The sequence below is a fragment of the Malania oleifera genome, chromosome 13 (assembly GCF_029873635.1).
Source record: "Malania oleifera isolate guangnan ecotype guangnan chromosome 13, ASM2987363v1, whole genome shotgun sequence".
Lineage (NCBI taxonomy): Eukaryota > Viridiplantae > Streptophyta > Magnoliopsida > Santalales > Ximeniaceae > Malania > Malania oleifera.
In genome coordinates, this window is record NC_080429.1 from 65,594,764 (window position 1) to 65,738,942 (window position 144,179).

Sequence of the window (144,179 nt, forward strand, 5' to 3'; positions counted from 1 at the left end):
CTTGCAAGTCTCGACCAGGTGCTCGACTAGGAAGACCCATAAGCGCAACTAGGTCGAGAATTGATTTCCCACGAGCCTCAACCAAGGCACGACTAGGGGAGAACAAGGTGTGACTTGGTCAACGGACACTAGCACTAGTGAAATGTTTTGCGAGATTTTCTGCAAACTTTCCCATTTTGAATTTTAAACCTTGTAAACCCTTGTGGGTATAAAAGATAGTTTCGTCTATGTGCCTAGGGGTCCCCTTTGGCCACTCTATGGTTAGTGAAAGACCTAGAGAGTCATTGGGTGCCAAGTAGAATAAATTTTACTGCTTTGATTTCAATTCTTGTTTGGTTCGTGCTTGGATTCACGAAGGCTTGTGACAACCTTCGTGTTTCTTGTGTTGTCGCATAGATAGATGGTCTTTTGATTGTATTCCCGATCATTAGTGACAAAATTTTGAGTTGAAATTGAAGGATTTTTACGTGCTTTCTTTACTCTGCTTTCATTTAAATATCTACACTTTAAATACCCTCACTTTACTTTCCTTGCAAGTTTATATCTTTGATTGTTCTGAGATCCTAGGGTAAAGGATAGCCTAGTTAGGGGTTCAGTCAGTTATACAGATTTGGCTACAGTCCATGTACGAGGTGTTCTCGTGATTGTTGGATAGAGTATACCCTGGTTCCCGATCGTGCTCCAAATGATTGGTGCTCTTTTGCTACTCTATGCCCTCGAATGGTTCACTTGGCTATTTAGCCTAAGACGGATAGCTGACCGGACATAGCTAGCACGCACGACAGTCTAGGCTTGATTCATAATCTGAGACATGCTTTCTAGGAGTAGTGTTAACATAGATTTATGTGCTTTCGTAGTTATTAGAAAAACCTTTTCAAAATCTCCCCTTTTTACCTTTTTACAAAGAGTTGTAGTAAACTAGGTTGGAAGTGCTTAATAATTGCACTTTAGTCCTTATTGATCGACACCTGACTTACTCACTATTCTACTGAACTTGGGTTAGTTAAAATTAAATTTTATCTTTAGTAGTTAAAGACCCAAGCTTTGGCTAGCCTACCAACCCCTTAGGAGAAAAAGAAAGCATAACTCGGAGCTCCAATTGGGACAATAGGTTGAGATGCCTCCCATCTAGCATCTGGAGACATTAATCAAGTCCAAGCAGTGCTTGAACTTGTCTGTGGTAACATGCTTTGTCAACATGTCTGCTGTATTTTCAGTAGTGTGAACTTTCTCAAGCAATAGTTCACTAGAAGAAACCAATTCCCTAATCCAGTGAAACCTCACATCTATGTACTTTGTCCTTGCATGATACACTTAGATATTTGCTAAATAAATGACACTTTAACTAACACAATGCAACTAAACTCCACTTTGCTAAATACCCAGTTCCTTGATCAATAATGTAAGCCACAAAACTTCCTTGATAGCCTCAAGCACTGTCATATAATCTGACTTTATAGTAGATAGTGTAACTAGAGACAGAATAATGGACCTCCAACAAATAGGCCCCCCCAAAAGAGTGAATACATACTCTATGTTAGACCTTCTATCATTCAAGTCCCCTGCATAGCCTGTATCCACATATCCCACAACTGAAGGATCACCCTATTTTCTACCAAACATGATGTCATAGTCTGTAGTACCCCTCAAGTATATGAAAATCCACTTGACTCCATTCCAATGCTATCGTCTCGAATTTGATAGTAACTTGCTCACCAAACTAACAGCTTGTGCTAGATCCAGTTTTGTACAAACCATAGCATACTGCAAGCATCCCACTGCACTAGCATATGAAACCTTTGACATGTCTTGAACTTCATCATCTGTCTTCGGGCACCGAGCGATAGATAATCTAAAATAATTTGCCAAAGGTGTACTCACTAGTTTTTGCATTATCCATGCTAAACGTCTCCAACACCCGTCTCAACATAATTATGCTAAGATAACTACAATCTTTTGGAAGCTGTATCCATGTGAATCTCCATCCCAAGAATCTTCTTGGACCCAACCAAATCATTCATGTTAAATTCTTTGCTCAACAAAGTTTTCAACTTGTTGACCTTACTCATACTTGTCGTAGCAATCAACATATCATCCACATAAAGTAACAGAAAAATAAATAAATAAATCATCATCAAGGCTCTGTACATAAACACAACAATCATACTCACATCTCCTATAGCCAATTCGACATGTAGGAGTCAAATCGCTTGTACCACTGCCTCGGAGACTATTTCAGCCCATAAAGTGATTTCCTCAATTTACAGACCAAGTGTTCCTATCCAGGTTGATTAAACCCTTTTGGTTGTACCATGCAAATTAGCTCCTCCAAATCACCATGAAGAAAATCTGTCTTTACATCCATCTGCTCCAAATTCATATCAACATGCACTACCAAACCCAACGCTGCTATAATGGAAGTGTGTTTGACAGGGGAGAAGATCTAATCATAGTCATCCCTTTTCCTCTATGAGTAACCCTTGGCTACTAAACGAGCCTTGCATTTTTCTCCTTATTTTTTCTAGTACTGCTTCTTTCTTCCTATGCACCTATTTGCATCCTATTGCTCTCTTCCCCTTTGGAAGCAACTACCATGTCTGGTTCTTATGTAGAGACTCCATCTTCTCCACCATAGTACCCATCCATATACTTTTCTCTTGGTTATGCACCTCCTCTTGAAAAGTAGTAGGATCCTTGCTACTAGTAATGAGTGCATAATAAACCAAATCATCAAAACCATACCTAGTGGGTGGCATGATAGTGTGTCTAGGCTTGTCTATAGCTATACTGTGATGCTGCTAAACTCTTGAGCTAGGACTCTCTGCATTCTGAACATTGTCATCTCTACCATGAGTCTCTAGCTCCACATGCTCATTGTTGTTGCAATTTTTTGGCACCTATTTCTCTTCTTCTTGAGTATGATGCAACATTACTTTCTCATAAAAAACCACATCTTTATTAATCACTACCTTGTTTGCCTTTGGATCCCAGAGATTGAAACCTTTCGCCCCTTTCTGATACCGTAGAAAGATACACTATCCAGACTTTGCATCAAGCTTTGATCTCTTCTCATTAGAAAGATGCACGTAGCTTTGACATCCAAACACTCTCAAACCAGAGTAGTTTACTGTGCTGCCTGTCCACACTCCTCTGCTACTTTCCCATCTAATGCTGCCTTTGGTGACCTGTTAATCAAGAAACATGTCATATTCACTACTCTTGCCCATAATTTCTTTGCAAGCCGTACATTCAATCTGAGACACTAAGCTTTTTCAGCTATTGTTCTATTCATCCTTTCCGCTATACCATTTTGTTTTGGTGTTTTGCGTACCGTGAAGTGTCTCTTAATCCCATGCTACTCACACAACTCCATGAATTTTGAATCTGTGTACACATTACCATTGTCAGACCTAAAACATTTGATTTTCCTCCCTATCTGATTTTTCACTTCATCTTTCCACAACTTGAACTTGGCAAATGTTTCTGACTTATGCCATATGAAGTACACTTAGACCTTTTGTGAGTAGTCATCAATAAAACTCATGAAATACGTATATCCTCCCCGTGATGTTACCTTTACTGGCCCCCAATCATTTGTATGAACATAATCAATAATTCCCTCCATCATATGTGTGGTTGTCTTGAACTGCACTCTATTTTGTTTCCCAAGAAGTAGAAATTAAGCTTGCATGTTTTGACACCCTTTAATATATTTCTCTTATAAAGCTCCATCATCCCACGCTCACCCATATGACCTAACCACATATGCCACAAGACTGTACTATCTGACACAGATTCTACAGCTGCAACTCCACGTACAACTGTGGTACCTAGCATTGTATAGATATTTCCTACTATTTTTTGCCCCTTCAACACTGTTAAAACACCTTTACTCACCTTCATTACGTCACTTGCAGACTTGTAATTAAACTCATTACAATCTAAAGGGGCCAATGAAATCTGATTCTTCCTTAAATCCGGTATATGTCTAACATCACACAATGTTCTAACGACACTATCAAACATTTTGTTAGCCCTGGGGGCTACATAATCATGTTTATATGTTTTGATGATATTAACCTATTTGTTGCTCCTAGTATTTCCTGTCTTTGCATATCATGTTTAGTACAGGTTCAAGTGGCAATTACATGAAGTACTGGATTAAAGGCAAAGATTAGACCGAGTAGATGTCAAGCAAGAAAGATCAAAAAGGACACTCACTCAGAAGGACTTAAGAACCCAAGGAAGCTTGCTGTTTAAATAATTTGTAAATAGGGTATGTTTGAGGTAGTTTATGTTGTAACTCTTGCAGTTTATTTCTTACATGATTTTTGAGTAAGAGTTGAGCAAAAGCATATGCATACTAGGACACTTGAGTTTATTAGGTTTTCTTGCTTCAAATCACTGATGATTTGGTTGAACACATTGATGTGTAGGGTCAGATCCGAATCCTTTGACATCTTAAGACCATACAGTTTCTAGTTAAGATAAAACTTATTCGTCAACGACTTGGACATATACCAACTTTCTTGTTTCAACCAAACTGCTGCTGGTCATTCCTCATTTATGATGTGATACATCACGTCATTAGCCAGACAAATCCTGATAGTTGCCACAACCTTCGCTTCCAATTCCTTCCAACTAATGTCGTCCATGCCTTTCGGTTGTTTTTCGTATAACGCCTTCACGATGCCCTACTGCACTAACAAATCCTTGACCCCCCTCTGCCATGATTCGAAATTTCCAAATCCATCGAACTTGATCATGTTGAACCTTGTAGAATAACCTATGACTCTGAAACCAATTGTTGTGCAAAAAACTTACGATGTAGCAATTACGATGAATGATATGGAAACACACACACACATATAAGGAAAGCAATAAACACAAATTTAATGTGTTTTGGCAGAATGCCTACGTCCACGCGAGCAAGCAATTGCTGAATTCACTATGTTCAAAAATAAGGTTACATCATTGTATTTAAACTAACCTTAAATGTATAGAGGTACTAAAGAATTCTTCAAATACCATCGTACCGTTCTGCAAAGGATTGACCCCCACACCCCCAACCTATTGATCATCCCAGTTTAAATTTCAAAAAATGATGCCGAACAAAACCGTTGATGTACTTATGTCAAACTGTCGATGGTTTTCTTCCTAATTGACTTTTGGAAGAAACCATTGATGTAACCGTCGATGTCCCTATGAAACTGTCGACGTTTTTTTTCAGACCAGCTTCCTTATTTTCTTTAGCCTGCTTTCTTTATACATGTGTTCCACTCGATATGAGCCACATACTGCAATAGTATATTATTACATGAAGTGATTAGAAATTGAAGTAAACATGCCCAAATCTATATCCAATATTTAAGGTGATTCAAACAATGAATTTGGATTTGATTTGGAATTCCATTTCCATCTTACAATTTACTCAAACCATGGATTTGGAATTCTGTGGAATTTAAATACAAATCCATGTATTTATAATTCCAATTCAATTCCAAATCCATACATCCAAACACTACCTAAATAATTAAAGAAGTGAAAATGGAAAATTTGGAGAAAATGAGAATTTTCTTTAAAAAAGAAGATACAAATTAATGATGAAAATAAAATTATTTTATATGGTCAAAGAGTCAAATTCAAGCATGTCCTCTTTTGTTGGAGACATCTAGGCAAGATCACATCTCTAAGAAAAAATGAAAAAACAAAAAAAAAGAAGCAAAAATATAAAAAAATTAGAAAATCATTGAAAATTAGGGAAAGTGTTTGAGAAGAATGAAACTCACTCTTACGGCCATGATGCATTCAGGTATTTATGCCCTTTCTTTATTGTTTTATTTTAATATTTATTTTCCAAATTCCTCTTAGAATTTACCTTATAATTCTCACTTGTTTGAGTTGTTTATCCCTGTCTATTAGAAGAAATGTTCTTTTAAAAAGTGAAAAGTCATTTTTGCTCCCTGTCTCCTCTCTTTTTCTCTTATAAATAGACCCATTGGGGGCATGCTTTGGCAAGCAGTCACCCACTACTCTTTCCTCCATTTTTCTTTCCACTTTCACTCCCAACACCCCTCTTTATTGTCACAAATAGCAAAAGAAAAAGAGTAAGAAAATGAGAGAAGAAAATAGAGAAAAAAAGAAAAGTGTGAGAAAGATTGTGTGAAGGAAGGAAAACTTCTTCATACTTAAAGTTCGCTCTTCCACCCTTTCCAATCTCATTTTCCATAAACAAGAACATCATTTTTTCATACAAGATTAAGTAAGAGAAAGTAAGAGAAAGTGATAGAAAGTGAGAGGACAAAGAATTTCTTCATACTTGAAGGTCTCATTTCCCCATTTTTTCCAAATTTATTTTATACACTAAAAAACAAACTCTTAATGTGTGTATGTGTGTGTGTTTGAGAGAGAGAGAGAGAGAGAGAGAGAGAGAGAGAGAGAGAGAGTAATTATAGACAATTGGAGGTATAATATTTTCTTCTTCAACTCCATTTTCCCCCGCTTCTTTCTCTTGTTGATCCTCTTTTACACTTTTCTTGTCTTTTGATCTTAAATATTGTTACTCTTTTGATATCAAATGCTCATGAAAAAAAAAAAAATATTCAAGACATGAAATGAGGTGATTAAAAGACCATTTTTATTGAACAAACTAATTTGTTACACAAAAACAATATTTTGATCATATTGCTTTATAATCTTGCATTGACTTCATTTGTTTTAGTTTGAGAGTCCAAGATATGCTATTTTAAAGCTATTGAAGTTGAATGTCTAAGTGTTCTTTTTCAAGCACTTGAAATATAAGAGAAATTATTCTCACCCAATCAAAAGTTGCACATAAGGTAGTCACATGACAACCTCCTAGTTTGACCACCTCTCATTTCTTATCCCTTTAAGTTAGTTTTCGAATACTATATCTGATATACCCAAAATTAATAGGCTCATTCATGAGGGTATACGGTTACAAAATCACCATTAACACCCTTGCATAATCGACATGCTAAAGTCAATAGGCTCATTCATGAGGGGAAACGGTTATAAAACCGCAATTAAACCCCCCCGGCGCATAAATGCCCTTAAATTATCCATAACCCCCATGAACACAATAATGCGCCTATAAATGTTAAATTGAAAAAGGGTCAACCTCCACCACTATAAAAGGGTATTCCAAGAGGAGGTAGGTATCACATTCTCACTCACTTTTCTCTTGCTGTTGCAACCTAAAGCCTCCCATAGTTCCTAACTTAAGAATTGGAGTGATCCTTCCGGAATACATCCCGGGTCCTCCAAGCCATCTATGTTTAGTTATTTTTAGGTGGTTGCAGTCGAAAGATGATTCACGGAAACCATTCAATTTTTGATAGCAACAGTTGACGTCGTTTGTGGAAACCTAGGAGGTTTTCCATCTTTGAGCATGACCACATCACTAAACTCCAAATTAGAACCTGCTATGGGGGACCCGTAGACCTGATTAATTTATTATACTTCGAAAGATAATTCGTTACCGAGCATGCCTCCAAGAGTCTAGGATGTGACACAACATTCCACAGTAGAATCAAATACCATGTAGAGGTCATTTGGTTCTTGGGCACCAAAAACCTTATCTCGTGGAATTTCTGTTGTGCCATTTTCAAGTTGAACCCAACAATGTTAGTGACCATGATGTTTGCCCTTAATTGGGAATCAACTTCATCATTGACTGCTGATCAAGTTTGAATCATGAAAAACTCATCAGGAGAAACATCTTTCTTCTTTTCAACAAAGTTAAAGACATCTCCAGCAAATGATGGTTCATAATTTCCATCAAACATTTTGAAGCTAATGTTTCATCCTAATTTGTAGACTTATCAAGTTGGTTGCTAACAAACCAATCCTGTTTTTCTCAACTTTTCAATTTGAAAGATTTAGTGGCAAAATTAGGTTTATGTTTGGAAGACTTATTTGAACAAGTTAAATTGGATGTTGGTGGATGGCAATAGGAGGCATGCATTTCCCATGAGGCTTCTGCAGGAATAGCAATTGATCTGCCAGAACCGCCACTTGGAGGAGAACCTCTGACAACACCAGCTAGATTATTTGAAGCATTTTTGACAATAGTTGTCCCTGTTGAAGTAGAGTTATTATTCAAGTACTCAACATCTAGGAATGGCAACACGTTTCTTTTAATTGCATCAAAAGCTACGTGGATGGCTGACGAAATTCACTGACTTGGAACTTGGTTAAATCTAGCTTTTGAGCACTCGAGGGGTGATCATGATGCAATAATGAAATATCTAGGCTATGATCACAACAAGAAGGCAGGGGCCATGAATGCCCTGGGTTGAGCCTGTGCCATATTTCCAATGGCCCCTTCATTATTAATATTGATTGTGACCACTACATTTACAACTTGGAAGCCATGAGGGAAGGAAAGCATCTTATGATGGATCTACCTTTGCAACTTTCAAGTAATTCTAAGTCCACCTTGTCTTCCTTGTCACTGACTGATGATTCACTCACATGATAAAAGGTGTTGGTTCTCCTTTAGCAGAGTTTTCTACAAGATTTAATGGTTCCATAGTAACAAAAATGTTGGAGCTATTGCTTTCTTTTGGGGTAGCAGTTATTCCATTGTCAGTAAAAATTTCCAAGTGTGCCTTTGTTATCTTCAATGGATCTGAAAATTTTCTTTTCATATGGTTTTAAAAGCACTACAAAAGTGTCTTAACCAATTAGTTTTTGGGGCTATCCTATGTCTTGAAAGATCCTAATTAGTACTACTTTTCTTCTTCCTCATGGACCACCAATCAATCAATTACATCATAAATAGTATGGTTTTCAACTGCGGAGTCTCTCCAGAAGATTTGATGATACTTGCTCAATGTCAGGTACATCTTGTAAGTCAAATTTATTGATTTTGTAGTATCTTATTATCCAGAATGCCACATCCTGTGATTCTTTAGAATCACTGACATTAATTGCTTGAGCTGTAGGAGTCTCTACTAAATGCTATGCCTTTTGAGACTTTGGAGATGATGAAGTCAAATCACTAAAAGTTTGAACAAATGATGATTTTGTTTGTGCCACTAAAATAATTGGTTCATTAGAGCTGCAGTTAGCTCCCAAAAAATCCAACTTCTTCAGCACCTTGTTACCCTTTATTATGTTGAGTGAATTTCAAGCTGTCATTATCCTCAATTGGCTTGGACTCCTCTATAATGCTTTTGTGTTGAGTTGGCTTTTGGATTTATCCTTCAAAATTTTAGGCCAAAAAAAGTAAAGCAATCGACTCATATTGAGCGAAAATATTAAGTAATCGGCTCGGATTGAGTTGAACAGTGAACAAATCAATTAGGAGTTCAACTTGGATTCAAGCGAACCGTGAAGTTCAGATTGAGTTGAACAATGAACAAATCAACTTGGAGTTCAGTCAAACAATGTAGGTGTTGGTCTGGATTGAGCTGAACACTGAAATAATCAGCTCAGATTGAGTCATATGTTGAAGCAACCATCTGAGCCAAACATTAAAGCATCCGAATTGGACTGAGTCGAACACTGAAAAACTCAGCTTAGATTGAGTTGAACACTAAAGTGGTCGGCCCAAATTGGGCTGAACAAGGAAGCAACCAACTCGGATGGAGCCAACTCATAGGTAACCGCACAAAGAACACTCAAATTAAGCTAGTCACTTAGCAACTAGCTCGAATTACGATGGAAGCTTGTTTAGCGGACCGTGAAACATTCAAATAAAAGAAACATGTTTCAAAAATTCAAGAGTGAAGGGGGGCAACTAATATAACCAAAATTAATAGGCTCAAACTTGAGGGTATGTAGTTACAAAATCACCATTAACACCCTTACATAATCGACATGTTAAGTCAATAGGTGTATTCATGAGGAGAAACAGTTATAAAATCGCAATTAAAACCCCCTACATAAATGTCCTTAAATTATCCATAACCCTTATAAACACAATAATGCGCCCATAAATGGTAAATTGAAAGAAGGTTAACTTCCACCACTATGAAAGGGTACTTTGAGAGAAGTTAGATATCTCATTCTCACTCACTTTTCTCTTAATGTTGCAACATAAAGCCCCTACAGATCCTAACTTATGCATTATAGTGATCTCCTGGAGTACACTTTAGGTCCTCTAAGCCATCTACGTTTGGTTTTTTTAAGGTGGTAGTAGTCGAAGGACGATTTGCGAAAGCCGTTCAATTTTTGGCAACATCAATATCATTTCAAAGTTATAAAAGTTTGCTTTTTTGATGGTTTTGGACATGCACTATTTTGACCTTCCGAAGTAAATTTAATCTGTGGCCAATTTCTTATCCAAACCTTCACTCCTTATGGAGTAGAGTCATATTTTGAACTCTTCTAGTTGGTCCAAGTGAGTACCACCTATCATTTTGAAGCCCCGTGAGTGTAGTTTTTAAAGGTGGTGTTTTGGTTTCAATTGAAGTTTTGTTGAGGAAGTTATTGACTTAGTGAAAATAAAATTTAACAAAAGCATATGCAAGTGACTTAGTGTCCATTGGCTCAAAACTTTGAGATTGAATTGGAAAAGAAAGTTTCTCTAAAATATCTTGACATTAAAAGAAAACACCCACAATATGCAATGTTTGGCCTTCTCTCCTATCATTTTTATTTTTTCTTTTACTTTTTTGCTTTTACTTTTTTGCAATTGTGTTCGAATCAAATGGTTCGCACCCTTATTCGCTATCCAATCCATTTGTATAGTTTGAATGAAATTAAAATACTTTGTAGCCAATTTGAATCGGATTGATTTAATTGGGTTGGTCAAGTCTATGAAAATACCCCAACTGCTGTTTGTAATGCCACAAAATCCTAATCTCATACTTCTAGAATCTATAATATAGGGGCCACTGTGCCTGCATGCTTGAAAAGTGTTAAATGAACATTTTCTCCTTCCTTCTAATGCAACAATAATAAGCATACGAATCTTCCATTTTACAAAATATCAAATTTGGTACAGGTCCTTTGTAATTTAAGGAGATATTTAATTCATCCCATCTTTTAAAATTTTTAGAAATAAGATCTCATTCTCACATTATTTGAGTATAGAATTATGACATGACAATAATATTCACATTCTGGGTTAAGAATTATTCTATTCACACTCAAAAAGAATAAAAAAACAAAGAAGAAGAATCGCAACTGTTTAAGTAGACAAGAATGAAATGAAATGAAACTTTATAATTCTACATATTTACTAAATAATTTCTCATTTCGTTTTACTCATTCCAGAGCATACCAAGGTGAGCTTTTGTCGGTCGTTGGCCCAAAAGGGTCCAGACTCCTGGGCATAACAGGACAATTGGCAGCATCAAGAGAAAGTTTAGAGTGGAAACTCTTAAAGAATTGGTTAAAAGAATAATGGGGCATTAGCATTGCCCACTCCACCTCGTGTTCAGGCTGCCCCAAGGTCCTCCAGAAGCACTAGTCATACCATCATCAATGCCATTCTTAATTTCAAGGTAGCCAAAAACAAAAACAAAAATAAAAAATTGTCAACTCGACTCTCATCACACAACGTAAACTTTTCAATAACACTCAAAAAACCTCAAACCTTGATTACAACAAATTCAAATGAAATTTTATAAACAAATACACATCATTATGAATGGCAGCGCGGCAGGGCCAAGAATGGAAACAAGGAAGAGACGAGGTTAAAAAAAAAGAAAAAAAAAAAGAAAAAAGAATCACAATCACCTCAAGTTGGAAGTATCAGTCAGAAACTTTAAGCAAATCTCTTTCTTACATTCGTCCCAAATAATCCTGGACTTGCATCCGTTCGTTTTTTTGGTATTCCACCGAGTCATACATTATTGTGCATCCCAAAGGTTCTTTTAGTTTGCTGGCTCTTCTGTGTCTCGTGATGCCTGGCCCTTCTGTACATTACTGCTTAAGGATTGAGTCGGTCTTGGCACTTGTGAACTGGATATAGGTTTTTGTAATGGCTTCAAAGCAGCCATGATCTCAGAAAATGAAGGCCTCATTTTTGGATCACTGCAATGTCAAAATAGCAAAATGTTAGAAATGCATCTGATCACTCCTTAATTACACACACGACAGTCACTGACAATTTTATTTTCAGAGAGAGAACCACAAAAAAAAAAAAAAAAGTAGTTCTCTGCAGTCCCATCCCAAAATCCCATTCTGCAGAGCTGAAGAGGACAGGAACGTGATCGAAGGGTTTTGGGAATATTAATCGGCATGTACTCTACATCTATAACCATGGTCCATGCACATCTTAATTTCATCTATCTGCATTATTGTTTCCACTAATTCCACATTCAGAGATGGGATTTTTCCAATGATTTAAAAATGGAGTTAGGTCCATTAAACTATCACCTGACTGCAGAAGTAATTCATAGACCCTTCAAATTTCACTAGTTAGTTTTGCCTTCTCTTGAATCTATTATCTATTCTAATCAAATCTGATGCAAAACTCTCTCACGGGGTGGGAGCATGAACTCCATGGTCACAAGATGCAGTGTCCGTATTAACAAATCCAGGTGTTCATTTAGCCTGATGCGGATATTACAGGGAGAAGGCAGGTTTTCTTGTAAGCATGTTGGTTGGGGCCTGCTTACAAGATTTATCTGGATAGACACTGGCAGAACACAACCGAAACAGAGGATTGAAGTCTTTGTAGCAGCAAGACACCTGTTTGGACCATGGTTCTTCAAGCTTAGTTTTCTCAAGGGCAACTTATTTTTTAAAAGCCACGGAACTTCTTTTGAAAATTGGTCCCCAAGTGCAGTTCAAGACTCAGTTGATTTAGCAAAGGGGTTGTTTAGTATCACTGTCAAATATTAGGGAAACGAAAACTAGAAATGAAAATCAAAAACCAAAAACAGAAGCTAAAAACTAGAAACCAGCAACCTGTTTGATTAACATTTATAAAACTAATACAAATTAAAAATTTAATTAAAAAAATTCTCATTTTCATCTTTAAATAAAAATATTATAAAAATATAATTAAAATAATACACATTAAAAAAACTACTATAGTAAAAATAAAATTTATTATAATTATTTTACTTAATTGTTCTACTTTCAAAATTTACTTTAAAATAAAACTTTTATTAGACATGACAATTGAAAAATAGTAAAATCATTTTGCAATTGGCTTTATTATTATTTTTAAAGATTTATATATATATATATATTTCTTTTAATTATATTTAAATTTATATGATCATTTAATTTTGATTTTAATTTAAAAGTGTATAAAATGAATAATATAATTCAAAAAAATGATTTCTGGATATTAAAATTTTTGGCAACAGGTTGCTAAAACAACTGAAAACTATAAAATCTGGTTTTCAATTTTTAGGCAAACAGTTGAAAACGATCAACAGAAACAGAAAATACGAAACAACAACGATAGCAAACAGACCCTTATGGTATTCCTCATTATCTGTATAGTAAATCAACCTACAAGGTGATTACTCATTGTTGTAGGGGATGGTTTGCCTGGACCCCTCTATGAACTGGTCGGTGGATGGTACCATCTGACTAGTGCCACTAATGCACTTGATGGGTTTCAAGCCTTCAAGAAGAACATCCAGGTGTATTCCTCCCTATTTAAAAAATGTTTGGTAACCCAACAGAAGTTAATCTCTCTGCCTCACATGCTTAAGTTCTAGCTCACCCACCTTTCATGAGGATGCTATTACTGTAGATAATAATATGAGATTCTTAGCTAATAATAATGGGTGTTCCGGCTTCGTTCTTCACAGGACATGGCATGGAGGTTCTAGGTTCATTCATAGGGATCTGGAGGACAATGGAGTTTTAAGCACATGCAGAGCAGGCATGTTAGCAGAAATCAACTTGCATTCTCCATGCACATCCTGCTGGAACCGTGGGAGAGTATATGTCAATATTTATTTCCTAGTAAAGATTTTCAATAAAACTTGAAAACAAGTAACCTCAATCTGTTTTCAAATTCTAATGATACTAGAGATCCTGGACTCCTGGGTTCAAGTTCTCTAGCAACAGTATATGAATATGCTGACCTGCTGGTGTGCTCGGTCCAAGTTGGTTCTGACCCGCCAGTAGTTCTTTTCAAATCCGGTTTGTGGGTGATTTGGAATTGACATGCCAACAATAGAAGTGAGGTTTGAGCATCTATTAGAAACCCAACTGCCTAATACGACCTCTGGAAATAAGAAAAATCCCTAGCTCTAGTGATTCAGATCTGCAACGGCGACGACGACCCTCGCGCCGTCGCGCGCACAGCGTCTAGCGCCTCCCCCCCCGGCCCTCCCTCCTCACGATTCATGACCAACTCTGTAGCGCTGCACCACCACCAACCTCACGCTTCCTCTCTCACACGTATTCGTGTTCACCGCCCCACTGCACTCCTGCACGAGACGCCAAGCGCACGACCACCATTGGCCACATTGCTGCTACTCGCCACACAAGCTGCGCCGTTGCCCTCACCTGTGCCATTGGGATTTGCAGAGGAGGTTTGCGACGACAATGGTGGGATGACGGCGAGTTCGGGAAATCTCGTGACGACGACGACGGGACCCTCAGCCCTTGCGACGACGGCGACTAGGTGCTGTTCGGGGTTTCGTAGAAGAGAGTCAGACGGTGCCCTCTGGGGGATCCTCCACTAGTGGGACCTCTTTCGAAAGGTGGTTCAGGACCTTTGTTGAATGCCCATGTAGTATCACGTTCTAATGCTAATGTTGTTAACCCGTCGTCTTCCTCTTTCAAACTAGCCATGAGATATCCAGTTGATGTTGATGGAGATATTGGTTTTATATTCTCGGAGGCTGAGATGAACAAAGTGGCGGAAGATTTTCAATTTGCATTGGTTTTGAAATTTTTGCGATCTAGACCACCCATTGACGTTATCCGTTTGAATATCATAAAGTCGTGGGGCCTTTCGGAGATCCCTTCTATTAGTTTCATGGATGATTTTCACGTACTGATTCAAAGGAAGAATGAACAAGATTTTCTTCATGGATGGTCTTGTGAAGGAAGAATTTTGGCTGGATTTTTGTTTCTTCTTTTTCAATGGACAAAGGATTTCAACCTGAAGCAGGAACCATCCTTGGCCCCTCAATGGTTATTTCTCCCTGATCTTCCATTGCACATGTAGAGGCCTGATTGCTTACAAATTCTAGCCACGAGGTTTGGTCGATACCTGGGAACTGACAATGCTACCCTTAATCGAACTAGGGCTACGGATGCTAGAATGTGCGTGGAGGTGGATTTATTGGAAGATCAGGTGGATGCTTTCCCGATTGTTGCTTCTGCAAATCAGAAAAATTGGCAGGAAATGAGGTACGAAAAATAAGGATTTTATTGTGAGAAATGTTATAGACAGGGGCATTCAAAGGTGGTATGCCGAGGGGGTGAAAGGAAACAGAAAATTGGGGATAGAAGTAAGGATACGAAAAATGGTAGACAAGAAAATCGATAAGAAATTTGGCGTGTGAAGAAATTGGATAAAGGGAAGGAAGTTTAGAGAGAACTGATAGATCCATGCATTGTTGAAGAACCTGTAGAGGGGGCTCAGGGCTCAAGAGGGTGCAACGACATCACAAATTTTGCCAGTGGTTGAGATAGTTCCACAACGTGAGATGGAAGAGGGGGAGTTTGTTCCTGAAGATCCGAGGCCTGAAGTGGAGACTTTGCAACGAAATACAAATCAATATGAGATTGTGCAGAGGGAGGAGAGTGTTGAGCCAGTCTTGGGTGCTCCTGACGCTGATATTTTGATAGTGGAAGATGGCATAGTAGTGCGTGATCAGTTGATGACGCCTAGTAATATGGTTATAGAAATTTTGGAACAAGAGTGTACCTTCATGGCCAGGTGTGTCCCACATAATTGTGAATCAGATAGGGAGGTGGAGACAAATACTTTAAAGAAACTTCCATTGGAAAAAGGCTTTTGTTTGGATGATGATTTACATGTTCCGATTGTTAAGTTGAAGAATATTAATGGGCAAGGTGAGAAGAAGTCTCAACGGGTTATTACCCGTCCAAAGAAACTTGATTTATGATTAATACAATTCTAGTGTGGAATGTGCGGGGTTTAGGCACGTTGAAAAATCGTTTACATAAGTTAATGAGGAATTTTTCACCTTCTATTTTGGTTCTTTCAGAGCCATTTTCTGATGAAAGTTTAATGTTGCAATGGGCTAACTTTCTAAATTTTCCGATTTTTTGTGCGAATGCTTCAGTGGGGGGTAAAATTTGGATATTTTGGGAAGAGGAAGTGCACTTTGAGTTACAACATATGTCTGATCAAGTTATTTCGGGTATTTTTAGTTCTGTGGACCAGATTTTCTTGGCTTCTTTTGTTTATGCTAAATGTTGTCAAACAGATCGCCAGGAACTTTGGAATGATTTGGAGTTTGTAAAGAGGGATGATTTCCCTTGGTTAGTGGCGGGAGATCTTAATATCATCTGTTTAGATTCGGAACATATTGGTGGTCATATGAGGCCGTTATTGGCTATGGAGGAATTTAACAATTGCTTGGACAACTGTGGTCTTATGGATTTGGTTGGTACTGGCAACAACATGTCTTGGTGTAATGGTCACAGTGGTAATTCTCAGAGTTGGGCAAAACTGGATAGGGTGCTCTATAATTCGAATCTTCTCCAAGTTTTGCCAAATATTTATTTTGAGTATGGAAAGAGGAGGACTTCAGATCATAACCCATTGATTATTTGATTTCATAGAAATCTGCATCGGTATGGTCCTTCTCCCTTCAGGAATTAGAATATGTGGAGTACGCACCAGTCTTTTAAGTCTTGCATGGAGGAAGCCTGGAGGGAGGAGTCTCATGGTTCGGGTTTAGTTAGACTTGCTGGTAAATTGAAACATACGAAAGTTGCAATTCGAAACTAGAACAAACAGGTTTTTGGACATGTACAGCAGAACATTAAAAAATTGGAGGAAAGTATGGAGGCTCTAGAGGCTCAGCTTCAGGAAGGGTATTCGCCAGAAATGGAGGTAGATTTTTTCCTTACTAAACTCGAGTTGGAAGCGTGGGAAAAGAGGGAGGAGATTCGTATTTCTCAACTAGCCAAAAAGAAATGATTGGAGGCGGAGGATAACAATACAAAGTTCTTTCATGCATTTGTGAACCAAAGGAGGAAGAAGACTATGATTCATTCATTGAAACTTCCAAATGGAGAAGTGTTGGATTCTATGGAGGCTGATCATGAGGATGCAGTAAGGTATTTTTGAACTTTCTTAACAGATGTAGGACCCAATCGAACAGCTAACCTTGTTGATATAATATCTCCTATAATTTCTGAAGAGGAGAATATTGATCTTTGTCGTGAACTGTTTGAGGTGGAGGTAAGGGATGCTATTCTTTCTATCCCGAGAAATAGTAGCCCAGGTCCGGATGGTTTTGGTTCGGTTTTTTTCCAGGATTGCTGGGATATTGTAAAAGAAGACGTGATCGATGCAGCTAGAGATTTTTTTACTAGGTCTCCTCTTCTTAGATTTTATTCTGCATCTTACATTGTTCTAATCCCAAAAAGTTCAGAATCCTCAGAGTTTTGACAAGTTTAGGCCTATTAGTCTTTGTAGTGTTATCTACAAAATTTTTTCAAAAATTATTGTTGCAAGGATTGACAGGATTATTGTTTGCATTGATTTCTCCGAAACAGGGAGCTTTCATTCCTGGTAGAAGTATATTTGAAAATATTTCTTTGGCAAAAGAAATGGTTCATTCTCTGCATAAGAAGTCTAATGGTGGAAATGTAATGATCAAAGTGGACATGACTAAGGCATATAATAGGGTCGATTGAGATTTTTTAAACTTGGTTCTGGAAAACTTTGGTTTCTCACAAAGATTCTGTGGTTTAATGACGGAATGTGTTTCCTCTCCTTGATTCTCCATTATGATGAATGGCACTTATAAAGGTTTCTTTAAACCTTCTCGAGGGCTTCGCCAAGGAGATCCTTTATCTCCTTATCTATTTATTATTTTACAGGAAGTTCTCTCTCGCTTCTGAAGAAAAATTTTATGGAGAATAAGATAGGGGCTTACTATCATCCTCGTGAGGCGCCTTTGGTATCTCACCTTCTCTATGCGGATGACATTCTTATTTTTGCCAATGGCAAGAGAAGTTCCATTCGAATGCTTATTAAGACTCTGAAGAAGTATGAGGATTGGTCTGGTCAATTGTTAAATAAAGAAAAGTCAAGTATTTTTTTGTCAAAGAGAATTGCTTTTGCTCGGAAGAGATCTCTATTAAGGACGACTGGTTTTGCGGAAGGAGGTTTCCCTGCTATATACTTGGGTGTTCCTTTGGTATCGGGATGTCTTATGGCCCGTATTTTAGAACCCGTAGTTGATAAATTGAGGAAAAAGATAGCGGGTTGGAAATTTAAGCTTTTATCTCAAGGGGGCCACCTAATTTTAATTACGCATGTATTATCATCAATGGCGGTTCATCAATTGGCGGTATTGGACATTCCCAATACTGTCTTCAAAAAGATAAATTCTATGTTATCGAATTTTTTTTGGAGTGGAGTAAATGACAAAAGGAAAAGGAATTGGTGTTCCTGGTCTAATATATGTAAGCTTGTTTGTGAGGGTGGTTTGGGTGTTAGGGATTTGGAGGAGCTAAAAAAATCATTGCATATGAAGTTTGTGTGGAGATTGTTAACTATGGATAATCTGTGGACTCAATTCTTTAAGGCCAAGTATTTGTATAAGAAACACCACTTGAGAGAAATGAAACTAGATAAAGGAACCAGATTTTGGAGATCGATTGTTTGTGTGATTCCTGAAGTTTTAGAGCATGTTCGTGTTCGAATTAAAGGGTCGGCTTCTTTCTGGTTTGATCGTTGGTTAGCCTCCGGTCCCCTTTGTGCTAAGGTTCAGGAAATCAGTAACCATAAGCTACGAACTCGAGATTGTTGGGATAGAGATGGGTGGAATGTTGATTTATTAGTGGATCTGTTGGGTGAAGATTAGGCTGAGGAAGTAATGAACTCTGCTATTTCTTGCAAGGGGGGTCCAGATACAGTAATTTGGGAACCTTCAACAGATGGGAAATTCACCATGGCAAGTGCTTGGGAAATTATAAGGGTGCATAAAGAGGAATTCTCAGTTGCAAAATGGATCTAGCATCCTATGTTGCCAAAAATGGTGTCAATTTGTATGTGGAAGTCTTGGTTCGCTTGTCTTCCGGTTGATACTCGTATTAAAGAAGTAGGTGTTCAGATGGCCTCTCGATGTGATTGTTGTTCAAATGCCAAGATTGAATCTCTAGACCATGTGTTTTGCATTGGATCTTTTGCTCAGGAGGTATGGAAAAAAGCAGCAATGGCGTAGAGTGTTAGTTGTATGGCAACTAGTACTTGGAAAGGCAGAGTTAATATTTGGTTTAGTTGTGCAAGACGGGCCTCACAGTTAGGCATTTTGGTAGGTCTTATACCTAGTCTCATCATTTGGAGACTCTGGACTCATCGATGTAGAGCTAGGATGGAATCAATCCATGATTCGGTGAGAACTATGTGGCTTGATATTAAATATTGGCTGAGATCCATTTCAGACAAGTTAAATAAATGTGCACCTGCTTCTCGCACGGATATTGCAGTCTTTCGTGCTTTGGATATTCAAGTAAAAAATGTGAGGGTTCGTCTTCCTCATGTAGTCAGATGGTGTAAACCTGGGATAGGTTGGGTTAAGTTGAATGTGGATGGGAGCTGTAGAGGTAACCCAGGTAATTGTGGTGGTGGAGGTGTGATAAGAGATGAAAAAAGTTTATTTAAAGCAATTTTTTCCTCATTATTGGGTTATGGAATAAATAACATGGCTGAATTGCAGGCGATTATTTTAGGGATTAATCTGTGCAAAGATCTCAGATTTGATCAAGTGGAGATTGCTTGTGACTCTGCTTTGTTGGTTCAGTGGATAAATTCTCGGAAGTGCTCGGTTTGAAACTTATGGGAGTTGTGGGAAGAGCTTATGCTAGCATTGAGAGACATATAGTTCAAAGTGGAACATGTTTACAGGGAGGCGAATAAAAGTGCAAATTTCTTTACCAAACAGGGTGAATCTGGTATTTCTCGATCATATAGTTGCCAGGATGATCTTCCTTAGAAAATCAGGGGAATGATTTGATGGGATTTGTTGGGTTCTCCTTCTTTGCGCTCATGATGTTTTGTGTTATCTTCTGGAGTTTTGTTTGTTTTTCACTTTTAGTGGTTTAGTTCTTAGTTTTTTTGTTTGGTTGCTGGTCTTTGGTTTGGTTTGGTTTATGTTGGTTAAGTTAGTTTTAGGGTCTTGGAGTTTGCTTTTGTTGTCCCAAAGTCTCAAACTTGGAACCACGGTATTCCTCCGCCATAAGTGAGGGGTTTTCTAATAAAGTTAGGAGGTGCCGCCCTCTTTTACCAAAAAAAAAAAGGAGGTAACCTCAATCTTCACAAAAGGAAACAAAAATGGATCCCCAAAACCTCGTACCAACCTTCAAAATCGGTTTTGGTCCTAGAATCTCAGGAACTAGAGTTGTAGGTAGCTGCAAGGTCATGGAGCTGGGATTGCAACCTTGGTTGGCCAACCAAACACTTCAGTATGTTCATGGGCCAGCTTTTTCTACCGGCATCTCTTTTTCTTATAGAGGAACTTCTTGGGTCAGGCGCACTCTTTGTTGCAAATCTTGGATTTCTACACAATATGATTTGAAGGATCAATGCATGGATGGTCTCGTTATGCATGGACTTAGCGCTTCAATAGAAATCTGTTCTTCCTCCTGCATCAGGATCTCAACAGTTTTGGCTGCCTCTCGTCAGTCATCTTTTGGAAGCTCCTTCCACCATAGTTCTAGTTCTTCACCAGATCCCTGGAATGAAAATCCCTCTAACTTGGTGGTTATCTAGTGTGCTCAATAGCAATATGGAGGGCCCTCATTTGATTATAGAAGATTAGGAGGAAGATCACATTCATCCGTCAAAATAGGTTTTCTCTAGGGTGGATGCACTTAGTTTCTAGATTTGGGTTCGATTGCACAGGGCATGAAATGGAAGTGCACTTGTTATTCAAGAGTATTGAAGATTGAAGGGAAACCTGTTCCATTTTTTGACAAATTTAAGGATAAACAAAGAACAAAAAGGGAGCTCAAAAGGCTAGCTTCTACCACAACTAATAATTGTGGAAATTCATCCTCACAGGACGAATTTAATGTGTGGGGGCTTAACCTTAGAAAGGGGTTTGTGCTCAGTTGTAGATGAAGCCTAAAATTATTTCATTTAATGTGGGGGATAAAGGGGCACATAGAAGTCTTGCTAAAAGCATTTTTACACAAATGGAATGCAATTTTTTATTTTCTACAAGCAACAAATTTCTCTAATAAGAACAGTTCTTTGGTCCACTCTTTATTGAGAGAAGGGTGTATTGGTTGGTCCTCTTTGGATGCCACAGGCACATTAGGGAGTATTTTTATTCTGTGGAAAAATCACTAATTCCAAAAGGTAGAAGATTTTATTGGGCGATTTTCTTTGTCAGTTATTTTCACAAGTAGCGATGATAACTTGAAGTGGATGATTTCAATAGTTTATGGGCCGTAGGATGATCAGGCTTGAAATGTGAGATTAGATCAATGGTCAAGTTGTTGGGTGCCTGTGGGAATTTTAATGTGCTATGGTTTCTACCATGTGACCTGGAGGTCACGGGTTTGAGGCATGGAAACAGCCTCTTGCAAAAAAGCAAGGTAAGGCTGCATACTACAGACCTATTGTGGTCCGCCCCTTCCCAGACCCGCATACGCAGGAGCTTTGTGCACTGGGTTGCCCTTTTAAGGTTTCTGCAACAAAAAGTTCTTAAGACTACCAGTAATATGGGCGGATGCAGTAGAATCAATAACCCATGGGCCACAATAGCACTAGACGTAGAAGACTTAGTTTAGATTTGTTGAATCTAGAAGACAGGATTGTTATACTACTCTAAGGGCATGGTAGATGATGTACTCAACTCCTGAGTGGAGTGACCAAGTGCACCTGAAGTGTCAAATGCAGCAGCAGCCTTGGCAAGAGACTTATTGGCCCAAGTTAGTTTCCCAGGCATGGTTTTGAAGGTAGTGGCCCTTTTAAAAGTAGAGGTCATGGTGTAACGGTTGTGGCCATCACAAACGTTATAAAAAGGGTAGATGTTACAAAAAGGGTCTATGTCCATGAATTCATTTTTACATTAGCAAACTTGTTAAAAACCATGTAGATTCACATGTTTCGGTCTCATAATTGACATTCTAATGTTTTAAATGATTTTTAGTAAATTTTATCAATTTAAATATAACTCATAATACAGGTATTGGATATCGTTATGGTTGCTTTAGTTTCCATGGCTAAGAAAGGCACCCATTACTACTTTATTGATTATAGTGAAAATTTTAAACGAAGAAATCTTAAATATAAAGAAACATAAAAATAGAATGGTCTTTCTTGGTTTTCTTTTTCTTATGTCTTATTCTCCTCTTTGTACATTCTTTCCTATTTAATGAAACAACTTTTATTTTTCTTTCAAAGAATAAAATATAGAATGTTCATATACTAAACAAGAACAAAAAAATGCATAGCAATAAAATATATTCTTGTCTCCAAACTATATGTAAGAAAAAACACCAAAAAGCCAAAATAAGAAAAAAATGAAAGAACTTTTTTTTGCCCTTTCCAGAATTATGAAATCTTACTTCAAGTTATCATAATGGGCCTACTACAATAAAGGAAATTTGGACAACAAATCCTTCTCCCTCTACCTATCTATCTTCCACTTTGTATATTCCTAAGTTTCCCTATAGTCTTGTGCTAGTTAGTAAAATACAACATCTATGAATTTTTCTGTAACATTATTTCCTCACTACATTGTTGTTCAAGATTTGAAGAGGAGGAAGATGATTGGCAGGGGCATAAGGCTGGTGGACTCTACTACTCTGAGTCACCATTCCCTTCCACTGCTGCTGCTATGGAACTTTAAATCTAGTGTTGCCTTGGTCATTCCTCGTCAAACAAATTAAAACATGTGGTTCCTACATCGAGCTCTATATCTAGCTTGAGTGTGAGTATTATCAATTCAGAAAGCACCATCAAGTTCCATTGGTTTCACGAGTCAAAAAATGGGCAATCAGCCCTTTCATGTTAGGTCATACTCATGTTTGGAGTCATAGTCATGTTGTGTCAAAGTTAAATTCCATATATTTTGTTGTTCTTGTAGATGACTACTCAAGGATGACTTGGATTTATTAAACAAAGGATTGTTCTAAGCTATTTCATATATTTTGTCCCTTTTGTTATAAAGTAAAGACTTGGTTTATGTGTCTAAATACTTCAAAATGATAATGCTAAGAAGTACTTCAACACCCAACAAACATTTATATTAGATAGAGAAAGAGAAATTACAACAAAATAGGAAGAGAAGTCCATCCCAAAAAATAAAATAATAAAATAAAATAGAAAAAACAAAAATTAAAAATTAAAAAATTAAAAAAAGAAAAAGGAAAAACAACAACTACACAAGGAACCGTCTCTTCATCCATTTCCTGCACAGTTCACCAAACTCATCAAGTTAGCTAACCCCCTTTTACCCTTTTTAGCTCTGTTTTTACACCCATCAAGACACACTTCACTTCCCCCAAGATCACAAAACTTTAAATCCAATTTATCCATGAGATCTTTAACTTCAAAATCCTTCCCTAAAATCTCCTCCAATGGTGTTGGTAAAATACCGTCCTTGTGCTGCTACTCATTAACCACATCATCATTTTCAAATAAAGAGACCTCCCTCCAATCCTTCCAAAGGGGATGGGTGTACATATGATAAGTCCCCCTAAACCGTCACTGGAGTCAGAAACATATCAATATTGTTCCTTAATTTCATCCAATAGTAAACCCCCATCACAATAGAACTCACTTAGACCCTCACTTTCATTATCTGATAAATCCCCTCCATTTCAATGCTTCTTTTAATTTGCTAACCCCATCATAAGAAATTCCCGTCTTTTTGTTTGCATTTATGTCTTCCACAATAACTAACTTTCCTTCTAGATTCCTCTTTAAAATATTTGGCACTACCTCACCAGAGTGCTCTCCTTTTTCTTCGAATAATTTTTTCATATCCACACCCATTTGCAATCATCCAACGAGTGTAAACCTTAGGACCCTTAAATCCCTTTGCCTTAAGGTCTAAGGCATCAGATATCCTACCCAAAACACCAGCACCATTGTAAACCTTTTCTGCAGCCTCCTCTTGCTCCAGAACACAATCATCGACCAAAACTCCATAATTGTTTAAAACAAGACTTTCCTTCATCTAAACTAGCTATATGACCCATGATTTATCTTAGAATGATTATAATTGTATTTCATGTATTTTGTTTTGATTCTAGTTATCTTGCAGCCTTTTATTCTGAAGCTTCTCTTCACAATTTCATCTTAGACTCTATTCCATCTCTAGTTTCTTCAATCAAGACAATATCCTTTGCTGACAACCTATGTCATGAAACCTCATTTTAGATTTGTTTAATGAGGGACCATTTATTAAGTATTAATTGCTAAACATTGGTTTAAGTCCTGAATGATTAAACAAAATTTAAAACCAGTTTGAACTCTACTTTTAGCTGTTTGTTATTTTCTAGGTCTGTTTAAATGCCAAAATAAGCATATTTTTATCATTTTAACCTTCACACATTGTGAGCTATTTTTGGTTAGAGAACATAAAATAGTTTAGGAACAGAAGAAAATACAGAATAGACAAGAAAATTTGAAGATCAAATAACACAAAAATTTAAAAACCAAATAACATGTGATATACTTAAGCCCCTCATAGCACATCCCCATCTTTGGCTGCTTGACAACACTGATGATCCCCTTTTGGCAAAGTTATTGCCCGAGGAAAAGTCCAATAAAGGACTGCATGAAAGCTTCCTGATTCACAAGAAAGAATAACTTGGAGATGCTATGGCCCAAGAAAGGGCTGCATGATTCTCATTGCAAAGCATCCTCATTCAGTCAAGTTGTTGCATTAAGCACCTCCGCATTCAGGATCTCCCCAATTCTGACAAATTCATTGCACACGAGGCTGAAAATGAGTCCTCCATCAAATAAAATCCACTAACATATTGGATGAATCCAACCAAACATATTGGATGGATTGGAGACCATCATTGGATGAATCCAATCAAATTCAGCAAAGAGTCATTGCACATTTGGTTGAGATCAACACCCTTGTCAAATGAAACAGACTAAAAACTTTGAGGTGTGAGAGGGATAATAGATTGACAATCTGGGGGGGGGGGGGGGATGGCTATATATATCTGTTGTCTTCGAACATAATTGACACCACCTCATTGTTGAACAATTGGACCTGAAGACTCGGGACATGAGGGATGAATTTTTTTGGAGCAAAAAATGTCAAAATTTGCTTATGAATCTACCTCTTACTGGGTCAACAATGAGATCTCTAGTTCAATCAAAAGTATTTCAACACTAAGAGATATAGCAAGCAAGATTAGTTCGCTAATCATAGACCATTATAAGAGCCAAACCTCTATTTATAGGCAGACAAAAATGATAAAAATTCATCTATAACTAAAGCACAAGGATAAGGACTTAGTAAATGCATAAACTCATTGTTTTGCCCATACAAATTTGTCTTGCATTGAACTTGCATCTACACAATTATGAACTAATTTCAAACTATCTTATATATTCACCTCTGAAGGAAGTTAGACTTGCAGTGTGCATGTCCAGGATTTGTCGTGGAGACACATGGTAGGGTCGCTCTACCATTCCTAGTCGTGGCATGTTCCAAAGAGTCTTGGTTTGGTAGGCTTGAACGAGGGCTCATGAAGAGAGTCTCGACACCATTAGCCTTTTCGTAGGTTGCTTCCACCATGTGACATTTGTAATAAGTGCAATTTTTCATCGTTACCTCTATAATGCGTTGCCACCTTATTGGACCAACAATTTCTTCTTGGTTGAGACTTGATTGGGCATTCTATCATTTAAGGATGAAAACTCTCACACAATTTTTCCTATCCATAATCAATACCACCAACCATCGTCCAATTAAGGCCTTTTGGAACTTGACTCTCTCTTTCTCTCTCTCTCTCACACGCACACATGCACACATACACGCACACATGGGTGCGCACACACAAGCACATGAAATTCCATAACATAGGAGTCCCTCTGATTCAATGATTCCTTTTAAACATTAAAATCCCTTCACGTTGCAAGTGATTGCCTTGTTCTCATTTATCATTTTTCACTCTCTCGTAGAATTTTATATTTGAGACAAGGTGAAATACTAGCTTTAATATTACACATCAGTTCCACAAGTTGAGATTCTTAAAAACCAAGTTCTTCTAACATGTTCTTTAGCCAAACCAAATCCCATGTAGTGCAGGCCATGGACCTACATTCTGATTAAGCACTTTATTGGACCACCATATTTTGTTTCTCACTCTTCAAGGGTACAAAGTTACCACCAACAAACACACAATATTTGGTTGTGGATCTTTTGTGGAGGATGACCCAACCCAATGTGCATGTGTTCACCCCTGACATGAGTGTGTCTCTAATCTTGATACAAGAGACCTCTCCTATGTGCAACTTTGAGGTACCTCATGATACGAATGACCACATTCGAGAGTCTTGTTCTTGGTGAACGAATAAACTAGCTCATTAAACTTGTGGCAAAGGATATATTTGGTCAAATGATTGTGAGATAATTTAGCTTTCCGACATGTCTTTGGTATTGTCCAAAGTTGTCCAACGGATGGTAGTAATTTGCTATTAGGATACATGGTTGTATCATCAAGTTTGGATCTTAACATATCATTCTCATCTAAAAGGTCTACAATGTACTTTCTCTGGATGCTTTTATACTGATGAAGTATTTCAATATCCCTAAAATTTTTGTTTGAAATTCCTTAGAAAAAACCTCAAGCTTTGGATACCCTAATCATCATAAATAATGACAACATCATGTAGAAAAATCCTACCAGCGACAATATGACAATAGAATATAAAGTGATCTAATGCACAATGCTAAAGCTCGAGTATGACTCCATTGAACCTATAATATCATGCTCTGGAAGATTGCTTTATAAGGATTTCTTACGACAACTCACCAATGTTGACTCCCCGCTCCAAGCCTCTATCTAGACCTCTTCCTATAGACTGTGACATGGGAATGCATCCTTTACAAACTAATGCAAAATCCAATGACAATGGTGGCTAAGGAGATAAAAAGTAGGAATGAGGTAAGTTTGGCAATTAGGGAATATGTCTTAAACCATTCCAACCCATACACCTAGTTATATCCTTTGGCAACAAGACAACCCATTAGATGAGCTATACAACCATGAGTGGTGACCTTTGTGGTTTACACCCATTGGCATCAAACAACATACTTATGAGCAGGAAAAAACTCTTGTTCTCAAGTATCATTTTCCTGCGAGACACACCTCTTTTCAACCATCGCAGCCCTCCGTCCAAAGAGGGGTAGAGCTTTAGAGATAGACTTGGGAATGGCAATAAACATAGGGCTGTTTACAATAATAGGAAGGTCATGGGAAGCTAGATAAATAATGAGGACACCAAAGGCATAGTATTTGAAATTGAAGGGGGTTCTCTTCCCTATAGTTGTTGTCATGTGTATACTTGCAATGAGGATGATCCAAGAAACTTGAAGGATTAAACTGAGATGATGGCATAGGAGAGGGGGATTTGATGAGACAATAGACTAGAATTCGAAAGACTACGTAAAGGACTCGTTAATGTTACCATGACTTAGGGAATTGGAATGGTGTAGACTTGAAGAAGGTAGCATGAGCAGAGACAAAGAAACTATGCAGAGTAGGATTATAACTGTGCTATTCTTTTGACCATAAGATTAGCCTAGAAAATTATTTCATAAAACAAATATCCAACTTATCCACTCGTAGATTAACTGATGGACAAAAGACCCACCTAGATATACGATGAGGTATTAAGAACAAAGGAGCATTTGAGAAGAGATATCAACTAAGTATTTTGTGACCAAAAAAAAAAATGTCATTTTGTAAGCAGTAAGCTATATATCACTCCAAAATACTTTGGAGACACTCATTTGATACAACAATACACAAGTAACCTCGAGGATACGTTTGTTTGGGATGGCCGCTTGCACCTCGATACCTTTTGCCACTCTATGACAATTTGGTTGAAAACTAGAAATCCTTCCAAGATATACCAATTGCTCTATTTGTTTCTCTCTCTCCCTCTCTTTCCCCCTCGCGAGACGATTCCTCTTCCCCTCTTGTGCATTCGCTTTGATGAAGTTTGGTTTAGGTTATGACGAGACAAGTGATTCGGATTGAAGGAAAATTCTTTGATTTGCATTTGGACAAAGGCAAGGGAAGTTCATCTCTGCTCATGGTCAATAACGCTATTCGTAACAAATGGGTGAGGTTATTGGAAGAGGATGTTTCGTAGTTCGTTGAAGGGTTGTTAGTTTTTGGTCAGATGGAGAGGGGTTTTCAGAGTTTTTTTGCGAAGGTATTATGCACTATTGGCTATTGATTACGTAGATGAAGGTGGAAAGTTCCTGGTGTTAGGGTTGGGCTAGAATTGTAGGAGGTTTTCTATGTTCATTCTTGGCAGTGCAAAAGGTAAAGGATGGTGAAGCTTCGTGAGTGTTTTCTAGGACCTAGCGAAGGAGATGTGAAAAGATTTGGGTGATATAGTTGCGAAAGATCAACCACAGTTCAGATCGTGGAGGCAAGCCGTGCTGGAAGGGAACATAGATGGAGGTGACAGTTGCAATCATCAAGTCCTCTTTGGAGGTTGAGTTGTGGCAGCCGAAAAGGAAGATAGGTGTTGTAGGTGTGGCAGTGCGGTTAAGTTGAATAAGGCTGAGCTTCTGGAGTCAGCAGCAGTTGCCGTCAATCAGCTAAAAATGACAGTTGTTCGATTGGAGAAGAATGTCCACATAGTCTAGGTATCTAGGGTTTTGAAAGGAGCGTGGAAGCTAGTAGAGTCGGCTAGCATTGTACCTAGCGAAGACGAAACAAAGAATATTGGGCCGAGAAGTTTAGTTTTGGTCTTGGACCTAGGCCAGGTTTTTGGAAAAGGAGTAGTTTCTTTTTTAACTAAGTGGGGCCAACTTATTGAATAGGCCCATAGTCTAGATAAAAACGAATTGGGCCATCCTTTGGAAACAAAGGAGGTTTCTTTTGAGTTAGGTCATTCTCAGATGGACCATTCATTTAATAGGCCCACTGTCTGAATAATGTGGACCAGGCCAAAGAGGCTAGCAAAATTGTTCAAGGAACAATGTGGTTCTCAATTAGAACCCAAGAGGTTCCTTCCAATGGAGTTTCTAAAGACCAAGGATGTTTGGCTGGGATGGCTGGGAGTGATGGATCAGAAAGAGAGCACTTACATGATGCTACTACAAAAGGATCCTCTCCGCTTGATCAGCAGTTATCAAAAGTTGGAAGTCTGGTTGAGGAAGATCAGAAGTTTCCCGCATATCAAACCCAGAATTCTTCCATTAATCGGTGTAGGCAGACAAAAGACATAACAGGTATCTGGCTTCCAAGCATATTCCATACACTGCAATGTTTAGTTTCAAAGAAGATTCTTGATGGCTAAAAAGGTTTGCCATATTAAAGATTATGGTAGTTTAAATGATACACTGCCATGTTTAGTTTAAATGATGCTGAAACCTAATATTAACATCTTAAAGATTATGGTAGTTAAGTTCTAAAACTAGCCAAATATGTTTTATTGACCATCCTTCCAGAACTTTCCCTTGGGCTGAGTGCAATCAATATCAAGGGAACTTTGGTTCTTTCTATTGGTTTTTACCAAAATATCTATGGAATATCTGTTGGAAGTTTAATTTTTCCTCTTGGGGGGAGGGGGAGTTACTGCAACAAAGACCACCATCACCATCAAGCCTTAAATGCCGATAGGTGACATTGGCTACATGAGTCTTATTGTGCCAATCATGAGTGCTGTCAGATCTTTTCTCAATATCTCAATCCAAGTTATTCTAGGTCTACTTCTCCCCCTCTTGCTGCCTTTAACAACATCTAAATCACTCATTCTTGCTCGAGCATTGCATGGTCTATGTTGCCAGGGTCCAAACCATCTTAGTTGCGTTTCACTTATCTTTCGTAGGAGCTACTCTTTTTATCTTTCAGTGTTATACTGCTCATTCATCTTGACATTCTCATTTTTTCGACTTATTGGATATGCCCAACACTTTGATCAATACAATATAGCTAGTTTATAGCCATCTTATAGAAATTTTCTTTTATATAATGGTATAGTTAGTACGTGCCAAGAAAATGGCATCTAAAAGTTTCACCAATTGAACAGAACATTTAGGTTCAAACAAGAAGATTCAAAGACCAGAGAGTAAAATAGTACATGCATAATGAATCACACAACCAGTGAAAAAACTCATCCCAGTGCCCAGTTTCAAAGCATACAACAATTAAAATACTCACGTCTGCCAGCATCTCTGAATAATATCTGCAATAGCAGGGTCCATATCAGAAGGAATCTCAAGACGACGATGCTGAAATCCAACAGCACCAACCACTTGCATTGGATTCATTCCTCCCCAAGGTTGTTGCAGCGTAGACAGCTCCCATAATATGACACCAAAGCTAAAGACATCGCATCTGCATATGAAAACATCTTCTGTTTACATATACAGAATAAAAAAAATTGAGAACAAAATTATATATAGAAAGAAATATGTATACTTTTCATTTGAAGGCTCATTTCTTAGTACTTCAGGAGCCATCCACTCAGCCTGAACAAGAATAACAGATCATAAATTACACTTGTCTTATCATGATCATTGAATTTAAAATACACCCATAATAACCTCAAAATAGACTGCAAGCAATGCAAAACGACATAAATGGCACAAAATATGGCTGTTTGTGCACAACCAAAATAATAAAAAGGTGTCAACAATAATTTAACATATTCATCTTCCTCCTAGAAAAATTAAATAAATAAATCTTAGAAGAAGTCAGAAATATGATAACAATGCATTGAAAGAGACTGGCTGTTGACAACAAGCCTATGCACAGAGTATTTAATCTTTAAGTGAATTAAGGACTCAGGTCCTGGATGCACCTCAAAAGAAAAAGTTCAGATGAGAACGAATTAGAAGGATATAAGAGATTAACATAGAAGATGATTGTCAAAAGATAACAGATAGATGCAAGGTAAAGTTGCAGGCAATTACATGCAGAAACCTAGATAATGAGATTGTATCATACATGTGACAATGTCAGCACGAATAAACGGCTACATTGACCTTTTATGTATACAAGGAATATTATTATCTACATGGTGGGCGACTTGATCATTTGTAGGTTCTCCAGTTCCTCGAAATGTTTGTTACTGGTTACTGTGTTATGTTAGCTAATACCGTATGTTACTGGTGATAAAATTGTCATTATGTAAATGAAATATATTATAAATAGAATTAGAGATCTAACACTTTTTATGAGGTTCTCTCGCATCACATCAAAATCGATGAACCCAAAGAATCTTGTTCCCTCCAATCTGCAACAAATTATAACCCAAAAGGTGAATGGTACCAACTACTTGCAGTGGTCTAAGGCAGTCACGATAGATTTGACTGGCTTAGATAAGTTCAAACACCTTCTTCCATCAAATCTTCACCATGATTAGTATGGGTCTAGGACGATGCATTGATTGTTTATTTGCAGAACCACATGGAATCTCAGATTGCTAGTTGTTAGAGGTTATTTATGTCTTTTAGTATTATTATAGTCAAGTGAGTTAGAATGTTAATTAGTGAGAGTTAGTAAGGGTATTATTGTCATTAGAATGTATTTGTATTATAAATAGAGGGAGAGACCTATCTTCAAGTTAGGTCATTCATTTTAATAAAATCTTAACATGGTATCAGAGCGAAATCCAACCTAAACCCTATTCCCCTCAGCCGTTGCCAGAAAACACCATTCCTGTGGCTGTCCTTCCTAGATCCACTTCCATATTATTTCACAAAACCAACCATACACCCATAAACGGAACCCCCCGAAGCCTAACCCCATAAAACCCCATAGCCCGAGGATCCCCCCACGCACACCTGTGCACCAGCCAAATGCCAGCAGGGCCAACCCCACGTGCTGGCGCGTGAGTGATGTTCCGGGCACTTTTTTCTCTCTTTTCCTCTGCCTTCTCTAGACTATATTATCAAGCTGCTAGGCCTGTTTTTAGCTAAAAAATTCAACCTTTTCCGACCATGTGCTCACAGTATTCCATTAATCTTTGTTCAGGGTTTGTGAAGGCTTCTTTGTGAGTTTTCTGGAGCTGTGGCAGCATTCGTATGTTCAGTTCTGAGGCTGTGGCAGTGCTATATCCGTCGGTGAGTTGTTCACCTCATCCGTGGTTGTGTTGGTGAGTTGTTTACATAGTTTGTGATTGTCTCGATTAGTTTTGATTCTTCTTCTTGCTTTGGTGTGGTTGCTGATTTGTGAGTGTTGGGATAAAATCTATGAATCCCAAAAATTTGTTTCCTACATTGCTGCCACAAATAATGACTCAAAGTTGGATGAAAAAACTATGTTCAATGGTTTAAATCTGTTCGGATTTATTTAGTAGGGAAATCTGACCACTTGCTCCAATTTGATCATTTTGATGAGAAGAGAAAAGACGTATTGATTCAAGAAGGTGCCTTGATTGTTTCCCTCTTATGGAATTCGATGGAGCCACAAATTGATCAGATGTGTATGCATCTAGATATGTGCAAGGAGATTTGGGATTATGTCAAACTTCTATACTCCAGTAACATTACATGTATGCATGATTTATCCCAGGAGTACTTTTAGTTACAACAAGGAGATAGGCGTATTGCAGATTATTTTGGAGAGATGAAGTGTATTCATAAGGAGCTTAACATCGTGCAACCTATAAATGTTGACGTTTGTGAGGTACAGAAGCAAAGGGAGCACATGATAGTTCATCTTGTTCTAGCAGGCTTGAGACCTAAGTTTGAGGCAATCTGGTCCCAGGTACTTAGTAGTGCCGAGCTGCAATCATTTGTCAATGTTTATTCTCGTGTCCTTTGTGCATCCTTTAGCGCGCACTCTCTTGCTCTTGTTCTATACAAACAACGACAAAAGTTATTGAGGTGGTTCAAGTGGTCGTAGTGGTAGAGACGGACGAAGTAGAGGTACTCCTCATTAGTGCACTCATTGTGGACAGAGTAATTATACTATTGAGCAATGTAGGGATCTCTATGGCAGACCTTTACATGTTGCCAATGCAGCCACCATTGACTTCACACCTTTGGGATCAGCCAATGCAGCCACCACCGACTCCTCGCCTTTGGGCCAAGTGTGGGGCAACGTACTGTATCCATGTCAGAGGAAGAGTATTCCAAGTTCCAGTAGTATCAAGCATCACAACAAGTTTCTCTTCGCATTGCATCTCTTGCCCAAATAGGTAATCAAACAATATTCTTGTCATCCGATACTTTTCGCCCTAGTCCTTGGATCATAGACTCCGCTGCCACTGATCATATCATATGTATACCTAGCTTTTTCTCCACTTTTCAATGTACTGCAAATTTACCTCATGTTACTCTTTATGATGGATCCACCATTGCAATCAAGGAAACTGGGATTGTAAATACCACTTCTTTTATTTCTCTTCCTTTGGTTTTTTGTATTCCCAAATTTCCTTTCAATTCTATGTCTATTAGCAAAATTACTAAATCCATGAATTATTCAATGATATTCTTCCTTGATTTTGTGGTTATTCAAGATTTGAAGCGAGGAAGACGATTGGTGGAGGGCGTGAAGGGTGGACTCTATCACTTTGAGCCGCTATCTCCTTCCAGCGCCTGCATTGCTGCTGCCACACCTTTCCAAATTCATTGTTGCCTCAGTCATCCCTCATTGGAAAAAGTTAAAATGTCTTGTTCCTAGTTTGAGTTTTGTGTCTAGTCTTGATTGTGGGTCTTGTCAGTTAGGAAAGCACCATCATATTCCTTTCGCTTCCCAAGTCAATAAACGGTTTGCAAGCCCTTTTATGTTAGTTCATTATGATGTTTGGGGTCCTAGTAGGGTTGTGTCCAAGTTGGGTCTCTGGTACTTTGTAACCTTTGAGGATGATTATTCGAGAATGACTTAGTTATATTTAATAAAAGATCGTTTTGAGTAATTTCATGTATTTTGTGCCTTTTGTTCTAAAATAAAGACTCAATTTGGTTTGCTAGTTTGAATACTTCAAAGTGATAATGCTAAAGAGTTTTTCAGGGCACAATTCACTACTTGTATGACTCAGTTTGGAATTGTTAATCAATGATCTTGTGCTCACAATCCTCGACAAAATGGGGTTACAGAGAGGAAAAATGGACATCTTGAAATGACTTGCACCTTACTTTATCAAATGCATGTACCTAAAGTGTTTTAGAGTGATGTTGTGCTTACTGCTTGTTATCTGATCAACATATGTCATCCTCTATTCTTAGTGGTAAAATCCCTACCCCATTCTCTTTCCTAATTCACCTTTATTTGCTCTTCCTCCTCGTATATTTGGATGTGTGTCCTTTGTTCATCAACTAACCCCTGGGGTGGATAAGTTGGATCCTCGTGCTATAAAATGTGTCTTTTTGAGTCTACACCTTATTACACCAGCTATTGAGCGCTTCTGAGCACAATGAGTCTCTTCCTTTGCCTAATCTTCCAGATTCTACATTGTTGTCGCCCAACCAACCATATGAAAGGTAAACTCACATGTACTCAACATCGCATCTCCATCTTGTTTGTTATGACTCCTTATCGCCCTCCTATTATTTTTTTGTCACTGCTCTATCATCTGCTACCCTTCCTAAATCTGTTTTGGAAGCCTTAGCTCGTTTCGGTTGGAGAGATGCTATGGTTGAAGAGATAAATGCTTTACATGACAATGGTACTTGCGACTTGGTACCTTTTCCTCCTAAAAAGTCTATGGTTGGTTGTCGTTGGGTTTACATTGTGAAAGTCAACCCTGATGGTTTTATGGCTCATCCAAAAACTTGTCTTGTTACTAAGAGATACACTCAGGTGTATGGTTTGGATTATTCTGATACTTTTTCTTTAGTTGCCAAGCTTACATCAATACGTCTGTTCATCTCCTTGGCTACTAGTCATTGGCCTCTGCAGTAGTTAGATGTGTAAAATGCCTTCTTGCATGGAGACCTTGAGGATGAGGTTTATATGGAGCAACCACCTTAGTTTGTAGTTCAGGGGGAGTCAATCTTAGTGTGTCGGCTCAAGAAGGATTTATATGGTTTAAAACCGTTTCCTAGAACATGATTTGGTCGTTTCAGTGTTGTAGTACTTGAGTTTGGTCGTCGACGGTGTGCAGTGGATCATTCCATGTTTTATCATCATACTTAATTGGGTAGGATCCTTCTTGTTGCTTATGTGGATGATATTGTTATTACAAGTGATGATGATAAAGGTATTCAGAGTCTTAAACTTTTTCTATAGACTAAGTTTTATACCAAAGATTTGGGACCGTTGAAATACTTCTTGGGGATATAAGTATCTAGATCTCGTATTGAAACTGTTTTGTCATAGAGGAAGTATGTTCTTGATCTGTTGGATGAAACTAGCTTGTAGGGATCTAAACCGATTGATACAACCATGGATTCTAATAGCAAGTTAGTGTCGGATATGGTTGATTTGCTACCTAATCCTGAACAATACTAGAGATTTGTTGGAAAGTTGAATTATCTCACAGTCACTCAATCGGATATATCATTTGCAGTAAGTGTTGTGAGTCAATTTCAAGATTCTCCAATGAAAAGTCATTGGGATGCGGTAATTCTAATCTTGACATATCTCAGGTGCACCCGGGAGAGGTCTTTTATATCGTGATTAGGGTCACACTTACATGGATATATAGAGGTAGATTGGGCTGGATCGCCTTCCAACCAGAGATCCACAACCGGGTACTATATCTTGGTTGTTGGTAAATTGGTTTCTTGGAAGAGTAAGAAACAAGCTGTGGTGGCAAGGCCAAGTGCTGAATCAGAATATAGAGCTATGGCTCACACTACTTGTGAACTTGTTTGGTTGAAGAACATGTTGGAAGAAATGGATATTTCTCATTCTTAGCCTATGAAGTTGATGTGTGACAATCAAGCTACACTTCATATTGCCTCCAACCCAATCTTTCATGAGCAGACGGAGCACATTGAAGTTGATTGCCACTTTGTTCAAGAGAATCTTGTGCAGAAGCTCATTACTACAACTTATGTGAAGTCTGATATGGAACTTGCTTATTTGTTTTCCAAAGTGTTGGGGGTGCTCATGTTAAATTCATTTGTAACAAGCTAGGAGCATATAGCATTTACACTCCAGCTTGAGGGGGAGTGTTAGAGGTTATTTATGACTTTTAGTATTATTATTATTATTATTAAATGTGTTAGTATGTTGATTAGTAAGAGTTAGCGAGGGTATTATTGTCATTAGAATGTATTTTTTTTGTATTATAAATAGAGGAAGAGACCTATCTTCAAGTTAGGTCATTCATTTTAATCAATCTTAACACTAGTGCTATTGGTTATTTTGGTCTTTTAGCACTATTAATGTGTTATTGTTATGTTAAGCGTGAGTTAGTAGCAATATTATGGTCATTGCTATGCACTTAACATGAGTTATAAATAGAGGGAGAGACCTATCGTTATGATAAAGTTTTCTAATTTAACCAATACTTCAACATGATATTAGAGCACTAGCATAAATCCTTGGTGCATAGTCACCACCAAACCAAACCCTAAACTCAATCATCCTATGCAGACCTTCCACTATAGGAGGATCCACTACACAAGTAGAGATCATGAGCAAGTTCAGGAATTTCAAAAAAAAAAAAAAAAAAGGTCGCCAAAAAAATTCCTGGACATCCCTTCCCTTCCAGAATCCGAAGAACCCCTTCAAGTTTTGCAAAACCAAACTCATAACTAGCCACAAGATGCTCCAATCTATTGGGCTAAGAAATTTCATCGTTGGAGGAAGCCTTATGTGCTGGATGACTACCAAAACTATGACCCCATGCACTAGTGCATGAAAGAATTTTTCAGCCTATTTTCCTCTGAACTATCTTGTATCCTTTCCTACATATACTATCAAGTTTTTTGTCCAAAGATCCAACCTTTTTTGATAATTCGCTCATGCCACTTTGTTAATGGTTGTGTGGTACCATTAGGGCTATCAGTTAGTTTCTTGGGGCTATAGGGGATCCACTTTCTTCTTTTTTGGTTCGTTCTTGTGTTAGAGGCCTTGAGTTGTGGCATCTCATCTACAATTTGCTGATAAAACTTTTTTTTTTCTTAGAAGATCATAGGGAGTCTTTTTCAAATGAGCTTACTATTTTGTAACTGTTTGAGCAGATTAATCATTTAAAAATAAATTTGGGGAAGAGTTGAAAGTTTGTATCAATTTAAATGTGTCTAGATTTTTGGAGTTGACCTCTTTATCTTGGTGTGGTATTCTAGATTAACCTTGACTAATCTAGAAGTGCCTTAGGGTTGTAATCCTAGGTCTGTTGCATTTCAGAATTCTGTGCTGGAGGTGTAGGACAGCTGAATGGGTGCTTTATTCTCTCTAGGTGGTCATCCTACCCTCGCTTTGGCATGTCTTTCAACTCTCTAGTATCCATCTCTATTTCCTCTATACTTTTGGAATTTTAGTGGAGGTAGCTAGAAATATTGAGAGACATGCGATATTATTTGGGGTCTGGGGTGGGGGAAAGGGATCATCTGGTTAGTTCAGAGATTGTTTCTAGGTTTTAAATGGAGGGGGCTTTAGGTCTAAATAATTCTGTGTCTAAGAACATTGATTCAATTGGTAAATAGCATTGGAGTTCTCTTAGAGGAGACTTCCCTCTAGCCTAAAAGTCATTAAAAGAAAATTTGGCATGCAGGGCATGTGTGGGACACATTTGGGGCTGAGATGTTCTATTGAGAATTACTGGAAGTGCTTTTCGCAGATATATCCTCTTTTTATTTTGTACACCAAACTTATTGTGGGTAATGGGTACCACATTCAATTTTGAGATGACATTTGAGTGGGTGATTCTTTTTATAGGCTGTCCTCATTGCACAATGGATCTGTTTCTTCCTTCTTGATTGCTGATGAGGATTCTTTTAAAGTTAGAGATGGAGAGAAGAAGAGGAGAGAAGAAGAAAAGAAGAGAAGAAAAGAGAAGAAGAGAGGAAAAAACTGAGCAGCAGTTTCCTGGAGTCTACATACAGCTCCAGGTCTGCCCTCTTATATATTATTAATAATAATAAAATCTAAAGGATAAAAATACTCCCATTAAATTTTGGGATGACATTCAATTTTGGGTAATGGGTACCACATTCAATTTTGGGATGACATTTGAGTGGGTGATTCTGGGATTTGCACTTGTGTTTCCTCCTCGTTTTTATAGGCTGTCCTCATTGCACAATGGATCTGTTTCTTCCTTCTTGGTTGCTGATGGGGATTGTTTTAAAGTTAGAGATGGAGAGAAGAAGAGGAGAGAAGAGAAGAGAAGACGAGAGGAAGAAAACCGAGCAGCAGTTTCCTGGAGTCTACATACAGCTCCAGGTCTGCCCTCTTATATATTATTAATAATAATAAGATCTAAAGGATTAAAATACTCCCATTAACACAATTATTAAAATAAAATATTCTCTTCTAACACTCTCCGTCAAGCCGGAAGTGTATAAATATCACCCAACCCAGTTTGTAACAAACATTAGACAAGGCGGGATTAAATAAAGGCTTTGTAAAAACATTGATCAACAAATTTCACGAAGGAAGAACCTTCTTCAACACAGCAACCCTCACAAAATGACAGTCAACTTCTATGTGCATTGTCCTCTCATTAAACACTGGATTGCTAGCAATATAAATGGCATTATGATTATATCAATACACATCTATTGGCTTTGTTACCAAGAATAGCATCTCTAACACGAGACTTCAGCCACATAAGTTCACTCACAGTATGAGCCATAGCTCAATATTCCACTTAAATCTTGCTACCGTAGTTTGTTTCTTGTTATGCCAACTAACAAGATTACCTCCCACAAACGTACAATATCAAGTAGTAGACCTTCAATCATCAACAAATCCAGTCCAATCTACATCAGAGTATCCCACAATCTCATAATTTCTATAACATTTATATATCAAACCTTTGCTGCGACCCGAGAGAGCCTTTAAGATACTGCAAAATCCTACAAACAGCATCCTAATGTGGTAATTTGCCAACTACCTATATTGAAATTTGTCTTCAAAGTATAGTCCAACACCCCTAAACAATTTCACATTGGGATCCACAGGAGTATCAACTAGTTTACCTCCCAACAAACTAGTCTCACTTAGTGTAACGGTCTTGGGCTCAACTCAAGTGAGGTATTGTTCGCTTTGGCCCACTGGCCTCACGGGTTTGTCCTATAAAAGACACCTCATATAGTTGGAACTCAAATCATTCTTATAAGCCCAAGATCTCCCTAATACACATCCGAAGTGGGACCATAATAGGCTATCGCATCCGATCTCTAACGCCCTCGTCAGAGTGACTTATACCTCTGTGTAGGATTTACCCACATGATAGTACCCTTAGGGTGGCTCTAACACCAAATATAACGGTCATGGGCTCAACTCTGGTGAGGTATTGACCACTTTGGCTCACTGGCCTCACGGGTTTGTCATATAAAAGGCGTCTCACATGGTTGAAGCTCAAATCATCCTTATAAGCCCAAGATCTCCCTAATACACATTCAATGTGGGACTGTGGCACTTAGCAAGTCCAACATATTCACTGAGATAGATTCAACCATTTCCTAGCCTGTACAATCTCAATACCAAGAAAACAATGCAAAATATTCATTTTCTAGATTTGGAATTTTGCTTGAAGGCACTACTTAACGTCTGTAATCCCATTATTGTCGCTACCAATAATGAAGATATCATGAACATAAACTATTAGAGGTACCACACGTCTCCATTTTGCAGACAAAAACTAAATTAACAAAGTAATACTAGATAAAGCTAAACGCAGAGTCTACAACACTAAATTTTCAAACCATGCTCAAGGAGACTATTTAAAACCATAAATGAACTTATACAACCTATATGCTTTACCATCATCCCCCTTAAGCAACATACCCAAGAGTATTAACTAGTATAACTACTCCTGAAAATCTCCGTACAAGAAAGCATTTTTCATATTTAATTGATATAACGGCCAATCAAAATTGATTGCTAATGAGATCAATACATGGACAAAATTCAATCGAGCAACAAGAGAATTCTCAAAATAATCAATACCATACATTTGGGTGTGCCCCTTGGCAACTAATCGAGCCTTAAGTCATTCAATAGAGCCATCAAGAAGATATTCGATGGTGTAGACCCAATGACACCTAAGCAACTCTTTACCAAGAGGAAGATCTACCAAGCCCCACGTCCCTCGAGTGGTCAAGGCATCCATTTCTACGTCCATTGCATGCTTCACCTAGGGTTAGCAAGTGCTTCAACATGAGAGGAAGGGATAGAAATAAAGGAAATTGACAAGGCAAAATAACACATAGGACTAGGAAGGCAAAGAATTGAAACATAATTAGCAATAGGATAAGACAATAAGGATTGTTGAGCACATGTTTGGATACCTTTCTAGTGTGCAATGGGAAAATCCAAGTCAAATGGGGATGGATCTCCATAAACAAAAGTCCAAATAGTGATGGGCAGAGGAGGCGTTTGCATGGTGGTAGTGATGTCTGTGCTTACTTTCCATTGTTCATAAACCTTCAATTGTTTCTATGGATCAGTAACTAATGGATTTGCAAGAGGGGCAGAAGATTTCTCAAGAGGAATAAGGGTGTCACCTAAAAAAAAAGTGACATCAGCACTAACATATTTCCTACAAGTATAGGGATCATAATGTCTATATCCTTTCTAAGTTCTTGAGTACCCAACAAAGACACATTAAATAACATGAGGAGAGAACTTGTCCTAGCTAGCATGTGGAACATGAACAAAACATGTGCACTCAAAGACACGAGGAACAATAGAGAACATGGATGTTTCTAGGTACACAATGGAGAAGGGTATTTGTCCCCCTCACTTTGAGGACATCCTATTGGGTAGAAAACATGATGTAAGAAGAGTATCGGTTCAAATGGTTTTAAAAGCATGCATATGAAGGAGTAGGGATTGTGTGATGTCAAGTAAATGTCTACTTCTTCATTCAACTACTCTATTCTGCTGAGGGGTGATGCATACATGATGTATGATGAATAATCCCTTTGGTCAAGCAAAAAGACTGAAGCTCATTTTGAACAAATTCAAGTGCATTGTCAAATGTCGATGCCAAAGTGATTTTTTATTTCCTAGTAAAATTGAGTACATACATTCAAAAATTTAGACCTATCTTTTAATGAATAGATCCAAGAACGTGAAAAATTATCCACAAAGGACACAAGGTATTGATGACTAGTCAAATTCTTGACTCTACATGGACCCCAAATATCCGAATGAATAGCAGAAAACAATGATTTCCTATGAGACTCAACTCTAGATGGAAAAAATGTCCTAATATGCTTTCCCAATTGACACGTAGAACACTCAAAACAAGAAACAGACTTGAACATGGGAAAATATTTTTGTCGATTTTGAAGGAATAGATGACCCAAACGAGCATGCCACTAATCAGGAGAGACACCATGAGTAGAAATTGAGGAAGCCGTTGACAAGAATTGGACCCACCAATGACCACTATCGAAATAATATAGGCCATCCTTCTCAAGCCCTCCACCAATCCTCTTCTTCGTTTGGAAATCCTAAATAACACAATGGGAAGGAAAGAAGGTCACTGAATAGTTATGAGGCTTAGTTAATTGATTAACTAATAGCAAGTTAAAGGGAAAATAAGGCACATATAACATATACAAAAGAGGAATAAAAGGAACTGAGAGAATATTGCCAAAACCAAACCAATAGCAAGAGTAAGCTTAAAGTATAAAGTAGTGGAGTTCAAGGACTAAAACAAATTAGGGCTACTTGTCATACAAGAGAAGGCACCATAATCTATACCCAAGATGAGGAATGAAGAGGCAAGAAGCCCCCAGTTGTACTTGAATAAGCCACGGTATCACTAAATGTAAAAGATTGAGTTTGGAGTTGCTGCACCAAGCAAAAAAGATTGTTAAGCTCCTCTCGAGATATGGTGGATGATGTACTCAACTCCCAAGTGGAGTGGCTAGGTGCGTTTGAAGTGTCAATAGTAGAATGACCCTTTGCAAGACACTCAGTGGGTCGAGCTAGTTTCCCAAGGAGATCTCAACAATGATAAGTGGTATGATTTTCCTCGCCATAATGTGTACAAAATGGAAGAATTGCCACGATGAACTCCTCGTTTATTACAATCCTTGCCACAACCACAGTGTTGCTAGGTGTGTTTGAAGTGTCGATAGTAGAATCACCCTTTGCAAGAGACTCATTGGATCGAGCTAGTTTCCCGAGGAGATCCCATCAATTATAAGTGGTATGATTTTCCTTGCCACGATGTGTGCAAAATGCAAGAATTGCCACAATGAACTCCTCGTTTATTACAACCCCTGCCATGACCACAATCCAAACCTCATCCTCACCCTTGTCCTCCAAAACTTCCCCCTACTATAGTTAGAGGTAGCATCCATGGTGACTTATCACAAGAAGGAGCTTGAGAAATCAGGCAGTACATATTAACACAAACAGATCTTTCAGGACTTCAAAATACCAGAACATACAACACTCCAAACTCTCCAAAATCCATAACTTCAATAGGCAGCTATGACTACAAAACTGAGCTTACAATATCCTAGGAATTACTTAACCACCATGAAAAGGGCAGGCCACAGCAAAATACTGCAGACATTTAATAAACAACCTGGCAGCAGCTCCAGGCATTACGGCTGGCAGCAACTGGAAATGAATGCAAAAAAAGAACAGGAAATAAACATATGAACTCCAATTACCAGCAATCAGTACAAGATTGCAGGCAATCAATCACAAATACATGTCATCAAAACAGCAACATCAGCAAACCACAAAAAGAGGTGACAGGAGGAACAGCACCAGCAGCAGCATACTTAGACAGAGTATAACTCACTTTCACATCAGCAAATCACCATGAAAACATACAGCATCCTGCCAAGGATGCTGCACAGCCTAACCCAGTGAGACGTGTTCTTAAACAACTCTCAAACCAACCAGAAAATCAGAATTGAGGACTGATTAGGGGAGGATAAGGAAAAAAATGAAAAACAGAGTATCAAAACCAATTCAGATAAATCAGATTTGAAGGACATCAATGTTCTGATACCATGAAGTAAAGTTAGAGATAGAGGAGAGAAGAAGAGAAAAAGAGAGGAAAAAAACTGAGCAGCAGTTTCCTGGAGTCTATGTATAGCTCCAGGTCTGCCCTCTTATATATTATTAATAATAATAAAGTCGTAAGAAAAAAAGTACCCCATTAACAAAACCTAATTATTAAAATAATGTATTCTCTTTTAATAGGGATGAATTCTCTTGAAATTTTCATTCTTGTGTGTCTCTTGACAATAGGAAGCTGTTGGAGCTCACCTCCTTATTACATCTGTTTGAGGGCAGTTATCCTTCCTCTGGTCGGGACTATTGGACATTGGTCCTCCACTCTTTGGGGGAGAACTCTTGCAAGTGTTTTTTTCTTGGGATATTATATATATATATATATATTAAGAGAGAGAATATACAATCAGAGCAAGGATAATATATCTTCGAAAGGAAAACGGAAAAACAAAATAAAGAAAGAAAGAAATTAAATAGAGAAATAAATAAATAAATAACTAAAATTGACCAAGAAAGCCTCTCTTCCATCGTAATTCATCAAACAATTAAAATTAGCTAATTCCCTCTTACCTTTTTTCACCTTAGATTACCACCATCAAGCTGAACTTCAATTCCACCACAATTAAACAATTTGAGGCCCAAATTATCCAATAAAATCGGAGCTTGAAGGTCCTTCCCAGAAATTTCTTCAATTCGGGTGGGCACCATTCCATCACTAACCTTATGCTCTTTATCTGAAACATACAACAACAACAAGCCTTAAGTTTCACTAGGTGGGGTTAGCTACATGAATCCTTTCCCGCAAATTCACCCGATCCAAAGCATTTTCCTCCATTAGATTAAGGTTTATTAAATCCTTCCTCACTACTTCATTCCAAGTTAATTTAGGGCCACCTATACCCCTTTTCATGTCAGAAACCATAACTAACTCACTCCTCCTCACAGGTGCTCTACTAGACCTGCGTTTTAAATGCCCAAACCATCTAAGTCGCCCCTCCCTTGTATTGTTTTCAACTGGTGCTATGCCTAAATTATTGCGTATATGTTTATTTCTTACTTTATCTTTTAATGTTAAACCACTCATCCACCTTAACAAACACATCTCAACAACTTTCATTTTTTGTACATGTTGTTTCTTAGTTGTCTAGCATTCTAAACTATAAAGCATAGCTAGCCTTATAACTATCTTATAAAACTTTTCTTTTAATTTTAAGGGTATTCTACGATCACACAACACACTTGACACACTCCTCCATTTTACCCAACCTGTCTTAATTCTATGTACTACATCTTCATCAATTTCCCCTTCGCCTTGCATAATAGATCCAAGATATCTAAATCTATCAGTGCTATTTATCTCTTGATTATCCAATTTAATATTCTCTCTATCGCTACTCCTTACATTATTAAAATTGCATTTCAGATATTTTGTCTTATTCCTACTTATCCTAAACCCCTTAGACTCTAATGCGGCTCTCCAAAGTTCTTGCTTAGATTCCACTCCGCTCTTGCTATCATCAATCAATATGATATCATCTACAAACAACATACACCAAGGGATCTCATTTTGGATATTCCTAGTAATTTCATCAATTACTGAAGTAGAAAGATAAGGACTTAAAGTAGAAACTTGATGTATGCCTATTGTGATAGGAAATTCTCTAAAATCACCTCCTACAATCCTAACGCTAGTCACTACTCTATCATACATCTCCTTAATTGTTAATTTTGGTCTTAATGCCCTCTCCATTTGGTTTGCTTTCATTACATAGAAGAGATTTACATAGTTGTTGCCTGATTTTCAGCACTTAAATGCTGCCAGATTTTCAGCATTGTTTATAGTCTAATTGCCTGAATTATCTCCGTTAACATCCCCCCTCAAGTTGATGCTGGTGAATCAAGAAGCATCAATTTGTCAACCAAGAACTGATGCTCGTGCCAAGAAAGAGCTTTAGTGAATATGTCTACAGTTTGACGTTTAGTGGAAAAGGGAAATGTCAGGAAGAGTAATCACTCGTTTGTCAAAGGATTCACGTATGGAATGGCAATCGACTTCAATATGTTTCGTACGTTCATGGAATACAGGATTAGCAGCGATCCGAATAGCATTGGTGTTTTCAGTATGAAGAGGAGTGGAATGAAGCTGAGAAAAAACAAGTTCACCCAATAACCCACGAAGCCATATGATCTTAGAGCATGCGGAAGACATAGCACGATACTCAAACTCAGTGGAGGACTTGAAAACTTTGTCTTGCTTCTTACTCTTCCAAGAAATGAGTGCATTGCCTAAGAACATGCACCAGCCAATAACAGAGCAACGAGTATCCGCACATTCAGCCTAATCAGCATCACTATATACTCCACCAACTGTAAGGAAGATTCCTTAGGAAAGAACAACCCGCGTGTAGAGGTGCCCTTCAAATATTGAATAATGCGGAGGACAGCGGCTAAATGAAGATGTCGGAGAGCCTTTATAAATTGACTGCTTGCTGCACAGCAAAAGAAATATCAGGACGAGTAATTGTTAAGTAGTTCCAACTCCCAACAAGCTGCCGATACAAGGATGGATTTGATAGAAACTCGCCTTCCTCTTGACGAAGCTTAAGATTTACCTCCAAGGGATTAAGAACAGAATTCTCCGATTGGACACCAGCAAATAAAATCACTTCTTGCGTGTATTTGTGCTGGTGTAACAACATACCAGTCGAAGTAAGCTGCACCTCAAGGCCAAGAAAGTACTGTAGGAGACCAAGATCTTTCATGTGAAAAGAGGCCTTGAGATGCTGTTGTAATTGCTTAATTAACTCAGTATCAGAGCTAGTAATTACAATGTCATCCACATATACCAGAAGCAATACAATTCCTCCAAACGTCTTGTGAAGAAAAAGAGAGGAATCAAACTGACTCCGAGTAAAATGAAAAGCAAGCAGGGTAAAGCGAAATTTATCAAACCATGCACGTAGAGCCTGTTTCAGTCCATACAAGGATCGGCGTAGCCGACAAACCTCTGAGGAAGGTGTAGCAAACATGTCGGAAGGTGGAGACATATAGATTTCTTCCTTCAAATCCCTATGTAGAAAAGCATTCTTCACATCCATTTGCCGGAGATACCACCCCTGTGACATAGCAAGTGCCAAGATAATCTGCACAGTAGTCATTTTGGCAATAGGTGCAAAGGTCTCTTCATAATCAATACCATACTCTTGTTGGTTCCCAAGAGCCATGAGACGGGCCTTATATCTGTCCAATGACCCATCAAACCGAAACTTGATTGAGTACACCCATTTACAAACAATAGGTTTGACACCAGAGGGACAAGTCACAAGATCCCAAGTGTGATTATCTTGAAGAGCTTGGATTTGTTCTTGCATGGCTTCTTGCCAACATGCTTGGGTGGCTGCTTGGGTATATGAGTGAGTAACAGAAACAATGTCGAGAGCGGCAGTAAGCGAGGTATGAGGAAAACCATACCTATCCAATGGATGTGTAACCCGGGTGGAGCGCTGAGGAACCTCAGAATCAGATGACGAATCAGTGTCTGGAAGGGGTGTTGAAGAAGGAGGAGAACGTCGATGATACACCACACCTGGTTTAAATCGCTCAATAGAAGAAGACACATCATCAAAAGCGGGAAGAAGAGTAATAGGAGTATCAAAAATAACTTGAGACTGAAAGAAATATTGATTTTCGAAGAAAATCACATTCTGGGAGATCCTAAATTTGTTTGCATAAGCATCATAACAAACAAATCCTTTTTGAGTAGGACTATATCCCATAAAGGCACACATGGCAGATTGGGCAGCAAGCTTGTCACGCTCAATAGGTGGTAGATGAATAAAACAAACACACCTAAAAGTATGAAAGGATTGATACTCGGGAGATATGCCAAATAATCGAAAATATGGAGAATCATAATTTAGAGTGGCAGTAGGCAAACGATTGATCAAATAGACATCAGTAGATAAAGCTTCTACCCAGAACTTAGAAGGTACAGAAGAATCAATCAACAAAGTACGAACAACATCTAAGAGATGACGATTCTTACACTTAGCGACTCCAGCGACAAGAACACTGGGAAATTATCCCATTTTGCTGAAGAAAAGTTAGAAAAGAATGAGACATGTACTCCCCCCCCTGAGTCAAAGTGTAAAGTTTTGATAGAAGTATTGAACCGTGTCTCGACAAACGCAACAAATTTTTGAAAGATAGAAACAACGTCAGCTTTAGAGCGGAGAAAATATATCCAAGTGAATCGACTATGATCATCAATACACGTCACAAAATAATGATACTGGCCATGAGAAATAACAGGACTCACATCCAAAACATCAGTATGCACAATCTCAAAGCAATTAGAAGCACGACTACCATGCGCAGGAAAAGGTAAAGTTTTACTTTTACCAAGACGACAAGTAGCACAATCAAAAGACATAAGAGAAGAAAAGAAATCTTTATTGCCCAAAAAACCCTGTTTCATAAGATGAGCCAAGACAACAGAATTAGGATGACCCAATTTCTTATGCCAGACTTCATTATTATTGGCAGTAGTTGTACAAGCAAGAGAAACAACATTAGGAATAGAAAACTGTAAAGGGAATAAACATCCCACTTTAGGCCCCTTCGCGATCACCGTCCCCAACACCTGATCCTGCACAAGACAACCACCACGAGAAAAATGAACATCACAATTATTATCTACCAATTGTCCAATAGAAATCAAATTGGTAGACAACCCAGGAGAGACAAAAACATCGCGAAATGAAGAGCCCAAATTACCAACAGCAGTAATTGGAAGAGTATTGCCATCAACAATTTGAATATTTTGCGTGCCTCTATAGTTACGAACACCATGGAGAACCATCATATTACCAGCCGTATGATTAGAAGCACCCGAATCAAAAATCCAAGAAGTTGAGTTAGTAGTCGTGTAGGCCTAAGGTCATAAAAGCAGAGACAATCATTTGTTGGACCATTGTTGTTGTGAGAACAAATGAGTCAGAGCTTACAGGGGGTGGTTCAGAAGAAGAAGAAGAGGACTGAACAACAGCTTGAAAATCTTGGGATTGGTGATTTTGAGGTCGCACTCGACAATCTTTGATGATATGGTCTTCTTTCTTGCAGTAGTTACAAACTTTCTTAGGACAATTACGAGCAATATGACCAAACTCCTTGCAACTGAAACACTGCAACTTGTTCCTCCCTCTCCCTTGTGCTGCATATGCCTACATTCACAACCTCAGAAAATACCTTCTCAAAAGTCATACCCATTTGAGTGGATAACAGTAAATCTCCCAAACAAATATCCAAAGAAAGAACCGGATTACGGTTCAATAAACTGGCTCGAATAGGCTCAAATTCAGGTCAAAGTGTCATCAAAAACTAACCGCGTTGACTCTCAGCATGAACCACTTGAAGAGCCGTGAGGGCTGTAAGGGGAACCTTAGCATGAACAATAGCAGAATACTTGCTCCAAAGATTAATAAAACTAAAATAAAATTGTTTAATAGGTAAATTACCTTGACTGTAATTACTAATTTCCAACTCCAATTGGAACTTAGGAGCACTGTGATCTTAGTGGTAAATACAGTGGAGATAATCCCATATAGCCTAAGCCGTAGTAAAACAGCGAAGATTGGTCGCAAGGTGAGACTCAATCATCCCCAACAGCAAAGAGATCACCTTAGCATCCTTGACCTCCCATTGTGCAAATTCCTTTTCATCCGTGGGAACTTGAGCAGAACTATCAATATGATTTGATAATTCATTCCCTTTCAAGAACATTTTAAATTGGAATTCCCGCGTAGAGAAATTCTTTCCAATAAATCGAACAATAGTCTTTTCAATAAAGGGCAAGCCTAACTCAAACCAGGTCCAAATCCAAATAATAAGAGGTCCACAGACACAACCAGATTACAAAAGCCCAGTAGAAATAAAAAACCCAGACCAAACAGGGAAGTCGCAGATCAAACACGGAAGCCTAACTCAAAACACCTGCCCTGTGTGAAAAACGACACAGCAGAGGAAGAAACACAGCACCTTCGTCGATCACACCAGGAGTCGTTGAAGCTGCTGACCACCACAGAAACTGCCAACAGCCACAAAGATGCGCAGCCACCACGAGAAAAACATTGAGATGAGTAGCTCGCAACGAAGGACAGTGTGCACAACTAAAAAAAATTTCTAGTAGCCCCAAACAAAACTCAAAACCACCAAAGTGGACACCACAAAGAAGGCTGATGCCCACGAAAAAACAAGAAAGAACTTGCTGAAACCGAGAGAAAGGGAAAAAAAAATAAAAAAAAATAAAAAATAAAACAGCGATGAGAATCACACCCAGTGAATAAGACCAAAACGACGGAATCAGGAGAGGGGCTCTGATACTGTGTTAATTTTGGTCTAAATGCCCTTTCCATCAGGTTTGCTTTCATTATATAGAAGAGATTTACATAGTTGTTGCCTGACTTTCAGCACTTACATGCTGCCAGATTTTCAGTATTATTTAGAGCCTAATCAGCATTATTTACAGCCTAATTGCCTGAATTATCTCCGTAAACATTAATAACCTCCTACATCTACTGCAAACTCCCTTCTTTTCTAATACCCACTAAACTAGTTCCCAAGGTACTTTATCATAAGCTTTTTGTAAGTCAACAAAAACCATATGCAAGTCCTTCTTTTCCCTAAACTTTTTCATTAAACTTCTTAAAAGATAAATAGCTTCTATTGTTGATCTCCTAGGCATAAAACCAAATTAATTTTCTGAAATCTTTGTTACTATTCTTATTCTATGTTCAATCACCCTGTCTCATAATTTCATCGTATGACTCATAATCTTAATTCCACGATAGTTATTATAGTTTTGAATATTGCATTCGTTTTTATACAAAGGTACTAACATACCTTTCCTCCATTCTTCTGGCATTTTCAAGGTTTTTATAACATTATTGAATAGATTAGTTAACCAAATAATTCCCTTATCCCCTAAACATTTCCAAACTTCAATTGGTATTTTATCCGGTCCTATAGATTTCCCACTTTTCATCTTTTTTAATGTCATCTAAACTTCAAGGACTCTAATTTTGAGAATAAATCTCCTATTTTTAATCCTCTCTTCGTCTGCCACTTTCAAGTTCAATCTTTCATTTTGGTTTTCATTAAACAACTTATCAAAGTATCTCAGCCACCTCTCTTTTATGTCTTCTTCTCTAATTATGACATTATCATCCTCGTCCTTTATACATTTTACATCACCTAAATCTTTGCATTTTGTTTCTCTAACTCTAGCAAGTCTATAAAAGTGTTTTTCTCCTTCTTTGTATCTAGCTTAGTATATAAAGTATCATAAGCACTATGTTTAGCATCATTGATAGTTTTTTTTTTTCGCATTTTTTTAGCTTCTTTATATTTTTTAAGATTTTCTATATTTCTACAATTTTGTCATATTTTATACCAATTTCTTTTTGTCTTAACGGCTTTTTTGGACTTCTTGATCCCACCATCAACTTTCTTTACCACCCAAGTATCTTCCTTTGGATTCATCTAAAACCTTTTTTGCTATCCTTACGATAGAATTTATCATTTTATTCCAAACAATATTTGCATCAAACTTATCCCCTATTGTCCAATCACACTCTTTGTTCATTTTATCTTTGAATTTTACTATATTATCTCCCTTCAAGTTCCACCATCTAATCCTCTTGTGCTGATTTATATTACCCCTCTTCTATTTTTTTTATATGCATATCTAATACTAGGACTCTATGTTGTGTAGCCAAACTTTCACCTGGAATAACTTTATTTGAAACATCATACCCTAAAATGCTAATTCCATCCAAACCTTCTAATGGAGGTGGTGGCATATAAGATAAGTCCCCAAGCCGACCAAAAGAAGAGTTAGAAAAATAACCATGTTAGAAAAATAACCATGCTGATCCCAAATTTCATCCAAAAGTAAGCCCTAGCCATATTCAAAAACAACACTACCTAAACTCATCCAAGACATCCCCCCACCTCTTTATCCTTGCAACTGTTAGCCCTCTCACTGATTGGCTCCTCCACTATGCTTAAAACACCTTTTGAATCTCTATTAAGATTCTTTTGTCCACCAGAAGAATCTTGAGTTCTTCGAGGTGTTTCCTCATTTCAAAACCCACTTGCACTTTCTTAGACAAGCATTAACCTTTTTTTTCCTAGAGCATTTGACTCATAAAAACATATATTTCTCCCTTCACCAAAGCATTTGGAAGGCCAAATTCCCCTCTAAGATTAAGCCTTTTATTTGGTTAATTGTTCTTAATAGAGTTAACATTAACATGTGTTGCAGAGCAAGAGGCCTTTTAAGGCTTTTTCCCAAGATGTATGTTCTTTGTGTTTTGATAGTTCAGAATTTGTTCTAACATTTTCCTTCATCGTTCTGTTTCATGGAGGATGCACAATAACATATTTTATATATTTGGAAAGAGGGGTTTGTTTGGAGTAGAGAATTTATCAGCTCTCTCATTTACAGGTTTTGGGAGGAGTAGAATGGTTTGGCATTGTGGAGGTGCAGGTTTTTGGCTGCATCATTGGGGATTTGGTTGGAGCGGAATGCATGTATATTCAGTGGAAAGAAGATGTCCTCATCTATGCTTTGGGATAGGATTCAGGATTCAGCCTCATTGTGGGCTTTTGCAGCTGATTGTTTCAGAGGACTGTCTTCTTCAAACTTACAGCATGATTGGCAAGCAGCGCTGTTTCAATATTTTCATTTTGTGTTGTTGTATCTTAGCAGGAGGATTTCTTATGCTCCTTTTGTACTTTCTCATCAAGGAGGCATCAGCAACCAAAAGGAAAACAAGAAAAACTATTTTTCTGCAACAAGACAAAGAAAGAAAAATGCATCAGTAAATATTGCTTACCGTCCCAGCAGTTGATCTTGAAGAAAGAAATGTGTTGTGCTTCATTCGTGATAACCCAAAATCACATACCTACATAACGTAAAAGTTCCCAGCAAGCTAAATTAGTTTACAAAATATATAAAATAACATCATTTGTATGTTTGGAAATAAGAATACTACCTTCACAACCCAATTCTTATCAACAAGAAGGTTTGGGGATTTCAAATCACGATGAACAATCACAGGTGTGCAGTTGTGCAAATAATTCATTCCCCGAGCCTGTATGAGGCCCATTATCAACAGTAGGTAATCAGTAAAGCATAAACTTTACTAGATGATTGGAATTAAATTGTAAATATAATAGAATCATACTGCATCAAGGGCCATTCTTAAACGCCTACGCTCATCTAATTGATTATTAGGCCGGTGAATTAATCTATACAAACTGCCCCTGCAAAACATAAATTCTGCTTCAGATTTTCCAAAAAACCTAAAAAAGTGAAAAAAAAAATACAACATTCAGAGATAAAATCAAACACCCGAAGTTGTTCTAATAGAATATGATTATGGATGAAAAGAACACAAATGAAACGCCAAGTAAAAAAAACAAAAACAAAAAACTAAAAAACAAAAAACAAAAAACAAACAAAACAAAATGAAACAAAACAAAAAAAAAATGAAAAAAAACAAAAAAACAAAAAAAAAAAACAAAAAACAAAAAACAAAAGACAAAAGACAAAACAAAACAGAAACAAAAAACAAAAAATAAAACACAACCAAAGAAAACAAAAAATGGAACTTGACTAAGAAAGTAATTAGTATTTTCGATAAACTTAAGCAAAATGGAAATTGTTAGATTGCCACTTGACCTAAAAGCTTAATCTATTGTGGGCCGACAATGTATATCAAGCCTTAACACTCACAAATGTAACAAATGACGAATAACACCATTATGAAAAATCACATAATTTTTAACCACAATTATTATTATTACTATTAAAGAAGGAAATTACAAAGGAGAATAAGAAATCCTAATAATAAGAACAGGAAAAACTCATAACGGAAAAACAGTCAATAGAAACAGCCAACCAATCATGCTGAACATCCTCAAGACACATTCCCTTGAAACAACCTGCAACAACAGCCCATAAAGAAAACAAAAATTGAATCTTATCCCAAACCAAAACCCAAGTCTTCTTCCCCTTTAAAATGTGTATCCATTTCCTTCCAAATCTCCATAATGCTGACATGTCTTCAATCCTGCCAAACCCCAAAAGGAAATGGTCAAGATACCCTCTACTCACTCAAACAACCCAATTTTTCCAATAAATCAAAATGCTTGTTCCATATTCTCCAAGACAAAGCACAATGCATAAACATATGAGAGGCAAACTCTGAACAATCGAAGCAAAAGATAGACCGCTTAGAAAGCCTCCTACTCTGCAACAGATTGTTCATGCTAACTCTACTAAGAGCAACCAACCAAATAAAAGCCTAATTTTAGAGGGAATGCTGGCCTTCCAAATACTATGATGGAGTAAGTCCAAATAAAATAAAAAAAAAAATAATAATAATAATAATAAAAAAATAAAATAAAATAAAAAATTCAAGAAAAATCCCTGAAGAAACCAGCACTCACTTCCTCACAGCCTCATTGTAAGGACAGCAAACCAAACCCCCCCCCCCCCCCCCCCCCCCAAAACAAACACAACAAAGATGATAGCTCCTCCACCTCTCTATCATTCAAACACCTTCAAAAATGGAAATTTCATGAGAATTTCTCCTCATTAGGAAGAAAAATAGAAGAAACAGCTCCGTTTTGTAATGAAAAAAGATGATACGAATGAGGAAAAATTATGGAAAACAACCGAATCCCCCACTCACGGGTCTTCCCAGAAACAAATGTGAGGCCCACTACCCACACCAAATTCGGTATTAGGAATAAAACGGGGGTAAAGCTGTGATATACATATCCAAGGACTCTGAAAACAAGATCTGAAACCCACATTAGTTCTTACCCTGAAAAAAATAAAAATAAAAATACACACACAAAATATCCCACTCATTTTCTTCTGAGCCTAATTTACCTTTAATTACTTTGTTCCAAAATAAGTTATCCTATAAAGGAAACCTCCATAACCATTTACTCATCAAAGCAATGTTTGTAGACACTTTTCCGTAGACCCCCACACATCCCCCCCCACCCCCCCACCCCCAAAAAAAAAACAAAAAAAGAAAAACCCAATTCTATTTTTGACCTACACACCACCTCCCAACTAACCAAATGATCTTTCTTTCCCCAACCCTATATATATATATACATACATATATATATATATATGATTCTCTCGATAGTGGTAGCTACCCTATAGAAAGTCTAAAAATGGACAAAAAATAAAGAAGAAACTACAAAGGAAAGACCAAATAAGAGTGAAACGACTACCTAGAGAAAAAAGAGCACCATTCCATACAAAGGGTTAGCCATCTTCTCCTCCACAGGAGTCCTAAAAAATCCACCAACCTAGGATTACCACCCAAAGGAATCCCCAAGTCAAAAGGCTAATCTAGGGCAGCACACACAGCAAAAAAAGCCAACTCCAAAGATCTAGCAACTCCAAAATTGATAGCCAGTATTCCACTCTTCCCTAAATTTACTTTTAAACCTAAAACACTCAAAAAGTTGTAAATATCAAGCACATTTAAAAAAGGCTCACCATCATCCTTTGCGAAAAAAAAAAAAAATCAAATAGTATCATCCTCAAACTGAATGTGAGACACTATGATTTACACTTCCCACCCCAAATCCTATAACAAACCCTCTATCCACAATCCTATCTATCAATCTACTCAAGAAGTCAACTACAAGAACAAAACAACAACGGGGACAGCACATCTCCTTGCCTAAGACCACTTGAAGCCCTAAACCACAATTTAGGCTCACCAATAATAATAATAATAACAATAGAGAAGGAAGCATTAGACAAACTTGTTATCCAATTCCTCCACCTATACCCAAAACCTTTTCTCTCCAAGACTAGAAGAAACTTCCAATTGACTTGATCATATCCTTTTCAAGATCAATTTTAAAAGCAAACCCCCTCCTTTTACTCCTCTGCACATCCTCCACAACTACATTAGCTGCTAAAATAGCATCCATAATTTACCAACCCCCAAGAAAAACACTAGTGCCTGAAAAATAGTATCTCCTACTACTCAACTCAGCCTATCTGTAAGCATCTTTGCTATAACTTTAAACATTAATAACAAAACTAATAGGCCAAAAATCAGCAACATTAATAGATATAATCTTCTTAGGAACAGAGTGAAGAAATTCAAATTAATCCAAAACTCCATTAAAAAAGAAATATTAAAAAATCTTCATAAAATTGGTATATCTATTCTAATCACATCCCAACAACTTGGAGAAAAGCCATATTAAAACCATTCAGACCCAGAGACTTATCTTCATCCAAACACTACCTCCCTAACCTCACTTTCCTTATTCCTCTACAACCAAGACTATTGATCTAAAGATATGGGATTCCACCCCACCCCTTCAATCATTGCTATACCTCCATCCCCCACTAAAAAGGATTTGCAAAGAAATCAGCAATCTCACTTGCTATCACAAGAGGGTCAAAGTTTATGTCTCCCTCCCTCAACTCCAACTCCCTAATCACACTCCTTCTCCTCTTACAATTAGCCAAACTAATAAAGAATTTAGAATTACAATACCTTATCTAACCCAATTAAAATTTAGTCTTGGAATGCCACCCTCTTAACCTCCTCATCCTCCATAAGAATCCATCTTTATCTTTGCTATCCAACAAATCCAATTCTCCAAAAATGCTTCTTTTTTTTTTAATGAAAAAAAATTCTCATCTCTAAGCACCTCAACATTCCACTACTTCAAAACCTCCATAAGATTTTTGAACTTTCTCAAAAATGATAAGAACCCCACACTAGGCCATCAATCTTGAAAATCGAGCTTGTGAGTAGTGTTTCATATAATCAACCCCCCCCCCCTTCCCCCAGCCACCCTTTGAGAAGGAAGAATTCCCGCTCTTTACACCTCCCCTCTCAAATACTCCTAACCACCCACGCGTCACCCCGTGGTCCACCTTCTCAAGCTTAGTTTGCTGAATAAAAACAATATCATGAGTATCTCTAATCAAAACTTCCTTAATAAGCTTTCTTCCTTACATCCCCTAGTCCTCTCACACTCCAACTATCCTCATAATTTAACTAGTTTTTATCCCCCTTACCTATACCCTTATCCCCCCCACCCCTCAACTCCCCTAATTAATAGAACCAGCTAGCTTCTTCAACTCCTTTTGCACCTACTGTTTTTTCCCTTGTCACAATTCCTACGAGTAACTACCTTCGATTTCCTCCCTAACAGGCTTGTTAACTTAATACCCACCCCCTTGAGGAGTTCTAGTCACGGATGTCCCTCACACACCCCAAATGAGTTAAGGGCTAAGATTCCTCATTTATTAAATTCCCCCCTTTGGCACAAATTTTTATCAATATTTAACCACCAAAAAGTAAACAAAAGCAACAAAGATAAAACCCACACTGTAGACAACAACTACTCTGGTACATGCTAGATTACCACTTGACTTGAAAGTTTATGCAATTAGATTTTGAGCCAACAATTTATATCAAGCCTTAACAGAAACGAAATTTTACAAAAATGGGAAATAGAATGATTAAAATTTTATGAAACATCCAATTATGCTTTGATCAACATTATTATCTATACCGGTCCTATACCTATTAAACATGCACATTTGACTCCATTTTAATTTTTAAGGACATATAAAAGCATTCTATCCAATCTTTCAGTCCTTAACTTTGTGCATTGTATTACAATCTTGGTGTTTGTGGTAGAAATAAAATTTCTTAGAATACATTAATGGAAATCAATGCATTATGATTATTACCCAAAGCATAAGTTGTTAGATTGTGGGCCAACAATGTACAACAAACCTTAACACTCACCTGAATGTGCCACATGATTGCACATGAAGAGATAAAGGAACAATAAATAAGACACATTACAGGAATAAAATAATTTTTAATCACCATAGACTAAATGCAGGCAACGAGACTAAGACCCAAGACCTCCTGGCAACATGGCTTGGTACCATGATATTGTCAACAGAACAGCAAACAGCAAAGCAAAAGATTTCTTTCCTTACTTCAGCCCACATTTATTTCCTCATATTTCAATTCATCATTTTGTACAGTTAGCATATATTTAGTTTAAATGTATAGGGTTTGACAGATTATAGTTTACTTGTATAGGGCTAGAATCATGCTAGACCTTATTTACTTTCCATGTATAGCATTCTAGTAAAGTCTATATATAATATACAGAACTCAAGGCCAATTCATTCGGCCATTCACAAAATATTTGACATGGTATCAGAGCCAGCCGACTGCTAGGTTTTTTTTCCTTCGATTTTTTGTCTTCTCAATTTCGTGGCTGCTGTGGTTTTGTTTTCTCTTCTGGAATTTTTCTCTGTTCTTTCGGTACTTCTGTGCCTGCGTGGCTGTTGGCACAGCAGGTTTCTGGGTTGCCATTTATTCCTCCAGTTTATGTCCTTGTGATTCTCAGCAAGCAAGCAACAGTTTTCTGTTGCTGTTTGTTACTTTCAGCAAGCAGGCACAACACGTTTCTAGTTTACCACTTATTTCTCCAGTTTCTGTTGCTGCTTGTGACTTTTGGCAAGCAGGCACAACAGGATTCGGGTTTGCCACTTATTTCTCCAGTTTCTATTGCAGTTTGTGACTCTCACCAAGCAGGCAACAACTTTCAGCTGTTGTTTCTGGCACTTATCTTCTTGGCACAGCAGGTTTTTAGTTCAAGATTTAATTTTTAGTGCAGTTTTTTGGTTCAAGATTTAATTTTTTAGTGCAGGGAGGTTGTTCTTGGCTTTTTCTTTGTACCTGCGCTATCTATTTTGGGCTTCTAGATTTTCTGGTGGTCTGTTTCTTTCGGCACAGTCTGTTTTTTTTTGGGCTTCTCGATTTTCTCCAGTATTTAGCATGGACTCTGCATCTCTGTGTGTGCCAAGTTTACGGGCAACAATTATTCTACGTGGGCTTTTCAGTTTGAACTTTTCTTGAAGGGAAAAGATCTTTGGGGTCATATTGATGGCATGGATTGTGCACCCAATCCTGATAAATCCAAGGAGTCCACAACTTGTCCTTCATGGGATGTGCTTGATGCTCGGATTATGTCTTGGCTTCTTGGCTCGGTTGAGTCACATATTGTCCCCAACTTGTGACCTTATCGCACCGCTCAATCCATTTGGACATATTTAAAAACAATATATCATCAAGATAACGGTGCCCGTCGTTTTCAGTTAAACCATGCAATTGCCAAATTCAACATGACAATCATTCCATCCAAGACTATTATTTGGGGTTTCTGACTCTTTGAAATGATTATTCTGATTTGGTTACTGCGAATGTTCCTGTGACTTCTCTTCCCATTATTCAACGTCTTCACGAGACTAGTCGTTGTGATCAGTTTCTTATGAACCTCTGCCCCGAGTATGAATATGTTCGCTTGTCTCTACTAAATCGCTCTCCTATTCCTTCTCTGGATGTTTGTTTTGATGAGTCACTTCGTGAAGAACAATGGCTTAGTACTCGAGTTACTCTGGCACAATCTCATGGTAGTTCCGGATCTGTCCCTATGGCTTATGTTGCTTAACAACGAGTACCGCCTACGCATTCTAGCACTTTGAAGTGTTTTTGCTGCAAAGAATTTGGACATATCGCTGCTAATTGTTCCAAGAAATTCTGCTCTTATTCCAAGAAGAAAGGTCACATTATCGAAAAATGTTGCAGCTGCCCGCAGACTCATTAGGACCAGGCATTCCAGACTTCTGTTAGCGTACCCCCCACAGTGACTTTTGTCGCCCTAACTCTTCTTCAGGTGACTTCTCTGTTCCTGCACCTCCTCCAGCAAATTACTGCACACCTGAAATGGTGCAACAGATGCTAATTTCAGCATTATCAAAAATGGGGCTCCAAGGTAACAATTCTACTAATCTCTGGTATGTGGACTCGGGTACCTCTAATCACATGAAAAATAATCCCACTACCTTGTGTCATGTTCGGCCCTACGCTAGTCAATCTGCTGTTCATACTGCCAATGGCAGTTCTTTGCCAATAGCTGCTGTCGGAGATGTCTCTTCTAAGTTCACTAATGTGTTTATTCATCCTCAACTTTCCATGAATCTTATTTCTGTTGGTCAATTAGTTGATAACAATTGTGCTGTTAATTTTTCTGGTAATGGTTGTGTTGTGCAGGACCAGGTAACGGGGGAACCGATCGCAAAGGGACCTAAAGTAGGGCACTTGTTTCCACTACTTTTGCCTGTTCCAGTACGTTCTCCAGCTTCTTTTATTAAGTCTTTTGCTTGTAATAATGTTTTAGATCTTAGTATGGTGTGGCATCATCATTTAGGCCATCCCAATACTCAAATCTTATCTCATGAATTGAACTCTGGTTTACTTGGTAATAAAGAACGTTCTTCTTTATCTCTTGAGTGTGCCTCTTGCAAACTTGGTAAAAGCAAAACTCTTCCCTTCCCTTTGCGTGCTAGTAGAGCTTCTCAGTGTTTTGAGCTTATCCATAGTGATGTTTGGGGACCTTCCCCGGTTAGTTCACATGAAAAATTTAAATACTATGTGACTTTCATTGATGATCATAGTAGATTTACTTGGGTCTACTTTCTTCGCTCTAAATCTGAGGTTTTTTGTACTTTCACTGAGTTTTTAGTGTATGCTGACAATCAATTTTCTGCTTCTATTAAGACATTACGCACAGATTCTGGTGGTGAATATGTGTCCACTGAGTTTCAGGTATTTTTGGCTTCTAAAGGCATTATTCATCAACGTTAATGCCCTGCTACTCCCCAACATGATGGAGTAGTCGAACGGAAAAATCGTCATCTCCTAAAAGTGGTTCGTACTCTCTTGCTGGAATTCTCTATTCCATCCATGTTCTGGGTTGAGGCTCTAAAAACTACTATTTACTTTATTAATCGTTTACCTTCTCAAGTCCTACTCATGGAGTCTCCCTATTTCCGTTTATTTGCTAAGAAACCTAGTTACAATAACCTCCATACCTTTGCTTGTGTGTGTAGTTCATTTACCTCCTCATGAGCGACATAAATTATTTGCTCAATCTGTTCGATGTGCATTCTTGGGATACAATGTGTGCCGAAAGGGATTTGTTTGTTATGATCCTACATTACATCGTACACGCATTTCCAAGAATGTTATTTTCTTTGAAAATCAACATTTCTTTCCTGTGTCCTCTGTACCCTCCTCTCCTACTGTGATTCTCCCCTCCTTTGAGGAGCAGTTCTCAGATCCTTATCCAGTCAGTTCTCGTTTTAAACCAGGTGTTGTGTATACGCGGCACCCCCACCCACAGTCTCTTCCAGTCGCTCATCTGATATCTGATCCTACCACGCTCCATACTCAATCAGTTGAAGCACCTCCAGAGCCTTTAGTACGTCGCTCTTCTCATGTGTCTGTACCCCCGAACAGGTATGGGTTTCCCTCTTCAAGTTCAGGTAACTATGTTTCAGTTCTTACTGCTACATTGTCCAATTTAGATTTCCCACTTCCTACTCACACGCTGCCAAGCATTATTGTTGGCGACAAGCTATGCAGGAAGAAATTGCCGCTCTAGAGGCCAATCACACCTGCAACATTGAGCCTTGTCCTCCCACCATTGTTCCTCTGGGTTGTAAATGGGTCTACTCGGCCAAGGTCCGATCTGATGGAAGTCTAGATTGTTACAAAGCTCGCCTTGTTGCACTTGGGAATAATCAAGAATATGGTGTCAATTATGAAGAGACCTTTGCTCATGTGGCTAAGATGACTATTGTTCGTACGATTCTTGCTATTGTTGCTTCCAGTGAGTGGCCACTACATCAGATGGATGTCAAGAATGCTTTTCTTCATGGGGATCTTAAAGAGTGTATTTATATGAAGCCACCCCCAAGCTTGTTTCCCTCTCCAAATTCACGTGTAAGCTTCGTCGTTCTCTTTATGGTCTCAAACAAGCTCCAAGGGTTAGGTTTGATAAATTCCGCACCACTTTATTACAATTTTCATTCAAGCAGAGCAAGTATGACACTTCATTGTTTCTTCGGAAATCAGACATGGGTATTGTTGTTCTTTTGGTTTATGTTGATGATATTGTGATTACTGGTTCCGATTCTGCTTTACTTGTTCAGCTCAAGACTCATCTCTCAGAGTCCTTTCATATGAAAAATCTAGGCTCTCTCACGTATTTTCTTGGTCTTGAGGTGAATCGTAGTTCCTCAGGTATTTCACTCAATCAACATAAGTATGCTAGTGACTTGGTAGCCACAGCTAGCCTTCAGAAGGGTACTTTTGTTGATACTCCCATGGAATTAAATGTCAAGCTTTGCAAAGAGGAGGGTGATTTACTTGCTGATCCCAGTTTATACCGGAAGTTGGTGGGTGGTCTTGTCTATCTTACCATTACTAGACCAGACATTTCTTTTGCTGTACAGCACGTCAACCAATTTCTTCAAACTCCTCGTCATCTTCATTTGGCTGCTGTCCGTAGGATCATACACTATGTTCAGGGCACTTCTTCCCGGGGTTTATTCTTCCCTGTAGGCAATTCTACTCTCCTTGCTGCTTATAGCGATGTTGATTGGGCTGGTTGGTGTGTGTTCTTAGGTGATGCATTGATATCTTGGAAGAGTAAGAAGCAAGACAGAGTTTCTAAGTCATCGACAGAATCTGAATACCAGGCAATGTATCTTGCATGTTCTGAAATTATTTGGCTTCGAGGCTTGCTTGCTGAGCTAGATTTTTCTGAGACCGATCCTACACCTCTACATGCCGATAATACGAGTGCTATCCAGATCACGGCCAATCCTGTCATCATAAGCGCACGAAACATATTGAAGTCAATTGTCACTTTATCTGCGAAGCATTTGAAGCTCGTGTTATCACTCTTCCACACATTTCCATTGAATAACAAATTGCGAATATCTTCACCAAGGGTCTCACTCGTCATCGACATTGCTTCCTAAGTAACAAATTGATGCTTGTTGATCAACCCGCATCAATTTGAGGGCGGCTGTCAACGGAACAGCAAACAGCAAAGCAAAAGATATCTTTCCTTACTTCAGCCCATATTTATTTCCTTATATTTCAATTCATTATTTTGTACAGTTAGCATATATTTAACTTACATGTATAGGGCTAGAATCATGCTAGACCTTATTTACTTTCCATGTATAGCATTCTTATAAAGTCTATATATAATATACAGAACTCAAGGCCAATTCATTTGGCCATTCACAAAATATTTGACAGTTATATCACGACTTTCCCTAAAAGCTTGCAATGTTAGGTTGTCAACCAACAATGTATATCAACCCTTACCATTTTTTGTCAGAAAGTGAAGATACCCATTAAGAGAGTACAAAGAGGATGAGAAATCCTCTAATAAATTTATCACTTTTGCTATAAAAAAAAAAAAAAGCGGATGAGAAATCATCAGTTACAAAAATAAACAGGAAAACAAAATACTACATACAAAAAAGGCAAAAAAAAAATGAAAAAGACTAAGACGGTCAACCTATCCTGTTGAATGTCAAAGAAAGTTGTACCTCCAAATCAACCAGAAGCAAACACCCACCAATGAAACCAAGAACACAACCTTATCCCAAATATCCTAAAGATGAAGCATGATCACGAAAATCTAATCATTCCTTTCCAACCAAATATCAAAATAATTGCATAAACAAACATTTGCATTCTTCTATTCCCCAAAGCCAACAAAATCAACCAACAAAAAATACTTTGTTGTCTAAGAACAAGCCCAACATTCTCTCCTCAAACAAAAAAGATTATTCCATGAACACCAAGCCAAGAATAATGAAGGACTAAATGTGCATGATCCTCATTTATTATAACACACCACAAACATTAGGAAAAAAAAAAAAGCCAAGTATGGCCTAAGAACTAGCAAAGGATTGTTAGTATTAGCCCTATGAAGAAAGGCAATCCACACAAAAGCTCCTACCGTCAAAGGAATTTTAGCTCTCCACAACCAATTAGCAAGTGGGAAAGAATGAATAGAACAAAAATTAAAATATTAGTAGCACGTTGCGGTCATGAAAAAATCATTGTAAGTTATCCGAAGTATCGATATGTGTCATAGAGCATGTCAGTATTTGATATTTTCTCTTTTGTTTTCTCTATATGGCACTCTTGAAGAATTTTGAGAAGGAATATGCATACAAGAAAAAGGGGAAAAAAGGGGGGGGAACTCCTTAATTGAGAGGCATTCGAAGTAGATGCTAGGAAAGTAGAGTTTTTGAAAAGACATAGTGATGGTAGTTTTTACATTGAGGAGCTTTCGGATAAGTCGAAAATAGATTTAACAAAAAAGTTAGCAAGAAAAATTCTACAAAGAAGAAGAAAAAGGGTGATGTTTCAAACAATGAGTGTAGGCTGGATAGTGATTTTGATTATATTGATGTGCCACTTATAGATGAGGTTCGTGAACAACTCGGTTTTGGACCAGATGCTTCTGATTTGTTGAGCAATTTATCTTTTAAGCCTCCATCTCCATTGGAGGTCTTAGAGGGAGTTTTTGGTTTTTGGTCCAGAGAATGCGAGAATTGGCAACGAAAATACAAGACTAAGCAGCAAGCCTGTCCGTGGCTCTCACTTTCAACATTGCTGTATAAAATGGGCTAGCAGTAAGCTGATCCAGAGGGAAAGGAAGTCAGCTTGGATGGTGGTAAAAATAAGGCCAAAATGGGACAAAAATTTTGCACTGGTCTATTAACTATGATGGAAAGGGACTGAAAAGAAGTTTTTTTCAGTGGCATTTGTTAGGTTGCTTGGATGGTGGACAGTTTTGTTTTGGGTTGTCTTTCATTCTCTGTTTTAGCTTTCTTTATCAAGGATTTCTTGTCTTGTTTTGTTTGTATTCTCTCCATCTTAGTCTACATTCTATTTTTACCCAAAAATAAAATACAAGGGAAAAAATCAACAAATGGACCCGTAGAAAATATTATTGATATGGATTATGAAAATATAGAACACCTAGTGCACAAGGCTCACACAACAAATATACAGTGCCAACATACCTAGGGAGAAATTCTGTAACAATAGAAAGATTTGGAGCACGAGTTACAGCACCCATGAAGAGAACAACATTTGGATGCCTCACTTTTTTCATGATCCGAACCTTGCAAGGCAAACAGGAAGTAAATTATCAATTTTAATTAAAATTTCCCCACATCAAAAGTACATGTAGTTAGCAGTGTCAACAAATAAATCCATAGAACTGTAGGAACAAATGAGAGGAGGTAAGAGAATGATAAAAAGAAACATGTGTTAAACAAAACAAAAAAATTGTGCAAACATTCTTTTTGTTAGAACCGGACATAAGTGCTACGCAACTGCTTGAACTAAAAGCTTAAGCTGTTAGATTGAGTTGTGATAAGGTTTAATACTAGATCTCACATGTGAATTCTCCCCCAATCAACACATCAAAATTCTAAATAATAGGGCTTAATCCTGTGATTTGAAACACTGGATTTGATGCCATTATGATTTTGATACCATTCTTAAAAACTATTTGATCTAAAAGATTAAGCTTTTAGATTGAGATAAAAAAATAATTAACAATAAGAACTTCAACATTCACAGAATAGGTTTTTGACCTAGAAAATAATGATAAATCAATAAAATTCATCAACATAAATACCCTATTAAGAAAAAAGGCAGAGAGCATTTTAGTCATCATCCATCCAAAGGAGCAGGCTAAGTAATGAGAATCATATTCATGCTTACCAAAGGTCTCCTGAACCGCAGGAGGTGGCATGTAACTCATCAATCCACCATATTCCAAAAACTAAAGGATCAAACCTAGTGGAACATGGACTCAAATCTTGTCATCTTCCTTTAAATATATATATTTTTTTTGGTATCAAAGACCCAAAAATTAACAAAAATTTTGATATAGACTTTTTCCATAGGTTTTGAGGATACAATAAAAATCCACCCCTAAGCTCTATAGGATCACAATGTCCTTCCAGTGTCATGGAATAGACAATAAAGAGCTCAGTTGTTGTGATACCAAGGTTAGCCATTTCAATCAGCAAAATTTTGTTATATAATTAGTATTTGGTTTTTTCTCTATAAGTTAGTACTAGGATATATCATTATACCATACAAAAGTACTATATGACATTCAAAACCATACATATGACTTCTGTTTAATATCACATAATACACAATGCACAAGCTCTCTAGGCTTTCAAGGAGTGGAGGATTATCATTGTGTCCAGTTAATACATGATGGTAGACCTAGAAAAATGGATAAAAATTTGTTAATCCGAACCAAATCTGACCCGCTTAAATTGACTCATAACTGATCTGCACATTAAATGAGTTGAATATAGTTTAAATTTTTTTTATCTGCCTCTAAATGAGTAAGTTGACGGATTTAGGATTTTATCCAATGGATATCTGCCTATCCACTAATAACTAATGTTTAAATTCATTGATAATCTCATATGCCCATACTTATTAGGCATCAATTCAATCAACATAAGCTTTATTGGCCAAGGTCTAATCCCACACTCCCAAGTCTTGCATTATTGTATGCATCTCTAAGGTCTGCCCATGCCCACATTCAAACTCAAGCCTAAATACTTAAAATTCTCATGATCAAAACAAAAACGTCTAAATTCATGTTCTAAAAAAAAATTTATAATTTTGTGATTAGTCATTAAATGTTTAACAATTATCAAATTATAATTTTAAAAATAATTTCAACTATTATGTTACAAAATAAATTTTTCATTGGATGGTAAAAAATATTATATTAGGGATGAGAATGACGAATTATCCGTCATCCGCCATGGATTATTCGATCCGAACTGCCTTAAATCCGAAACTTAAATGATTTGGATATGGATTGTAATATCCTCACCCGATAATCAGCCCAATCCACCATAAAATATCCGACCCGATCTGCTTTGTCAAGTCTACATGGTAGGATTTTATCTTTGCTTTTTCTTAATGCATAGGACATCAATAACTGCTTTCATCATTTCCCTTATTTTGAAAGGTCAACTCACACTTTACAAGACAATACATACAAGTTGATGTCTCCAACCAAGGTGTTATCCAAGAGATTGGTTGCAGTTCTGAAGGATACTATCTCTCTTAGCCAGAGCACATTTATCAGTGATAGGCAGATCCTAAGGGCTGCCTTGATAGCAAATGAGGTGGTTGGATATGTTATTTGGAGGAATATGAGAGGTAGTGTTGAAATCGGACTTTGATAAAGCTTATGATAGGGTGAGCTGGAGCTTCTTGGACAAGGTTATGGTTAGAAAAGATTTTGGTTTGAGAAGGAGGAAATGGATTGAAGGTGTTCATCGTTTGTTGTCTTCTCAATTTTAGTGTACAGCAAGGCTAAGCCTTGGCTTTATGCATCCAAGGGTCCAAGACAAGGAGATCCTCTTTCTCCTTCCCTTTACTATTGAGGTTATACTATGATGGATCATCAGGAACTACTTACAGAAAAGTACTTTCCTGTAAAAACTACTTATCTGAAAAAGTACTTATTAAAAAGTAATCCTAGATTACTTATTATGAATACTTTTCCAGATAAGTGCTTTTTCAGAAAATTATTTTTTCAAGAAAATACAAATTTTCCTAAAAAATAGAAGTTTGGAAAAGTACTTTTTGAAACAAGTGCTTATTTAAGTGTAAACCAAACACTACCAATTGGCACAAGTACTTAATTTAAGTACTTGTCCTAATAAGTACTCATTTTTTAAGACGCTCCAAACAGGGGCTGAGTAGGATGATTAATACTTTAATAGAGGAGCAGATAGAGATTTGGTGGTGGAGCTTAAGGTAGACAATGCTATCTTATCATATCTTCAGTTCCCAAATGATGCTATCCTTTTCCTTTCAAAGAATATGGGCTCCTCAAATCTTCTGACCATCTTAAAAGGTTTTTTAAGAAGCATATGGCCTGAAAATAAACTTTTCGAAGAGTGGCATTGCGGGACATATTATTAATATGGATCCTTTTATTAGGCTAGCAGGCTGTGCCATTTTGACTTGTCCTATTACCTATTTAGATGTCCCCTTAGAAGGTGATCCCAATGCTGAATTTTTCTAGGACCCAGTTTTTGAGTGTGGCTAGGAGTTTGGATGGGTGGAAAGAATCTTTGCTCTAAGCATCATATTACTTTTGTCCATGCTTGTTTGTCCACCATCCCTTTTGTATTATCCTTCTCTTTTAGAATTACTGTGAGAGTGGTGCAAAGGCTTGAGAAGTTGATGAAAGATTTCTTGTAGTCAAAAGGTGGTGAGGGTAGTAAAGATCATCTTGTAGGTTATGAGACCATGCAGATCTAAAAGTAGGGGGAAGACTTGTATCTTGGTAATTTGGTGTCCAAAAAAACATTTCTTTGGTGGGGAAACAGTTATGGTGTTTTCCTTTAGAACCTAATTCTCTTTGACATAAGGTTTTTGAAATAAATTTGGTCTACTACAAAATGGGTGGAATGCTAAAGCTGGAGTTAAAATTACTCATTTGGATGCTTGGAAGTTTGTGCCTCAGATTTATCATCATTTTCTTCCCAAGGTCTAGTATATGGCAGGCAATGAGGAGATGATTAGTTTTTTGGGAGGACCTTTGAGTGGGGGAGATGTCTTTGGCTGTTGCATACCCTCTTCTCTTTCAGTTATAAAATCTTCATGATACCCCAAATTCTGCTTTTCTTCGTTTACAAGGGGATGGCATTCTTTGGACTTCCATCTCAAGAGAAATCTTAATGAGAGAGACTAATGAGTTGGCTCTTTTTACAAACTTTTCATGTTAATTTGGGGATTGATACAAAGGTTTGGAGCTCAGATCGTCATGGAGAATTCTCTTTTAAATCCTTTTTTCCTTTTTCCGTATCTGACTCATGACCCTATTGCGGATGTTTTTGCCTTGTATTCTTTGATTTAGAAAGCTAAATCTCCCTGAAAAAATAAAAGCTTTTATTTGGACTCTGATACTTTAGAAAATCAACACCGATTTGCTTCAGAAGAGAAGGCCGAATGAGGCCCTAGCACCTGATGTTTGTGTCTTTTGTTTGAGGAGTGGAGAGACTTACTCACATTTGTTTCTTCACTGCCCTTTCACTTGGGCTGTTTGGAATAAATTATTTGGTAATATTAGGTGAAAACAGGGTTTGCCCCTCCACAAGACTTTTGTAGTATTATGTTTAGGGTGTTTGGCAAGGGAGAAGATAGGAAAGTTGTGGCAGTGCACTGTTATGGCCATTATTTTTGTGTTTGGTTGGAAAAAATTGCTAGAATCTTCAAAGGTGCGGCCACTATTAACAAATTTCTTTGGAGTAGGGTGGTTTATCTTGCGTCGATGTAGGTGTCAGCAAGTAGTTTTTTTCATTCATGTTTCTTTGGAAGGCTTGCAGCAGGATTGGTTGGCTCTGCTTCATAGAGTTGTTTCCTGTTTTTTCTGTGATTTAATAGCTGGATTTTATTGTTGTACAAAAGGAGGATTTCTTACACTCCTTGAATTTTCCTTTTTTCTTTTTCTGCTGTACATTCTTCTCTCTTCTAAAACAATATTTTGTTCATCAAAAAATATATATATAATTGTTCTGTACAAGATGTTTTTCCACTGACTTTAGCATGATACACATTTGATCGAAAGATTTTAATCAACTTAGACAAATTCCCCACTATTCAACTCATATCCACCCAATAATGTTAGCCAAGATAGCAACATGGTCTCTTCCAATGCTGCCCCTAAACAAACTGGCATTTGTCAAGATATCAGCTGCTTCATGTGATTACTGCATCAATTTCTGACTATTTCATGCTTCTCCTTGCTCCCACCAAGACAGATTTGAAGCACATGAGAATTTGATATGCCTCTTTATGAACAAATCTCACTGTCGTGCCACTTTAGGAGTGACTCTATTATTTAACATGAGAATTGATTTGCGGATGAATGTCTTCAGCTTATGAGAAGTATTGCTAATGAGTTACAACAGCACATCATAATCAAGTGCATTAGTAAAGGATTTCTGATTTCAACCATCAAAGATTTCTGTTTCTACATTACAAAATATAATTATTCATTGGTTTAGAGTTTCTAGAGAGAGCGTATGCCAGAGAGAGCGGCGATTTTTACCTCACTTTTGAATTCTTCAAGTGACTCGCCGGATATATCTTGGTCCAAAAACTTCTTAACAGCAACTTCCTGACATCAAAAGAGGAAAATATTACCTTCCAATAATTGGAAAATCAGATGGAAACAAACGAGATGAAAGAAAAATGTTTCATTAAAAGATTTGCATCAGACAAATTGTGTTCACAAAATGGAATATGAGGTGAGAATGAAATTAAATAAAAAACGGAAGGAAGAACATGTAGAACTGAAGTAACTAATTCGACTCGTACATATAGTAAGTCTCAAAGAGAAGCTTGGGGGTGGGGAGGAGGGGGTGGGAATTTTCGGCTCTAGTTGCTATACCTACATTATAAGAGACTTTCTAAAACCACACCTTTAACAGTCAGTACTTCTCTGACATTTGAAAGAAACAATGACCATCATTGTCCTCATTGGTACCTTGGCTTAATTACATGGAATCATTAACATGATCCTGTCTTCCCTTTCCTTTTTACCACAATACTCAAAATTGCACGCCTCTCATAGATCATAATTTTTTAACCCAAATAGGAGCCTTTCAGAATGTTCAAGAAAAGGAGACTATTTTCAAGAAGGCTCCATGTGTTTAAATGAAGAAATCAAAAATAAATAAGTCAGTGCTATTAGATTAGGCTGCATACCATCATCATTGTATATCAGTGAACCACATTCTTAACAAATTTGCATAAGATGACAAAAAGGTCAATCTATTCAACATATTTCACAGTAGTTGGTCCCACAAAATTTAAAGAGAAAGCCACTTCCTGCATCCTGAAGAACTATGGAGTTGTTATCAATAAAGTATCTAGAACTGCGACCAGGGTTTCCAGCATTACTTCCAAAATCTACATTTCCAAAACACTAGCAAGGCTCAAGTGTTTCTCATCAATGAAAATGCTTTCGAAAATCCTGACCTTTTGAAAATAGAATTCCCAAGGTTTTCATTCATTTAGATAAGATTTCACTAGATTCAAAATTTATTTTAAAAAAAAACTAAAGTTAAATTTACATGTTTCTTAACACTTCATATCCATTTATACCCACATATCATTATCAATTTGGGTTACTAAGTCACCTAAAAATTGCATTCTCTTTTGCATTAAACATATTATTATCTGCAAGCGCCACTCTTTCTCTCTCACGCACACACAGAAAATCGTGAGGAAAAGAACATACATATTGCTTTAGCGTGTGTGTGTGTGCGTGTGTGCTTTTTGTCGATGAAGTAACAAGGTTAAAATGGAAAAACTCACAGTCCCATGCCAATCTCCACGATATACCTCTCCATATGATCCTGAAAAATAAAGGATACACGAAGGTACATAAATAATAACTCAATATGTCAAGATAGCATGGAATTATGACCAACTACATGAATTGTATAAATATGAAAAAATAATCAACAGGTTAGTACCAAGTCCGATACGCTCACCCAAGGTGATATCCTCCCATGCAATCTCACACTCAGCGACATCATCAAGTGCCACTTCTGATTTTGCACTATCATTACCTATCGACCTATCTGATATTCTCTCGCTTTCTGGATTTGGCCCCAAAGCTTCAGGCTCTCGATCACTGCTACCTTGTGCCTCACAACCAATGCCAGCGCCATCTACATCCCCTTCATTTCGCATGCAATTCACTTGATTAAAGCAAGCAGCAGCACCACTTGGCCTTTGCACAGAAGCCTCCAGATGCTCATACTGCTTACTGACAGCTGCGGTTGTTGCTACGACAGCTGCAGCAGTAGCCGTGGCAGCAGCTGTGACAGGAAGTTCAATTTTTGAATCGGCAGTGCTTGACTTTGCTGCAGCAACCACCATAGAAGAAGCAACAACAGCTGCTGCAGCTGCAGCAGCAGCAGCAACAGGAACGTTTTTTCCATATTTGACAGTGCCAGCATCAGGCTGTGATGAACTAGGCTGCCCGCCTACTTCTCTGAACTCTAATGGCAGGCTGATCCCTAAGCCTTCCACATGCTTAATATGCTCTGGTTGTACACAAGAAGGACTCCCTTTTGACTTAAGTTCATGATAAGGCAGAGAAGGGGCAAGCTCAACCAGACCAAGATCATCTTGACCCGTAGTATTATGTGTTCCTTTTTGTTTCTTATTTTCATCTCCATATTCTGTTAAGGACTGGGCATCAACTGTTGAAGCATCTAACTGCTCAGAGTAAATTTCAGTGAACAAGTTGGGGGGTGCAACGACACCACTTTCCAGTAACACATCATGAAGTTTCTGTGCTAATTGTGGATTCTCTTTAGCAGCATCAATCATGTACTGTGAAACATCCTTCACTTTCATTCTTCGCACAGCAGGAGAGCTTACACCTTCAGTCCAGGAGGGAGATCTAGCATGCATGTGAGGATGAGTGGACCTCATGGGAAATTCTCGAATGACTGCCTTCTCAACATTGCGGTTTCCACAATCATAGGAAGTTGGCTTCGATTCTTCCTCTACTATACTTGGCCTAGTTAAATTTGCATTGCCCGCAGAATCACCCTGGTCGCTGGATTCACTCTCTGCAGCAGCAAGATTCCTAAACCTGGATCTTTTATCCAGCGTTCCAAAATCAGAATGTTCTTCAAAGGAGCTCGCAAACCCACTGCTGAAGGATGCTACATGAGAGGAGTCTATGTCCCTAGGCAAAGGACTGGCAGAAAAGATAGATCCCTCATATTCAATATGTGATTCAGCCGCATCAGATGGAATAAGAGTGCCAGGGTCTGCCATTACATCTACAATGTATTCCCTGAAATTCACACAAATCAATGTCTCATTGTACAGATGAATGTTGTTCAAATAAAATAATTACATTTGTTAAGGCCTGATATACATTGTTCCCCCCTCAACCTAACAGCATAAGCTTTTAGGTAAAGTGGTATTCTGGACAATCTATTAATTGCAAGAGGTCCACTTACAATACATTGCAAAAGACTCAGTTGCTTTCTAATAGGGGACTATAAGCATTAAAAAACTAGAAAAATTGGGAGAAAATATGTTAAAACAGCTCATATTTTAGGGTTGTGTTCTGCATAGGGAAATGATAATTAAATCCTAAACAATCTCAATGTCATGCTCACATTAAAATTGGAAAAATTTAAAATATCAATTACCTTCCATCATCTATTTTTACAAAGTTCATTGCCACGTCATCAGAACCTGTATGCTGCTGTCCTTTCACCAAGCGGCATGGAATCCCCACACTATCAGCCAAAACCTACATAATCATTTGAAACAAATAGAGGAGTAAATCTTGACAAACCAATACAAATAAAATGATAAAATAGTAAGCAAATAAAGATATTCAATACAAATAAAATGATAAAAAAGTAAGCAAATAAAGATATTCAGACTATATAAAACAGAAACATTGGACAATTAGGATGAAGAAACTATTAAATTTATTTCAATAATGTACACCAAACAATAAGGTGGGAAGTCAGCAAGCTATGATATTTGAGGCAACCAAGTACAGCTATGAATATTCCTAAACATTGTAAAATTGAAGAAACATTGCCAACTGCGTGAATTGTTCAGTCACAGGTGATGTAAGAGCTTCTGTAAGAGGTTATTTATGTCTTTTAGTATTATTATTATTGAGTGTGTTAGCATGTTAATTAATGAGAGTTAGTAAGGGTATTACTGTCATTAGAATGTATATAATTTGTATTATAAATAGAGGGAGAGACCTATCTTCAAGTTAGGTCATTCATTTTAATCAAGTCTTAACATGATATCAGAGCGTGATCCAACCAAAACCCTATTCCTCTTGGCCGTTGCCGGAAAACACCATTCCTGCATTCACAAAACCAACCATACACCCATAAACACAACCCCCCCCCCCCCCCCCAATTACTCACCTCACAAAACCCCATCACCGGAGGAGCCCCCACGCAGTGGCCAAATGGCAGTAGGGCCGAACCCACGTGCCGGCGCATGAAAGAAGTTCCCGCCACTTTTTTCCCCTTTTTTTTCCTCCTCTGCCATGCTCTGATTCCTTCTCTAGACTATATTATCAAGCTGTTAGGCCAGTTTTTTGCTCAAAAAATTCAACCTTTTTCGATTATGCACTCAAAAAATTCTGTTAATTTCTGGTCAAGGTTTGTGAAGGCTTCTTCGTGAGTTTTTTGGAGCCATGGCAGCGTTCATATGTTCAGTTGTGAGGCTGCGGCAATGATATATCCGTCGATGAGTTCATCTCATCCGTAGTTGTGTCGGTGCTTCGCATAGTTTGTGATTGTCTCGATTAGTTTTGATTGTCCTTTTTTTTTTTTTTGGTGTGGTTGCTGATTTTTAAGTGTTGGGATGGAATCTATGAATCCCAAAAATTTGTTTCTTACATTGCTGCCACAAATAACGACCCAAAAGTCCAATGGAAAGAACTATGTTCAATGGTCTAAGGTTGTTCATATTTATTTAGCAGGATTAGGGAAACCTGATCACTTGCTCCAATCTAATCCTTCTAATGAGAAGAGAAAAGATGTGTGGGTTCAAGAAGATGCCTTGATTGTCTCCCTTTTATGGAATTTGATGGAGCCGCATATTGCACAGATGTGTATGCATGTAGATATGTGCAAGGAGATTAGGAATTATGTCAAACTTCTATACTTTAATAACATTACACATGTATGATTTATCCCAGGAGTACTTTCAGTTACAACAAGGAGATAGGAGTATCACAAATTATTTTGGAGATATGAAGTGTATTCATGAGAAGCTTAACGTCGTGCAACCTATAACTGCCAACGTTTGTGAGATGCAGAAACAGAGGGAACATATGACAGTTCTTTGTGTTCTAGCAAGCTTGAGACCTGAGTTTGAAGCAGTTTGGTCCCAAATACTAGGCAATGCCAAGCTGCCATCATTTGCCGAAGTTTATTCTCGTGTCCTTCATGTTTCCTTTAGAACGCATTCTCCTGCTCTTGCATCTGGCTCTGAGAGGGCAGCCTTTGCTACATAGGGTGATTCTAGTTCTCTACCAAACAACCACAAAAGTTATCGCGATGCTTCGAGTGGTCATAGTGGTAGGGATGGACAAGGTAGAGGTACTCCTCACACATGCACTCATTGTGGACGGAATAATCATACTATTGAGCAGTGTTAGGATCTTCACGGAAATCCTTCATATGTTGCCAATGCAACCACCACTAACTTCACACCTTTGGGGGCACCCAATGCAGTCACCACTAACTCCTCACCTTTGGGGCCGAGTGGGGGGCAACTGCTATATCCATGTCAAAGGAAGAGTATTCCAAGTACCAGCAGTACTAAGTATCACAACAAATAGGTAATCACACAGTATGCCTGTCATCCAGTACTTCTCGCCCTAGTCCTTGGATCATAGACTCCGCTGCCACTAATCATATCACAAATACACCTAGCTTTTTCTCCACTCCTCAATATCCTGCAAATTTACCTTGTGTTACTTTTGCTAATGGATCCAATAATGCAGTCAAGGGAATTGGGATTGTAAATCCGACTTCTTCTATTTCTATTCCTTCAAATTTATATATTCCCAAATTTCCTTTCAATCTTATGTTTGTTAGCAAAATTACTAAATCCATGGAATGTTTAGTGCCATTCTTCCCTTATTATGCGGTCATTTAGGATTTGAAGACGAGGAAGATGATTGGCAGAGGGCATGAAGCAAGTGGATTCTATCACTTTGAGTCGGGCATGAAGCAAGTGGATTCTATCACTTTGAGCTGCTATTTCCTTCTATTGTCCACATTGCTGCTGCCACACCTTTTCAAATTCATTGTCGCGTGGATCATCCTTCATTGAAAAAATTAAAATGTTTTGTTCCTAGTTTGAGTTCTGTTTCTAGTCCCAATTGTAAGTCTTGTCAGTTGGGAAAACACCATTTGCTTCTTTCGCTTCCCGAGTCCATAAACGGGCTGCAAGCCCTTTTATGTTAGTTCATTTAGATGTTTGGGGTCCTAGTAGGGCTGTGTCCAAGTTGGGTTTCCAGTACTTTGTAACCTTTGTGGATGATTATTCAAGAATGACTTGGTTATACTTAATAAAAGATCGTTCTGAGTTATTTCATATATTTTTCGCCTTTTGTTTTGAAATAAAGACTCAATTTGGTTTTCCAGTTCGAATACTTCAAAGTGATAATGCTAAAGAGTTTTTCAGTGCACAATTCACTACTTATATGACTCAGTTTGGTATTGTTCATCAATCATCTTGTGCCCAGACGCCTCAACAAAATGGGGTTCCAAAGCGGAAAAATATACTTCTTCTTGAAATCACTCTCACCTTACATTATCAAATGCATGTACCTAAAGTGTTTTGAAGTGATGTTGTACTTACTGCATGTTATCTGATCAACCGAATGCCATCCTCTGTTCTTAGTGGTAAAATTCCTTACTCCATTCTCTTTCCTAATTCACCTTTATTTTCTCTTCCTCCTTGTATATTTGGGTGTGTCCCCTTTGTTCATCAACTAACTCCTGGGGTGGATAAGTTGGATCCTCATGCTATAAAATGTGTCTTTCTAGGCTACTCATATACTCAAAAGGGATATCGTTGTTATAGTCCTATACTGCATCGCTTCTTTGTATATGCCAATGTTACATTCTTTGACTACACCCAGTCACTAAGCGCTTCTGAGCTCAATGAGTCCCTTCCTTAGTCTAATCTTCCAAATTCTACGCTGCTATCCTTGCCTAGCCAACCACCTGAGTCTTCATGTAGTTTGAGTCCCATTATCTTGATCATCTTATTTGCATGTGTATTCACGACGATGGCTCCAAGAAAGAGAGTCCCCCCTAGAGTCTACTACCATGCCTTTGGTTTCCCGTCTGATGATCATACTTCCCATGATGTTGATCCTCTTATTGTCGTTTGGAAAGGTAAATGCACATGTACTCAACATCTCATTTCCAACAATGTTTCTTATAACTCCTTATCACCCTCCTATTATTGTTTTGTTACTGCTTTATCATCTACTACGCTTCCTAAATCTATTTCGAAAGCCTTAGCCCATTCTAGGCGGAGGGATGCCAGATGCTATGGTTGAAGAGATGAACGCTTTACATGACAATGGTACTTGGGGCTTGGTACCTCTTCCTCCTGACAAGTCTATGGTTGGTTGTCGTTGGGTTTACATTGTGAAAATCAACCCCAATGGTTCTATGGCTCGTCTAAAGGCCCATCTTGTTGCTACGGGATACATTCAAGTTATGGTCTGGATTATTCTAATACTTTTTCTCCGATTGCCAAACTTAAATCAATACATCTGTTCATCTCCTTGGCTACTACTCATCACTGGCCTTTGTATCAGTTCGATTTGAAAAATGTCTTCTTGCATAATGACCTCAAGGAGGAGGCTTATATGGAGCAACCACCAGGGTTTGCTGCTCAAGGGGAGTTAGGCTTAGTGTGTCGGGTCAAGAAGGCTTTATATGGTTTAAAACAGTCTCACAAAACATGATTTGGTCATTTCAATGCTGCAGCACTTGAGTTTGGCCTTCGACAGTGTGTTGTGGATCATTCCATGTTTTATCATCATACTTCACGTGTTAAGATTTGATTAAAAAATGAATGACCTAACTTGAAGATAGGTCTCTCCCTTTATTTATAATACAAATTTAAATACATTCTAATAACAATAATACCCTTATTAACTCTCACAAATTAACATACTAACACACTCAATAATAATAATACTAAAACACATACATAACCTCTAACACTCCCCCTCAAGCTGGAGCATAAATGTCATAAGCTCCTAGCTTGTTACAAATGAATTTAGCACGAGCACCCCCAAATGCTTTGGTAAACAAATCAGCAAGCTGCATGTCCGACTTCACATAAGCGGTTGTAATGAGCTTCTTCACAAGCTTCTCTCGAACAAAGTGGCAATCAACTTCAACGTGCTTCTTCCGCTCATGAAAGACCGGGGGTTGGAGGCAATATGAAGAGCACCTTGATTACCACACATCAACTTCATAGGCTGAGAATTCGGAAAACCCAATTCTTCCAACATGTTCTTCAACCAGACAAGTTCACAAGTAGTGTGAGTCATAGCTCTATATTTTAATTCAGCACTTGACCTTGCCACCATAGTTTGTTTCTTACTTTTCCAAGAAACCAAATTACCACCAACCAAGATACAATACCTGGTGGTGGATGATGTGGATCTCTGATCGGAAGGCGAGCCAGCCCAATCTCCATCTGTATATTTATGGATAAGTGTCATCCTGATTACGATATAAAAGACCCCTCCTAGGTGCACCTTTAAGACATCACAAGATGTGAATTACTGCGTCCCAATGACTTGTCCTCGGATAATCTAGAAAGACTCACAACACTTGTTGCAAAAGATATATCTAATTGAGTAACTATGAGATTATTCAACTTTCCAACAAGTCTTCGGTATTGGCTAGGATTAGGTAGCAAATCACCCATATCCAGCATTTACTTGTTGTTAGGATCCATGGGTGTATCAAACAGTTTAGATCCCAATAAGCCAATTTCATCCAACAAATCAAGAACATACTACTTCTATGACACAACAGTCCCGATACAAGATCTAGATACTTCTATACCCAAGAAGTATTTCAACGGTCCCAAATCTTTGGTCTAAAACTTAGTCTATAGACAAAGTTTAAGACTCTAAATACCTTTAGCATTATCACCTATAATAACAATATCATCCACATAAACAACAAGAAGAATCCTACTCAATAAAACACCGAATAATCCACAGCACACCATCGAAAACCAAACTCAAGTACAACACACTGAAACGACCAAACCATGCTTTGGGAGACTAATTTAAACCACATAAAGCCTTCTTGAGCCGACACACTAAGTATGACTAACCCTGAGCAACAAACTTAGGTGCTTGCTCCACATGGTTTTAAATTGCGGTCATGGTTAAAGTTGCGTAACAATCGCAAGTGTCACGGGATGTGGGAGACACGGGTGTCACATAACGAGAGGCGAGCATAATGGTCTTGAATTTTTTTCACACATGCACAACCATGCCAAAATTGAAAAATAAGTATGAAATCCATTAATACATGATTTTTAATGAATTTTGATTGCTTTTATTCAACCTACAAATGCTTTTTAATAGACAATATAACTTTTATATTAATTTTAGTGCCCTGTTTACAAAAAAAAAAATTCATATTTTTTTTTTTTATGGTTTGCACTACTTTAATGGGTACAAAAAATGTAGAAATGTAATTAAAATGAAGAATCAATTAATTAGAGACATAAAATTACTAAAAATGAGTCAATACTCAATATACACATACATGAATTTGAAAAATGATTGGTATCAATAGTTGAATACATGAAAACAATATTACAAATTTACAACATAGCACACGTCACCACCAAAAAGAATGACGTGGAACGTCTTCATAATCCGCATCCCTTTTTTTTCTTATTTTATTAATAGTCCTTCTAATTTTAAATATTTATTACATAAAAATAGATATAATCTTTGGTTGAAAATAATAAGTAGTATTATTTAAAATCTTTAAATAATTAAATTTTAAAATATTAGACATTTCATCTATTAATAAAATAAGTCATAAAATAAGAAAAAATATTAATTATTTATATATAATATATTTATTTTAAGACCATTAAATTTATTTCTCAAATCTTAGCAATTAAGAATTTTGGATTTTAGGTATTTATTTAGCCTAATTTAATTATTAAACTGCCAAATGCTCAAATTCTATCACTAAACCTAATATAATATATAAATAACTACTTAAAATAACTAAAGCTAAACCTAATATAATATATAAACAATATAATATATAAATAAATACTAGTTTAAGAGTTTAAGTAAACAAGAAATAAAAAAGAGAGAAAAAAATACAAAAAAGAATCTGAAGATTCAAGAATCAAGAGAGAAATAGAGTGCGCTAGAGGAGGAGGAGTCTCGAAGAGTCCACTCTAAGACTTGAACTCTCGGAGACCAAAAGGGAGATGGGGCTGAGGACGACTAGCGGAGCTGCTGCAGGGCTGCCTTGCAACTGCCAAACAGGCTAGGACAGGGCTTCAAGCCTTCTACTGTTGGAGGGGCGGAAATCTAAGCCTTCGACAGTTCTTCTGCTCAAGAGGGGGAGATCTTAGCCTTCGAACTCAAAGAAATTGGAGAAATGGAGGGGGAGTGTTGGCCGACTGCAAACAAAGGGTTCTTTCTAATTCTTCAGCTTCAAACAACATATCAAAGGTACGATTTCTTGATTTCAGTCTTTGGAATGGTAGATATGCCAAGGACGAGTGGTTGGGAGAGGGGGAAAGCAAGGAATCGTGAGAAAATTGGGTGGATTTGAAGGAGAAAGGTCGAATCAAAGTGTCGGCTGCCGTAACGGACTATAACGGTGCGTAATGGGTCGTAATGGCCATTACGGACGGCTGTGGCCATGAATTTTTCTCCTCCTGCAATATTGTTCCATAACAGTTTCGGCATCCCAATTTTCCGCTACGTAACGGCCATTATTTAAAACCATGTTGCTCCATATTAACCTCCTCCTCAAGGTCACTGTGCAAGAAGGCATTTTTCACATCTAACTGATGTAAAGTCCAGTGGCAAGTATTAGCCAAGGAAATGAACATATGTATTGATGTAAGTTTGTCAACCAAAGAAAAAGTATCAGAATAATCTAGACCATACACCTGATGTATCCCTTAGAAACAAGACAGGCTTTAGATGAACCACGGGGCCATTAGGGTTGATTTTCATAGTGTAAACCCAGCGACAACCAACCATAGACTTCTCAGGAGGAAGAGGTACTAGGCCCCAAGTACCATTGTCATGTAAAGCATTCATCTTTTCAACAATAGCATCCCTCCGCGTTGAATGGGCTAAGGCTTTCGAAATAGATTTAGGAAGGGTAATAGATGATAGAGCAGAAACAAGACAATAATAAAAGGGTGATAAGGAGTTATAAGAAACATAACTGGAAATAGGGTGTTGAGTACATGTGCGTTTATGTTTCCGAACAACAATAAGCGAATCAACATCAAGGGAAGTATGATCACCAGACGAGGAAACCAAAGGCGTGGTAGTAGAAGCTAGAGGGGACTCTATTCCTTGGAGCCACCATCATAAACACACCTACAAATTAGGATGATCAAGGCAATGAGAAGGACTTGAACTACATGGAGACTCAGATAGTTGGTTGGGCAAGGACAGCAATGTAGAATCTGAAAGATAAGGCAAAGGAAAAGACTCGTTGAGCTCAGAAGCGCTTAGTGACTAGTTGTAGTAAGGTGTATACCCAAAGCAGGTAACATCAGCATAAACAAAGAAGCGATGCAGCACAAGACTATAACAATGATATCCCTTTTGAGTATATGAGTAGCCCATAAAGACACATTTTATATCACGAGGATCCAACTTATCCACCCCAGGAGTTAGTTGATGAACAAAGGACACACCCAAATATACGAGGAATAGAAAATAAAAGTGAATTAGGAAAGATAATGGAGTAGGAAATTTCACCACTAAAAACAAAGATGGCATTCTGTTGATCAGATAACAAGCAATAAGTACAACATCACTCCAAAACACTTTAGGTACATGCATTTGATAAAAGTAAAGTGCAAGTGATTTCATGAAAATGTCTATTTTTTCGATCTGCATCCCCATTTTGTTAAGGAGTGTAAGCATAGGATGATTGATGAAGAATACCAAGCTAAGTCATATAAGTAGTGAATTGTGCACTTAAAAACTATTTAGCATTATCACTTCGAAGTATTCAAATCAACAAACCAAATTGAGTCTTTATTTTAGAAAAAAAAGGCACAAAATACATGAAATAACTCAAAATAATTTGTTATTAAATATAACCAAGTCATTCTTGAATAATCATCCACAAAGGTTACAAAGTACCAAAAACCCAACTTGGACAATGACCCAACTAAGGACCCCTAGACATCTGAATGAACTAACATAAAAGGGCTTGCAACCCATTTATTGACCTGGGAAGCAAAAAAAACACGATGGTGCTTTCCCAACTGACAAGACTCACCATCGAGACTAGAGACAAAACTCAAACTAGGAACAAGACATTTCAACTTTTCCAATGAAGGATGACCCAGGCGACAATGAATTTGGAAAGGTGTGGCAACAGTAGTGTAGGTGGTAGAAGGAGAGCGGCTCAAAGTGATAGAGTCCACCAGCTTCACGCCCTCCGCCAATCATCTTCCTCGTCTTCAAATCCTAAATAACCATAGAATCAAAGAAGAATGTCACTAAACAATTCATGGATTTAGTAATTTTGCTAACAAACATAAGATTGAAAGGAAATTTGGGAATATATAAAACTGAGGGAAGAGAAATAGAAGTGGGATTTACAATCTCAATGCCCTTGACTACAATATTGGATCCATCAGCAAGAGTAACACAAGGTAACTTTGTAAGGTATTAAAGAGTGGAGAAAAAGCTAGGTATACAGGTGATATGATCAGTAGCAGCAGAGTCTATGATCCAAGCACTAGGATGAGAAGTACTAGATGACAGGCATACTGTGTAATTACCTATTTGGACTAGAGATGCAATGGGAAGATAAGTTTGTTTTGATGCTTGATACTGCTGGAACTTAGAATACTCTTCCTCTTACATAGAGACAGTATGTTGCCCCCCACTCGACATACCCCCCCACTCGACCTTAAAGGTGAGGAGTCGATGGTGGCTGCATTGGCTGCCCCCAAAGGTATGAAGTAAGTGGTGACTGCATTGGCAACACGTGAAGATCTGTTGTAAAGATCCCAACACGACTCAATATTGTGATTATTACGTCCACAATGAGTGCACCTTCGAGGAGTACCTCTACCTCGTCCGTCTCTACCACTACGACTACTCGAACCACCACAATAACATTTGTGGTTCTTTGGTAAAGAACTAGAATCACTCTGTGTAGCAAAGGCTGTCCTCTCAAAGCTAGATGCAAGAGCAGGAGAATGCGTGCTAAAGGAAGCACGAAGGACACGAGAATAAACATCAACAAATGATGGAAGCTTGACACTAATGAGTATCTAACACTGAACTGCCTCAAACTCAAGCCTCAAGCCTGCTAGAACACAAAGAACTGTCATCTGCTCCCTCTGCTTTTGCATCTCACGAACGTCGGTAGTTATAGATTGCATGACGTTAAGCTCCTCATGAATACGCTTCATCTCTCCATAATAATTTGCAATGCACCTCGCTCTTTGTTGTAATTGAAAGTACTCCTCAGATTAATCATACATACGTGTAATGGTACTAGAGTATAGAAGTTTGATATAATCCCAAATCTCTTTGCACATATCTAGATGCATACACATTCATGCAATATGTGGCTCCATCAAATTCCATAAAAGGGAAACAATCAAGTCATCTTCCTGAACCCATATGTCTTTTCTTTTCCCATCAGAAGAATCAGATTGGAGCAAGTGGTCAGATTTCCCTAATCCTACTAAATAAATCCGAACAGCTTTAGACACATAGTTCTTTACATCCAACTTTTGAGTCGTTATTTGTGGCAGCGATGTAGGAAACAAATTTTTGGGATTCATAGATTCCATCCCAACAGTCACAAATCAGCAATCACACCAAAAACAAGAAGAACAATCAAAACTAATCGGGGCAATCACAAACTATGTGAAGCACCGACACAACGACGGACGAGGTGAACAACTCACCGACAGATATAGCACTGCCACAGCACTCACAAATCAGCAACCACACCAAAAACAAGAAGAATAATCACTAATCAGAACAATCACAAAGCATGTGAAGCACCGAGGCAACCACGGATGAGGTGAACAACTAACTAACGGATATAGCACTGCCACAGCCTCACAACTGAACATATGAACACTGCCATGGCTTCTAAAAAACTCACAAGGAAGCCTTCACAAACCCTGAACAGAAATTAACAAAATACCACGAGTGCATGGTCGAGAAAGGTTGAATTTTTCAGCCAAAAACTAGCATAACATCTTGATAATATAATCTAAAGAAGGAATCAAAACATGGCAGAAGAAAAAAAAAATGCAAAAAGTGGGCCATAATTTCACTTATGCACCAGGGTGTGGGGTCGGCCCTGCCGGCATTTGGCCAGCGCGTGGAGTGCCCTCCGGCGATGGGGTATTGTGGGGAGGGTTGTCGGGGGGGTCTGATTATGGGTATGGTTTAGATAGGATCATGCTCTAACACCATGTTAAGATTTGATTAAAAATGAATGACCTAACTTGAAGATAGGTCTCTCCCTCTATTTATAATACGAATTTACATACATTCTAATGACAATAATACCCTCACTAAATCTCACTAATTAACATACTAACGCACTCAATAATAATGATACTAAAAGACATATATAACCTATAACAATGTGGATGATATTGTTCTTACAAGTGATGATGATAAAGGTATTCAGAGTCTCAAGCTTTTTCTACAAATCAAGTTTCAGACCAAAGATTTGAGACCGTTGAAATACTCCTTGGGTATAGAAGTATCTAGATCTCATATCGGAATTGTGTTGTCACAAAGGAAGTATGTTCTTGTTTTGTTGGATGAAACTGGCTTCTTGGGATCTAAACTCGTTGATACACCCATGGACCTAGCAACAAATTAATGTCGGATATGGGTGATTTGCTACCTAATCCTGGACAATACAGAGACTTGTTGGAAATTTGAATCATCTCCCAGTCACTTAGCCAAATATATCTTTTGCAACAAGTGTTGTGAGTCAATTTCTAGATTCTCCAAGGGCAAGTCATTGGGACATAGTAATTCGCATCTTGAGATATCTCAAAGGTGCACCTAGGACACACTTATATACAAGGATATATGCAGATTGAGCTAGATCGTCTTCCAATCGGAGATCCACCACCGGGTGTTGTATCTTGGTTGGTGGTAATTCGGTTTCTTGGAAGGGTAAGAAACAAACTATGGTGGCAAGGTCAAGTGCTGGATCAGAATATAGAGCTATGGCTTTGCTTGTGAACTTGTCTAGTCGAAGAACATGTTGGAAGAATTGGGTGTTTCACATTCTCAGCCTATGAAGTTGATGTGTGACAATCAAGTTGCTCTTCGTATTGCCTCCAACCTTGTCTTTCATGAGCGCACAAAGCACATTGAAGTTGATTACCACTTTGTTCGGGAGAAACTTGTGCAGAAGCTCATTACAACTGCTTATGTGAAGTCGGACATGCAGCTTGCTGATTTGTTTACCAAAGCATTGGGGGTGCTCATGCTAAATTCATTTGTAAAAAGCTAGGAGCAAATGACATTTATGCTCAAGCTTGAGGGGGAGTGTTAGAGGTTATTTATGGCTTTTAGTATTATTATTATTGAGTGTGTTAGTATGTTGATTAATGAGAGTTAGTAAGAGTATTATTGTCATTAGAATGTATTTAATTTGTATTATAAATAGAGGGAGAGACCTATAGTCAAGTTCGGCCATTCATTTTATTCAAATCTTAACAACTTCCAAATTAGAGATGCACGACAAACACAGACATCACCTTCCGGTTATGGTCCAACCCAATTGACTAATGTGGATACTACACAATTAATTCTAGATATGCTTTTTGGAATTCCCTATAGAAGCAAAACTCTCATAAGAAAAGATTATGCTGATCATGATAAGATGAAAATAATTATATTTCCCCAATCAAGCTTATGTATAGGCCATATAAAACCATTTTTCCATATCAAGATTATTTATAGGCTATATAAAACTAGCTTCTCAAGTAAAAATCATTTCCCAAAATTCCTAACCTCTGTGCTCTCTTCCTAAGACTCAAATACAATAGATTGAACTTTGAACACTTAAAACTGAGATAACAAAACCATAAATAAATAATAAATTTCCAAAAAAAAATAAAAATTAATCAAACACATCCAGTTCAATTGGTCACCATAAACATCTTATGCGTAACCCCTCCACTTGAAACAAACTCAACCTCAAGAATTTAGGTTGAACATGCAATTTTCCACTCAAAGAAAGATTTTTCAAATAAAGCCACATGGCCCAAACCCATAATTTTTTCATAAATAAATACTTCAAGGTGTACATAATACCCAATTTACTTTCTCTGCTCTTCAACCCCATATTAGATGGACTCAGGTATGGGTGTTAGATATGCAGTATTCATCTAAACATCTAACACACCAAATCTTTTGGCAAGATACTCATATTTGTTATTAATCGCTTCAAAATATTTAAGTAAAATGGTTTTTCACGTAAAATAAATTATTCAATATGGATACTCTATCCATTTTTAAGATTAATAGTGTTCTTACAATTACTTTTTAGGTTTTGTTCTTATATGACATGACCTGAACAGATGAACATATTGTTTCATGATTGCCTAACAAAACATGCTGGACACCGATCTCATGCACTTGTCCAACTATTGTGTGTCCTAAGTGTCTAGTTTGTTACTTGTAATTTTGGTCATTTAGCATGTGTTTTGCTGTGTTAGTAACTGTGAGCTAGTAAGGGCATTGTGGTCATTGTCATGTACTTAATATATTTTATAAATAGAGAAGAGACCTGTCAGTGTGATGAGGTCTTCCAATTTACCAAATACTTCAACATGGTTTCAAAGCAAGATTCAACCTAAACCTTAATTGCATAGCCGCCGCCAACCCAAACCCAAGACTCATAATCCTATGCAAATATGCCACTATAAGACGATCATCAGCACCACCAGAGACCAGAAGCAAGTCCAGGAGTCACTGGAAAACACTGCAGCCACCGTAAATTTCCTTAACATTGATGCCCTTTCAGAATTTTAAGAACCCCTCCATATTTTACAAAACCAAACACATACCTAGCCACAGAACCTGACGATCTCTAAATAATTTCATGCATCATAGCCTCAACCAACTCCTACAATACTAACTAATAGAGGATTTGAAGTCCAAGTAAAATTCTCAGTACCTATAGAACCTGAGATTTAATACTTTCGTAATTAATAAAACTTGGGATCGTAGATTATGGACTTATCTAGAATCTATCAACAACCTTCTCCAATAAATTTTCCCTTCTTCAGTTCTTCCACAAGATTTTGTTTGTTTAATGTTAATAATTTCAGCCTCCACCTCTGTCCCACAAGTTATTCATTGATTTGTACTTTATTGATGCCTTTTTCTTCAACACCGTGAAAATATTCAAATTCATTTTTGCTCTTTAGTGACAACTTCTTAGTGTTATGACTTCTAATGATATGATGAGACAAATCATACCCCATATATTTTATTTGCTAATGTTTTTGAGAATATAAAGTACATTTTTCATCCTCATACCTTGAATATTACCAATGTAACAATGTTTTTAGAGTAGCACCAACACAAATTGTATCTTTCTAGGACCCTAATATGACAAATCAGACCCTTAAAACATTATAAATATTGCAAAAATAACCTTTAAAATTCAAAAAATATATATGTAAAAAAATTGCTCAACAGCATCCATAGACATCTTATGCTGATGCCAATGAGAATAATATGAAGAACAAAAAGCACCTGAGAAGACCAAAATACTAGAACCCCAAAACACATAGCTTGAGGGGAAACAAATTGATGCTGATGCCAATGTGATAATGCACTTTGCCCTGTTTGTATTTATGCACCTTTTCGAGTTAAGCAATTCAAGCAAGATGGGATCACATACAAGGGGAAGTAATGAAGAGCTTGATTTGTAGCCTAGCAATTTTGAAATCCCTTATATTGAGGATAACAGTGTCTAGGATGCCACAAAAAACAAGAAGACTGATAACTGGAGCAAACTCTTTGGAGAACTTGTTCAACAATACTAGTATCCATAGGGAATAAAACCTTGTGACCACTACTGCTGTACAAGGAAAAAAAAAAACTTCGTAAAGTGAAAATAAAGAACAGTGATTGATATCTTCAGCAAATTTTTATCTGGGAAGGATTTCGATAAAGAAGTTTGAAGTCAATTGATGCATGCTTAATGGATCAGGCTTTTCAATTCAAAGATAGAAAGTTGATCTTCTGAATAGAAAAATTAAACACAGGCAGGATTTAGATTTAGTCAACCCCTGCCAGCAGCTAATTAGCCAGTCTACAGTAAAAGAAGTGGTCCCTTGAAAATTCATTCACATTGACTAGTTGAAAGAATGAGGAAATGCTTTATTCACTTTCCACTCTAAAGATGGGTCATGCTAGGACTGGGTGTCATCAAAGCAATCACAGCGATTTATGAACAACTATCAACAGTGAACTCTATAGTAACATGCTGATTGTTGAGTTTCTCATGGACAATACTTCAATACACACAAAAATGAGTGAAAAAACTTAGAAAAACCAAAATAAGTACATGTACATGGCCACTCTCTGATCTTTGCCTCTAATGAAATTTAACACCTAAGACCTAGATTCTCTTAGTGCATTGTGTTATACATAGATACAAAGCTATACTCATGTCATCAAGCAAAATCTTAAGTACAAGGAACAAGTGAAGTGCTGGTAATTCACCAGTAATGTAATATGTCACAAGGATTGTATTAGTGGAAAAAAGGAGAATAAATATATGCCTTTTTGACACAGACAAGTGAGAAATATGAGAAAAATCACCACAGTATGATCACCATCTTTAATCCTAAGGGCTAGTGATGTGATTGAAGCTACCAAAGCTAAGGAGGCATGCTATTTTAGCAAACATGGAAAGGCTCACAAGAATAAGGTTTCAGTTAAGTCATCTTCGAGATAGGAGACAAAGGTTTAAACATGATATCAAACATGAGTCCTGAGGGAGTAAAAGAAAAACTATGTACATGAGCTCAATTACCATTACACAAGTAGTCTAAGAAGTAATACATCTAGGATCTAGCGACACAACTCAATATACAATGACGAGCCATTCCAATTCTAGTAAAGAAAGGAGCAAGTACCTTGAACAACAATGCACGATGACGAGCCAATCCAATTGTCAAAGAACCAATTGGCAAAACCATGCTTCCAAGGGTTGCCCTCAGACTATAACTAAGACTTTTCCATGCTCTAGACATGTTATCTGGATCCCCAACTGGTCCACCCATGTAGTCAGAAACTAAAACAGCCAGTTTGCATACCAAATTACCACCTACAAAAACTTGTGAATCAGTCCTTGACTTGGCAGCAATTACCAATGCCTTCTGTTCAAGTTTTAACAGGTTAGCATCAGCAGCCCTATTGACCAAAACTGCTTCCCAGCTGATGCCATCCGAGACTGGTGTTCCTTGCAGATCAACAAGGGAAGGCATCTTTGAGGTGGACTCAGTCATAATTCCATATACATCATAGAAACCATCCAAGATCTTGTCATCATAGCTAAGAACATTGTAATTCTGTGAAGCATGGATAAATCTACGATATGAGAAAGGTTAGAAAAGTATAAACATATGACAATAGTAAAGTCAAGATACAATTTATAAATGTTGAAATAAGTCTTATAAATGACATCCATTTCAAAGTTTTCTGATGATATAAATGACGTCAACATTGTTATGAAAATTTTCTATAAGCATCAAGAAGAAAACAGGTGCCTACTAATTGTTCAACCTGATGCAGTAAATCACATTAGACTCTCACACCCTGAACATGTGCTGCTAGTCATATCACCAAGTCAAAGCATCACAACAGTTCCAACAATTAATATATCAAAACATATATAGAAAATAGCTTAGAATTACAGATGGTGAAAAGTTCTCATCAGTGCAATTCTAGTCCCAAATAACTCACAACAATTCCAACAGCTAATATCGAAACATTAATAGAAAATAACTTAGAACTACAGATGGTGAAAAGTTATCATCTCTGCAATTTTAGTTGTAAATAACGGCGCAAACATGCACACAATGTATCTATGCACTAGTTTTTCCCAGTCCTAGTGCTGAAATTGTATTCATTCTTTTTCCAAACCCTTAAAAGATGGGAACTCCAATAATTTACATCTGAATCCTGATTATGGAGGTTACATTTGAAGTCATGGTTAGGACCTTGCTGGATTCAAGTATGAAGATATGATGCGAAGTGGTTGGACCTTGGGTACACTTGAAGAGTAAAACAGACCACACATTTGTCCCTATTTATGCAACATCATGCACACTCAAGGCTATGAGGAAAAGGAGGGATGTACTTGTTCACTCCATGTCTAGCAACCATGTCACTCACGGCACAACAGATTAGTGACCTCAATACATTAGTTTGAACTCAAACTACAGATGATTAAGATTAAGCTTCCATGAAATTATTATGTCTTGCCATTATGCATGCTCGGACAAACCCGAACTACAATCAACCAGAAAGGAAAATAAGGAGACAAACTTACCCAATATCGATAGGCAACAACTTCAGCTGGAGTATTGTCAGGAGGACAAGAGCCCAAACTGATCTGCTTAACAGCCTCAATCTGAACTGCCTCAGGATCCTCCCTTGCACTCAACTCCAAAGCCAACTGTATCTGATACTCCTCTTCTATATCAGGATCCCTGGAGTTAGTAGAACCTGAATCACGCCTGGCTGTATCCAAAACAACATCCAAACCGCCGCTACTCCAGGAATCGGAGGGAGGCTCCATTCGCTCTGCCCTCGTCACGTTTGCATTTGAGGATGATGGAGGACTAGGACTGTGTCTATGAGCAACAGAATTCAACCAACCCGACAAAGCAGATAGAGGTTTATGCTCAGAGTTATGAAGGGACCGAGACTGGGAAAGCTTATCAAGGGATGACCCATCACTGGACTTATTGCCCTTTGATGAAGTAGAGGACCCTTCTGTATCCTCAGATTGATTGGACACAATATGTAGCTTCTTCAGAAGGTTCTTCATACTGTTTCACCGCGCTAAAGTATTCAATGCTAAGGAAGTAAAAATCTGGCCATAAACCACTCCATCGTCTTGGACCAAACATGAAATTTCATTAACCAAATCAACCCCCTCCAACCTCAAATACAAAGAGACCCTCCAGAAAGCCACCACAACAGCCCTTCCCAAGTTCCGACCCCGCTGGTGAGGGAGTCCTCCAAATCAAATCATTAGATTAGCCAAACCCCGCGACCACCAGTTCAAGCAGTACCCACTAAAGCTTTCCCATTATGACGAATACCCGAATGCCTGGATTGAAAGAAATCACCTTCCTTTACCTCGAAGATGATAAAATAAACGAAATTCAACCAGGGAGCATGTAAAAAACACAAAATACAACCAAAAAACTCGATCTTAAATACCTTGAGCAAGCAGATTAGCAACAACAAGAAGTACGAGGAAAGAGAGAATTCGATCGTCTTTCAAGACACAGAAGAAGGGAAGAAAGAACAGAAATATGAGAAAGAGAAGGTAACAACGCGGGCAGAGACAGCTAAGACCAACAAGTGGGGAGTGGGACACAAAAAAACCGACCCATTTGAGTTCGAGGAAGTAGAAGAATTTCACGGTCCCAGGGACAGGTTAACAAAGAGAACAGCCAACAGATTGGCTCTCTCTAGCTCTCGCTCTCGCTCTCGCTCTCTCTCCCTCTACTTCCTTCTCTCCTTTCCCTCCTCGGAATCGCAAACAGCGAGTGTGGCATGAGTCGGAAAATGGAAAATTTTTGGTAAACTGCACATAAATGGAATATTGAATGAACCACTTGCCCATTACTACTGGCAACTCCACCTTTTGCTATATCAATTGAACGTGATTTTGTTGTATCCCACAATTGCTGCTTTCCCACTTGAGGACAAGTTTTAATGATCTGGGCAGCAGCAAATTTCGCCCTCTAAACCATTTTAATTATCCTTATTCGGCTTCTTGTGGTACTCTGTTTTTTTCTTTCTTTTTTATCTCACTGGGAGGTCTTCGTGTTATTGAAGACCTGGGAATTACGGTTGTGGTTGACTTTTTGGTATTTACACGTCTGTTCTCATTTTTTTTCTCTGCATTAATTATAATTTTGTTTGCCCTTCGTCGATAGCAAACACCAATGATGATAGGAATCTACTTTGTAAGGCCCACTAATTTCTGGTTGCAAGATATTAAATTAATTTTTAAAATTGAATTAAAACTTTGCTAAATTAGAGTATTATTTTAACATATATTATTGCGTGTGATGCAGTCCTTAAGACATTTTTGCTATGGTTAGTAATGACATAATGCATTGTGTCAAATTATACGGATGCAAAACTTTGTATTCAATTAACATACTTTAAGTGTTCTATACAAAAATATTCATATTTTGAAGCTTGTGTTTTAGTTTAAATTTTTATTTTTAAATCAAATCAAAACCCAAATTGAAAATATTAGATTTTCTTTGGTACGAGTAAAGAATAAATTAAGAAACAAACATCACAACATATGGATGAAAAAGCGACAAAATACATGATGTTGTGCAGAGTGGTAGTATTATACCAATGTGCAGCGGAAAAACGCAAATAGAATCGGAACAAGTAATAGAGCAACCCACGATGACTAAATACGGAAATAATCAATCACAAAAAAATAAATAAATAAAGCAATAAGAACACACAACACAATAAATTACGTGGTTCGGCAATATGCCTACGTCCACGGGAGCAAGCGACTCATTTTCACTATCAATCGTCAAAGCTTACATCAAGGATTACAAATATAGCTTATATACTAACCATACGCTTACAAATGACTTAGAATACATCTAAAACACTTCTGTAGCAACTCCCGGAGGAAAATCCTCCAAATTTCTCAATCTACTGATCTCTCAATTCAAAATATGTATTTAGCGCCAAACAATATCGTTAATGGTTTTATCACAACCGTCGACGGTTTAATACCGAGGCTGAACTTGAAGACGTTAATAACGATTTCCTTGAAACCGTCGACGGTTATCTCCTGAGAGTAATTGTTTCTTCCTTTAGCCTACTTCCTTATTCTTTGCTTCACTATGCTTTCCCAATAGGTGCATTCCACTCAATATGAACCACATATCCAACAATTTCCACCTTGGCAAATATCCACCACTCAGGACAAATATGAAAGCATAACCCGTTGCTCAACCTGAGACAGTAGATTGGAACCGCCTCCCGTCTAACGCCTAGAGACGTTAATCAAGTCCAAGCAATGCTTGAAGTTGTCCATTGTGACAGATTTTGTTAACATATCTACTACATTGTAAGACATGTGAACTTTCTCAAGAAGAAGTTCACCTAAAGCAATCAGTTCCCTGATCTTGTGAAATCACACATCAATGTGATTTGTTCTCGCATGATACACCTGATTCTTCACCAAATAGATGACATTCTGACTATCACAATGCAGCTTGACTCCACCTTGCTGGATACCCAGCTCCTTGACCAATTTTGTAAGCCACAGCGCTTCCTTGGCATCCTTAGCCACTAACACGTATTCCGATTCAGTAGTAAATAAAGCAATGAGTGACTACACCATATACCTCCAACAAATAGGTCTTCCCACAAGGGTGCATAAACGTACCTTGTGGTAGACCTTCTGTCATCCAAGTCTCCTACGTAGTTAGCATCCACATACCCTACCGCTAATGGATCACTCTGTTGTCTGCTAAACATAATGTCATATCCGGTTGTACCCCTCAAGTACCTAAGAATCCACTTGACTGTATCCCAATGTTGTCGACCTAGATTCGAAAAGAACTTTCTCATCATGTTGACACCTTGTGCCAGGTCCGACCTTATACATACTAAGGCATACATTAGATACGTCACTGCACTAGCATAGGGGACTTTTAACATGTCACGAACCTCATTGTCCGTCTTTAGGCACTGGGCGATAAACAGCCTAAAATGACTCATTAACGGTGTACTCACCGGATTAGCATTAGTCATGCTAAACCTCTCTAACACATTCTCCACATAGATGCCCTGAGATAACCATAGTCTCCCTACAGCTCTACCCCTGCGAATCTTCATACCAAGTATCCTTTTGGCCGCACCCAAGTCTTTCATGTCGAACTCTTTACTCAATAGAGTCTTTAACTAATTCATCTCTGTCATATCCTTTACAGCAATCAGTATATCATCAACATAAAGCAACAAAAATATGAGAGAACCGTCCTCAAGACTCCTCACATAGATGCAACAATCATACTCACACCTCGTGTAGCCAATACAGATCATATAGACGTCAAACCGTTTGTACCACCACCATGAGGACCACTTCAGCCCGTAAAGTAACTTCTTTAGTTTACAAACCAATAGCTCATGTCCAAGTTGGCAAAACCCTTCTGGTTGTGTCATGTAAATTAGCTCCTCCAAATCACCATGGAGGAGTGTTGTATTTACGTCTATCTGCTCAAGATGCATGTCGTATTGCGCCACCAGTCCCAACACTACCTTGGTGAAAGTGTGCCTAACCACAAAGGAGAAGATTTCATCATAATTAACTCCTTTCCTCTACGAGTATCCTTTTGCTATCAACCAAGCCTTAAACTTCTCTCTTTCTTCTTCTAAAATTGCTTCTTTCTCGTACACCCACTTGCATCCTATCATCCTCTTCCCAGCTGGAAGCTCCATCAAATCCTATGTCTGGTTCTTATGCAGTGATTCCATCTCCTCCACTATAACACCCATCCAACTATTTTTCTCTTAGTTGTACACCGCCTTCTGAAATGTAGTAGGATCCTTGCTACTAGTGATAAATGCATAAGACACCAGATCATCAAAACTAAACTTGAGCGGTGGCCTGATAATGTGTTTGGGTCTATTTACAGCTATACTGCGATGCTACTGGTCTCCCGAGCTAAAGCTCCTTGCACTTTCATCTTTACCCTGAGCCTCTAACTCCACCTATACTACTTGCTGATCTCTCGAGCTAGAACTCCCTGCATTTCTGCCCTGAGTCTCCAACTCCACTTGAACCACATGCTCATTGTTGCTGTAGTTTTTTCGCACCTGTTTCTCTTCTACTTCCTGAGTACGTTACAACATGACTTTCTAATTGAAAACTATGTCTCTACTAATCACCTCCTTTTTTGCCACCAGATCCTACAACTTAAACCCTGTCACACCTTTCTGATATCCTAGAAAGATGCACCGTTTAGACTTCGTCTCAAGCTTTTATCTTTCCATACTAGGAATGTGCACATAAACTAGACATCCAATTACTCTCAAGCTGGAGTAGTCTACCTCGTTACCTGTCCACACCTCATTAGCAACTTTCCTATCTTGTGATGTCCTTGGTGATCTATTAACTAAGAAATAAGTCATACTCACTACCGCGACCCATAAATTCTTAGCGAGCCCAACATTTAACCTGAGACACCGATCCCTTTCAGGTAGGGTCCGGTTCATCCTTTCCGCCACACAATTTTGTTGTGGTGTCCAGCGTACTGTAAAATGTCTCCTTATGCCATGCTGCTCTTAAAACTCTCTAAAGCTCGAGTTTGTGTACTCATTTCCATTGTATGTCCTAAAGCACTTAATATTTCTCCTGGTCTGGTTTTCAACCTCAGATTTCCATAATTTAAACTTGGTAAACGTCTTTGCCTTGTGCCACATGAATTACACCCAAACCTTGCATGAGTAATCATTAATGGAACTCACGTAGTACATATGTCCACCTCATGATGCTACCCTCACCGGTCACCAAACATCTGAATGAACGTAATCAAGGATTCCCTCCATTTTGTGTGTGGCTGCCATAAACTAGACCCTATTATGTTTCCCAAGCACACAGTAGCTGCAGAAATCTAACTTTCATGATTTGACCCCCTTCAACAGATTTCTTTTGTGAAGCTCCTTCATTACATGCTCACCCATATGCCCTAACCACATATGCCAAAAGACCGTATCATCTGACTCAGACTTTGCAGTAGCAGCTCCACCTATAACTGTAGTACCCAACAGTGTGTATATATTCCCTTGTACTCTCTATCCCTTCATCACAGTTAGAACACCCTTACCCACCTTCATTACCTCGCTTTTAGACTTATAACTGAACTCATTATAATCTAAAGTGCCTAATGAAATAAAATTCTTTCTCAATTCCGGTATGTGCCTTACCTCACATAATGTCTTCACCACACCATCGTACATCTTGATTTTGATGTTCCCCATTTCGACAAATTTGCATTCAACATTGTTTCCCATTAGAACAGAACTAGAATTCACCAATCTGTAAGTGGTGAACCAGTCTTTGTTGGGCGTCATTTGATAAGCGCACGCTGAGTCTAAGATCCAAGAATTAATGAGATCATCTGAACTAGATGAAACCGAGAGCATATCACCATCACTACTCCTAGAGTCTCCTTCTTCCACTACGTTCATCATGTTTGATGAACCTTCTTTTTTTTCAGCATTCCCCTTCTTCCTCTTCAGACAATCGAGTTTTACGTGCCCCTTCTTCCCACACTTAAAACACTGCACGTCCTTCCTTTTCCTAGAACTAGACTGAGCCCTATTGTTGCTCGGTCCACCCCAAAACTTGCTCTTCTCACGATCCAGGTTCCCTTTCACCACGAGCTCTTCACCTTGTGAACTCTCATCACTGGTCTTTTTCCTTTGATGGAAACTCAACAATACACTAGTGATATCTTCCAACTCCAGGGTTTCTTTTTCCCATGTTAGAGTTGTATCAAATTCTCGCATATAGGAGACGTAGGTAGGGAATTCACCAACATCAATGCTTTGTCTTCATCCTCAAACTTCACATCAAACCATTTCAAATTGCTGATGATCTGATTAAATACGTTGTTGTGTTGATTTAGATTTGAACCCTCTACTATTTTAAGCTCGTAAAGTTTCTGCTTAAGATACAACCTATTTGTCAAAGACTTGGACATATATCGGTTCTATAGTTTTAGCCAAATTGCTGCTAGTGATTTCTCTTCCATGATGCGATACATCATGTCATCACCCAGATAAAGCCTGATAGTAGCCACAACCTTCGCTTCCAACTCCTTCTAACTCGTGTCGTCCATGTCTTCCTACTTCCTTCCGTATAGTGCCTTCACCATACCTTGCTGCACCAACACGTCCTTAACCCTCCTCTGCCAAAATCTCAAATTTCCCATTCCATCAAACTTAACAATATTGAACTTTATCGAATAAATCCCAATCATTGCAACCAATAGCTCTGATACCAATTTGTTGTGCAGAGTGGTGGTATACCAATGCCAAGCGAAAAAACACAAATAGAATCAGAACAACCAATGCATCAATCTATGATGAATGAATACGAAAATAATCAATCCCAATGAGAATAAAACAAAGCAATAAGAACACACGACATAAGAAATTACGCGGTTCGGCAATATGCCTACATTCACAGGAGCAAGCTGCTGATTTTCACTATCAATCGTCAAACCTTACATCAACAAATATAGTTTATATACTAACCTTACGCGTACAAAAGACTTAGAATACATTTAAAACTTCTGTAGCAAATTTCGGAGGAAAATCCTACAAATATCCCAATCTACTGATCTCCCGATTCAAAATCCATGTTCAGCGTCGAACAATATCGTTGATGGTTATCTCCTAAGAGTAAACCATTGACCAAACCGTCGACCCCACTACCGACGGTTTCTTCCTACAACCAACTTCCTTATTATTTGCTTCACTATGCTTTCCCGGTGCATGCATTCCACTCAATATGAGCCACATATCCAACACATGATCTGTTAGGAGATATTGTTAAATTCATTAGTTGACCAACACCTTTAGGACTTGATTTTGTTAAAAAATCTCCACACTTATTTCCTTAATGGAGCAAACAAATTTTAGTAACGGAAATGCCCGATATCCTCTACTATGACTCAAAGAGATAGATATAAACTTATTCAATTTATAAATGAGCAAAATGATCCCGAACTAATTCACAATTAACCAAAATTTATTGAAGTGAAATTTGGTTCATCATCTCATTCAATTAATTTGTTGATTTTTTTTTTCATTTTGTTACTTCAAATTGGATGGCTTTATTCAAAATTAACAAATATTATTGTCAAAACAACTTATTAAATGTGCATGGATTTTAGTGATAAATATATCATTTTTGAATTCCAACTACTTAACCCCAACATTTTCCCCATTTATGTACTGAATAAAACATTTAAAATTACTAATTAACTATATGCAATAATTTATTATTTTACTATTTTAGGTCATATTGCCACGAAAAATATAATTGAAATCAAAAATCAATTTTTCAAATTTATTTTGGAAATATTTTTATATGACATACTAGCCATGATCCTCTGTTGAATATACTAAAATAAAATATATTAAGTAAAAGATACTTACCTCCCTTGAGGTTTTAAAAATCTTAAAGACCTTCTATTGAGATTTCAAATCCCAAAAACCTCCTCTAAGATTTGATTTCTGGGATACTTGCGCCCGCCATAAAGTTTGACGTTTTGCTAAATAAAAGGGGAGATCTATGTCTTTTTAGTAGATCTCCTAGACCCCACTCAAAGTGGGAGCCTTGTGCACTAGGTACTACCTTTTTTTTTCAAGGGAGGTTTGCAAATTTTTTTAAACTTACAAGAGATCCCTGAAATTTTTGAAACCTAAAATAAGGTTTTGACATTTTGCCAGACCACAAAGGAGGTAAGTGTCGTTTACCCAAATATCTTTCTAGATGATATCTTCCCAAGACTAGAAATTATCAAACTAAAAAAAAAAAATCCTAACTTAACCACAAAATTCTAGTTAAAGTGTTGTGATGATAAAGCACAATAAAAATGTCCACCTAAAGATTTTAGTGTTAAAAACCTGTCAATACAAAACTATTCATCTAGACCAATAAATTATAAAATTATAAATTCATTGATATAATTTTGATATAATGACTTGAGAGTGCCTTGTTAATACCCTAAAAAAATTATGCCTATTAATTTTATTGTAAGAAATTTGAATTTTATATGAAGAGTGAAACTTATTTTATTGTTCACTACATTAAGGTTACCCAAACACCTTTTGATAATGTGAAATATGGGAATTGTTTGTGGATGTGTAAGATAGATGAGGAAGACTTGTTATGCTAGCTCTCGTAAGAGGTATTGAGATAGTTGCCCTATTCTATAAGATATCCCCCAAATGAAATTGAAGATTGAAGGAAAGAGATTGCAAAAATCGTAGAAGTTCATAGAAAAGAGGGAGAATGAGAGGGAGATGAATACTTAAATTAGAAGAGGGAGAGAAAGTATGACAAAAAATATATTAATGCTGTGTTTGGGAGCATGAATTTTGAACTTTAGATTTGAATTTGGGTGGATTTGGAAAATTTCAATATAATTTTATATTACATCTTATCCAAATCTAATACAAATCCAAATGCAAAGACTCTCCAAACATAGGGTAAGGGTAAAGAGAAATAAGGAAATTGAGAGAGAGAGAGAGAGAGAGAGAGAGAGAGAGAGAGAGAGAGAGAGAGAGAGAGAGAGAGAGAGAGGCTTAGCATTGGGCTAATTGTATTATGTTTATGAAAGTCATTGAAAATCTTATTACAATAGAAATTACACATATTTATACTCCTTACTGGTCAAACTTATATCAATTTTATGGTTACAAATCATAAATTCAAGATGTTATTCTAATAGTAAATTTAAAACATTACAAAACATCAATCCTAATTCACATTGTTTTTAAACATTGAAGACCTAATTATTAAAATTGACAGAACTCTTATTATGTTTGTTACTTATCTACTTTGTCGCTTGATAAGTAAGTGACCTTCTATCGTCCAATAATTGGGCATGCTCTATCACTTAAGTGACAACTTGTAATTTCTCATATGGTGGAGCAATAAGTGATTCACCATGCCTAGGCGACCTTCCCTTTTAGTGCCAAAGGAAAACTAATGATAAATGATTTGCATTACCTAAGCAACTACCATGTGCCCAGGAGATGTTTTTCATGTGCTTCACTTGGGCAATTACCCTTGTAATTCCCCAAGTGGTTAGGCGATAAGCAATTCCCCTTGGGGTAATTGCCTTATGCCTCACCTAAGAGACCTCCCATTTTAATTCTTCATATGTCTGCCTTAGTTGAGTGATTGTTACCATGCCTCAAAGGGGCACACGAGATTGCACAAACAATGCCCCCCACACTTGCTCCATGTAGTTGCATTTGATTATTATAAATGAGTAGCCACAATGCCTATTAATATTATTAATTTTTTTCCTACTTTTCAGCCTAAAGTATATAATTACCGTCATTATTTTATTAGGCTAAACAAATTCCTCATTCGATAAATTAATTTTAAACAATGCCCTTTAACCAAATTGGACTTGAAGCATGCTTTGGCTGACAAGGCAGGAGGATAAGAGATGGTCACTTGACACCAGATATTGGCCAAGCCTAGGATGATTCTTGCCTAACTAGTATTTCTGTCATTAAATGCACCTACATTTGCTTCTAGTTTTTCTTTAATTATCCAAGCACCAATATTAGTATTTAAGCATACATCATCAGCTTGTTTAAGATACTTATGATATTTGAGATAATTTTCACTCTTAAGAACATAAAAATCGTCCTCGATAAGCTTCAAATCATTGAAAAACAAAGAATTCTTAAAATAGTCATACCAAGCCATGTTAGAATCCTCCTCTTCCTTAGTATAGTTAGTCATTAAAATTTTATTACAATTTTCATTGATGGTGGGCTTGACCTCTTCATCCTATTCTTAATAATTGGCCAATAAATCATTCTCATGATCCTTATAGTCAACGATGTCTGTAAAAAGATTTCATTTCCCCCTGTGTTGTTGAATCTAGCTTAAATCATCATAGGTGATTGTTTAGCCAAAAAGAATTTGAAGTAACTGATGCTTTTCCCCTAGAGTCTACTTAATAAAAAGTAGGTTGGTCAAACCCATTATAATAGTCATAGATTATGGTTCGCCACACTTATAAAAGGACTGTAGGTAATCTATAGCAGAGGCTTTCATAGATGCTTCTGCTGTGAATCCTAAATTACTGAACATTTTTTTTTGCACGTTCTCCATCCAAGATATCATCTCATTTTTTAAATCACCCACAATTGTCTTCAACATGATTGCTACCTCGTGAGAGGTGTGAGAAATCGCACAAAGATTTTATCTAGCAATTTATTCCTGAATCACTACCAAGCCGTCATTGGTGAGTCTAGCTAGCTTCAGTAACATTGTCCCTCTATTAATCTATCATATACCTTTGGTGACTAATAACATAAAGTGTCCTATGTAGATGTGCCAAAAATAATGTTTACCAAAAAAGGGTTCCCAAAAACCTTTTCATGATATGGAGCATGGGGATTGGTTGTGGATATGTAAGATAGATAAAATAGGCTCTTTATTGGAATGGACGCCTTATTTTTGAAGGGATGCCCCAAAATAAAATGGGATATTGAAATAAGGAATCATAGAATTCATAGAAGTTTGTAGAAATGAAGGAGAATGAGAAGAAGATGATAGACTTAGATTAGAAGAGGGGAGAAAGTTTGAGAAGGAATAGATTAAGAGCAGAGGTAAATTGAGAGAGAGGGAGAGAGAGAGATGGTTGGGATGTTTCTAAATATTAATCTTGTTAGCTTTAGTGGTTACATGATCCTAATTGTCCTATTTTGATGATAACAACCCATTAGTGATTCTAAGTTAAACTAATCTTTGCATACCAAGTTGTGACAGGTATAAGTGGCGAAATAATACAGATACAAGTTTAAGTGCAAAGATCTAGCAAACACTCTCATAGAAAAAGATTGAGTGAACAATCAAATAGACAAAGATCAAGAGGACACTCACTCAAAAAATCTCAAGAAGATCCAATGAAGCAAGTGTAAAAACATATGTAATGGGGAGTGTTTGAGGTAGTATTTATTGTAACTCTTGTAGTACTGTTTCACACAAGTTCATTGAGCAACAGTTGAGTAATTTCATATGCATACTAGTTCACAGAGTATATAGGATATCAGCAAATCATAAGTTTCATACTTATGAGTTTTCAAAGACAAAACAAAGAGTTTTATGAAAATATCCTATACTCAGTTGTGTTTTGATATGGGACAAAGGTTAAATAGTATAAACATCGTACATCTTAATCTATTTGGTCCTGGTTGGATTAAAAAATTTATTATGCACCCAAATACATAAGAAAATCAAATTTTTGAAGCAACAGGGCAAAGTGTCAACGGTTTGGCCGAAGTGCATCGATGAATTAAGGCAGAAAGTAAATTGGAAATTGGCCTACAGAAACAATCCACGGTTTGAGCAAACTGTACAAGGTTTAAGCAAACCATCTAGGGTTTGAGCAAACCATCCAGCATTTGAGCAAACCATTGACGATTTGGGGGAAACTGTCGACCGTTTGAGAAGAAACCGTCCATGGTTTAAGGAATCCGTTGACGGTTTGTATCGGCTATAAATTGATAGTTTTCCAAATATTAAATTGTTAAACTTATCCAACGACCATAAAGCGACTAGAACTCAAGTTGTCCTATAAATACAAGGCTAAAGACTTGTTCTAGCATTGATCTTAGTAATTAACATCTTGTGAATTTCAGTTCCAAGTACTTTGCGTTTTTAGCTCATCATTCAAGTGCTAACTTTCTCTCTTGCTCTCTAACTTTGTATGTGACTCATTACTTGAGAGAATAGTGTGAGGTGTTTTCATTGTATTTGATATCAGCTTATTTAAGGAGCATTGTTTGCTTCTACGTATTGTAAAATCATCTTCAAGTTGTAAGAGTTCTTTGTGAACCAAGTGATAAGGGATTTGTTCCCTTGTAAAGTTTCTGTGTGAGCAAAAGAGACTTGTTCCCGTGAGAAGGCTATTTATGAGTGTTAAGGGATTTATTCCCTTGTAAAGGCTCTGTGTGAGTGTAAAGGGATTTTTTCCCTTGTGGTGTAAAAAATTCTCCATCCTTGAAGGATATTGTGATAGTGGATTGAGAATCTATAGTGTGTTTAAAAGCATGGACGTAGGCAATGGGCTGAACCACGTTAATATCATTTGTCAAGCTTTTCTTCTATGATATAATCATTTGTATCTTGCCAAGACTTTATATTTTTTAGAGGAAAGCACAAATATGCAAAATAGTTTATTCACCCCCCTCTAGACTCGACTCTAGGGCCAACAAGTGGTATCAGAGTGAGGTGCTTAAATTATCGAAGTAAATTCCAGAGCATAAAGATCAAGTGGTGAATATAGTAGACACAACACTCTCTCAGGGACAATCTGTGGATTGTCCACCAAAGTTTAATGGAAATAACTACCCATCATGGAAGAATAGAATGACAATCTTCATTTAGTCACATGATCTTGATATATGGGAAGTTACCAATGGAGATTTTGTTTTCACCAAGAAAAATGATAAAGACGAAGATATACCAAAATCGAGAATAGAATTGTCAACAATTGAAAAAAGGTTAGTACAACTTAACTTCAAAAAAAAAAAATTTCTTTATTATGCACTAAGTGATGATGAGTATAATTGCATTTGCAGATGTGAAACTGCAAAAGAAATCTGGGACAAGCTCGAATTCATATTTGAAGGTACATCCCAAGTTAAGAAATCTTAAATTTACATACTAGTAAAAGTGTAGAGACCCATAGAATTATGATAATTAAATAATTAAAGAAGAAGGAAAGGAAAATTTCAAAAAGGGCTTAAAAGGTCTCGTTGATGAATGCAGGACTTCGTTAATGAGTATTCTAATGGGGATTGTCAACGTAGACACGTGTCTCGTCGATGAGAAGATATCGAGAGGGGGTTTTGGCAGTCTAAAATTTGTCGATGAGGGGTTCATGTTTGGCTACAACCTTCCTTCATGGACTTGTCGACGAGATGACGTGTCTCGTTGACGATTCCGGGTCTATAAGTAGCCAAAAATCAGATGTTTCGCAGAAGTTTGCATAGGAACACACTCTCTCTTTATAAAACCGACCCTCTCCCCTTCTCTCTTCAATTCTGGCTTTGTTTCTTGTCGGTTCGACAATCCAAGGCCACCACGACACTCCTAGGAAAGTTCTTTTCAAGTCTGCTAGAGTGGATCATTGGTGGGGCTGACTTGAACTCCATCCCAAATTGAGGGTAAGACTTTTTATTTTAGTATTTTGTTTAAGGAGATGTTGTTTTCAGGATATTGAACGTGGAGCCCTGTAGGTGCAAGGCTAGACTTTGTAAGGGCTTTTCAGAAACCAGGTAAGGGAAATATGCTATGCTAGGAATTTTAGTAAGGTTATCAGAAAATCATATATATACAAATATTAGTTTATTATTTAATTTTTCCATAATATGAATTTTTAATATTTTTGTGGTCTGAGTGGATATTTGCCTGATATAGAATTTATATAGTTTTTCCACAATATTATGATTTATAGTATATACAGATATAGACAAATATTTACTAGACAGATACTTATCACACAAGTATTATAGATATTTTTCATACCAGTATGTTACAGTAATTACAGAATGCTATGTTTCCTAAAACCATAACACTTAGATTTTATAGATTATACAGACAGATATTACAGTCAGGTATACAGTTATACCAGTTAGATACTATAGTTATGGTACTCAGATGTTACAGTATTTCAGTGCAAATTTATAGTGTTATGGTTATTTTGGAAACATGATAAAAACAGTAGGGTAATTATAGTAATAGTATATACAGTATCAGATCCCTGATAAAATATCGCAGACAGATTTAGTCTGCAGAGCACAACACCGTAGCTATTTTTAGATCAGAGTGCAACCACATATCTTAGATAGTATGTGGATTTCGTCAACCGTGCCCAGAGAGTTTGCAATCTCCCCAGTAATCTGGGTTGAGGGAACCCGATTTAACAAGGTAGTTTTCCAGTTTTGTGCTTAGGAGAGGACGCAATTTGGCCGAGCTGAGGATTAGTAGAGTATAGTTGACTTACCTGGTAGGCCAACTAGAGTTAAGTCCAGCCTACGGGCTGCACAACCCTATCACGAGGGCTTAAATTATAACATACAATTTTCTAGGGAAAAATCTCAGTTATGTATATCTATATAGTTTTACAAAATTTTCAGCAAATATGGTATAATATTAAAAGTATGATACGTAGGAAAATTCAGATGATACAGTTATATTTTAAACTTTGATGGATGTAAGTTGTAATCTATACTAATTTGCCATCTTATACAGTTTCAGATATTGTCATTATAGTATTTATGCAACTCGGTCGCCACACACTAGTAATAACATATTTCCACTTACTGAGTGTCGTCTCATCCCATTAATCTAACATTTTTCAGGTGAACCAAATAGGCGAGCAGATCAGGCTCGCAGATAGAGTGACCTTTTGTTTGCTCTGCCTGTAGAGTAAGTGTATTTTGAGGTTTCTATTTGTGAGTAAATGGTACTGGTGAGAGGTGTAAAAATGTATCTACGATTTGGGAACACTGAATTCTGGTATTGTATATATATGGATGTATGACTTCATGTTTTTCGCTGCGTAGGTGTGTCTATTATGTACAGGGATACCTCAGTGCCCATCTGAGGCATGAGATGTCATAGCAAGTCTAACAGGGGTATAGATTAATTTATTTTATATAAATAAAAAAATGGTGTAATTTTTGGGTCATTACAGTTTGGTATCAGAGCCTAGGTTGTTAGGTTCTGTAGATTTTAGAGTACAGCGGAAAACAATACCAGAATTTAGAAATGGAATTTTAAGAAGAGTGGAACAGGATATCAATGAATTAATGTTGGGAAATTAGAATGAGAATTTAGGGTTCTGTTTGCGGTTTGGAGGTAGAGTTTCGGGGTGGTTTCTATGATTTTCCTAGGGTGACGATTCAGGAAAACCATAGTAAACTATCGATGATTTGTATTTTCATATGGTAGGGCTCGACTTTAAATCGGTGATAAGAGGTTAGGGATATTTAAGTTAGTATAGTATTGTAGGGTTTAGATGCTTAAAATAATTTGGTAATATTGCAGGATGGACCCAGGAGGTAGTAGCGCTCACGCTAGTGGCGATGACAGAGCAGGGCCTTCTGGTGTAGGAGGCGAGGATTCAGATGTTGTGCTACGCAGTGTGACTCAGCAGGTTATGGCTGAGATTGCTCAAAGCTCTAAGGAGCAGGTAGGTCCATCTCCATCTCAGGGATGCACGATAGAAAAATTTATGAAGGTGAACCCACTAGCATTTTCAGGAGTAGCTGATCCTACAGTTGTGAAGAATTGGGTGCAAGAGGTAGAGAAGATTTTGATGGTGTTTCACTGCACCGATGAGTAGAGGGTCCTTTATGCTATCTATAAGCTGACAGGGAGGCCGAAAGATGGTGGAAAACCACTAGACTACTGGAGGAGTAGAGATCGATTCAAGTGCCGATGACCTGGCCCCGATTCAGGGACATATTCTTTGATAGATACTATCCTACCTTAGTCAGAGAGGCTAGAGTACATGAGTTTCTGAGCTTGTCCTAGGAATTGATGACAGTCCAGCAGTACGCGGTGAAATTTATCGAGTTATCGCATTTTTGCCCTTATATTATTCTAGATGAAGTTAAGAAGACTAGGATGTTCAAGATGAACTTGAAGCAAGATATTTATAAACAGGTGGCAGTGCTGAGGATATAGGAATTTTCAGAGCTAGTTGATAGGGCCATAATAGCAGAGGAGAGTTTTCTGAGAGATACTAAGATACAGAGCCAGAAGAAGAGGGCCACACCCTCGAGTTTTCAAGCAGGATCTAGCCGAGGCCCTTGGAGAGGAGGTAGATCGGGTAGGAGTCAGAGGCGTACGGTAGAGCACAATAGATTCCAAAGTGGACAAACTTATTCCATTTGCCCTAGATATGAACGGAGACATCCAGGTGAGTGTCGGCTGGGGGAGAATGTCTGCTACCGTTGTGGGAGACCCGGCCATATGGCTCGATCATGTTAGATGCCGCCGATTTTTGCACCAGCTCCTAGACCGAATTAGGGTGATTATCAGGCGCCTCATGGAGGCTAGCAGAGGAACATTGCACCGGAGAGGGTCTATGCGTTGATGCCGAGTGACGCCAAGGTAGCTAGAGACGTAGTTACAGGCACCCTTATTGCTTTTCTTTTTTTTTTTTGTATAAAGATGCTGTTTTATTTGATACAGGTGCTACCCATTCTTTTATTTCGTCGGTGTATGCTAAGTTGATGGCGTATGAGGCACGGTTGTTAGAGGTTGGGTTGGCTGTAGCTACACCGACTGGATCAATTGTGAGATGTAGGAGAATATTCAGGGATTTTCCAGTGACCATTCAAGGAAAAGTACTGCCAGTTGATCTGGTTATATTAGACATGCAAGGATTCGATATAATTCTGGGTATGGATTGGTTGGTAGTTAATCATGTTAGTATCGATTGTCATTTGAAAGAAGTGATTTTCAGACCCCCGAGGGTGAGCAAGAATACAGATTTGTGGGTTCATGTGTACGTGCCTCGCCACAGCTTGTGTCAGCTATTCAGGTGAGGAGACTACTACAACTTGGTTTCTAGGGATATGTTGCCTACGTAAAGGAATTGCCAAAATAAGAACTAAAACAAGCTGATATATTAGTAGTTAAAGAATTTCTAGATGTTTTTCCAGAGGAATTGCTTGGCTTACCACTAGACCAGGAGATTGAATTTATCATGGATCTTTTGCCAGGGTCAGCATCGGTATCTAAAGCATCATACCGTTTGACTTTAGTCAAATTGAAGGAATTGAAAGATCAGTTGCAGGAGTTGTTGGATAAGGGATTTATCAGGCCCAGTGTATCGCCTTGGGAAGCACTAGTTCTATTTGTAAAGAAGAAAGATAGGACCATGAGATTGTGTATGGATTATAGGGAGATAAACAAACTGACAGTCAAGAATAAATATCCTCTTCCTAAGATCAACGATTTATTTGATCAGCTCCAGGGGACCCAAGTTTACTCTAAAATTGACCTGCGGTCTAGTTATCATAAGGTGAAAGTTGGAGCAGAGGGTATTTCAAAAACAGCATTCCGAACCAGATATGGGCATTACGAATTTTTGGTGATGCCGTTTGGGTTGACTAATGCACCAGCAGTATTAATGGATTTAATGAATCAGGTATTCCATCCATACTTGGACCAGTTTTTTTTTGTATTCATTAATGATATACTGGTCTACTCAAGGAGTTTTGAGGAGCACGAGCATCATCTGAGGCTGATGTTGCAGACATTAAGAGAAAGGAAGTTGTATGCAAAATTTAAGAAATGTGAATTCTGGTTAAGGCAAGTTACTTTCCTCGGGCATGTGATCTCCAGGGCAGCATAGCAGTTGACCTGAGTAAGATAGAGGCAGTGGTGAGTTGGGAAAGGCCAGGAAATGTCCAGGAGGTCGGGAGTTTTCTAGGTTTAGCAGGCTACTATCGACGCTTTGTAGATGGTTTCTCTAGATTATCGGGTCCATTAACACGACTTACAAGGAAAAATGTGAAGTTTGATTGGACTGGTGATTGTGAGCAGAGTTTCCGTGAGTTAAAGCGATGGTTGGTTTCAGCACTAGTACTGGCTATTCCATCAGGAGAGGATGGATTTGTGATTTATAGTGATGCATCTTTGAAGAGTCTTGGATGTGTGTTAATGCAGCATGGAAGAGTCATTGCCTACACATCTAGACAGCTTAAAGAATCTGAAAAGAACTATCCCGTGCATTATTTAGAATTAGCTGCAGTGGTTTATGCTTTAAAAATCTGAAGGCATTATCTATATGGAGGGAAATGTGAAATCTTCACGGACCACAAATGCTTAAAATATTTCTTTACCCAGAAAGAGCTAAATATGAGGCAAAGAAGGTGGTTAGAACTCATTAAAGATTATGACTGCACTATTAGTTATCACCCAGGGAAAGCGAATGTGGTGACAGATACTCTGAGCAGGAAATCAGTGGGACCAGCACCGGCAGCTATGGAGGTTCAACATCCGATCCTAATGGATTTGGAAAGACTTGGCGTAGAGTTAGTAAAGGATGATCCTCAGGTATTTATTTCTAGCCTAGTAATGCAGCCTACATTATATGAAAAGATTAAGGCCGCTCAAGGTGATGACGTAGAATTAGTAGAGGTAATAGCCATAATACGGGATGGTCAGGGAGAGGAGTTTAGTATCTCTGATGACGGAGCTCTAAGGTTTCACACCAGATTGTGTGTGCCTGTAGATGATGATATTAGGAGAACGATTTTAGAAGAGGCTCACAAATCTCTATACACAGTTCATCCTGGTAGTACTAAAATGTATAGGGATTTGCGAGAGTATTTATGGTGGAGTGGTAAGAGAAGAGAGATTACTGAATTTGTATGGTAGTGTTTAACGTGCTAGTAGATTAAGGCTGAGCACCAGAGACTGGAAGAACAGTTACAACCATTATTTATCTCTGAGTTGAAGTGGGATCACATATCTATGGACTTTGTCACTGGGCTATTACCAGCACCACATGGTCAGAATGCCATCTGGGTAATTGTTGATTGGCTAATGAAGACAGCTCAATTTCTACCTATTAAAGTTAGCTACTCTATGAATAGATTGGCAGAGATTTACATTCAGGAGATTGTTCGACCACACGGAGTGCTAGTGTCTATAGTCTCAGACCGTGATCCACACTTTACATCACGGTTTTGGAAGAGCTTACAGGAGGCATGGGGTCTCAATTGGCATTCAGCACCGCTTTTCATCCTCTGACAGATGGACAGGCAGAGAGAATGATTCAAGCACTTGAGGATATGCTACGAGCGTGTGTATTGTACTTTGGGGGTAGCTGGACCCAGTATTTGCCACTAGTTAAGTTCGCCTACAATAACAGCTATCAGGCCAGCATAGACATGACACCTTATGAGGCGCTTTTATGGTAGGAGGTGTCATTCTCCTCTGTACCAGGATGAGCTAGGTGAGAGGCGAGTTTTGGGGCCAGAATTAGTGCAATAAGCATATGATAAAGTCCGACTTATTAGAGATAGAATCAGTGCAACACAAAGTCAGTAGAAAAGCTACGCAGATACTCGCTGCCGAGAATTAGAATTTAAAGTAGGTGACCATATATTTTTGAAAATAGCACCACTGAAGGGAGTAATAAGGTTTGAGAAGAAGGGTAAGTTGAGCCGTAGGTTTATTGGCCCGTTTGAAATACTTGAGAAGATTGAGTCAGTTGCCTATTAGCTAGCTTTACCACCAGCTTTGTACAAAATACATTATGTATTTCATGTTTCTATGTTAAGGAAATATATCCCAAATCCTTCCCATATCATCAATTATGCAGAATTGGAATTCAGTGATGCTTTAACTTATGAAGAAGCTTTAGTACAGATTTTAGACAAAAAAAGAACAGAAGTTGCGTAGTAATAAAATACCACTAGTAAAAGTCCTATGGAAGAATCACATGGTGGAGGAAGCTTCTTGAGAGCTTGAAGAGGAGATCAGACAGAAATACCCACATCTGTTTAGCGGGATATAGTAGTGATTTGTAAAATTCAAGTAATGGTAGTTTTATATTGTTTAGTATAGGATAATGAATGTATAGTTGAATTTTAGATTATAGGATAGGTAGTGTTTTGGTTTTGGAAGAATTTTCTTTTATAGTTGTAATCTTCTAGAACCCTAAATGTAACCACGGTATTCCTTTGCCATAAGTGAGGGTAAGTAATAAAATAAGTAACCTATTTTCCTTAATAGATGGTGTTCAATACAGATAGTAAATTTCGAGGACGAAATTTTATAAGGTGGGGAGAATGTAGAGACCTGTAGAATTATGATAATTAAATAATAAAAGAAGAAGGAAAGGAAAGGAAAATTTCAAAAAGGGTTTAAAGGGTCTCATCAACGAATGCAGGACTTTGTCAACGAGTATTCTACTAGGGATCGTCGACATAGACACGTGTCTCGTCGACGAGAAGATACTGAGAGGGGGTTTTGGTAGTCTGAAATTCATCAATGAGGGGTTCATGTTCGGCGACAAACTTCCTTCATGGACTCGTCGACGAGATGACGTGTCTCGTCGACGAATCTGGGTCTATAAGTAGCCAAAAACCAGATTTTTGTAGAAGTTTGTGCAAGAACACTCACACACTCTCTCTAAAACCGACCCTCTCTCCTTCTCTCTTCGATTCTGGCTCCATTTCTTGCCGATTCGACGATCAGAGGCCACCACGACACTTCTGGGAAAGTTCTCTTCAAGTCTGTTAGAGTGGATTATTGGTGGGGCTGACTTGAACTCCATCCCAACCAGAATATCATGATTTATGGTATATACAGATATAGACAGATATTTTCCAGACAAATATTTACTAAACAGATACTTATCACACAAGTATTATAGATATTTTTCAGACCAGTATGTTACAGTAATTACAGAATGCCATGTTTCCTAAAACCATAACACTCAGATTTTACAGATTATATAAACAGATATTATAGTAAGATATACAGTTATAACAGTCAGATACTACATTTATGTTACTCAGATGTTTCAATATTTCAGTGCAGATTTATAGTGTTATGGTTATTTTGGAAATATGCTAAAAACAGTAGGGTAATTATAGTAATAGTATATACAGTATCAGATCCCTAATGAAATATCTCAGATAGATTCAGTCAGCAGAGCACGGTACCGTTGCTATTTTTAGATCATAGTGCAACCACATATCTTAGATAGTATGTGGATTCCGTCAACCATGCTCGGAGAGTTTGCAGTCTCCCCAGTACTCTGGGTTGAGGGGGCCCAGTTTAACGAGGTAGTTTCTCAGTTCCGTGCTTAGGAGAGGACACAGTTTGGCTGGGCCGAGGATTGGTAGAGTATAGTTGACTTACCTAGGAGGCCAACCAGAGTTAAGTCCAGCCTATGGGCCGCACAACCCTGTAATGAGGTGTTAAATTATGACATATAGTTTATAGGGAAAAATCTCAGTTTTGTTTATGTATACATTTTTACAAAATATTCAGAAAATATGGTATGATATTAGAAGTATGATACGCAGAAAAATTTAGGTGATACAGTTATATTTTAAACTATGATGGACGTAAGTTGTAATCTATATTGATTTGCCAGCTTATACAGTTTCAGATATTGTCATTATAGTATTTATGCAACTTGGGCACCACACACTAGTAATAGCATATTTCCACTTACTGAGCGTTGTCTTATCCCATTAATCTAATATTTTTCAGGTGAACCAGTTAGGCGAGCAGATCAGGCTCGCAGATAGAGTGACCTTTTGTTTGCCCTGCCTATAGGGTAAGTGTATTTCGAGGTTTCTGTTTGTGTGTAGATAGTACTGGTGAGATTTAAAAATGTATCTATGATTTGGGAACACTGAATTCTGGTATTGTATATATATATGAATGTATGACTTCATGTTTTCCGTTGCGTAGATGTGTCTATTATGTACAAGGATACCTCAGTGCCCATTTGAGGCATGAGATGTCATAGCAAGTCTAACAGGGGTATAGATTAATTTATTTTATATAAATAAAAAAACAGTGTAATTTTTGGGTCGTTACAAAAAGAGTATGAAACGTTTAAAATGGATGAAGGAGAAACGATCACATCTATGTTTACTCATTTCAATCACATTATAAATAGGTTAAAAGAACTTGGTAGGGTTTACTCAAGGGAAGATAATATGCATAAAGTTCTTTGATCCCTCCTCGGTTCATAGCATGCAAAATCAATAGCCATTGAAGAAGCAAGAGATCTCACCAAAGTTTCCTTTGATAAGTTAATCGGGTCTCTCGTGACCTATGAAATTAAATAGAAAAATACAACATTATAATAGGAAAAGCCCAAGAAGGCAATGGGTATTGCCTTAAAGTTTTCAACTCAAAAAGAAGTAATGGAGGATGATGGAAAATGATAGTGAAGATGATGTGGATTTTTCTTACAAGAAGATTCAAAAAATTCTCAATGAAAAGGAAGTCTGGCAAACAAAACGAAAAAGAGGAAGCAAATAAAAGTGATAGCATGAGATGCTTCAATTGCGAGAAAGTTGGGCACAAGATAGCTAGTTGTTTTTTGTACAAAAGCAAAGGTAATTATCGACACAGAGACAACAAGAAATATAAAGCTATGAATACAGCAACGTGGGATGAACTTGACGGACTTTCAATCGATGATGAAATAGAAGAGGAAGCAGCTCATTTTTGTCTCGTAGCTAGAAGATCAAGAAGAGGTAAGTTCTGATGATGATGATGATGATGATTATGCTCCTTATGATGAATTGAGAGATACACACAAAAAATTGTATGATGAATTAGTTTTAATCAAAAGAAGAAACAAAAATCTTGAAGACAAACACTCAAAATGCAAACAAAAGAAACCTTGTCTTTATTCCACTTTAAAAGAAGAAAATATTTCTTTCAAAAAGAAAAATGAGGAGCTTATTACATGTTCTAAAAAAGATCATGAAATCTTCAAAGTAAAAGTAGAAGATTTGAAAATTCAAATTGAAAATGATTAGCTACTTCTAGACTTGAAAGAAAAGACAGATTGGGTCGTTTGCTTACTCCCTCACTATGCCCTTCCCCCGTAGTCTCCAAAAGCGTAGGGGGAAGGTTTTTTTCGTGCGCTCACTCCCTCTTTCAAGAACATTAATCTTAAAAGAAAATTGGAGATTGAAAAAGAAGATTGATGATTATAGTAAGATTATTTGTAAATTCGCCAATAGGAAAGAAAATTTCTATAAACTCTTTGGAGCCCAAAGGAATAGCTTTTGCTTTTGGGCTATGGTTCTTCATATAAATCTCTTGGTTTTTATGCCTCATCAAATAAAAACATAACAACCATGGCAAATCTCTCACATGTAAATAAAATTTGTTTATATTGTGAAAGAAAAGGCCATATTTGTTACTTTTGCCCCTTTAGAGGTGCTAGAGGAAAAGAAAGTAAGTGTAAATGGGTAGTTAAGAAGACAAACCCCTTGGGACCCAAGGAAGAATGGGTACCAAAAAGAATTTTTTAGACTATTGCTTTCTTAGAACCTAGGGTTAGTTAATAGAAATTAGGTAGATTTAACCATACGTAGGTAAAAAGGGATAGTGATAACTAAGTGAACCTATATAGTACAAAATTAGAGACACTTACCACAATTTTTGTGGATAGCGCTTAAGGTATAATATCCTAGTTTACGCGTAATAACTGCTCGATGTCTATGCTGGGGACTTTAGAAAATTAAGCCAATATGATGAGTTCAAATGATAAATCCAATATGATCTTTAAATTGTAGATATCCTTGTTAATTGGTCAACCTTTTATAAAAGTATTGACCATAGCTTATGGGATAAAGTAGCATACACACCCTCACAAGCTCTATACTCAGGTTTGTTCTTTATAACTAGAAAGGCATGAAACAATATTTTCTTTCGTGAGACATTAGTTTCCACATGAACCCATAAGATATCATTTCTCCAAAATGTCCAAGGAAAATGTTAGGGACTTAACTAGCCTATTTGTGGGTGACGAAAAAAACCGTGTATTTATGAAGTGTGAAGTAAGACCACACAAACCTAAGTCATCTACTCATGAAAAAAGTCTCAAAATTATACCCTAAATTCACTTCTTAAAGGTGTCTTCCTTAGTTATATAATCCTTGATGATTTGACTTACACATGCTTAAACATGTGAATATGCATAGTTAGTATATCTAAAGTATAGCATATCCTATCCCATGCATATAATTGAAGTGAATTTCATTTCCAAGCACTTTGCATTTTTAGTTCATCATTCAAGTGCTCATTTTCTCTTTTACTCTCTAATCTTGTATGTGATTCATTACTTGAGAGAATAGTGTGAGGTGTTTTCATTGTATTTGATATCTGCTTATTTGAGGAGCATTGTTTGCTACTACATATTGTAAAATCATCTTCAAGTTGTAAGGGTTCTTTGTGAACCAAGTGATAAGGGATTTATTCCCTTGTAAAGTCTCTGTGTGAGCAAAAGAGATTTGTTCCCGTGAGAAGGCTCTTTGTGAGCATTGAGCGGTTTGTTCCCTTGTAAATGCTCTATGTGAGCATAAAGGGATTTGTTCCCTTGTGGTGTAAAGGCTTCTCCATCCTTGAAGGAGATTGTGATAGTGGATTGAGAATTCTTGTGTGTGCCTCAAGGCGTGGATGTTGGCAAGGGGCTGAACCATGTTAATGTCATTTGTCAAGATTTTCTTCTCTATACTCTTTAATTTACATCTTGGCATGATTTACATTATATATTCTTTGATATAGTCATTTGCATCTTTCCAAGATTTTATATTTTGTACAAAAAAGCACAAATACGTAAAAGAGTCTATTCACCCCCCTCTGGACTCGACTCTAGGGAGAACAAGTGGTATCAAAGTGAGGCATTTCAATTATTGAAGTAAATTATAGAGCGTAAAGATCAAATAGCGGATATGGTAGACACAATGCTCTCTCGGGGACAATCTATGGATCGTCCACCAAAGTTTAATGGAAATAACTACCCATCATGGAAGAATAGAATGACTATTTTCATTCAGTCTCACGATCTTGATACATGGGAAGTTATCACCAATGGAGATTTTGTTTTCACCAAGAAAAATGACAAAGATGAAGATATTCCAAAATCGTGAATAGAATTATCAACAACCGAAGAAAGGTTAGTACATCTTAACTTCAAATCAAAAAAGTTTCTTTATTGTGCACGAAGTGATGATGAGTACAATCACATTTGCAGATGCAAAACCATAAAAGAAATATGGGACAAGCTCAAAGTCACATTTGAAGGTACATCCCAAAGTTAAGAAATCTAAAATTTACATGCTAGTAAAAGAATATGAAATGTTTAAAATGGATGAAGGAGACACGATCGCATCTATGTTTACTCACTTCACTCACATTATAAATGTGTTAAAAGCACTTGGTAGGGTTTACTCAATGGAAGATAATGTGCAAAAAGTTTTTTGATCACTCCCCGAGTCATGGCATGCAAAATCAACGACCATTGAAGAAGCAAAAGATCACACCAAGGTTTTGCTCGATGAGTTAGTCGGGTCTCTTATGACCTATGAAATTAAAAGAAAAATACAGCATTAGAATAGGAAAAGCCCAAGAAGGCAATGGGTATTGTTTTAAAGTCATCAACTCAAAAATAAATTATGGAGGATGATGAAAATGACAGTGAAGATGATGTGGATTTACTTAGAAGAAGATCCAAAAAATTCTTGATGAAAAGTTAGTCTAGCAAACAAAATGGAAAAAAGGGAAGTAGGCAAAAGTGATAACATGAGATGCTTCAATTGCAAGAAAGTTGGGCACAAGATAGTTGATTGTCCTTTTGTATAAAAACAAAGGTAATTATTGACAGGGAGACAGCAAGAAATATAAAGCTATGAATGTAGCAATGCGGGATGAATTTGACGGACTTTCAACTGATGATGAAATAGAAGAGGAAACAGCTCATTTTTGTCTCATGGTAGAAGATCAAGAAGAGGTAAGTTATGATGATGATGATTATGCTCTTTCTTATGATGAATTAAGTGATACATGCAGAAAATTATATGATGAATTAGTTTTAATCAAAAGAAGAAACAAAAATCTTGAAGACAAACACTCAACATGTAAACAAAAGGAACCTTGTCTTTGTTCCACTTTAAAAGAAGAAAATATTTCTTTCAAAAAGAAAAATGAGGAGCTTATTACACGTGCTAAAAAAAATCATGAAATCTTCAAAGTAAAAGTAGAAGATTTGAAAAATCAAATTGAAAATTGTTTAAAAGAAAATTTGCTATTGAAAAAGAAGATTGATGATTATAGTAAGATTATTTGTAAATTCATCAATAGGAAAGAAAATTTCAATAAACTCTTTGGAGCCTAAAGGAATAGCTTTTGCAAAATAGGTTTGGGCCTTGCTTCTTCGTATAAATCTCTTGGTTTTTATGCCTCATCAAATAAAAACAAAACAACCATGAAAAATCCCTCATATGTAAATAAAATTTGTTTATATTGTGAAAGAAAATGCCACATTTGTTACTCTTGCCCCCTTTAGAGGTGCTAGAGAAAAAGAAAGTATAAATGAGTAGTTAAGAAGACAAACCCTTTGGGACCCAAGGAAGAATCGGTACAAAAAAGAATTACCTAATTTTTTAGACTATTGCTTTCTTAGAACCTAAGATTAGTTAATAGGAATTAGGTAGATTTAACCATACCTAGGTAAAAAGGGATAGTGAGGATTAAGTGAACCTATATATTACAAAACTAGAGACATTTACCACAATTTTTGTGGATAGTGCTTAAGGTATAATATCCCAGTTTATGAATAATAACTGCTCGATTTCTACGCTAGGGAGCTTAGAAAATTAAGCCAATATGATAAGTTCAAATGATAGATCCAATATGATCTTTAAACTGTAGATATCCTTGTGATTGGTCAACCTTTTATAAAAGAATTTTCTATAGCTTATGGGATAAAGTAGCATGCACACCCTGACAAGCTCTATACTCGGGCTTGTCCTTTATGACTGTAAAGGAATGAAATGGTATTTGCTTTCGTGAGACATTAGTTTCCATATGAACCCATAAGATATCATTCCTCTAAAATTTTCAAGGAAAATATTAAGGACTCAACTAGCCTATTTATGAGTAACGATAAAAACCTTGTATATTTGAAGTGTGAAGTAAGACCACACAAACCCAAGTCATCTACTCTTGAAAAAAGTCTCAGAAGCATACCCTAAATTCACTTCTTAAATGTGTCTTCCTTAGTTATATAATCCTTGATGATTTGACTTATGCATGCTTAAACATGTGAATATGCATAGTTAGTATATCTGAAGTATAGAATATCCTATCCCATGCATAGAATTGAGTTTTAGGGGAGTTAATCATAACAACATAAGCACTGTGTACTATCCAACCCTAAACTCATCTTGGAACATTAATGTTGAATGCTTGATCAAAATTCAAAAGCATTCAAAAATTCATTCTTAAGGTATGAAAATTCATTCATCACTTATGATCAGTATACCTAACTTTATTAGTGAAAACTTTCTCAAATTCTACTTATGAGCTCTAGTCATCATGATCGATTCTAAAACAGTAATATGCTTGTGCTTACTAAAATACATACTATCATGATCAATTAGAGGCATCTACTAAGGAATTCTAGTTTTCATCTATATTAACTCAAGATAGAATATTACCTCTATGCTTGACCTACAAGAAATTCCTTAACCATTGTTAATGCAAAAACATTCTCTTCCATTGGAAAAGGTTTACCAAATGACAATCAATTAGGTAAATAAATTATCTATTCGTGAGTATGATATTCTTGCTCAAAATTGTAAGCATAATCTTAGTTTATGGTACCTTCCCATTAGTGGTTAATTGGGAGAACATGTCTCCTATCACCAAGAGCATTGTTCAATAAAGCTACGTATATTTCTAAATGCTCATTGCCAAGTAGTAAGGACATACTTGTCATGCTTAATCCACAAGTATGAAACTATTATGCTTATTTGGAAAATGCCCACCTATGATTACTTTGGAATTATATACTGAATTGGAAAATAACTCTTAGGCTACATTCAAATCTAATAAGCATCCTTTGCCAAGGAATATATGATTCATCATTTGGATGCTAATCTGGAAGCCATACCAAAGTAATTAAAGGAGAGGTTATCTTGACATAGGACTAATCTGCCTTTTAAGCTAGGATTAACTTTAGTTGAATACATGGTTGCTTTGAGAATCAAAAAGTGAATCTCATACTCATAGGATGAACATAGATTTTCTAGATTATTATACTCATTTATGACCAACATTGAATAAACTCGCAATTCATCCTATCAAATATCTCAGAGCAGTGATAGGTTCTCTAAATGAATATTCATGATCGACTAAGAACCTATTCACCCCCACTCAACCATGAGTATCAATATGTTTGCGTAATGCGATTAGTTGTCGAGCATTCACCAAATCAAGGTTGATTCAAAAAGAAGAAAAATTTCTTCTTATACTCTTATTTATTCATTGTTGAAGTATGCTTCATAAGAGTCTCTATTCCATACTACAGTTAAAAAGATCCACTTGTCTTAATCAAATATTTAATCTGCCAATTAGAATTATATATTCCTTGAGATATTCTTCTAATTATTGAAAATTTATTCATGAGTGTGGAATACATTACAAAAGCCAATCTAATATTACAGATGGTTTGGTTCTGCACCAAATCGTCAATGGTTTCAGGGGAAACCATTGATGGAAATCAACCAAGGCAGGATTGACATTTTGGTTCACAACATACTCACCTCACGAACATGGAAACTAGTCTTAATAAACTTTTAGAGCATTTTCAGCAAAATGAATAGTTCCTTTTTTTTTTTTTGATGACGTTTAAAAGGGGATAAGTTATGTGGTGTTATGTATGTGGGGGAGAAGTATGTTGCAAGATGTGGTGTGTAAAATATTTTTAGGTGTATAATTTTTTACCTTTTGGTGTATTAAGTACAAATCTTTAATGTTGCTTAAACAATTATAAATGAAGTTTCAGATTTGTTGCATAAACTATTTCTTAATGAAAGTTTAGTTTGTTTGTTGTTTTATCTTAATATTGGAATAAATTTCTAGTTAATGTGTTTCGTGTTATAGCTCCAATAGATATGAAACATCTAGTTGAATAAGTAAACTGTACCTTATATGCACATAGTAAGGGGGAGCAAAATTTCATCTTATTCAACAATATGCATAAATTAAGGGGGAACTTAAAATTATATCTTGTATGAACACCAATGGTTTGTCATCATAAAAAAAAGGGAGATTGTTAGCCTTCGTGACGACATAATCCTAATTGTCGTATTTTGATGATAACAACTGATTAGTGATTCTAAGTTAAACTAAAATTGCATACCAAGCCGTGACTGGTATAAGATACAGATACATGTTTAAGTGTAAAGATCTAGCAAATACTCTCATAGGCAAAGATAGAGTGAACACTCAAATAGGAAAAGATCAAGAGGACACTTACTTGAAAAATCTCAAGCACATCCAATGATGCATGTGTAAAAGCATATGTAATGAGGATTGTTTGAGGTAGTATTTGTTGTAACTCTTGTAGTACTATTTCACGCAAGTTCATTGAGCAAAAGTTGAGCAATTTCATATGCTTACTAGTTCATAGAGTATATAGGATATCAACATATCATAAGTTTCATACTTATGAGTTTTCAAAGATAAAACAAAGAGTTTTATGAAAATATCCTATACTCAACTGTGCTTTAATATGTGTCGCGACGTCCTCGCTAGCACGTGTGCCCCGGGCGGCGAAATTAAAATCAATTTTAATATTTTCATGGAAAAACATGGAATGTCGGAATTGCCACTAACCTTTAGTGTGGTTAGAATACGTGATGACTACCCCGTTAGGGGTAAAATAGGTTTACATTACCAGAGTTAGGCTCGGGAGTTTGGTTACGCGAGGGGAAGGTACGAGCACGCCTTACGCGCCCGTTCTTACGAACGGTACCTAATTAATTTGAAATTATCCCTAAGTTAATCTAATAAGTCTTTAAATTACTCCTTTTTATGAATTTATAAATACATATGAAAAAATAAATAAATAAATAAATAAATATATACATATATATTCCCTCAGAGCTTAAGGTACGTGAAACCCAAAGGCTAATACCCCCGCAATAAAATCATAGGGATATACATACAAAAATACTTAATAAAATAATACAAAAATACTAGAAAGAGTAAATATTGTAATACAATAGAAACATAGAAAATAGTAAAAAATAAAAAAAATATATGTGATAATAATAAGGCTAATACATCATGATGATAATACACTACATGTAATAACTATTCTACTATGATAGTGATACATATATATATATCTCATAATATTAATAACATATAAATGTTAAGACAATATTTTAATATTATATATCACAACACGTAAGTACTAATATTGTACAATAATAGTATTATTAGAATGATAATATACCTATATCACACTATTAGCAATAATAATACACATATATTATAACAATACTACTAGAATACTAATACACATATACCACAATAATATACATATATCATAATAACCCAAAGCCTCAATAACCCAAATATTAATAATAGAGGAGATTTTTAATAACAAGGTAGTGAATCACGTCCTAAAAGCTAAGTTAATATAATATGAACCAACATGGAAATAAATAAGACAAGATAATGGAATCGAAACGGGATAAGTATACAATGTCAATCCAACCCTAAAAAAAATGTACATCAATATGAAAAATAATGTGAAGCCTAAAATAAGTCAATTAGTATCGAAACATGTGATAGTAATATGGAAACGTATTTATCCTAAACTAATACACAAGTTATATGGAAACAATTAATCCCTAAAATTAATACACAATAACAATATAGAGACAAATAAAACACCATTCAAAACCCTAATAACGTAAAATAGTCAAAACCCTAAAATAAAACAATAACCAAAACCTTAAATGATAATATCATGAAAATAATGTAAATAATCAAGAATCATGAACATGCGTAAATATTACAATCCTAAATAATAAACAATAATACACAAAATCCTTAAATATCATATAAACAATAATCATGATAAATATCCTAAATACATCAAAAAGCCTAAATAATGTCTACACAATAAAACAAACACCCTAAATAATATGTAACAATAAAAATAAGTATATTACAATGATTACAAAAAAATACAACAATAATATAAGTACTTTAAACAAATATACAACAATAAATAAGGATATATAATAAAGATAAAATATTAAATAATAATCCAAACCCTACAACAATATTAGATATCAACATTTAAGCTTTAAACATTAAAACGAATTCCTACAATAAAAATTCTACAATAAAAAAAAGTATGTGTATGAATATTAATGGTACAGTCATCACAACCCTAAAAAAGAACCTTATTTTGATAATACATCATCTAACCTTTATAAGTAGATACAATCAAGGATTTAAACTTAAAATTTAAATAATAAAGAAATACTATGACGATAGGAATCCTGCAATAACAAGGGTAAACCAGTTAATATTCATAATAATATGTGAAAAAGAAAAAGAGAGAAAAAATAAATAAAGAAATAAAAATAAAATAATATATATATATATAAATCTAGACATCAAGCACGCAGTAAAAATCTAAACTTTCAATACTGAAACCCAAATAAGAGATTAACCTATGCCTGTGTGTGTTTACAAAGCTACAGGTGACGAGTGTGTGTGTGGTTTGCTGTGTGTGTGAGTGTGTGCATGTGGGAATTCCAGAGACTCACCATCGGGGATGAGTATGGATCGCCGGAGTTTTCTATGACGCGTGGTTGCCGGATGGCCGCTGGGTGACTCCCAGCAGTGAATTCCTGGAGGGCGGCGATGGTTGCTGCGAGGCTGGGTGTCGGTGGCTGCTGCGGGTAGCCTGGTGAGGAGGCTTGCCGGGTGTTTCTGCTGTGGTGGCAGAGAGTTGGGCTGGTTTGCTGCTGCAGGAGGGCCTTGGGATGTTGTAGCGGAGGCTCGCGGTTCTGAAGGCTGGGACCAGTGGCTGCTCTGTGTGGAATCGCAAAGGAATGGCAGCGAGGCTCGTATGGCAGCAGAGGCGTCGATGGTGGAGCTGTGGTCGGGTCTGCGCTGGTGCTGGCAGTAGGAGAATGGACGAGAGGGGTGAGTTTCAGGAGGGGCAGCGTGAGGCAGAGACCAGAGAGGAGATTGAGATGAGAGAGGGTCGTCCGCTGCCCCTGCCAAGGAAGAAGAAGAAGGCCCTTTATAAAATTTTTAGAAACCCTAGCTCCTCTCCTTTTCCCTTTTTGGTTTTTTATTTTTTATTATATTTTTTTCTTTTATACCTTTATGGAAATAATATATATGAGCATAATTACTAATATGGTAATAATAATATAATAATAATAATAAATAAATAAATAAATAACAGTGATAATAATAAATTACTTATAACAATATAGGAAAATAAATAATAATAATAAAATAATAGTAATAATAATAAATTACTTATATCAATATAGGAAAATAAATAATAATAATAAATTACTTATATCAGTATAGGAAAATAAATAATAATAATAAATTACTTATATCAATATAGGAAAATAAATAATAATAATAAAATAATAGTAATAATAATAAATTACTTATATCAATATAGGAAAATAATTAATAATAATAATAATAGTGAAAAAAAAAAATAATAATATAAATAATAACAATAAAAATTATAGTAATAATAATGAAATAATAGTGATAATAAAATAATAAAAAAATAATAATAAAAATAAGGTAATAATAATAATAATAATATAATGAGAAAAGAACCCTTGTTCTATTTGGTTAGGGCAAAAATAGGGTGTCTACAATATGGAACAAAGGTTAAACAGTCTAAACATTGTACATCTTTATCTACTTGGTCCTGGTTGAATTAAAACCTTTATTATGCACTAAAATACACAATAAAATCAAGTTTGTGAAGCAACAAGGCAAACCGTTGACGGTTTGGCCTAGGTGCATAGACGGTTTTAGGCAGAATGTAAATTGGAATTTGGCTTGGAGGAAATCGTCCACAGTTTGAGCAAACCGTCCACAATTTTGGGGAAACCATCCACAGTTTGAGAAGAAATAGTCCATGGTTTATGGAATCCGTCGACGGTTTGTGTCGGGATTCAAAATCCAACGCTATAAACGACTAGTTTTCCAAATATTAAATTGTTAAACTTTTTCAATGGCCGTAAAATGGCTAGAACTCAAGTTGGTCTATAAATACAAAGCTAAAGACGTGTTCTAGTATTGATCTTAATAATTAACATCTAGTGAGTTTCATTTCCAAGAACTTTGCATTTTTAGTTCATCATTCAAGTGCTCACTTTCTCTCTTGCTCTCTAATCTTATAGGTGATTCATTACTTGAGAGAATAGTGTGAGGTTTTTTCATTATATTTAATATAAGCTCATTTGAGGAACATTGTTTGCTGCTACATATTGTAAAGTCATCTTCAAGTTGTAAGGATTCTTTGCGAACCAAGTGATAAGGGATTTGTTCCCTTGTAAAGTCTCTATGTGAGCAAAAGGGATTTGTTCCTGTGAGAAGGTTCTTTGTAAGTATTAAGGGATTTGTTCCCTTGTAAAGGCTCTGTGTGAGCGTAAAGGGATTTGTTCCCTTGTGGTGTAAGGGCTTCTCCGTCCTTGAAGGATATTGTGATAGTGGATTGAGAATCCTTGAGTGTGTCTCAAGGCATGGACGTAAGCAATGGGCTTAACCACGTTAATATCGTTTGTCAAGCTTTTATTTCCTATACTCTTTAATTTACATTTTGTGCATGATTTACATTATATATTATGTGATATAATCATTTGTATCTTGCCAAGATTTTATATTTTGTAGAGAAAAGCACAAATATGCAAAAGAGTCTATTCACCCCCCCTCTAGACTCGACTTTAGGGCCAACAAATCTTAATCATAAATCCAGGTCATTTTTAAACATTATAGGCCTAATTTATATAGTTGACAGAACTCTCATGCCATTATTGATGATTGTCTACTTTGTTGCCTAATGTCTAGGCGACCTTTGCCTCGAATGATTGAGCGATATTTTGTCACTTGATGATTAAGTAAATACTACCACATCATAATTGTGTAATTAATCACCTGGGCATCCAATTGTAATTCCTTGAACAATTTGGCAGTGAATGATTCATGTTACTTAGGCAACCTTCCCTTTCAATCCCTAAGGCAACTTGGCGATAAGTGATTCACCTTATCCATGTGACTACCATTTGCCTAGGTGATGTGTCTCACATGCCTCACCTGGCTGACTTCTCATGTAATTCCTCGGATGGTTGGGTGATAAATTGTTCGCCTTAAGTGATTATCAACATATTCCAAGATGGTATCCAATAATTGCACAAACACTTATCAATATCAAAATTAATTTATAAACTTCATTTAATCTTCATACAACCTAAAAATAAATTGAAATAACTCAATACACAATTTTTTAATATTTGTTTTTTCAAAAATAGAATCTATTAGTAGTATAAAAAAAGTAATAGCAATCTCTTGGAAAATAATAGACACACTAGATAATTATATATATTGCCAATTTCTATATGTTGAAATAGTTAAGTCAAGTGGCTTTTTTATCTATTGGAGGCTCACACTAGGCTTAAATTATAGATAAGGAGGTAACCTATTTTCTTTTTCTCGTTCCCCCCCTAATTTTTACCTGTGAATTCCAATATGTAAGTCCTAAACTTTAACCTGATATGCTTCTTAGAAACATTAATTAAGTTATTTTCTCCAAAATTAGGTACTCATGATTTAGTTTTTATTATGAAATTTTAATCTAAAAATTGAATCTATAAGTATTATATGTTATAAGGACCATTTTTGGGTTAATAGAAGCTAAATATAATGTGTAAAAACATTGCATAACATTTATATAAACAAGCTTATAACATGCATAATGTGAGGGGGTAAGCAAAGAAATAAAAAGTTCAAAGAATTTTGAAGATCAAAATAGGAGCCTTGACTCATATTGCCTAATCAGACACAACAATTCATATCCTAACAATCATAGAAGGTAATATTGTGTAAGGATAAGGAGGAAGTAGCTTATTTAGGCAAACCACTCATCAGTACATAATGGTACATTTTTTTATGATGAAAAACTCTAACTTGGACAAGCCCTTTAGACCCACTTAGGCAACACCTAATTGGGGGAATGAAAACATTTTTGTCTGCCCGTTGACGCGTCCTTGGAGTCATCTAATACATACTAGTACATTAGATCAAGATGGTCACCTCTCAAAACCCTCAAAACTCTGAATCTTAATTTTATACAATTCAATATATTTGAAAAATTAAATGTATTTTTATTAATTGATTAATAGTTATTAACCTTTACACTACTTGTTGGCAATCTAATGAATCCCATTTTTTTTGTTTTGAAAAGGCCTCTCTCTCTCTCTCTCTCTCTCTCTTGATCTATCTATCTCTCGATCTATCTATCCATCTCCTCTCCCTTTGATTTAGGTATATTGCAAATCCAAGAAAAGAAGGGTGTGGAAAAAAGATCTCTCTAATACATAAATTCCACTGCCTTAAAGTCCTCTCTTATGCTAAGATGCCTTAATCCTCATGCCATTATCAATCATCAAAACTTAAGCACCTCTTTCTGTTTTCGTCTCACCACTTCATTAGGAGAACCCACTCTCCATATTTGCCTTCTACTTATTGCATTTTTTAGAGGTCTGATCCTAACATTTACCTACATCAAAAGTCCTATCCTCAACATTGAACTACGATTGAGTCGTTATGGTTGTCATCACTATAATGGAGCTAGCCTATTAGAGGCCCTCCCATCATAACATATTAGTACCATGATGTTATTGGACTCCATCCTTAGATTAAAATTTCTTTGTTATATTCATATTTACTATTGTATATTATTTGCAAATGCTTTTTAGATTTTTTCTCTCCCCTTCCCCTTTACTTCCTTCCCTATCCCATTTTTCGAAGGCACTCCTAAATGAAAGCTTAAAAGCCTTTATTTTTTTTGTTTTTTTTTTTAATTTTTGTGAAGCTTAAAATAAATTGCAACACTAACTTGCATATTAATATCTAATTATTTTTTCTTTGAATTTTTATTTTTAAATTTTAATGGCATATTAAATTTATAAATTTGTATGTTCAATGTATTATTTTAAAGTTCGCATGCATGATTTTTAATTTTGTGATTAGGACCTATTTATCATTAATTTATGTGTTTGCAATCCCATCTCCTCCAAATAGCACATCTAAATTTTAAAATCTTCATCTAAAATATGATTTATGATTTTCAATCACTTTCTACTCTAATAAATCACTCATGGTAAGAAGTTGGCTCTATATTGCATGCCTGTAATAATGTGATTATGGTAATAAAATCAATTTAAGTTGGATGGAATAATCTACAATGATGCTTGAAACCCAAGTAAATCATGATACATTAGCTTTTAAGGATATGATGAGTTTCCCCCCCTTAATTCTCTATTGTGTTAGGCTAAATAGGTAGATGGTTTTTAACATTTCCTCTAAGTGATCAAGGACGTCATCAAAGATAAGAAAATTGGGAATCATGTGTTTGACATAAATCAAAAGAGCATAGGGTGGATATATACTCTTTGATGATCATTCGTGGATGTACTTCTATAGAAGGGTTAAACGAGGTTTATTTTGTAATCTTAATTTATCATGCTTGAAAAATAAAGGCGTATAATGTTAAAATTTCATAGAAATATAGTTATGAAAAAAAAATTATATATAAGAGTTAAATATGCTTACTTAATCAAATGAGTTAGAAGTAATTAAATATAATTAACTAAATAATTATCATTATTTTTATCATGGCAGTCTTCTACGGAGACATACCATTGATCTTCATGTTTTTCAACATCCATAAAAATATGAATTTGTTTATTCATTCAACTTGTTTATTTAATAAACAATGTGAATTTGTTCATGCTTTTATGATATACAAAAGTGAGATCACCAAAAATTCATGTGCTTTTTTTTTTTTGAAAAAAACTTTGTTCATGCTTTGTTTTTTTTTGGGGGGTTCTTTGGGAGACATTAAAATCGTATTTTAGGTGGTTTGATTAAAATGGACCATCAACATAGTGTGATACGAATATTTTTGTTAAAATCTTGATAAATAGTAGGTGATAGCTTATCTAAACTTAGAAATGTGCAAGCTAATTTTGAAGTACTAAAAAAATAAAAATAAACAAAAGCTCCAATATTTAACATTTATAGTTTTGATGTTCAATTGTAATGAACCTTGAGTATGTAATCTTGCAAGAAATAATTATGAATAAAAAAACATAACAAATGCAAAGTGAGGGCAAAAAGAAAATAGATACATATGATTATGTCAAGTATAGTACTTTAAATTGACTTGTTAAGTGAAAATAAGCCATTTAATATTTTAGCAAATTAACAAATTTATACAAAAATGAAATCATGAGAATATCATATACTATAATATAATTATTTCTTTGAATTAACTTCCTTTAACAGTTAGTCGACTTTGATTATAGCATTAGCCACTCAATTCAAGAAAAAAGTCATTATTTCCTTAAACAACTTTTATATGATAACTGTCTTGAAATGGAATTTCTCCATAAATAATTGTTATTTCATTCTTTTTCTATTCCATTCAATGAGTGAAGACGTAACCCAATCTCTACTTCGAAAAAATGTTATATGTTTTAATTCATGTTAAGAAAGAAAAAGATATGAGGGCATTAATATGTCAAATTACTTTCTTTAGCATATATATATATGTATGTACACACACACACACACTTAAGAAGTGGATGATTCATATTAGAAGATTTTCAAAACAAATATAAGATTCTCATATTTGTTCTATTATGTTGATTTTTCTAGTTCAAGTATCATAATTATTTGATGATTTTATAAAATTATGCCTACTAATGATCCATTATAGGATTGAGTGTTTTTGCATAAAAGGTTGAGCTGTCGTTTTCTCATTTTATTTAATTATTTCTTAGTTTAGCTAAATCTCATCTATGATCGATTATTTGTGGATTAGGTATTATAAGCTCATACATGGTTTATTACTAAAAAAACATCATTACCAAAATTCAATCACAAGAATGATTTTTTTTTGTAAAATATTTTCATCCCGGGCTAAATTGTAATCTTTAAAATTCATGACCCATTCAATTATAAAGTCATTGATTAAGCTACTCTAGACTTTATATGCCAATAAGAATCAAATACAATAATATTTAGACTTCTTACATCGTTATCATTTCAATCAAAATCATTCATTCGCTAATCACAAAAATCAATTGTTGATATGCTCACATAGCTAGGGAGAGAGAGAGACGTACCTATCGAAGACATTTCAGATTCTTGAATTCTTTGGCTCCAATTTCAAATCTTCTTGAGAAAGGTATAAATTTGAATAGATTTGCAGAAACGTTGCATTTGTATTACCTAAATCAAATTCAATGTGAAAATTTCATTTGTTTCAAATATCTAGATTAAAAGTGGAGGATAGCTTACACACGGTTTATTACTGAAAAAACATCATTACCAAAATTCAATGACAAGAATGATTTTTTTTTGTAAAATATTTTCATCCTAGGCTAAATTTTAATCTTTAAAATTCATGACTCATTCAATCATAAAGTCATTGATTAAGCTACTCTAAACTTTATATGCCAAGAAGAATCAAATACAATAATATTTAGACTTCTTACATCATTATCATTTCAATCAAAATCAATCATTCGCTAATCACAAAATCAATTATAGATATGCTCACATAGCTAGGTAGAGAGAGAGAGAGAGAGAGAGAGAGAGAGAGAGAGAGAGAGAGAGAGAGAGAGAGAGATAGAGAGAGGTACCTGTCGAAGACATTTCAGATTCTTGAATTTTTTGGTTCCAATGTCGAATTTTCTAATAAAGGCATACATTTGAATAGATCCACATAAATTGTGCATTTGTATTACCTATATCAAATTCAATGCGAAACTTTCATTTGTTTGAATATCTAGACTAAAAGTGGAGGATAGACATAGAGTTCTTCAAGTTGTATCTACACATTCCAAAAATACAGAATATATAAATAAAAATGTAAAAATGATAAGATCTAATAAACCTTTTAAAGAAGCAACCGCAGGCGTTTGGTGGTCATGTTAGTCTCCTAAAAATATATGTTGGTTATTGAACCTCATTTTATAAATAAGAAAAATTTAAAAAATAAAAACTTAAAGCACATAATATCAAGATCGTGAAATTTAAGGTGGGATAATATATGTAAAATAGATTTCCAAATTCATCCATAAAAAAAAGCATTCAACAAATCATATTACCTAGTATGACATAAACTAATGTAATATTGATACGGGCTAAAATTTTGAAATCAATTAAATATGTTTTTCTTTCTTTCTCACACACATAATCATTTATACATACACCTCAATAAAGTTGAGGTTGCAAAAAAATGAAGTTGTGCACAAGTAAATCGAGAGCTTAGCTGAATTAGAGTTCATTCAAACTCATTCATTATATAAATGAATGATCATTATATAAATGAATGATCATTATATAATGATTCCAACCTTGTAAAGAAATGTTTTTAATTTCTATATTTGAGTTGTGCATATACAGGGACTTTAAATAGAACATAACGCTAACTGTTATCCTACTTAGTTGCCTATACAGCGTATGAATTCAAAATTTAAAATTGTTAGCTATACTCCTAAATAAGCGGAGTCTGTTGAGGTTGTCAACTATATATACGCCTAAATTAGTGGAGTCTATTGAGGTGTTTTGAACTCCTAAAACAGAGGAGTCTTCTGTGGATGTATAGGTCTCGTTGACCTGTTCTTCTATACGCCCCCTCAGTCGAAAGGGTAAGGAATGAACCCGGAGATTGTCATGCAGAAGTTGAAATCGTATAGAGTGTAGAGGCTTCGTAAGTGCATCTACATACTGGTCCTTGGTAGAAACAAATTGAACATGAAGTTGACCACGAAGGACTTCATCACGAACATAGTGAAAGTCGATTTCAATATGTTTCATTCGAGCATGAAATAGTAGATTATTGGTTAAATAAGTGGTACCTATGTTGTCACACTAGAGAATTGGAGAGTGGACAATTGGAACACGAAAATTAGTTACAGAAACTTTATCCACTGAATTTCTACAACAACATTTTCAAGTGCTTTATATTCGGCTTCTATGCTACACTGAGCAATAGTATGCTATTGCTTGTAGCTCCACAAAATCTTGTTTTTGCCCAAATAAACACAATAAGAACCAATGGACCTTCTGTCATCATGATCAAATGCCCAATCTGCATCACTAAACATTTGAAGCTGAAGATCAGTAGTGGATTGTATCAGTAAAGCATGAGAAATGGTGTTCTTCAAATATTGCAATATACATTTGACATCTGCCCAGTGAAGCTCCATTGGATTTTTCATATACTTGCTAACTTTATGGATTACAAAAGCAAGTTCAAGCTGAGTAAATGAAAGATATTGCAGCCCTCCAACTACACTTTGATACAAATGAGGATCATGAAAAGGAACACCAACAGATTTTGTTAAGGGTTGTGAGGTTGAAATTGGAGTAACACAAGGCTTTGCTTTGTCCATTTTACTACGTATAAGAAGAGCAAGAATATAGCGTCGCTGAGATAAATAGAGACCATGATCACCCCGTATGGCCTCAATGCCCAGAAAGAAACTGAGTTCACCCATATATTTTGCTGCAAAGATGTCTTGCAACAAACTTATCACTCGGTTAATGGAATGTATATCAGCACTAGTTAAAATTATGTCATCGACATAATTAAAAATAAATAAGAACGGAGCTGTGGTGATAAACATAAAGTGAATGATCTTCCTAACTTCCTATAAAACCAATAGCTTGTGGCTTATCAATCAAGTGAGAAAATCATGCTTGTGGTGCTTGACAAAGACCGTAAAGAGACTTTTGTAGCTTACAAACATGTTGTGGAAATTGAGGATGAAGGAACCCTAGAGGTGCCTAAGATGCCAACCACAAGAAACTGCTAGTGACAAAACCAACCTTACAGTGGTAGGTTTCACCATAGGACTAAATGTCTCGCCAAAGTCAACACCCTCTTGTTGATGGAATCCTTTGGCGACCAGTCGTGCTTTAAACCGTTCAATACCACCATCAACTCTTCTTTTAATTCTGTACACCCATTTGCATCCAACATAATTGGCATTAGGAGGTTTGGGAATCAAAGTCCATATTCCATTAGACAACAAGGCATTGAACTCTTTATTTATAGCCTCCCGCAAATTGTGATGCTTAATTGCTTCTGAATAGCACTTTGATTCCTTTTATTGAGGTTGGATTGCAATCATAAGAACTTTTGGAATAAGATATAAAATGTGAGTCAGATGCTAATTTAGGCTTGTGAATGTTGTTCTTGCTTCTTGTAATCATAGAGTGCACATTCTAATGTTGCTGGTGAGGTGGAGAAGGTAAGGGAGGAGGTGCTGGACTACCTTCATGCTGAGGTAGAGTAGTATCTCTAGCAGGAGAACCTATGGCAACACCAATATCAGTTTGATGACTTGACATTGAGACCATATGCAGAGGGCTCGGTGCTGCAAATTGAAAATTGTTACATGTAGAAAAAGAGGAGCTAGAGGGTGACAAATTTAGACTTGGTGGGAGAATAATAGGAGTAGTTTTATGAGTAGGATCGATAGACTTGGGGACTTTATATAGATAAAGAGATTCGTCAAAGACTACATGACGTGATACGAATATTTTTCCTCTAGATACATTTAAACACTTATAACCTCGATGACCAACACTATGCCCAATAAATATGCAATTTTTGGATTGAAAATCCATTTTATGTCAATTTTATGGACGTAAATAGGGCCAACAAGTGCATCCAAAGGCACATAAAAAATTATAATATGGTTTTTGATGATGTACCATTTCATATGGTGATCATGCTTTAAAATTGGAGTTGGCAATCTATTGATCATAAAAACAACGGTAAAAAAGGCATCTTCCCAAAACATTTTAGATAAATTAGAGTGAGCAAGTAAAGCCAATCCAACATCAACAATTTGTCTGTGACGCCTATTGACTCTATGAGTCTAATCCCATTTTGATAATGAAAAATCACATAGTATCTTACCTATGCATTGAGACTTTGAACAAGATGATTACTTAGCATGCATGGAAGATAAGGAAGTCATGGAAGCCATGAAGATTAAAGCGTATTCAACCTGGCACACTCCATGGAACTTAAAGAACAAAAGGATGAAGAAGCAAGTTTCAAGTTTTTCAAGTATAATGGGTATTTAGGTTTGATTGTATTTACATATCTCACATGATATAGTTGGAAGCTTAAAATGGCATATAGACTGACCTTAGGATGCATGTTGTTCTTGACATATTCATATGCTTTAACCTAGGTTGAATTGGGCGGGACAATAGGTAGTTTGTCGATGAATCCTTGGCCTCATCAATGAACACATGAAGGCCACTTAGCGATGAACGTTTTGTTCTTGTCGATGAGAATATATAGAGAAATCAAAAATCTCAGATAGTCCTCCCATCCACGTATTCATGTTCTCGTCGAAAAAAGAGTGTTGAACACTCATCGACGAACGTGTGCACTCGTCGACGAGTACGTTGCGCTGAACAACACTCCAACGCAGACACGGACGAAAATCTTTTATTTTAAATGATCCAATGACCATAAATCTTTCAGATGGAGAGATCACTTATAAACAAAGCCTCTAAACCCTAGGGCATCACTTTTTGCATACTTCTTGAGAGCTTTGAACATATTACAAACTTTGTTCTTGCACTCCAAAGCAGTCACATCAAGTTTGGGCATTTCGTGCATTGAGTTTCAAGGATCAAAGTGCGTTCACTCATATCTTTTTCAAACAACTTGGGTATTGAGGTTTGGTAATCAAAGTATCATTTTAGATATATAGATTTTTATTCGCAAAGTTTTATAGCCTCACAATCCTATTGTTAAATATTTCTTGAGAGCAAGAACTTGAGTTTTTCATATATATTTTTATGTGAAAATATTTTTAAAGGGTTTATCAAAGTTTAAATGTTTGAAAATATTCACTTTTATTCATAGTTTTCATCTCAGCTCAAGTATTGCAAAACATATTTGATTAGATCTTTGGAGCAAAACTGATTGATTTAGATCTTTGGAGCTAAATTGTGTTACATATATTTTTACAAAGATCACTTAGTTGAATTTAATCTTTGAAGCTAAATAGTCATATCTATATTTATACAAAGATTATTAAAAGAATTTCATTGACAACATCACATATACTCATTGAGCTTCATGTTATATCATCTGAGTATGTATTAGGATTTCAATTGTACTCATTAGCTTGTTAAGGAGCGTTTGAGTGTTGCAGAAAATTGTAATCATTTTTATTCTATTGATGGTTTGTGTTATGAACTGGGGTTAGGAGAAAGCTATGCCTCTTGTAAGCATCATACTGTAACAGGAAGCTCCGTCTCAGTTAAAGGAGCGAGATTAATGGAATCCTTGAGTGGGTTGCTCAAGGCGAGGATGTAGGTCGGGTTGGCTGAACTTCGTAAAAATTGCGTTTGCATCTCTCTTTTCCTTAACTCTTTTAATTTCCACTTGCATTTAATTTTGTGGTTGCTGTGTATGTGTTAATTGGTTAGTACATCAGTATAGTAATTGGGTAAGATTGACTGATTAATAAAATCACACTTTAAAATTGATAAGTTGAGAAATACTGAACTGCTTGACATCTAAATTAGAACTTGAGTGACACAAATTTTAAAATACCCAATTCACTCCCCTTTTGGGATTACACCTAAATTAACAATGCCTTTTAATGGCACCAGCTTGCTTATGCGTATATGGACAGGTTAATCGATGATTAATGCCCTGATTTTGTAGATATTGAGTTATGCTGTGATATTCACCACCCCAATCGGATTGGAGAACCTTTTCTTGTATCAAATTGGCGTCCTACAGTAGCTTGAAAACATATAAAAGTGTGATATGCATTAGATTTGAGTTTTAAGGGAAAAATTTAGAAGAATGTAGTAGCATCATCCAAAAAACTAATGTAATAACGTGCATTAGAGGTGGATAGAACAGGAGCTGGCCCCCAGACATATGAATATATTAACTCCAATGGTTTCAAAATAGAAACATGCATATTTTTAAAGGGCATAGCGTGGCTTTTGGCCCCCTGACATTTAGAACAAAAATAAGTACTTTATTTTGGACAGATAATGAAACAACCTTATTGTTGGTTTTTTGAGTCCAATCTCTATTTTGATGTTGACAGAACCAAGTGTCTCATGCGTGTACCTAGTGTTTTGAACATGTTTACAATTCTGAATGCACACACGAAAGAGGAAGATGGATGCCAGAAAGGACTTAAAGCTCACATCATACTGGCGTATTCCATGAAGAGAAGAGTAAAAAGAAGAAGACATGTTTTGAATTGTACTTGTTGGCCTGATTGAGCGTCTAGAGGGGGGGTGAACAGACGTTTCTCGCGGATATGCAAATTTTCTACAAACACAAAAATCTTGCCAAGAATAAGTGCATAAAATCACAATGTAAAAGTGTAGCAAATCGTAATAACAATATAAAAGAGATAGGAGAGAAGAGAAACTTAACACAGAGATATTTACGTAGTTCGGCACCCCGCCTACGTCCACGCCTTGAGACCAACTCAAGGATTCCCAAAATCCACTATATTATCCTCCTTCAGGTGGAGAAACCAATACACACAACTACTCACAAAGAGCTTTCAACAAGGTACTCACTTAAAGATACCTTACAATGGCTCACAAAGGGCCTTTCTACACAAGTAGTTTATGAGAGGTAAATACAATATTAAATGCTCCCTTTGAGCTGAGTATCACCACAATATCCTCACACTATGTCCTCTTTTCAATGGAGTAAAACAAAAGCAAGATTAGCGAGAAGAGGGCAAGTGAGTGTATGAGCAAACCCAAGAATGAAAGCACAATAAATGATCTTAATACAAAATGAGCTTTCTTGGTGAGAAGTAAATGCACTAACCCTTATTTAAACACCAAATGGGCGAGCTGGGTTCTGGAGAGCCGTTGGCTATTTATTGATGCAAGACAAGGGAAAAACTAGCCGTTTCATGCATTTAATGAACCTTGCAGACCGACATTTGTCGATGAGAACTGAATTTCGTCGATGAGCTCTTTAGTGTATTCGTTGACGAAGCCCTGTGTTCGTTGACGAGTTCTTTAGTGTATTTGTTGACGAAGCGTTGTGTTCATCGATGAGTGGCTGGTTTTGCATTCAGACAGGTCTCGGTTTCTATTCATCGATGAAACCCTGTGTTCGTCGATGATCTCTTTAATATATTTGTCGACGAAGCCCTGTGTTTTCTTTGACGAGTACCTGATTCTGAATTCAGTCAAGTCTCGATTTCTCTTCGTCGATGAGAACCTTGTGTTCGTCGATGAGTGTTCGTGTTACACTCATCGAAGAAGCCCTGTGTTCATCGACGAGTCCCTTCTTACTTCTTTAGCAAAATTTCTTTTAAGTTCTAAGAAGGGTTTAAGGGTTTTTAGACACCTTAAGTAGCTTTACTTGTTTTTTGTGTGTGTGTGTGATATGCCCATTTCTTGCTCTTAATTTGTGTCACTCCATATACAAGGGATTTACAAAATAATCTTTCTCGCTTTCACACTCATCCTTTAGACCGCTTGTATATTATGTAGAGTCCATGAATGCTTTGAGTGGCTGTACTTTTGGTTATATCACGAGTTGCTTCTAACTTGATTTGAAGCTTGTTTGTTCTGGTGTCGTTCTGTTCAGCTGAACATGATTAGAGAAAAAGGTTAGTAGCCTTAAAGAACTGCTAATGGGTTGTTGTCATCAAAACAGAGTTGGAGTGAAAGACCCTTAACTACTTGGTCTAACATTCTTCCCCTTTTTGATGATGGCAATCCATTAGTGTTCTCTTTAAAAGATATATGCTCCCCCTTACTAAATGTATAGGTTTAGAGTTTAAATAAATTCTCCCCCTTAACGTTTGCATTACATGAATGAAGATTTTATTTAAATTTTTGACAGCATGCCGTCTATAAGTAAGACATTTCCCAAGTAATCCTGCATGAAATATTACAGTCTAGTATATCAATCATTCAAGCATGTTGGTACACAGATAGTGCATTTATGTTCAACAATTTCAATGCTTGCTAAGTACAATAATCTTTGTGGAATACTAGGTTACTACATTACTTGCAGTGATTACAAAGTACTTCACCAAATAGAAATACATCCGAATAACTAGAGATACATCCGAATAAAAACTTATAATATCTCTCCCCCTTTGCCATAATCAAAATTGGGGGAATACAAAAATGGAGGGCTACTCGACGGGTGACCAAGGCCGTCGAAGAGGGTAGTAAAAGAAGCGTCAATGGTGTCACAGCTAGTGCGGTTGGCATTTTCTTGTCGGGCAAGGGACGCATCTAGGGAATTAAAATGATTACGGTGATGAATTTCAGATTGTGTCATAACGTGCTGAAGCCCGTCCAGGTGCTCCAGGATATGACCATAGGAAGTATCCTCATCCTCACCTTCTTCTTCTTCTTCTCCCTCCATGGCGGCCTCAACCTCATTGATCGGAACGTGACCTTGCTCGTGGGCTTTGACCCACGTGTTGGTTGCTTCATCCTTTTCAAAATGCATGTAGCGAAGGGTCGCCTCGGTGTATATATCCTAGGGCGCAAGACGAATGCAAGGCAAGCCAGCGCGGATGAGCTCAAAGTGATCAAAAAAGGTAATGAGGAGACGACCATAAGGAAGGCAACCCCGCTACCGTTTGAGGCTTTCCTCCATATTCTAAACAATGATGGAGGGGATGTAAATACCAAGCCCAACCCAGAGGCAGTACATGCTGAAAATATCGCCTAAGGTGAACCAATCCCGTCCACCAGTGCGAGGGCAAAGATTGTAGGTGATTATGTGGTGGAGGACCCTAAATTCAACTGTGAGGTCCTTGGATTTGGGGTGGGCAATAGCGGGAATGTGAGGGTTACCAGTAATGAGCTTAAGTGCGGCGTGTGAGTCGAACCAGTCAAATCGTGTGGGCCAATAAGACTTGGGGAGGCCTCAGAGTGGATAATGGGTGCAACCAAGCATGGCGGAGAATGTGTCCTCGGAGAGTCGGATGACGGTCCCGTGAACTGTGGAGTAGGCGACAATGCTGCGATGGGAGGGAACGAAATTGGCGTAGAATTCGTGAACTAAGTCCTTATAGACGAGCTCATCAAGGTCGAAGAGAGCTTCCCACCTGAGGGATTTAATTTTGGAAAAGAGGGTGGGAAAATGGAGTTGAAGGAATTCGAAGGGCACAATTTTCCTGTAAACGATGTGCCGCTTGAGAATGTTATTCTGATAGCTATAAGCGGCCTCTGGAGAGACGAAATGGGGGTCGAAGTTGGCGGGGGCAGTCGAAGAAGGACTGGTGGGAGGGTGATGAGAGGAGCCTTCGTCGGCCTCAGTTTGAAGGTTGCGGTTCTTTGGTATGGGAGCCATGGAAGGATGAAGGGGAAAGAGAGAGCTAGAGAAATGAAGGAGATGGGGGGGGGGGGGGTGCAATGACGAGTGAAGAACCGCGGAGAGGGGAGATAGCTCGAAGCTTTGGGGCTGGTGGGCAGTAGGCTTCAGACCAAGAGTGTGAGAGCATACGTAATGGTGAGAGCGAGAGAGAGAGAGAGAGAGAGAGAGAGAGGTGGAGTGAGGTAGAGGGTCGGGAGGTTGCTCGGGACATCATAGAGTGATAGGAGGAAGGGAGAGAGAGATAGACGGTCGAGAGGGAGAAGAGGAGCGAATAGGGATGGCTAGGGTTTGTAAAAAGAAGGGTTCGTTCAAGCGGGAATATGAAGTGTCCCGAAAAATTTCGTTGACGAGGCCCTATGTTTGTCGACGAAATTGAGGAAAATTCATCGACAAGACCCTTGTGTTTGTTGACGAATGCTACAGACTTCTCTGCGACGAATACCCTGTGTTCGTAGACGAGAGCAGGAAGAAAGAGCAAAATTTAGTTAAGCATAGGATGAGCTAAATAATGGGGTAATAACTAAGATAAGGATCCTATGATATATTTGAAGGAGTACACATGCCTAGGGCATTTCAGATTTTATGGAATCTTTCTTCATTGAGTGGCTTAGTTAGAATGTCGACGAGTTGATTTTCAGTAAGAACATAAACCAACTCAACGTCTCCCTTTTGAACATGGTCTCGAATGAAGTGGTGCCTAATTTCAATATGCTTAGTTCTAGAATGGAGGCACAGATTCTTTGAGATGTTGATGGTACTAGTATTGCCACAATGAATTGGAGTACCCTTAACTAAGATTTGGAAGTCCTCAAGTTGTTGTTTCATGTATAAGGCTTGAGCACAGCAGCTACCGGCTACGATATACTCAGCCTTGGTGGTTGAGAGAGCTACGGAGGTTTGTTTTTTGCAGAACCAGGACACAAGAGAGTGTCCTAGGAAATGACATGTTCCACTAGTGCTTTTTCTATCGGTTTTGCAACCACCGTAGTCAGCATCGGAGTAGCATGTGAGGTCAAAGGGAGCATTCTTAGGATAGAAGAGTCCTAAGTCATGGGTGCCTGCTAAGTATCTAAAGATTCTTTTGACTGCATGAATATGAGATTCTTTGGGACACGATTGGAATCTAGCACATAGAAAAATACTGAACATTATATCGGGCCTGTTAGAAGTGAGGTACAATAAACTACCGAACATTCCATGGTAGAGTTTTTGATCAACATTTTCCCCTTTTTCATCAGCGTCAAGCTTCGTTGTGATGCTTATAGAAGTGACTTTAGACTTACCCATTTCAAGATTGAATTTCTTTAACATTTCCTTAATGTATTTGGCTTGATTTATAAAGATTCCATGTTTCATTTGTTTAATTTGTAATCCTAGGAAGAATGTTAGCTCACCCATCATACTCATCTCAAATGTTTCCTGCATAGTTTGAGCAAAATCTTGACAGAAAGTTTCATTGGTGGCACCAAAAATGATATCATCTACATAAATTTGTATGACAAGCATATCATTCTCCTTATGTTAGTAGTGTCGAATTTTCCTCTTATGAACCCATTGTCTAGGAGAAATTTACTTAAGCGCTCATACCATGCTCTTGGTGCTTGCTTGAGTCCGTAAAGGGCTTTTGAGAGTTTGTATGCGTAATCGGGATGAGTGTGGCTCTCAAATCCTAGAGGTTGCTTGACATATACTTCTTCATTTATGTATCCATTTAAAAATGCGCATTTTACATCCATTTGAAATAACTTAAAGTTTTTGTAGCAAGAAAAGGCAAGGAGCATTCTAATTGCTTCTAGTCATGCCATAGGAGCATAAGTTTCATCATAGTCGATACCTTCTTGTTGGTTATACCCTTGGGCTACCAATCTAGCTTTATTTCTAACAATGTTCCCATCTTCATCTTTCTTGTTCCTAAACACCCATTTCGGGCCAATTATTGTAGTATTTTTGGGTTTAGGAACTAAGTGCCATACTTTGTTTCTTTCAAATTGATCTAGTTCTTCTTACATGACATTTATCCAATTTTCATCATTTTCAGCTTCTTCAAAGTTTTTCGGTTCTAGATGAGATACGAACGCGATATGATTACATCTACTTCTTTGGTGAGATCTGGTGCTAACTCCTTGGGATGGACTACCTATGATAAGATCAGTGGGTGATTTTTTACAAACTTCCAAGCTTTAGGTAGTTCATAATTCTCTTTTTCTTCTAGTTGATTAGGCTTTTAAGGAGATGATTCTGGATGATCAATGTTTGTATCTTGACAGTTTGTATCTTGATCATTATTTAACTTAAGTTGTTCTAATTCTCTTTCAATTCTAAAGGTGGTGACTTGATTATCTTCATCTATCTCAACAGGAGTTTTGGGTGCGTAAGGGTTTGTTTCATCAAACACAACATGGGTTGATTCTTGAACAGTTTGAATTCTTTTGTTGAATACCCTATATACTTTGTTATTCATGGCATATCCTATAAAAATTCCCTCATCGGATTTTGAATCAAATTTTTCCAAATGATCCCTATCATTTAATATGAAACATTTACATCCAAAAACCTTAAAGTGTGAAATGTTAGGTTTCCTACCCTTCCATGTATGGGGTTTTTCTAGCTTGGATCTAATGATGACGCGATTACTAACATAGCAAGCTGTGCTAACGGCCTCTGCCTAGAAGTATTTTGGCAAGTTATGTTCGTTGAGCATTGTCCTAGCCATTTCTTGGAGTGTTTGATTTTTTCTTTCAACTACTCCATTTTGTTGTGGAGTTTTTGGTGCGGAGAAGTTGTGTGAATAGACGTTTTCGTTGCAAAAGTCTTCTACTTCTTTGTTTCTAAATTCTTTCCCTCTATCACTTCTGATGTGTACAATTAACATTCCCTTTTCATTTTGGATTCCACAAGAATGAATGAATGCATTACAAGTGTCACTTTTGTTTGCAAGAAAAATTACCCATGAAAACCTTGAGAAGTCATCAACTATAACAAATGCGTACAACTTTCCACTAATACTAGCTATGTCATTAGGGCCAAATAAATCAAGATGAATTAACTCTAAGGGTCTTGACGTAGATATCATTTTCTTAGTTTTAAAAGAGGTTTTAACTTGTTTTCCATATTGACATGCATCACAAATTTTGTCTTTTACATAATTGTCTTTTGGTAAGCCATTTACTAGTTCTTTAGATGAAAGTTTATGAAGTAGATCCATGCTTGCATGACCTAGTCTCCTATGTCATAACCAACAATTTTCATTAGTAACTGATAAGCATTTAATGTCACAAGTTTTGATGTCAGCAAACTCAATTGTGTATATGTTGGATTCACGTTTTCCTACAAGGATGATTTTCCATTTAAATCATTTACTAAGCATTTGGTGGATTGAAAAATAATGTTTAACCCTTTATCACACAATTGACTAACACTTAACAAGTTGTGTTTGAGAGTATCTACAAGAGCAACATTTTCAATAGCCAAGGATGAATTACCTATTCTACCTTTACAGATGATTCTTCCTTTAGCATTGTCTCCAAATGTGACTAGTCCTTCCCTTTTGTAGGTGAGAGAGAGAAATTTTCTTGCATCTCCCGTCATGTGTCTTGAACATCCACTATCGAGAAACCATTTGTTTCTTATGGAGTCGGTCTTCAAGCATACTTGCACACGACATAAAGTAACTCGTTTTGATACCCACACTTTCTTGGGTCCTATGGGGTTAGTGTTCTTAATCACCCATTTGTAATTCATGTTTTTTCCTCTAGTTCCCCTAAAGGGACAAGTGAATTGTACATGACCTATTCTTTCACAATATAGGCAGACTTTGTTAGCATGTGAGGGGTTTGTTTTAGGTGTAGGGTTTTTCTTTGATGCGGAGCTCCTTTTAGCATAAAGATTTGAAAATCCTATTGATTCTGAAGATGATAGGCTGTATCCTAATCCTTCTTTGAAAATTCAAAATCTTTAAGCTCTAAGTAACTTATCAAAATTTTCTTAACCATTAGTAATTTTATAAATAATATTGTTTTGATCTTCCACCTTCTTTTTCAATGTAGAGTTCTCTTGGAGAATTTCGATTATTTGTATTTTCAAGTTTTCAACTTCCTTTTGAGAAGACTCTTAACAATTTGTGTATTTTTTAGTAAGTTTTTCATTTTCAAGACTAAGAGATGCATTTTCTTCTTTCAAAGTGTCACATGAGCAAATTTGTTTTTGTTTGCATCTTGAATGATTTTCTTCTACGAGTTTGAGTTTCTTTTTAGATGCTCTTAATTCAATATAGAGTTTTCTACAATTTTCTTCTAGTTCTTCATAAGAAGGGAGATATTCGTCATTAGAGTTTACCTCACTTTGTTCGTCCGCCATAAGGCAAAAATGAGCAGCTTCTTCCTCGATTTCTTCGTCGGTTGAGGTCCCATCCAGTTCATCCCATTCGGTTGTGTTCATTGCTTTGAACTTCTTTTTGTTTTTGAAGAGAGGACAATCGGCCATGCGGAGCTTGATCTTTTTGCAATTGTAGCATCTTATGCTCGATTCTCCTTTCTCCTTTTGTTTGCCATTTCGTTTGTTCATCAAAAAATTCCTCAATCTTATTGTAAGGAGGGCGACTTCATCATCATCATCATTTTCTTCCTCTTCTATGAGCTCTTTTTGCTTTCTGGCTTTTAGAGCAATTCTGGAAGCCTTCTTAGGTACTTCAGTTTCTGCGGCAATATTTTTCTTCTTGATCTCATAGGTTATAACAGACCCGATCAGTTCATCAAGGGTGACCTTTGAGAGGTCCTTCGCTTCTTCAATTTCCGTGGACTTAGCATGCCAAGATGCCGGTAATGAGTGAAGGGCTTTCTACACATTATCTTCCATTTAGTACTCTCTGCCGAGAGCTTTTAGTCCATTTGTGATGTGTGTGAATCGAGTAAACATGGCAGTAATTGTCTCACCTTCTTCCATTTTAAACATCTCATATTCTTTTACCAGCATATAAATTTTTGACCTTTTTACCTGGGTTGTACCTTTGTATGTCGCCTGAAGCTTTTCCCATATTTCCTTAGCCATGTTGCAACGGCATATTCGGTTGTACTCTTCATCATTTACAGCACAATAAAGGAAGTTCTTGGTCTTGAAGTTCAGTTGTGCTAGCTTTGAGTCTACCTCGGGAAGTTTTCCAATAGGTATGTCATTGCCTTCTTCGTTCTTGAAGGTGTAGTCTCCTTCAGTGATGACGTTCCACATTCGGTAATCATAGGCCTGGATGAAGATTGACATTCGATCTTTCCATGCTGGGTAGTTAGCTCCACAAAATTTGGGGGGATGGTCCACGGATTGACCTTAGGCAAACATATCCGCCATATTGATCTTTTCGCCTGGGAGTTACTCCAATATTCAGCGACTGGCGCTCTGATACCACTTGTTGGCTCGGTTGAGCGTCTAGAGGGGGGGTGGATAGACGTTTCTCACAGATATGCAAATTTTCTACAAACACAAAAATCTTGCCAAGAATAAGTGCATAAAATCACAATGTAAAAGTGCAGCAAATCGTAATAACAGTATAAAGGAGATAGGAGAGAAGAGAAACTTAACACTGAGATATTTATGTGGTTCGGAACCCCGCCTGTGTCCACACCTTGAGACCAACTCAAGGATTCCCAAAATACACTATATGATCCTCCTTCAAGCGGAGAAGCCAATACACACAACTGCTCACAAAGAGCTTTCAACAAGGTACTCACTTAGAGATACCTTACAATGGCTCACAAAGGGTCTTTCTACACAAATAGTTTATGAGAGGTGAATACAATATTAAATGCTCCCTTTGAGCTGAGTATCGCCACAATATCCTCACACTATGTCCTCTTTTCAATGGAGTAAAACAAGAGCAAGATCAGCAAGAAGAGGGCAAGTGAGTGTATGAGCAAACCCTAGAATGAAAGCACAATAAATGATCTTAATACAAAATGAGCTTTCTTGGTGAGAAGTAAATGCACTAACCCTTATTTAAATACCAAATGGGCGAGTTGGGTGCTAGAGAGCCGTTGGGCATTTATTAATGCAAGACAAGGGAAAAACTAGCCGTTTTGCTGCATTTAATGAACCCTGCTGCCCGACATTCGTCGACGAGAACTGAATTTCGTCGACGAGCTCTTCAGTGTATTCGTCGACGAAGCCATGTGTTCATCCATGAGTTCTTCAATGTATTTGTCAATGAAGCCCTGTGTTTGTCGACGAGCGGCTGGTTTTGAATTCAAACAGGTCTCGATTTCTATTCGTCGATGAGACCCTGTGTTCATCGACGATCGCTTCAATATATTCGTCAACGAAGCCCTATGTTTGTTGACGAGTACCTGATTCTGAATTCAGTCAAGTCTCGGTTTCTCTTCATCGACGAGAACCTTGTGTTCGTCAACGAGGGTCTGTGTTACACTCATCGACAAAGTCCTGTGTTCGTCGACAAGTCCCTTCTTACTTCTTTAGGAGAATTTATTTTAAGTTCTAAGAAGGGTCCTTGCTTGTTTAAGGGTTTTTAGACACCTTAAGTAGCTTTACTTGTTTTTGTTGTGTGTGTGTGATATGCCCATT

The 144,179-nt window shown here is 37.0% G+C and overlaps 1 protein-coding gene across 11 annotated transcripts; it reads right to left on the reverse strand.

Moving 5' to 3' along the window:
* Positions 1-11,525: 11,525 nt before the first annotated feature.
* On the reverse strand, positions 11,526-91,274 carry LOC131146446 (probable serine/threonine-protein kinase SIS8). Of its 11 annotated transcripts, none has more exons than XM_058096061.1 (15): positions 90,760-91,227; positions 89,861-90,646; positions 88,443-88,877; positions 72,665-72,768; positions 70,961-72,300; positions 70,800-70,840; positions 69,529-69,597; positions 64,439-64,539; positions 53,349-53,519; positions 52,632-52,710; positions 52,440-52,538; positions 52,281-52,349; positions 30,751-30,800; positions 30,490-30,666; positions 11,526-12,009 (listed from the first exon to the last, which is right to left on the reverse strand). In XM_058096061.1, the coding sequence occupies exons 2-15, from the start codon at positions 90,359-90,361 to the stop codon at positions 11,850-11,852; spliced, it is 3,396 nt and encodes a 1,131-aa protein (XP_057952044.1). In that variant the 5' UTR covers positions 90,362-90,646; positions 90,760-91,227; the 3' UTR covers positions 11,526-11,849. The 11 variants fall into 11 exon arrangements, with proteins under 11 accessions (XP_057952044.1, XP_057952045.1, XP_057952042.1 ...); XM_058096062.1 differs by having other exon boundaries at positions 70,979-72,300; positions 89,861-90,669; positions 90,760-91,188; XM_058096059.1 differs by having other exon boundaries at positions 89,861-90,669; positions 90,760-91,187.
* Between the last annotated feature and the right edge of the window lie 52,905 nt (positions 91,275-144,179).

Coding starts and splice junctions, on each gene's coding strand:
- LOC131146446 (XM_058096060.1), bottom strand. CDS start 90,361: ATGAAGAACCTTCTGAAGAAGCTACATATTGTGTCCAATCAATCTGAG. Junction 72,301..72,664: donor GTAAAAATAGATGATGGAAG/GTAATTGATATT, acceptor TGTGAATTTCAG/GGAATACATTGTAGATGTAA. Junction 53,520..64,438: donor GTTACAGAATTTCTCCCTAG/GTATGTTGGCAC, acceptor GGGGTTTGGCAG/GATTGAAGACATGTCAGCAT.